The following is a 115,407-nucleotide window of genomic DNA, read 5'->3' as shown; positions in this document are numbered from 1 at the left end:
TAGTTGTTATAATGACTAAATTAAAGATCATTTTAGAAATTAAAAAAATTTTGATTTCTAAATTAATTTGTATTATTATTAAATGATTTCTAAATTTGTATCTAATTAGCAACCAAAATTTTTACTTTTAAAATTACAACCCTTATCAAAAGCAATAATGGTCATTATAAATATGAAAATAAAAAATTTCCTATTACTCACCACAGTACAATCAAGGTATTTACCACCAATCATCGGCAATAAATTGCTTGATCAATGTGTGGCGGAATTTGTTTTCTAATATAACATTGATCAGTATGATATAAGGAAGGAATTGCAGCACAAAAGTTTCACGTCATTCTTTGAACCATTCCAAACAAAAACTTGGATTCTTCTTAGTTTATTTCCTTGAAAGAGAGAATTTATAATATTTGCTATGCTTTCAAATCAAGGATTTCATTAGTGAGTCATGATGATACTTGGCCAATCATTTATGATTTCCAGATTCTTTTCAGAGTTGTTGGGTATGCTATTGTTGCTGTTATTATTATTTTAAAATTTATAAATAATCGAAGTTTATTTTGTAAAGATCATATTGTAATTATTATTTAATTGCTTTTATTTCCTTAGCGGTTGTCGGTCACCAAAAACAATCACATCCGTTTATTTCCCTTTTTAAAAGGGGCTTCCTCTGTTTTCTGTAACAATTAGCTTAATACAATTTCTCTGTTTCTGATGGATACAAAATACAATTTCTCTGCCACTTAAGGTTTTCTTTTACTTTCAAAATACAAACATTGTTTCTCTTCATGGTATCAAGAGCGGGTTGCAGAACCCTGTTATGATTCCGCTGCGTTCGTCACCGTCAATCCTTCTATTTCTTCTTTGTGTGTCTTGGTTCGTTCTTGCTTTTCCATGGCTTCCTCGCCTGTCAAAAAAGATGACCCCGAGCCCAAGATTTCTGAAGTTAAGGTTTTCAAGGATCCATCTGGAGATCCTTCTAGTGCTTATTACCTTCATCCCGGTGAGAACCCTGGAGCTGTTCTTGTTCATCCTCAACTCAGTGAGCAAAATTACCATTCTTGGAGTAGGAATATGAGAAGAGCACTCTTGTCGAATAACAAATTGAAATTCATCGATGGCAGTATTGACATTCCAGAACACCATGATCCTCTGTTTGAAGCTTGGGAGAGGTGTAATGTGATGGTCTTGTCTTGGATCAATCGCACCCTGTCAACACAAATTTCCGAAAGCGTGGTCTACATCGACATTGCAAAGAATCTCTGGGATGATTTGAAGGAACGTTTTTCAAGAGGCAACCATTTTCGGATCTCCGATTTACTCCAAGAGATTCACTCCATCAAACAAGGTGAGAGAAATGTTACCCAATTTTATACTGATCTGAAAATTCTTTGGGAAGAATTAGAATATTTGAGACCTATACCAAGATGCACATGTGGTGGCACATGTCAATGTGATCTGTCAAGAATCTCTCACAATTACAGAGACTTAGAGTACGTTATATGTTTTCTGAAAGGGCTTAATGAGGTTTACAGTACTATGAAAACCCAAGTCTTGATGATGGAACCCCTTCCCAACATTAGTCGTGTGTTTGCCTTGTTGATTCAGCAGGAACGTCAGCTTAATGGAAATGGAAATTTGGATAATAGAGCTATGATTAATCTGGCTGAGAAACAACAAAATTGGAATGGCACTAACAAATAGAATAACTGGAAATTGCAAGATCAAGAGAATTGGAAACCGCAAGGGAGAAATAACAACTGGAAAGGAGGAAGAGGTAGAGGTAGAAGCTATACTCAAGGGAAACAATGTTCATATTGTCACAGACTGAATCACACAGTTTATGAATGCTATGCCAAGCACGGGTACCCTCCATGGTACAAGCAAAGAAATGAGAATTTTGAAAGGGAGAAAGGCAATGACCAATCTTGCAGTATTGTTCAAAGAAGTGATGATAGTCAAATTCATAGGAACAATAGTGATCAAGACATAAGACAAAATAATCCTCCTTTCACTGCTGAACAAGTTCAACAGCTTTTGAAGTTACTGCAAGAATCACCAAACCACACTGTAAACCAAATACATAGTGTCAACAAAGATGTCTCGGCCACACATCATACCAAACCAGGTAAATCAAACTTTCATTGGATTCTCGATACAAGTGCTACAGATCATGTTACTTACGATAAAAACCAGTTTAAAATTTTTTTTAGAATTAAACCTGTTTTCATAAAACTGCCTGATAATTCAACTGTCACTGCTGAATATGCTGGAACAATACAATTTGATAATAATCTTACCATTTATAATGTTCTGTACATACCAGATTTTGTGTTTAAATTGATTTTTGTCCCTAAGTTGATTGATGATTCTAATTGTAAACTAATATTTTCTCATAAGAGCTATCAGATACAGGACAATACTACATTCAAGACGATTGGTCAAGCTGATTTGCATGGAGGTTTATATTGTCTTCATGATCCTGTTAACATACACGAAGAAAAATATTTGATGAATTGTAATGTCCTTAATTCTAAAGAGAATGATATTGACCTATGGCATTTTAGATTAGGCCATCCTTCCAAACATGTTGAACAAGTTTGCAAAACTTTTCCTTATGTTAATTCTAGTTCTGATAAGTTGTGTGATATTCACCTTGCTAAACAACATAAACTCCCTTTTCAAATAAGTAATACTGTTTCTTTAAACACTTTTGATCTCATACATATAGATATATGAGGACCTATTGTTGTTAGCTCTATTCACGGTCATAAATACTTTCTTACTATTGTTGATGATTGTTCCAGGCACTCTTGGATTTTTCTTATGAAAACTAAAGGAGAAACTAGAAACTTGTTACACAATTTTATCATTCTTGTTAAAAATCAGTTTAATCGAAACATCAAAACTATTAGAACTGGTAATGGAAAAGAATTTGATTGTAATGAATTGTATGAGAAATATGGCATTCTGCATCAAAGAACTTGTGTTGAAACTCCCCAACAAAATGTTGTTGCCGAAAGAAAACACCAGCATATCATGAATGTCACACGTAGCCTTCTTTTTCAATCAGGTTTGTCTAAAATCTACTGGTCTTATGCTGCTAGTCATGCTACTCATTTAATAAATAGACTTCCTTCAAAAATTTTGAAAGGTAAGTCTCCTTATGAGATGTTATACTGCCAACCCCCTACATATTTAAATCTTAAAACCTTTGGTTGCTTATGTTTTGCCTCCACTTTGGAAAACAATCGCAGTAAGCTTGAACCAAGATCTAGAAAAAGTGTTTTCATAGGATATAAAACTGGCATTAAAGGGTATGTACTGCTTGATGTTAAAAGTAGAGAAATTTTTATCAGTAGAAATGTTATCTTTTACGAAAACATTTTTCCTTACAATCTAACCAATAACCACGATAAAAATAATGATAGTTTGATTCATGATGATGCTAATCTCTTACTTGATCTTAATAGTTGTACTGAAAGTGCCATGGCTGATTCAGGTAATATTGTTCATATTCAAAATTCTTATAACACACCAGAAATTGCTCACAATGCTGATTCTGTTTTGGAGATTCCGAACTGTATTGACAATTTGATAGAAAGTAACAGCTTCAATAATATAGATCCTGACATTGTTATTCAAGATGGCCTTAGTAGTGATCTGAGACGATCTAGAAGAGTAAAGAAAATTCCTTCCTATCTTGCTGATTATCAACATCAAATTGCAAATCTGCACAAAGGTTCTAATTCTAATTTCAAAATCAAATATCCTATATCTTCTGTTTTGACATATGATTTCCTATCTGACAAGCATTTGAATTTTACTTTGGCTATTTCTTCACATGTTGAACCCCACACTTATGAGGAAGCCATAAGAAACTCTAATTGGGTGGAAGCTATGAACAGAGAAGTCCATGCTCTTCAAGCCAATAAGACATGGTATATCACTGAATTACCTCCTAACAAGACTTCTATTGGATGCAGATGGATTTACAAGATAAAGTACAAATTAGATGGTTCCATAGAAAGGTATAAAGCACGTTTAATAGCTAAAGGGTATAATCAGTTAGAAGGTATAGATTTTTTAGATACTTTTTCTCCAGTTGCTAAGCTGACCACTATCCGTTTATTGCTTGCTCTTGCATCTGCACATAACTGGCACCTACATCAATTGGATGTGGACAATGCCTTCCTTCATGGAGATCTTGATGAAGAAGTCTATATGACTCCTCCTCCAGGACTTATCACATCTAAACCTAACCAAGTTTGCAGATTAACCAAATCTTTGTATGGGCTGAAACAGGCAAGTAGATAATGGTTTGCCAAATTATCCTCATTTCTTATCCCTGTTGGGTTTATACAATCTAGTTCAGATTATACCTTATTCATTAAAAAGACTGCATGCACTTTCACTGCTTTACTTGTTTATGTAGATGACATCATCCTTGCTGGAAATTCCATTGATGAGATCAACAGTATAAAGAACTCCTTGCATTCCAGTTTCAGAATCAAAGATATGGGTCACCTCAAGTATTTTCTCGGATTGGAAATTGCTAGAACAAAAAAAGGCATACATATATGTCAACGCAAGTATGCCCTTGACATTCTCCACGAATGCGGAATGCTTGCCAGCAAGCCATCTTCTACTCCTTTGATTCATGATACCAAAGTTCTTTTTAAAGACAAGGCTCTTCTTCACAATGCCAATTCCTACCGCAGATTAATTGGGCGACTTCTCTACTTAACCAACACACGTCCTGACATCACCTTTGTTGTACATCTACTTAGTCAGTTTGTTCAACAGCCAACCATTCATCATCATCAAGCTGCTCAACATATTCTCCGCTACATAAAAGCCAATCCTGCACAAGGCATTTTTTTTGCTGCTGACAATAACATACAATTGAAGGCCTTTAGTGATTCTGATTGGGCTGCATGTCCAAATACAAGGCGATCGACGACTGGTCTTTGTATTTTTCTTGGCACTTCTCTTATTTCTTGGAAGTCCAAAAAGCAAACCACCGTATCTCGTTCTTCCTCTGAAGCTGAATACCGTGCTCTTGCCACTACTACTTGTGAGGTTCAGTGGCTCACTCATCTCCTCAATGATTTTAATATCAAGCCTAATGCTACTACAGTTTTATACTGTGACAATCAAGCTGCCCGTCACATAGCTTTGAATCCAACTTTTCATGAAAGAACCAAGCATATTGACATCGACTGCCACGTTGTCCGAGAGAAGTTAAATGCTTGACTTTTTCATCTTCTTCCCATTCAATCTTGTGATCAACCAACTGATATCTTCACCAAATCGTTGAATCATTCTAATTTTCAGAACATCATTTCCAAGCTTGGAATAATGAGTATTCATTATCCAGCAGGGGAGGGTATTGTAATTATTATTTAATTGTTTTTATTCCCTTAGTGGTTGTCGGTTACCAAAAACAATCACATCCGTTTATTTCCCTTTTTAAAAGGCGCTTCCTCTGTTTTGCTGTAACAATTAGCTTAATACAATTTCTCTATTTGTGATGGATACAGAATACAATTTCTCTGCCACTTAAGGTTTTCTTTTACTTTCAAAATACAAACATTGTTTCTCTTCAGATCAAAAGTGCGAGCTATCTCATCCCATCCTCAAAGTGGCATTAATTTTTTCATCTCTTATTATAATATATACCATTGTTATATGTTTAACATAATTAAATATTTTTTATTCATTATTTTATTAATATTCTAGGTTTTAGACAAGCAAATATACTAATTTTATAGACATAAACAGAATATATTTAACAGATAATTATTAGTTCATAGTTTATTCATGAATGGTTCTCAAAGAATATAACTAATTCTTAGTAACACTACTCCTTTTGCAACTTTTCCATGTACTGAACATCACCAAATAAACCATATTAATATCCCAACAAAACTTTATTTGAAACATGCATGTATATTTTTTTCAGACATTTAAGCTACAGCGTATCAGTTGTCAAGGGATAATCTATATGCAACTCTAATCAAGAGATACAACAAATGAAAAATTCATATTTATTTTAATAAATAGAATGGAGCTATTAAATAATGGTTATGGTTATCCATGGTAGAATGATCCAAGAACCAATTCAATAAACACAAAAACATGAATGGCCCCAAGTCAATTGCTATTCAGTATGAATACAATTACTAGAGCAAAGTGTGTTTCTACCTTTGACTCCTTCTACTGTCCCAAAAGAATTTTTTCATATATTTTAAAGATTTAATTCTTCTAACATTACTGGGGAGCAATAGAATAAAACAAAAATTACAAAATAACATACAAGTTTACAGACCAAAACATACAGCAGCAGATTTTCCACAATCAAGAATTATAATGAAAACTCTGCGTATTTCAATGAACACAAGCATGATATATAAATTGCAAAGTGAGGAGGAGAAGCATTATATATATGGCTTCTGAAGTTGGAGTGAATCCAAGAAAGTCTACTATGAATAAAGACTGCAGATAGAAACTTGCTAGCAATGCCATTACTACAGTTATCATAAAAGGATGCTTGTTTCTTTCTTTTACTTCGTTCTCGTTTATTTTTTGTGTGCTGCTGTGAACAGTATCAAAATAACATAAGTTAGCAGTGAAGTATCTAACCTTGTCATATCATTCTTCTAGATGGTCCTAACAATCCATATTATTTTGCTAGTAGAGCACGAACCATCCCCAACTTACACAGCCCATCAACCAATATATTAAAGGTATAAACATCCGGCCAAATGTCTGTGTTCTCTTGCATTACCATCTTATTCAACAACCTAACTGCTCCCTGAAACTGACCAGCCCCACACAAACCATGAATAAAAGAATTGTACGTGAAAACATCAATACAAATTCCTTTGCCAACCATCTCAGAACACAACCCACAAGCTTCAGTAACAAGTCTCTTTGCACAAACCATCAACAACCATATTATACATATCAAATTAGGCCTAATTCCAACCCTATCCATTTTCCTCAGCAACTCAATAACACCCTTTGTTTTGCCCACTTTGCACAACCCGTTGATCAAAGTACCATAACAAACCAAATCAAAGGAGAACCCTTTGGACACAGCATGGTCATGCAAGTTGAGTACCTTTGAGGCACAACCCCTTCAAAAGGGTAGGGAGGGTTATTGGGTCGACCTCAAAACTCCTTTTAATTATTTCCACTGCTCTATCGGATGAAAAAAACAAAAACTGTTGCAGGTGATTAGAGAGCACAAAAAATTCATTGGTTAAATGCGGACCGATATTCCAAGTATCAATTCTTCTATTTGTATGCATAGAATTCAACTAAAAGAAGGAACAAAACCTGTGAGACAACCTCAGCGCAGGCTTAATCTCCAGATTCTTGATGTGGTAAGGAAGGAGGTCACCAAATTGCTACAAGTTGGTATCATATACCTTATCTCTAATAGCACCTGAGTGTTGTTCCCAAGAAATATGGGATAGCAGTGATAAAGAACTAGCGTGGTGAACTTATTCCCAATGTCTCTATTGAGTATAGACGCTTAATCAAGCCACACAGAAGGGTTTCATTGATCAAATGCTTGAATGTCTAGCAGGTAAGATACATTACTTTTTTTTCTTGGATGATTTTTTTGGTTATTTCCATATTTGTATTGCACCAGAAGATCAGCACAAGACCACCTTTACCTATCCCTTTAGATAGTTTGCTTATAGAAGAATGCCCTTGGAACCTTCCAGCTTTGTATGTGAGCATATTTTCTTATTTGATTGAGCATTTGATAAGTGTCAGATTTTAATAATATTGCATATTAAAATACAAGCACTTATGAATATTAATTTATAAAATAAATATAATATAACTCCTAATTTATGAATTTATATCTCTTTAAATACTTTTTTATTTTAATTTGAATAAAAATGATTTATTCCCAAATTTGTGTTAATTTCAGGATCATGAACATAGAAAATAATCTTGTTTAGGGCTATGAAAAATGTCATTTTATAAGGCATAGTCTTAGGCCATATAATTTATGAAAAGGCATCCATGTATACCCTGCCAAACTAAATGTTATTTCACAATTATCTTACCCATTTTTTGTTCAAGAGGTTAGATTTGTTCTTGGTCATGCAGGGTTCTATAGACAATACTCATCTAGAACTTTATCAAGACTGTTTTTCCCCTATCCAACCTACTACAGAATGATGTTCCTTTTTGACTTTGGATAACAATGCAGAGAGACATTTGAACCAATAGACACATGTTTTACTAGTGAGTTTCTAGTTGAATCAAATTGACACATGTTCAATATGATTTAGCTCTGTTTTAGGATTGAGAAAGAAATAATATTTAGAGAACCTGTGAGGAGTTCATTGGTGGAAGAACTTGGGAGTCAACCTGCATTCTTTATTTTTTAAATCATCATTTATATTTTCCTGCTTAACAATCACAACCCCTTTTGATTTACTATTATTGTTAATTTTCATTGTTTGTAGATAGGTTTTGAATTTTGTTAAATAGAGTCACTATTGGATTTGTTAGGAAATGACTTGGGATCATCTGACCACTTCTATACTATTATCTCACTATCGTTAGATAGTTTATCATTGCGTTAGACGGACTACGTTATAGTCTTTTTAATTTAACTGCCCAACTATCAATAATACAAAGTCAACCTAGGTAGGTTGAATTCAAAGACAACATCATGTGTAACTAACTTATTATATGTAATATTTCTTTTACAAATTAACAAGAGGGAGGAATTGGAATTAAACTAACTGAAAAGTAAATCAGAATAAATATTATACCTATTATACCTTCTATAAACATGAATCGTCCAATAACACTTGAAAATGTAAAAATATAAACGATAAAAGGATAAATACATTAAAATAAATTACAATGTAAAAAAATGAAAGAAGAGAAACAAAGAAAGAGGGAATTACAACAATCAAATTGTCTAGTTTGCAATTACTTGTTTAGGATTTATGTACAAAAAGTAAGATGAGTTACTGTTGGAGATCCCACATCGACTAGAGATTAGAGCCTTTCATTGTATATAAGTGGGTGCAAACCTCAACCTCATGAGCCGGTTTTATGGGGTTGAGTTAGGCTTAAAGTCCACTTCTTAATAGTTACTCTGAAAATATAAAAACTAAAGTAGTGATTAAATTAAAATATAAGAAATAATTACAATATTATTAAACTACTTGACGATAAATCTTAAATCTGACTGATTACATTATTCAGGTCCATTTAACTAGTTTACTTTTTGTTATATATTACTAAGTGTTTATAATCATATATATTAATAGGTAATTTTTGGGAAATAAAAAAAAAAAACAAAGAGTTAAACTTAAAGGTGGAAAAAAAATCTAAATTGTCAAATCCAATCCATAATTATCCAAGTTCATATTACTTTTAATTCATTTAAATAGATTTATCTCAAATCTAAATCCAGATTTTTGGATTTTAAGTCCAATCCATTTAATTGATATGGATTAGATATATATTGAATACATGTTTGTATTATCCAAAATGAATTTTGGGTTGGATTTTGACTTGGCCCCGACCTAGGTTGAGCCGAGTCAATCTATCCCCAGGTCGAGCAAAGTCATCTTGAGTCGGTCCGGGCCAAAGTTGAGCCGATTCGGTCTGGGCCAAAGTCGAGCCAACTCGGTCCGAGTCAAACTCAAGTCGAGTTGACCTAGGCAAAAGTGGAGTAGAGTCGGCCCAGGCCAAATTCGAGCCGAATGAACCCTAGCCCAAGTCGAGCTGAGTAGGCCAGAGCCCAAGTCAAGTCGGCTCCAGCCCAATGTCACGTCAAGTCGACCCAGGCCCATGTCGACCCGATTCGGTTCAGGCCCATGTTAAGAAGAGTCGACCCCGACCCATGTCGAGCCAAGTCGACTTGCGTCCCTATCGAGCCAAGTCCGCCCAGGTCAATTTCGACCCAAGTTCGCCTAGGCCGATGTCAAGCAGAGTTTGCTCGAGTCGATGTCGATCCAAGTTCGTCCAGGCCGATGTTGAGTTGAGTCAGTCTGGCCCATGTTGAGCCGAGTCGACCTGGACTGAAGCCGAGTTGCGCCGACCCGGGCCCTTGTCGACCAGAGTCAGCCCGACCCCATCTCGATCCGACTCGGTCTGGGCCGATGTCGAGCCGAATCAGTCCTGGTTGATGTCGAGCCGAGTCGGTCTGGGTCGAAGTCGAGCCGAGTCGGTCCAGGTCGAAGTCGAGCCGAGGCGACCTGGGCCCATGTTGAGTCGAGTTGTCCTGGGACGATGTTGAGCTGAGTTGGCCCAAACCCATGTCGAGACAAGTTGACCTAGGCCCATGTCAAGACAGGTCGACCTAGGCCTATGTCGAGACTGGTCGACCTAGGCCCATGTCAAGACAGGTCGACTTGCGTCCCTATCGAGCCGAGTTGACCCAGGCCAATGTCAAACCGAGTTTGCTTGGGTCGATGTCGAGTTGTGTTCGCTGGGGTCGATGTCAAGCTTGGTCCCCCAAGGCCGATGTCGAACTGAGTCGATCCGGGCCTATGTCGAGCTGAGTCGACCTAGACCAAGGTCGATTTGCGTCTGTCCGGGCCCATGTCGACCAGACTTATATTCTGGGCCGATGTCAAGCCGAGTCAGTCTTGTTTGATGTTGATTCGAGTCAAACCGGGCCGAAGTCGAGCCGAGTTGGCTCAGGCTCATGTTGAGTTGAAGGAGGGGGTGAGTACAAGTCTAATGAGTTCAATAGGCATTGTGAAGAACTTGGGTTGCAGCATAACATAATATGGCGAGGAGCATGCTTAAAACGAAAGGTATGCCAAATTATTTTTGGGTTGAGGCTGTAACATGTGCGGTATATTTGATGAACAGATCACCCATTCGGAGTGTTCCAAACACAATTCCAATTGAGGCATGAAGCGGATTCAAACCCAATGTGCAACACTTGAAGGTATTTGGGTCAATTACTTATGCTCATGTTCCCAAGGCAGCAAGATCAAAGTTGGATGATAAGGCAGTGAAGACCATTTTCATTGGATATAAGCATGGGGGATACAAACTGTACAATCCAATGACAAAGAAGGTTATTGTCAGTCTTGATGTTACATTTGTCGAAGATGAGGAATTGCAATGGAATGCAACAACTGAAATGGATTCGAAAAAATGATATATTTACGTTTTGAACGATGATGTGGAAGATGAAGTCACTCTTGAAGCACCTGCAGTTCAACCTGAAGTTGTAATTCAACCTAAATTTGCAACTCCAATTGCAACTATGATGGAGAGAACAAGAAGGCAACAACGACAACCTGTACACCTTCAAGATTACGAAGTAAATTTTGATGATGAATTTGATGACAATGGAGAATTGGTTCACTTTGCTTTTCTTGCAGATTCAGAACTCGTGAGACTTGCAGATGTCATTCAACACCCTAAATGGCAAAAGGCTATGAATGAATATTTGATGGCGATTGAGAAAAACAATACATTGCAACTCACTGATCTTCCAAAAGGACACAAAGCAATTGATGTGAAGTGGGTGTACAAGATTAAAGTGAAAGCAAATGGTGAGATTGATAGATACAAGGCAAGGTTGGTGGCAAAAGGATTCGAGCAAAGAGAAGGTTATGATTATGAAGAAATATTTTATCATGTAGCTCGAATGGAAACAGTGAGATTAATCATTGCTTTAGTTGCACAAAGGTAATGGAAAATTCAACAAATGGATGTCAAGTCTATGTTTCTAAACGACCCACATGATGAAGAGGTTTATCTAAAGCAGACGTCAGGTTTCATACAATCTGGAAAAGAGGAGAAGGTGTACAGACTAACTAAGGCTTTATATGGTCTTAAATAGGCACCAAGAGCTTGAAACAAAAGGATTGATTCATTTCTTCATGCCATTGGATTAAAAAAATGTGCATCAGATCATGGTCTTTATGTAAAGACTAATGATTATGGAGATTTGCTAATTTTATATCTTTATGTTGATGATGTGATTTTTACAGGAAGTAATATCAAAATAATTGGTGACTTCAAGCATATCATGATGAAGGAATTTGAGATGATTGATCTCAGTCTTATGTCCTACTTTTGGGGCATTGAAGTCATCCAAAGAGACGATGGAATCTTCATTCATTAGAAGAAATTTGTTGTTGACTTCTTAAAGAAGTTTAAGATGGAGGATTCAAACTCAGTTAAGACTCCATTTAAAACTAAATTAAACTTACGAAGGAAGGTGATGAGTGAACTGTAGATGCAACATACTTTAAGCAGATTGTTGGGAGCCTTAGATATCTCACATGTACTAGACCCAACATATGTTATGTTGTGGGATTGGTCTGTCGATAAATGGAGTCACCTTGACAAGTTCATTTACAAGTTGTAAAGAGAATTATGCACTACATCAAAGGTACTACAACTTTTGGTCTATTTTACTCTTCATCTAAGAAGATTGAGATCATCGGATACTTAGTGATTGGGGTGGAGATTCAGACGAGAGGAAGAGCACAATACTCAGACAATGATTGGGGTGGAGATTGAGACGAGAAGAAGAGCACAAGTGGTCATTATTTTATGATCGGAAAGACTGTTTGCTTGTGGTCATCAAAGAAATAGTAAATTGTTGCATTATCTACTTGTGAAGCTGAGTATGTAGCAACAACAACAAGTGTTTGTCAATCAGTTTGGCTCAGCAATATCATGATTGAAATTGATTTTAATCTAGATGTTCCAATTAAGATTTATGTTGACAATGTCTCTGCAATTAATCTTGCAAAGAATCCAGTTTTTCATCAAAGAAGTAAACACAATATCACTTCCTGCAAGACCAAGTTGGGAAGAACATGATCAAATTGGAATACTGTAGATCAGAAGATCAAATTGCAGATATTCTCACTAAGCCATTGAAGATTGATGCTTTTATCAAGTTAAGAGATTTGTTGGGTATGAAGGTTGTTCCAAATCAGAATTAAGGGAGAATGTTGGTTATTAATTCAGATTTTATTAGTCTTAAATTATTTACTGTAAATATTGCATTAGTGGTTAGTTTACAAGACTGTTAGTATTCCTATTTTATAGCTTCCAGTAATTGTAATTTTATTATATATATTATTGAAGTAAATCAAAATGAAAGCACCAGTTCAACAGTTTTGCAATTTCGTGCAATTACGTTCAATAAGTTTCTACAACTTTTTGCCTTATGTTATTTCCTTCAATTAGTTTCTACATGTAGTTGTTGTTTTGGCTAACGAGACAATGTAGAACACGTTATATATGACACTTAATTGGAATGTAAAATGTTTAGTAACAAAGATAAATCATATTTATTTTTTTCCTTATTTTTCAACTTTTGCTCACTCTTATAGGAACAATATAGACATTTGGGATTAACATATTCAGATAACAAAATAAGTATACACAACATTTTTAGAGAACAAAATAAGTATACAAAAACATTTTACTACATGAACTTAACTTAACCTTTATTTTTAATCAGTATCTGATTCATATTAGAAGGGCCATTCATGCTCAGTGTATGAATGGTTTGAGATTTGTTTAATTTCTGCATATTTGAGCATAGGAAACAATAATTTCAAATAGTTTATGTCGACATTCAATTTCTTAAGGTACTTGAGACGCAATATGTCCAAGTTATAGGATTTAAAATCTACTTCCATACTTTCCAGTTTTCCTCCAGTTATATTTAGCTCCATGCATTTCCCTAAATGCCTCTCGCCATACAAGCATCCTCGTAAACTCTTTCCAGGAAAACATTCTAGATGCAACTTCATCAAATTTGGTGGCAAACCGATAAGAATATTAGCATACCTTAGGTCAGAATTACTCCAAGATATTTTGAGACGCTCCAGTGCTAAAAACATTTCCAAAGTTGTAAACTCCCTATCCCTGATCATGGCCTCACGTCCTATATGTATGCTAAGTTTCCTCAGTTTTTTCAAATATACAAGATGTGGTATTCTGCAAGAAGTCTTTTCAGGAGTATTTATTACAAATCCCTTGAGTACTTGGAGATTAGTGAGCTTCTCGATCCCCTTTGCATACCCTCTAGAAGGAAACACTGGGACAAAATCAAATGTGTGAGACTTTTCATTAATGAAATATCATTAGGTAGTGTTTCCAAATTATGGCAAGCTTTCAGATCAAGAATTAGTAGTTTCTCAAGTTTAACAATGGAGGATGGAAGCTGGAATATTCTAGATATCCCACGGAGACTAAGATATTTCAACTGCGTTAGATATCTCAACTCTTTCAAGAATTCTTCACTCCCAACTTCAATGTGATGCAAAGGTGAATCTTGCCAACGCCCAAGTTGAAGCACCTCTAAATTCATAAATTTCTTAACCCATTGTGGTCTATAATTCAGATAACTTGCTCCAACATTGAAAATAATATGTATAGATAATCAAAATACCAATCACCTAGTGTCACTTCTTTTTGCTCAAGCTTTAACCAATTCAGTCTAGTATTCCTAAAAGGAGATACTCGGAAAATATATCCATCATGGTGTACGTCTTTTCTTGTTACAAACAATTCCATCTGACGACGGAAGTCAGGAAGAATTCCAAATTTATTGATAGAGGGACCCTTTCCATTACCATAGCGTAGAATCACTTTCGAACACAAAAGCTCATCAATCAAATCCTCACCCAATTTCTCTGCTATTTTGTTCTCTGTACCTTCAACGACACCCTCTCCAATCCACAAATTAATTAAATTTCTCTTCCTTATGACAGCATTCTCAGGGAAGATTAGGAGAGTCTTCATGATATCTTTTGGTAGAGAGTCTAGCCGATGATAATCAGTCCAAGTCCATTTCTTTTGAAGGGGTTGCTGCAACTGTTGTGATGAGTGAAATTTTTGCCCACCGTTGTGATTCTCCTCCTTAGATGAGTCAACAAAACCATCCATTGGGAGCAACTTGTGAGCAGAATCTCTGATTCTCTTACAAATGTCATCCATGTCTTCATCCAGCTTCCTGCGGTCTAACTTGCGAAGATGATCATACACCTCTGCTAGTGTGTCAAGCAATTCTTCTTCACTCTCACAAATACATCCTCTATCTTGTTCAGATCCAACCTCAACTTCGCATCAAATGATTCATCTCTTCCCCTTTCATGGAATTTGCTCCTTGCAGTTATCAACTGCTTCAGCAAAACATGTATTGCTTTCATCTTGTTTGTTCGAATCGACATTTTACTGCAAACAAATAAATAATACAACGTCACCCAATTTTTATACTATATAAATTCATTTTTGTGTGCATGTATGCACTCACACCTACCTTTAGAGGCAAAGAAGGAAAGAAAAGAAGAAATAGAAAATAATAATTGCAATAGCTAATATGTTATGGAAATGATGGTAGACTCTTTAGAATGATGTGAAGAAAAGAAAAGGTGTCCATAAGTAGAAAAGTTGATGGAAGATGATAGATGATGCATGAAGAAAGTATAGATATAGTTGATATGGAGGGAAGGTAAATGATATAGTTTTAGTATGATATGAAGGAAGGAATTGCATCACAAAACTTTCACGTCATTCTTTGAACCATTCCAAACAATGTTGGATTCTTCACGCTTAGTTTATTCCTTGAAAGAGACAATTTATAATATTTGCTATGCTTTCAAATAAGGATTTCATTAGTGACTCATGAAGATACTTGCGCAATGATTTATGATTTGGAGATTATTTTCAGAGTTGTTGAGTATGCTAATTTCAAATTCGAGCAAAATTGTTTGGTTTCGGAAAAAAATAAAACTTAACTGTAAAAATAATTTTTTTAAATGGTTTTTAATTTTTTTGATCGAAGTTTGATATTTAAAAATTCAGTTTTGGTTGATTTTCATTTTTTTTTATCAAATTTGATTATTTTTTTAATTGATTAGATTATATCTTTCTATAAAAATAGTAAGAACATTATTAGTTATTGATGAGGTTGTATATTCTTTGGAAAAGTTCAATTACTCTTGAAATTTGTGTCAGAAGTGATCTTCATGGTGATTATATTAATCTGCCACAATTGTTATTCAAGTAAATTGTTGTCAACAATCCTGCAATATTGGTAAATGCATCAAAAGTATAAATTCTTAACTTCTCTTTGAATCAATACTACTTAAGAACAAAGAGGTCTTGCACAAAAGATTGCAATTGGGAAAACTGAAGACAAAAGCTTTCTTATTCTTCTTTCCTGAACTGCACAGATCTACATCTTTTACGTCTACTTGTGACTAATTTTGGTGGATAAATCAATTGCAGCCTTTACAACAACAAATTTAGTGAAATCATAATGTTCAAGATTTATCTTTGATTACAAATATAATTAAACTATATTATATAAATAAAGCAGACAAATCCTATGAGAATAAATTAAACTTAAAAATTAATTTTAAGATGATGATAGTATTTTTTGTTTTTATAAATAATTTCTTTAAAAACATTAATATTTATTTAGTCATTATTGACTTATTATTTATGTTGGGGAAAAATGTGTTCAAAATTTAGCTCTAAAGTTTAGATGCTTAGAATTGAATTTGAATTCTTGGCATATTGCTGTAATTGTTATTTTGGCTAAGGAGACAATAGAGAACACATTATGCATAACATTAATTGGAATATAAAAAGTTTAGTAACAGAGATATATCATATTTATTTAAGTGTACACAACATTTTTAGAGAACAAAATAAGTATACGAAACATTTTACAACATGAAATTAACTTCACCTTTGTAATCAAATTCATATTAGAAGTTCCATTCATGCTCAGTATATGAATGGTTCGAGATTTCTTTAATTTCTGCATATTTTAGTTCTGGAAACAATGATTTCAAATCGTTTATGTGGACATTCAATTGCTTAAGGTACTTGAGACGCAATATGTTCACGATCCCCCATTCAAAATTAACTTCCATACTTTCCAGTTATATTTAGTTCTATGTGTTGCAGCAAATTGCTCGTGTCAAACCAGCATTCTCGAAAACTCTTTCCAGGAAAACATTCTAGATGCAACTTTCTCAAATGTAGTGGAAAAATGACTTGAATATTACCATACCTTGTGTCAGAAACACTCCAAGATATTTTGAGATGCTCAAGTGTAAAAATATCTCCCAAACTTTTAAAATCCATATTGCTCATCACGACCCCACTTCCTATATGTATGCTGAGTTGCCTCAGTTTTTTCAAATTTACAAGGTCTGATATTCTGCAAGGAGTCTTTCCAGGAGTACTTATTACAAATCCCTTTAGTACTTCCAGATTAGTAAGCTTCTCGATCCCCTTTGGCATTTCCTCTAGTAAGCAACATTGGGACAAAATCAAATGTGTGAGACTTTTCATCGATGAAATATCATTTGGTAGTGTTTCCAAATTATGGCAAGCTTTCAGATCAAGAACTAATAGTCTTTCAAGTTGAGCAATGGAGGATGGAAGCTCAAATATTCTTGATATTCCACGGAGGCTAAGATATTTCAACTGTGTTAGATTACTCAACTCTTTCAAGAATTCTTCACTCACAACTTCAATGTGATGCAAAGGTGAATCTTGCCAACGCCCAAGTTGAAGCACCTCTAAATTTGGAAATTCCTTGACCCATTGTGGTCTAAAATTCAAATAACTTGCACCAACATTGAAAATAGTATGTGTAAAGTAACCAAAATCCCAATCACCTAGTGTCAGCTTTTTTTGCTTAAGCACAAACCGTTTTATTCCAGTTTTCCGAAAAAGAGATGCATATCCAGGATGGTCTACATTTTTTTCTCTAACATACAATTCCAACTTATGACGGACGTTAGGAAGAATTCGAAATTTATTGATAAGGGGATCCTTCCCATTACCATAGCTTACATTCCTTTGCTGTTTTGTTCTCTATATCTACAACCAAACCCTCTCCAATCCACAAATTAATTGCATTACTTTTCCTTATGACAGCATTCTCAGGAAAAATTAGGAGAGATGACAAGCAATCTTTTGGTAGACGGTCTAGCCGGTCATAATCTACCCAAATCCAACTCTTCTGATTGGGTTGTTGCAACGGTTGTGATGAGTGAAATATTTGGCCACCCTTGTGATCCTCCTCCTTAGATGAGTCGTCAAAAGCATCCATTGGAACCAACTTGTGAGCAGAATCTTTGATTCTCTTGCAAATGTCGTCCATGTCTTCATCCAGCTTCCTGCGGTCTAACTTGCGAAGATGGTCATACACCTCTGCTGATATGTCAAGCAGTTCTTCTTCATTCTTCTTCACTCTCACAAATACATCCTTTATCTTGTTTACATCCAACCTCAACTTCTCCAACTTCTCATCAAATGATTCATCTTTTCCCCTTTCGTGGAATTTGCTCCTTATTGTCATCAACTGCTTCAACAACACAGGTACTGCTTTCATCTTATTTGTTCGAATTGACATCTTACTGCAAATTTAACAAACTGTTTTTTTTTTGTGTATATCACTCACACCTACCTTTATAGTCAAAGACAGGAAAAAGAATTAAGAAATACAAAATAATAAATGCAATAGCAAATAGTTATGGAAATGATGCAAAAGAAAAAGTGTGCATAAGTAGAAAAGTTGATGGAAGATGACAGATGATGCATGAAGGAAGTATAGTTATAGTTGATATGGAAGGAAAGTGAATGATGAGATGAATTTGCAATTTTAGTACGACATGAAGGAAGGAATTGCAGCACAAAAGTTTCACGTCATTCTTTGAACCATTCCAAACAAACTTGGATTCTTCATTCTTAGTTTATTTCCTTGGAAGAGACAATTTCCTTCAAATCAAGGATTTCATTAGTGACTCATGAAGATACTTGGGCAATGATTTATGATTTCGAGATTCTTTTCATAGAAATTGCAACGTGGAGAAGGACATGTTGATGGAAAAGGTACAGTTGTTTTATTTTAAGAAGAGAAATGACATAAAATCCTATTTGAACATAAATGACAATACGGGCCATCTTGAGCTCACAATTAATGAACTCATTTACATGCAACATCAGATACTCACCCTCAATCCAATCACACTTTCAAACTCAACTCCCTTTTCTGTAATAACATCATATTTTTTGGAAGCCGCAAATAACTATTTTTATTTGGTACATTTTTTAAGGGTTTTTGTTTGGTAAAAGATTTGGTATGTTGAGTGCGGAAGTGAGTGACAGAAAGATGAAAGATGGACGGAAGATGGTCCCTATTGTGATTTAATTTAGAAACTATTTAACAATAATATAAACTAATTTAGAAATCAAACATTTTTTTAGTTTCTAAAATGGTCTATAATTTAGTCACTATAGCAACTAATTATTTTTTGTCTCTAAAATTAGTTTTTATTTCATGATTTTCTTGTAGTGACTGTTTGTTTCTCTAAAAAAATTTATCAACAATAAAGATTAAATAGATAAGAACCACTTCAAGGGTGGTTCAACCCTTATACAGAACTATAATCATCCCCTAAGCACAAAACAAAGATCTAAACCAACATCCAGTCAAACAGATAGGATAAATCCAACACACAAAATCAACACTAAATCATATTCACGCATACCAGAGGATCAAGACACCAGTCAAAGTAAGAAAAACAAGCTAATGGTACCTTGGAGACGACTCACGACCAAGCCTTTAATTGAATAAGAGAAAACACTTATGAACCATTCACCACCCCTCCTTTAAAGATTATCTTATTTTTTAGAATCCAAATTTCACTTACTACAACGTTCCAAATTGTCCCCCACACTGCATTAACGGATTTGGGTGTGTTATACATCATAAACTGTTGAAAATGAACACGTAGATCAGAATGGTCCACGGACGCCAAACCTAACCAAGCATAGCACTGACTCCAGACAAGCCAAGTTAACCTGCACTTGAAGAACAGATGACTGCAAGACTCCTCTTCCATCCCGCACAAAACACAAATATTGTTCTCAGTCACTACACCTCTCCTCACCAAATTATTCTTGGTGGCTAGCTTATTTTCTAATTAACACCCTCCAAACAGTTATATGGGCGGGTGGCAAAGCTTTAGTCCTCCAAAACTTTACATACATGGAATTGTTCTCCCCCTTTTATCTCATCCCTTAAGAAAGCATAAGCAAAATTAACCGAGTAAGAAGAAGACTTGCCATCCTTCCAGACCCATTTGTCATCCAAATCCCACTCCATCCTCAAACCTTGGAGCTTCAAAAGAAGTTGACTATCTGAAACCTTTTCCCACTCAAATAGGTTCCTTCTCCAAGCTAAATTTCACTCCCAAATACCATCAACCTAAATCCCATACACGACTAACTTAGGCTCGGAATGAGTGCTCAAAGTACTCAGCCTCGAAAAAACCCTCTTTAAAAGATCACAACCCACCTAATTATCATCCCAAAACCTGATTTTCGTCCCGTTACCAATCTTCCACTTGAAACGATCTTCAAAACTCCTTCCCCAACTTTCCAACACAACAAACCTCCTTCAAGTTTTTTCACCAAAGAGACTCCTTAACATTATTCCTTTGATCTCTCAGTCTTTTCCAACCTCCGTATTTGGACTCAAGAATATCCTTCCACAAGCCACCTTGTCCGTCCCTAAACGTCAAATCCATTTTATCTATTTAGTCGTTACTAATTATTTATGTTGCAAGGACAAGTATGTGTTCAAAATTCACCTCTAAAGTTTACATGTGTTTAGAATTGAATTTGAGTTATTAGCATTTCCAAACAGTTGTAGTTGTTATTTTTGGCAAACAAGACAATGTAAAACATATTATTCATAGAACTTAATTGGGACATAACAAGTTAAGTAATAAAGACACATCTTATTTATTTTTTCCTTATTTTCTAACTTTTGCTGACTGTTACACGCATACTCTTACAATATATAATTCATATTAAGTCCATTCATGCTCAATGTGTTCTGAGACTTGTTTAATTTCTGCATATTTCAGTCCAGGAAAGAATGATTTCAAATCGTCTATATCGACTTTCAAGTGCTTAAGATACTTGAGACGCAGTATGTTCACGTGCCACCATTCAAAATCTACTTCCATACTTGCCAGTTTTCCTCCAGTTATCTTTAGCTCCATGTTTTTCCACAAATACCTCATGTCATACAAGAATTCTCGAAAACTCTTTCCAGGAAAACATTCTAAATGCAACTTTCTCAAATTTTGTGGCAAAGAGAGCTGAAAATTACCATACCTTGGGTCAGACCCACTCCAAGATATTTTGAGATGATCAAGTGTAAAAATTTGGCTCAAACTTTCAAAGTCCTTATCTTTGATCACTGCCTGGCTTCCTATATGTATGCTGAGTCGAGTTAATTTTTTCAAATTTACAAAATCTGATATTCTGCAAGGAGTCTTTTCAGGAGTACTTATTACAAATCCCTTTAGTACTTGGAGATTTTTTAGCTTCTCGATCCCATTCGGCATGCCCTCCAGAAGGTAACACTGAGACAAAATCAGATGTGTGAGACTTTTCATTGATGAAATATCATTAGGTAGTGTTTCCAAATTGTGGCAAGCTTTGAGATCAAGAACTAGTAGCCTCTCAAGTTCAACAATGGAGGATGGAAGCTTGAATATTCTTGATATCCCCCGGAGACTAAGATATTTCAACTGCGTTAGATTTCTCAACTCTTCTAAAAAATCTTCACTTCCAACCTCAATGTGATGTACAGGTGAATCTTTCCAACGCCCAAGTTGAAGCACCTCTAAATTCATAAATTCCTTGATCCATTATGGTCTAAAATTCAGATAACTTGCACCAACATTGAAAACAGTACGTATAGAGTAACCGAAATGCAAATCACCTAGTGTCACTTTTTTTTGCGCAAGCTCTAACCGATCTTGTCCAGGATCCTCTACATTTTCTTTTGATACAAGTGATTCCAACTGGCCATAGGCGCTAGGAGGAATTTGAAATTTATTGATAAGAGGATCCTTTCCTTTACCATAGCGTACAATCACATTATATTTCAAAAGATCATGAATCACATGCTCACCCCATTCCCTTGCTGTTCTGTTCTCTATATCTATAACCAAACCCTCTCCAATCCACAAATTAATTGCATTACTTTTCCTTATGACAGCGTTCTCAGGGAAAATTAGGAGAGATGACAAGCATTCTTTTGGTACATTTTTTAACCCTTCATAATCTACCCGAGTCCAACTCTTCTGATGGGGTTGCTGCAACTGTTGTGATTGGCCACCCTTGTGATCCTCCTCCTTAGATGAGTCATCAAAAGCATCCATTGGGAGCAACTTGTGAGCAGAATCTCTGATTCTCTTGCAAATGCCATTCATGTCTTCACCAAGCTTTCTGCAGTCTAACTTGCAAAGATGGGCATGCACCTCCGCTAATATGTCAAGCAGTTCTTCTTCATTCTTCTTCACTCTCACAAATACATCCTTTATCTTGTTCAGATCCAACCTCAACATCTCCAACTTCCCATCAAATGATTCATCTCTTCCCCTTTCATTGAATTTGCTCCTTGTTGTCATCAACTGCTTCAGCAACACAGGTACTGCTTTCATCTTATTGGTTCGAATCGACATTTTACTGCAAACAAACAAATACATACAATGTCACCCAATTTTTTGTACTACATAAAGTTTTTTTTGTGTATGTATGTATACACTCACACCTACCTTTAAAGTCAAAGACAGAAAAGAAAATAAGAAATAGAAAATAATAATTGTAATAGCGAATATGTTATGGAAATGATGGTAGACTCTTTAGAATTATGTGAAGAAAAGAAAAAGTGTGCATAAGAAGAAAAGTTGATGGAAGATGATAGATGATGCATGAAGGAAATATAGTTATAGTTGATATGAAGGAAGGAATTGCAGCACAAAACTTTCACGTCATTCTTTGAACTATTCCAAATTTATTCCTTGAAAGAGACAATTTATAATATTTGCTATGCTTTCAAATGAAGGATTTCATTAGTGAGTCATGAAGATACTTGGCCAATCATTTCTGATTTCTATATTCTTTTCAGAGTTGTTGGGTATGCTGTTTTCATAGAAATGCCAACGTAGACAGTGATTTATTAATTTGTCATGATGAATTTTGTGAAATATTTGTTTTACCTTTGTTTTCTTTTCTATCAAATATTAGAGTTTAATGGATATTAAGTTGTCAATGCAAAAAATTCTACACTATTAATCAATAAAAAAAAAATCATAGAACTTTTGTCTCCGAGTAAACTGTATTGTTAATTGTTAATGTATAATATATTTTCTCACATTATATTTACTCGTTATGCTATCAATTTTAATTATAATCAATGCCAATTTAAGTATACTAGATGTGTCGCATTTTTATTATAATAATAAAAGATAAAAATATAAATTTTATAATAATGATTGAATTATTTTTTTATTAAATTTTATAAAAGTTATGTTCATAAAAATAATTATAAAATATAAAGAGTAAAATAATAAAATAAATTATATTAATAAAGGTATAATTAGTAACGTAAAATCGTTACATAATAGTTATAAAAAAAATCTCTTTTATTAATACTTATAGATATCAATTTAAAAGAAAAAAAAATTAAGATATTTTCAAAACAATGACACCTTTAAAATTACATTAGGGCAGCTATATTAAAAGACAGAAGCTAACCATGAATCAAAAATAAACGTTTGACATTCTTTGAAATTATCAAACTAAATGGAAAAGTTATATTTCATTGATCTACTTTAAAAATATATTTTATCAATTTATACATTATTTTATAAAAAAAATAATCAATTACTGGGGACTTCTATTTTAGACTAACATGACTAGAATATTAAATATTATAAAAAAAAATTATACTCTTTATATACAATCCAATTTGATTGGAGAGATATGTTCCATATGTTATACTTATCTATAAGTAATTACACTAAATTATTGTTTTATTTTTAATACGTATGTTATACATTGATATATTTTCTATATACATATATAATCATTTTAATACTGTCCCTCAAGTTGGTGAGTAAATATCATTGTTTCGCAAAGTCATGAACTGATCTTTCCTAATAGACTTAGTAAATATATTTGTGTTGACTTTCCTCGACAAGTGTACCGAATCAACTGTAATATAGTACTCTTTAAAGTATGAATGTCGAACCCACAAGGAATAATTCTAATTAAGAAATTTTGTTATAAAACTAATCAAGTATAGAAAATAATTGTGAAAACTGGTTCATAATAAAATTAAAGATTTCACAAGTAACTCAAAGTTCAAGATTTGATTCAATAAGTAACCAAGATAACTTATCAAATATAGATAAAAGTACTTGGGGTTGAATTGCTTCTACCTATGTCATCTATATTTTGGAATAATACAATATATAATACTCAAAACTACTTATTCTTGATGCTGTAATTTAAAGTCATTCACCTTATTCCTCACAGATGAGATTTATAAGATAATTTCTTAAACACTGATTCCTCAGATATCTAACAAATCATCCAGCTTTATGAACAGAATTATGATGCAACCAATAACCTGAAATCTATTCCTAGCATTATAAGTTATCAAGTATTTTCGTCTATTTCAAATCCTTAAAAATACTTTTCAGTTAAATTTCAGGATCAAAATCAAGACTTCATTGATCAAATAGAATCTAGCAATAAACATGAAACGAAAATATAAAGAACAAGTAGAAAAGATAATATTATATTTGAACAAAGACCAACTAGGCCGGATGGGACACATAGAAATGCAAAAAGCAAGAAGGGAGAGGACGCACCCCAAACATTCGACACACCACGTGAAAAGTTTGCATGGACGCCCACGTGTTGGAATGCAACTAGATCGGGGCCACGTTAAGTTCCCGAAGGACACCGGCCGTGAAAGCATCAAAAGGAAGGGACACTTGGAGGTCCAAAAAAAGAAAACTATACATAAAAAAGAAGGGGGTTCGGTAGATGATCGCTCCCTATACACACGGTCCACCAAGGAACAAGGACCGAAGGCCAATAGAGACTACTCAGCGGAGACCTCCAGGACAGGAACATTGTTCAAAATTTCGGCCACTGAGGCGTTCGTACGAAAAATGGACGCCACCTCGCACACCTTGGGGTCAACCCAAGCAAGCCCCACGTGAGGACATGGTCGCTCACATGAGGCCGACCTGTCCAACGCATTACCAGCGTCGTCACCCGTCACCTTCTCAATCGGAGGGGCAACGTCCCCAACCGCCCCGACCGAGATAACCTTATTAGATGAGGAAGAAGAAGAAGAGGAAGAAGAAGACGGAGAAGACGATGAACAAGAGGGAGGTTCAGGAAGAGGAGACCGAGCGGAGGTAGAAGAAGAAGTCGGACGCGAATGAGTAGACATAACTAACCTTGGGACGAACGAGGAAAGTGACTAAGGTCGCTCGGATTTGTTCAAGTATCGGAGCTCAATCAATATTAAAATTGTAAGAGGCAACTATTCCCAGCCCCTATTTATAGCCCGAAGGTGTCTCGGAAACCCAAACGTCACAAGATCTCAGCCGTTGGATTTGCTTGATCCAATGATCCACATCGCTTGGCGCCCAAAAAACCCCTCATAAATGCGTGCCAATGACTCGCTCAGACACCGCTTACTCTTACTTCACCCATCATTACACAAACCGCCCGAGTCCCACTTTTCAGACTCTTCGACTGTACCACCTCTCGGGCCTGGGGGGCAACTGTACTGGTACGACCGGCCGAGTCACCAACTCGGCCAGCTCGAGGACCAAACTGTGACCCAAACGATAGAGTCGATCATGTCGCACACGTGGCCAACCGACACATAACGCTCAAGCCAAAGGTTGACCGGATTAGCGAGACTAATCCATGGTTAAGGGTGACCTAACACAACCCTAATCGTAAAACAACCCCTAACCTAGCCCAACAGCGAATGTCCATCAAGGTAATATAAATATCATGCATTTCAAGGAGAAAGGTACGTCATGATCTAAAGTACTCTGACTACCGAGTGTCGATACCCCACTGACTTGAGCGTTGGAGTGCTTTCTGCAGGTACCCCACCCGCCTGAGGAGTTGGACGACCTGGAAGGCGAACGCATCAAGGAGCATCAAGAGCGTGAAGCTGACCGGACACGTCAGCAGGAGCGATCGTTCTCCAGGTCCCCAAACCCGTTCGAGAACAGTTTTTAAAAAAATCAATTTGGTGCCAAGGTTTTTTTTCTAAAGCTTCAATTTGGTCATTTACATAAGTTTCCACCAATGACATTAACGGTTGATGACGTGACGCACACAGTGTTATTGGTCTAAATATGTGACGCGCTGAGACTATAGTCTTGGGTTTAGGGTTTAGGGTTTGGGTTTAAGGTACTTGAGACGCAATATGTCCACGAACTCCCATTGAATATCTGCTTCCATACTTTCCAATTTTCCTCCAGTTATATTTAGCTCCATTTGTTGCTCCAAAAGCCTCGTGTCAAACATGCATTCTCGAAAAATCTTTCCAGGAAAACATTCAAGATGCAACTTCGTCAAATTTGGTGGCAAAATGAAAAAAATATTACCATACCTTGGGTCAGACCCACTCCAAGATATCTTGAGACACTTGAGTGCTAAAAACCCTTCCAAACTTTCAAACTCCCTATCCCTGATCACAGCCTCACTTCCTATATGTATGCTGAGTTGCCTCAATTTTTTCAAATTTACAAGATCTGATATTCTGCAAGGAGTCTTTCGAGGAGTACTTATTACAAATCCCTTTAGTACTTGGAGATTAGTTAGCTTCTCGATCCCCTTTGGCATTTCCTCCAAAAGGCAACATTGGGACAAAATCAGATGTGTGAGACTTTTCATTGATGAAATATCATTAGGTAGTGTTTCCAAATTATGGCAAGCTTTCAGATCAAGAACTAGTAGTCTCTCAAGTTCAACAATGGAGGATGGAAGCTCGAATATATTAGATATCCCACGGAGACTAAGATATTTCAAGTGTGTTAGATTTCTCAACTCTTTCAAGAATTCTTCACTCCCAACTTCAATGTGATGCAAAGGTGAATCTTGCCAACACCCAAGTTGAAGCACCTTTAAATTTGGAAATTGTTTGACCCATTGTGGTCTAAAATTCAGATAACTTGCACCAACATTGAAAATAGTATGTATAGAATAATCAAAATGCCAATCACCTAGTATCACTCTATTTTGCTCAAGCTTTAACCGATTTAGTCTAGTTTTTTGAAAACGAGATTTTTCCAAATTATATTCAAGTCGGTCTACATATTCATTTGTATATGATTTCAAGTGACGACGGATGTTGGGAAGAATTCGAAATTTCTTGATAAGGGGACACTTTTCGTTACCATAGCGTACAATCACCCTACATTTCAAAAGATTATCAATCACATCCTCACCCCATTCCTTTGTTGTTTTGTTCTCTTTATCTACAATCAAACCCTCTCCAATCCATAAATTAATTGCATTACTTTTCCTTATGACAGTGTTGTCAGGGAAAATTAGGAGAGAGAACAAGCAACCTTTGGATAGATGGTCCAGCCGGAGATAATCTTCCAGACTCCAAATCTTCTGATGGGGTTGTTGCAACTCTTGTGATGAGTGAAATATCTGGTTGCCCTTGTGATCCTCCTCCTTATATGAATCATCAAAAGCATCCATTGGGAGCAACTTGTGAGCAGAATCTCTGATTCTCTTGCAAATGAAATCCATGTCTTCATCCAACTTCTTGCGGTCTAACTTGCGAAGATGGGCATGCACCTCTGCTAATGTATCAATCAGTTCTTCTTCATTCTTCTTCACTCTCACAAATACATCCTTTATCTTGTTCAGATCCAACCTTAACTTCTCCAACTTCCCATCAAATGATGCATCTCTTTTCCTTTGGAATTTGCTCCTTGCTGTCATCAACTCCTTTAGCAACACAGATATTGCTTTCATCTTGTTTGTTCGAATCGACATTTTACTGCAAACAAACAAATAGTACAACATCACCCAATTTTTATACTACACAAATTCATTTTTGTGTGTATGTATATACTCACACTTACCTTTAAAGGAAAAGACAGAAAGAAAAGAAATAGAAAATAATAATTGCAAAAGCAAATATGTTATGAAAATGATGGTAGACTCTTTAGAATGATGTGAACAAAAGAAAAAGTGTGCATAAGTAGAAAATTTGATGGAAGATGATAGATGATGCAAGAAGGAAGTATAGTTATATAGTTGATATGAGAGGGAAGGTAAATGATGAGATGAATTTGCAGTTTTAGTATGATATGAAGGAAGGAATTGCAGCTCAAAACTTTCACGTCATTCTTTGAACCATTCCAAACAATGTTGGATTGTTCACGCTTAGTTTATTCCTTGAAAGAGACAATTTATAATATTTGGCATGCTTTCAAATCAAGGATTTCATTAGTGACTCATGAAGATACCTGGACAATCATTTATGATTTGGAGATTCTTTCAGAGTTGTTGCGTATGCTGTTTTCATAGAAATGCCAACGTGGACAGTGATTTATTAAGTTGTCATGATGAATTTTGTGAAAAAATTGTTTTACTTTTATTTCCTTTTCTATCAACTATTAGAGTTAAATGGATATTAAGTTGTCAAAGCAAAAAATTCTACACTATTAATCAATAAAAAAAATCATAGAACTTTTGTCACCGAGTAAAACTGTATTGTTAATGTATAATATATTTTCTCACATTATATTTACTCGTGATGCTATCAATACCAATTTAAGTATACTAGATGTGTCACATTTTTATTATTATAATAAAAGATAAAAATATAACTATTATATTAATGATTAAAATATTTTTTTATTAAATTTTATAAAAAACTATGTTCATAAAAAATAATTATAAAATATAAAGAGTAAAATAATAAAATAAATTATATTAATAAAGGTATAATTAATAACGTAAAATCTTTACATAATACTTTAAAAAATTACAATTATTATATAATCATGCTAAATCTTATTTGATATTTTAATAGTTAGATTATGATTTTTTTTTATCAACAATAAGCAATATATATCTAAGAATCACTTTGGGGATGAGTCAACCCGTATAAAAAAATCGGATACATCCTTACATCACACACCTTCCTACTAACAATTCAAAACTAGCCCTGCCAAAAACAACAACCACACAACAGCTAAAGCGAAACAAGGCAATCCAGAGGAACAAAGCATCAATTAGAATAAGAGAAACAGCAGAGGGGAATTTAGAAGTAATCCAAGACCAAACCTTCAATTGAGCCAAAGAAAAGATCTCAGAATAGTCCAACACTCCACCTTTGAATAAAATCTTGTTCCTGTGACTCCAAATCTCACTAACCACCGCAACCCAAATACTCCTCATCCCTAAATTGATCGACTCAGAAACATTACACATCCTGAACTACAAAAAATGAGAGTAAGAACCATGGGGGTAATCGACAAAATGTCTAACCACTTAAAACAAAGGTTCCACACCAACCAGGTTATTCTACAATAAAAAAAAAATAGATGATTAGTATCTTCCTCTTTTACCCCACATAAACAACAAAGAACTCTTTCGATCGCAATCTCGCGTCTAAGTAAATTTGCCGTAGTGGCAATCTTATTTTTCAACACCCTCCAAACGGTAACGTGAGCAGAAGGCAAGGCCTTAATCTTCCAGAACCAACAAAATATCCTCGACCACACCTCCTCAGACCTCCCTCTAAGCTTCCTATATGCCAAATTAACAGCAAACACTTGAGACTTGTCGTCTTTCCAGACCCACCTATCAACTTTACCAAGACAGGGCACGAATCGTGCACTGCCTCGAGGAGTTGACTAAGTTGGTCCTTCTCCCAATCAAAAAAATTCTTCCCCACGCCAAAGATCATGAATCTTGATTTGCGTTCATCAAGAAAAATTATTAGAGTAATCAATTGGGAATTTAATATAAACTTTAACATTGAATTTTGAATTGATATAATTTTAAATTGTTTTATTTTTTAAATATTTTTGTTCCTTTAAATTTAGTGAATTTAAACTCTTTTATTTGGATATTTTTTTAATTACCACTAAATTTAAAAATTTATTTAAATATCAAATAATTATTAAAAATTAAAATATATCAATCTTAATAATATTTTTTAGGAGATCTTGATTGATGTTATTCTTTGTTCTAAGTTATTTAATATTTTTTTCATTTTATATTTGCAATACTTTTTCTTAATTTAGGTTAAACAATATTATTTTCAAGTTATGAATATTAAGACGCTAGAGAGTCCAATCAACACTAAACAATCTATCACCTATCAGATGGTCTCTAATACAAAAGTCTACATATCTTGATGATAACAAACACTATAAGATGTCTTAAGAAGTCTAACAAATCCTACTAAATGTATAAATTTAGTTAAATACTCATTAGGCCTTCCAAATTGTTTAATCTCATCAGACAATCTCTAAAGAGTCAATGACAAACGATATACTTGGAGTGCTACATGCCAGACATTCTAAATTATAAGTCAATATCAATGAAGAAGATGAGCAAGACTCACTAGATGATCTTACTATAAAGAATCAACATATCAAACCGTCTATAGAGTAAATCCAATAGATAATCCCTCTAATGAAGACACATCAGATGATCTAGTTTTCGTCTTGACATTAGACAAATTGTAAAGTGATCATATGACATAAAGAGAACATTCAAAATAAAGAATGTTGTCTAAGTAAACAGTTCAAATACAAAGAGACACATCAAACAGTCTCACAGCATATGAATGCTTCAGATGGAAACTACTTGAAAATTTGGAAATATGATTATACTTGAAAATATGATTTTATATTAATTTGGAAAGTACTTGAAAATTGATTTACAGTGAAATACTTGAGAAAAAAGTGTTGATAATTCGTAGAATATTAAAGATATTATTTTAGTGATACTCGTGCTTTATTGTGTTGATTATAATGGTCAATCATGCTTATATTGCTTCTAGAAATTATGAAGGGCTCATAAATGTGCATATAAAGTTGGTAGTCAAAGTTTCCTTATCAAGCGTCTAATAAGAAAATCATGAAGCAAGAGAACATGATTTGTGTTGAAGATTATTGAAGCCTACAAAGGATGCTACAAATATCGAACTAAAACGGGGAAAAAAGTGATATGATGCATTAAAGGTTCATATTTGAACATTTCATATTGAGCATCTAATGACTACTTTACGGCAAGTGCATCCTGTTGTCATAAGTAATAATTTGCCCCTAAGGACAGATATCGAACTCACATGGAACAGTTAAATAATCAAGTAAAAGATTCACTAGATAGAAAACTAAATAATAAATTTTGTTGTAGTTTGCTATCATTGCAATGATTAAAATGAAAAAAAAGTCAAAGAGTTTGTTGGTTCAATTGGAAAAATAGGATTAAGGGTTCATCCTTCTTACTCTTTTGTATTTTGATTAACATGATAGTATTTTATCCTTTGATTTATATTGATGCCCGTATAAAAATCATTTATATCGATTTTTTCGCATATAAAATTATTAAGTCTCCTAAATATTGATTTCTCGCATATTTATAAAAACTTCTTTCATTATGTTTAGACATTGATCGCAATTAACATTTCAAATTTATTTCTAACATTCAAATATGTTAAGCATTATCATTTGGGTTAGAAACTTAGAAGTACTTTTCAGGCAAATCTAAGGATCTAGATCATAGAAATAAGCATTACAAACAAAATGATAAATATCAATCAAGAATAAAATATTTTTTTAAATATCACCTCAATACATAAAAGTTTGAACATATTACTCTCAATCCCAAATGGTAGAATTAGTCACGCATGTTGGTTGTTAAAAGCATGGAGAGCAAGAAAAGAAGATCATAATGTTTCTCCTTGACAGCTGCCACATCTAGGATGTCTAAGACCTTCTATTATTCCAATTGGATTCTAATCCACTCAATGATGTGGAGGGATGTGCCTCATATTTAACCTAGTTAGGCTTGACCCTTGGACGTTATTGGGCTTGTTTGGGCGAGTTGCAGGAAAAAAGGCCCAAAGTGATCTTGTCTGGGCGAGATCCTCTAGAGGCATCTGGCTTGGGTCAGTTTAGGCGAGTTTAGGTGAGTAGTGGTGCGTTCTAGCTTTTTTTTTTGTGATCTTCATGACTCGAGGAGAATTTAGAATATTTAAAATATATAGATATTTCCCTACTTTAATGTAAACATTTATTATTATGCAAAAGTTATATGGTTTTGTAATATACTATAAATAATTATAAAGATTGAGAAACATTTATATTTATAAGCTTATGTTATGATTAATCTAAGAAAATCTTATTATAAAACAATCTACTCCCAATTTATAATTAAATAACCATTATTTGTAGTTGAAGTGTTACAAATAGAAGCGGGAGTGGAGAGAAATGCGAGCAAAGAGAATCGTGAATAGAGAGAACCAGGAGTGGCGAGAACTGGTAGTGAAGAGAATCATGAGTAGAGAGAACCGCGAGCAAAGAGAACTGCGACCAGAAAGCACGATGCACTACCACACAGCGAAAGATCAGTGAGTTTTGCATGACCGGAGAAGAGAACAACATAGCACGACAAATGAGGTGCTCTTGCAACATCTTTGCATGAATATAGAAACACGAATACCCAAGTTCAGTGATTTTCTTCACAATAAGTTCAACCCGATTCAAGGAATTGCAGAAAATGATTGACAGAGATTTACCTTAGATAAAACAGTATTTAGTATTTAGGCAGTGGAATTTCTGCCTCTCTTCCACAAATGCATAATATTGTGTAATTTCTGTTCTAAACTTTATCTTATAAGTTTGTTTTTAATGAAAGTTAAGGTTTAAAGTTCACTTCTAAATATGGTATCATAGTCAGACTTATCAAGTTTTGATGAAATCGAGAAAGAAGTTGAATCTGTTAACGGAGTGCACCAAAAGCCTACCTAATCCCTATAAATATTGTATATTCTTTTCTTTCCTGTACCATGCAATATAACAACAACACACGTGTTTACTCTTTCTCTCTAGCGCCTCTCTCTCTCTCTCTTATCTTACATGGTATACAGAGCTTTTTTTTCCAGCCATGTCTTCTTCATCTTCTTCATCTTCTTCCACCTCTGCTCCAACAGTCTCTTCTCCTTCTCCTTCTCCTGTTCAGCTTCACACCTTTCCCACTGCCCTTTCTCTCAAATTAACGGATGATAACTTTCTGGTTTGGAGCCAACAAGTTCTTGCTCAGGTAGAGGGACTCAATCTTCTTTCGTTCTTGGAATCTCCCCTCACCCCCCCTCAGGTTCTTGGAACCACCGTCAACCCTGCCTTTCTCCTTCACAAGCAACAAGATCATTTGCTTGTTGCTTGGCTTCTTGCTTCTATGTCTCCTTCCATGCTTACACAAATGGTTGGATTACGATCGGCTTCTCTCATCTGGGACAAGTTAAATGTCTACTACGCTTCCCACACTCGCGCCAAGGTTCGCAAACTCAAGCTTCTGCTCAAAACCCCTAAACGTGATCGCTCCATCTCTGCCTACCTTCTTGATATCAAGAAAGTGGTGGACTCTCTCGCTGCCACTGGTTCTGCTATCACGGCTGAAGACCACATTGATGCTGTCTTGGATGGTCTTCCTGAAGAGTATGATGCTTTTATTACGTCCATTACCTCACGTCTTGATCCCTACACTATTGAGGATATTGAGGCTCTGCTTTTTGCTCAAGAAGAACGGTTCGAGAAGCACCGCTCTCTTGAGCACTCTCTCGTCCAAGCTAATGTTGCTTCCAGCACCTGGAACCCCTCACCTTCCTCTACTTCTGTATTTCGTGGCCATAATGTGCGTGGTGGTCGCGGTTTCTTCAGGTCCCATACCAACACCAAACGGTATCAATCTTCTCGTGGCCCACATTCTCCCTGGATTGCTCAGTCTTCCTCCACCGCTCCTGCCCGGGTTCAATGTCAGCTCTGCTTCAAATATGGTCACACGGCTCTTACTTGCTGGACTCGTTCTGATATCAAGGGACCTTCACCAATTTCTGCTAATGCAACTTTCTTTTCGTCGTCTTCACACCCTGCTCATTCTGAACCTTCCATCTTGGGCACTCCTTCAACTGTTCAAGATCCTTTGTGGTATCCCGACACTGGTGCCACTCATCACATAACCCATGATCCTTCTGTTTTCTCCTCCACCAACACATACACTGGTAATGACTTCGTTCACCTCGGTAATGGTTCAGGTATGCCCATTCGTGCTTTTGGCTCTGCCGTTCTTTCTTCTTCCAACTCTTCTCCCTCTTTCAAACTCCATAATCTTCTTCATGTGCCTTCTGTTAACAAAAATCTTATCAGTGTCTCACAGTTTGCCCGTGATAATGGGGTGTTTTTTGAGTTCTTTGTTGATCACTGTTTTGTCAAAAATCAGGTTACAAGAGAGATTCTTCTCCAAGGCAAAATTCATGATGGTCTTTATGTTTTTCCACATTTACAACGCTCTGTGCCACCCTCTGTTCATATGCACCCTGCTGTTCATACTGCCTCTACTAACACTTTGCTGAACAGTTATGATATCTGGCACCAACGTCTTGGCCATGCTTCATCTCGTATTGTTCACCATATTATGCGTTTACAGAACATTACCTGTAATAAAACTACTACTTTCTGTGATGCCTGTGCTAAGTCTAAAGCTCATCAATTACCTTTCTCTCGTTCTTTAACTTCTTACAATACACCACTCCAACTTGTTTTTGTTGATATATGGGGTCCCTCACATACTTCCTCCACAAATGGTTCGCTATATTACATTGCTTTTCTTGATGCATTCTCTCGGTTTACGTGGTTCTATCTTCTTCACTCTAAGTCTGAAGTAACTTCTGTTTTTTTACGCTTTAAATTGTTTGCTGAAAAACAAACTGGTTTTTCTCTCAAAGCTCTTCAAAGTGATAATGCAAAAGAATTTCTTGCTTTAACAAAAACCTTGCAACGCTTTGGTATTGATCACCGTCTTACTTGCCCACACACACACCAACAAAATGGTTCTGTAGAAAGAAAACATCGTCACATTGTTGAAACTGGTCTTGCTCTTCTTGCTAGTGCTTCTCTTCCTCTCACTTATTGGGCTGAAGCGTTTACATCTGCTGTTCACATTATCAATGTTTTACCTACCATTGTTCTAAATGATATTAGTCCCTATGAAACTCTTCTTGCTATTAAACCTGACTATAAGTTTCTTAAAGTTTTTGGGTGTGCCTGTTATCCTCTGATGCGTCCTTATAACCAACATAAATTTGATTTTCATTCCTCCTTATGTCTGTTTCTTGGCTATGATCCTCACAGACGAGGATACCTCTGCCTCACTACTGGTGGTAAGCTCCTTGTTTCACGCAATGTTTTGTTTAATGAGTCTCTGTTTCCTTATTCTCTCACAGCTAACCCTTTTCTATGTTCTTCTACCTCTGATATTTCTGCTTCTTCCCCTGCATCTCTCACTGTTGTTTCCGTTCCTCCTGTCGCCACTCCCGCTCCTCGTGCCTCCATCCCCACATCCTCACGTCACACGGAGTCCTCTCCACCTTCGGCTTCATCCCCTATTTTTCCTACCGAGCCTTCTCCTGCACCACCTACTAACACTCATCCCATGCTCACTCGTGCCAAAGCAGGTATTTCCAAACCTAAATTATTTCATTCTTCCATTTCTCCTGACCTTTCTGAACCTCTTAACTATAAACAAGCCATGGCTAATCCACTTTGGTTTCGTGCCATGCAAACTGAGTATGATGCTCTCCTTCACAACAAAACCTGGACACTGACTTCGCTGCCTCCCAACGCCAATCTGGTTGGCTGCAAGTGGGTTTTCAAGAGAAAGTTCAACGCTGATGGTTCTCTTGAACGGTACAAAGCCCGCCTTGTCGCCAAAGGATTCCACCAACGTGAAGGCCTTGATTTTTCCGACACCTTCAGTCCTGTTGTCAAGCAAACCACCATTCGTATCGTGCTCACCATTGCTCTCTCCTCATGTTGGCCCATTCACCAGCTTGACATCAACAATGCCTTCTTGCATGGTGAGCTTGATTCACCGGTTTACATGCAACAACCTCCGGGATTTTCTTCCAGTGATTCCTCTCAAGTTTGTTGTTTACACAAAGCCATCTACGATCTTAAACAAGCACCACGCTCCTGGTTCCAGAAACTGTCTCACACTCTTCTCCACATGGGTTTCCTCCCTTCCAAGAGTGATACTTCCCTCTTCACTCGCTTCACTCCTACTGCAACATTGTTCATTCTCATCTATGTTGATGATATCCTGGTCACTGGTAGTTCGCATGCCTTGGTGCAGCTGTTTATCACACAACTCGCCTCTCACTTTGCCCTAAAGGACCTCGGTCGTTTGCACTATTTTTTTAGGAGTGGAAGTCACCTGGCACGCTCATAATTCCATGCATCTCTCTCAGTCCAAATACATTCGTGATCTTCTCCACCGCACCGACATGCTTCATGCTAAACCTCAACCCACACCCATGGTTTCTTCCCTTCGTCTTACCGCTGATGGTTCCACATCTGTTGAGGACCCTACGCTCTTTCGCTCTATCGTCGGTGCCTTACAGTACGTTACCATCACTAGACCCGAACTGTCCTTTGTTGTCAACCGTGTTTGCCAATATATGCACAAACCTCAGCAATCTCACTGGAAAGCTGTGAAACGAATTCTTCGCTACCTAGCTGGCACCTCGTCTCATGGTCTTCATCTTCGTGCTTCTTCGTCATACTCCATCATCGGCTTCAGCGACTCCGACTGGGCCACTGACCTAGACGACCGCAAATCCACAACCGGTTACTGCATCTTTCTTGGCCTCAATCCAGTTTCATGGGTCTCCAGGAAGCAGAAAGTAGTTTCGCGCAGCAGCACAGAGGCGGAATATCGGAGTGTTGCTGCTGCCTTAACTGATATGATCTGGATTCAATCTCTTCTGCATGAGTTGCGGATCCGTTCCCCTACACCACGCCTATACTGTGATAACCTGAGTGCTGTTCAACTTGCTGCAAACCCCATCATGCATTCTAGGTCTAAACATTTTGAACTCGACCTTCACTTCGTCAGGGATCATGTCCTTGATAAGAGTCTCACTCTCATTCACTTACCATCTCAGTTTCAAGTTGCAGACATATTAACTAAGCCTCTTTCTGGCTCTCCCTTTCACTCCTTCAAGTGTAAACTTAGGGTGTTTGATAAATCATCCCACCTAAGTTTACGGGGGGCTGTTAACGGAGTGCACCAAAAGCCTACCTAATCCCTATAAATATTGTATATTCTTTTCTTTCCTGTACCATGCAATATAACAACAACACACGTGTTTACTCTTTCTCTCTAGCACCTCTCTCTCTCTTATCTTACAGAATCAGATGTTCTATTGAAGGTTGGTACTTTGGGGAGCGAAGCTTATCAGCCTGAATGAAAATTATATAAAACCTCATTATTGCCATTTTTTTTTCGTTTTGATAAACAAAGAATTCATTATTTTGTGCAGAAGTTACAGATACAAAGGGGAAACAAAAGAAAGCTAAGAACAAGACACATGACATATACCAAGTCATTCTCTTCGTACATCACCATCCATTAAACATTCTAACATTTCCAACCAAATTCATCGTGTAAATGAAGAACTGTACCGAAGACTCCAAAAATAGAAACCTCTTATCAATAACAGTATGAATGTCACTAATAGAAATTTAACAATGTCACTAATAGAAATTTAACATAAGGGACCAAATTATGTATTTTTTTAAAAATTTGGAATCAAATTGATTTTTTTTTTTTTAAAAATTATTGTAGTAAATTGAATATTCACTACAAGAAAACAGCCAAATAGCTTCCAAATTTCTGCGTGGGTCATTTTCGGATGCTACTATCGTCGGCTAAAATGGCGAGAAACCCACGCAAAAATGAAAATGGACGCAAAACGGACGCACTTATGGATTTAATGTTTTTTTTTTAAACAGTCCAATTTGCGTCGGTCCAGGCCCACGCATATGCATCGGCTGCGTCCCACGCATATGCGTCCGTCACAACCCACGCATGTTTATATTTTAGGATTTTAAAATTATTAATTTAAATTTATTTAATGTATAACAAATATTTTAATATTTAATTCTTTATTGTATTTATTTTAAAATTATTTCTTTAATATTATAATAAATTATTTAATTTATCAAATTTTAATATAAATTAGTTAAATTAAAATTATTAAATTAATTAAGTGTTTGATTTAAAATTAATTTAGTAAAAGAAAAGATCTATTTAAATTATTTAAATGTTATATAAAATATTTTATTATTTTAAAAATTATTTATTTTAAATTTATTTTATTTATATATTGTCATAAATATTTTTTTTTAAATTATGATATAAATTAGTTAAATTAAATTTATTAATTTGAGGAAGTGTTTAATTTTGAAATTATTTAAATGAAGTTATCTTAAAAAGTTTATAAAGATTTGAAAACATGTAGAAAAATAATAATTAATTAAAAAATAGTAAAAGAAAAGTAAAAAAAAAATGCGTATTTAAATTTTGTAAATATTATATAAAATATACATAAATTTAAGAATATAAATTCAAAATGAAGTAATTAATTAATGCAAATGGTAATGGATGTATTTAAAAATAGAGAATAAATTTTATCTAAAAATGTTTTATTTGGTTTAAGAAAAAAAAAGTTAGATAAAACTTTTCATTAGTAACTTAAATAAATTTAAATGTTATATTTGTGCAATAGCTTAATGAACTAGGATTTTTGTTTTGATATCCATTATAATTTTAAAGATGTTATTTCTCATAAATGAAGCATAAGATCATCTTAAAGAATTATGTATATGATACAAACATATTAAGACTAAGTGCGTGAGTAAGTAACTTATTCTTAATTCTTAAATTAATACAATACCCAAAGTGTTTCAAAGTTGACTACATGGTCAATAAATGTCATTGTTATAGTTACTGAGTATGATCTTTAAAAGAAATTAATGTTTTCCAACTGAAGCACATTATTAAGTTGTAAGTAACGAGGTGACACATATGCAATATTCTTTATAAGTGTGTTAATATAGATTCCCAATGTTCGCCTGATAGCGAGAGCCGAGGGAGAAGCACGAAGATGAGAAGTACCACAGTCAAGCACCCAACAACCTGCCTGACTGAGGGAAAAAGACGAAAACTTCAATGGTTCTCTAGGTCCCATCTCCCCAGCATGAACAAGTTAATAACCTTAGTCCATTGTCAAGGTAGGAGTTGAACTAAGAAGTGCATTGTAAAGGCTGAAAGAGAGTATCATAAGCAATTTGAGAAATATGAGTTATTTCATGATAGTTATAGAATTAACTTAAAATCATGGAATATAGTTGATTATTATATTTTGGATTATAAGTTAGATTTAACCACTACACCAAGCAAATTTTTTAGTATTATTATGATTTTAATTATATTAACAATATTAATAATATTAATAATATTAATAATATGAATATAATATTAATAATATTAATATAATATTAATAATGTTAATAATAATGTTAATAATAATGTTAATAATAATGTTAATAATAATATTAATAATAATGTTAATAATAATATTAATAATAATATTAGTAATAATATTAATAATATGAGTATAATTTATTTTATTATTAATAATAATAATTATATTAATATGTATAAATTATATTAATAATAAGTATAATAAAAATGATAATATGATCAAAGAACTTGTCTGGTTTAGTGGTTAATTCTTTTCTAGTTACTGGAAGGACTTGAGTTCGAGTTTTGGTTGTTGCAATTTCTTTGGAATATTAAATTGTGTCCTATGACTTAGGTTCGAGTCCTATTTAGTTTTGGGCTTGGCCATGCTTTTTTTGTCAGATGCGGAACGGACAAGGATGTGTTCAAAATTCAGCTTTAAAGTTGTACTTAATTAGAGATAACAAGTTTAATAAGAGAGACATATCATTTATTTTTTCTTATTTTTTAATTTTTGTTCACTCTTACATACACTCTCTATATATAGAAACATTTGGGAATAGCATATTCAGATAACAAAATAAGTATACACAATATTTTAAGACATGAATCTAACCTCTCTTATCAATCAGTATGTGATTCATATTAGGAGTTCCATTCATGCTCAATGTATGAATGATTTGAAATTTGTTTAATTTCTACATATTTCAGCTCAGGAAAGAATGATTTCAAATCGTCTATGTTGACATTCAATCGCTTAAGGTACTTCAGACGCAGTATGTCCACCTTCCACCATTTAAAATCTACTTCCATATTTTCCACTTTTCCTCCACTTATATTTAGCTCCAATGATGACAACAAACCTTTCCTCTCGCCAGGCAAAAATCGTCCTAGAAAACTCTTTCCAGGAAAACATTCAAGATGCAACTTTCTCAAACGTGGTGGCAAAATGGCCTGAAAATTGTCATACCTTGAGTCAGACACACTCCAAGATATCTTCAGACACTCAAGTTCAAAAAAATCTTCCAAACCTAGAAACTCCATATCCTTGATCACGGCCTCAGTTCCTATATGTACGCTTAGTCCCTTTAGTTTTTTCAAATTTACAAGATCTAATATTCTGCAAGGAGTCTTTTTAGGAGTGCTTATTTCAAATCCCTTTAGTACTTGGAGATTAGTGAGCTTCTCGATCCCCTTTGGCATTCCCTCCAGTAAGTAACATTGGGACAAAATCAGATGTGTGAGACTTTTCATTGATGAAATATCATTAGGTAGTGTTTCCAAATTATGGCAAGCTTTCAGATCAAGAACTAGTAGTCTCTCAAGTTGAGCAATGGAGGAAGGAAGCTCGAATATTCTTGATATCCCACGGAAACTAAGATATTTCAACTGCGTTAGATTTCTCAACTCTTTCAAGAATTCTTCACTCCCAACTTCAATGTGATGCAAAGGTGAATCTTGCCAACACCCAAGTTGAAGCACCTTTAAATTTGGAAATTGTTTGACCCATTGTGGTCTAAAATTTAGATAACTTGCACCACATTGAAAATAGTATATCTAAAACCAAAATACCGATCACCTAGTGTCACTTCTTTTTGCTTAAGCTGTAACCGACTTAGTTCAATTTCTCCATAATGAGATACTTCCAAATAAAGTTTTCGATGCTCTACATACAATTTTGATTGACGACGGAAGTTAGGATGAATTCGAAATTTATTGATAGTGGAACCCTTTCCATTACCATAGCGTACAATCACATTAAATTTCAAAAGATCATCAATCACATCCTCACCCAATTCCTGTGTTGTTTTATTCATTGTACCTCTAATGAAACCCTCTCCAATCCACAAATTAATTGCACTACTTTTCCTTATGACAACGTTCTCAGGTAAAAATAGGAGAGATGACAAGCAACCTTTTGATACACGGTCTAGTCAGTAATAATCTTCCAGAGTCCAACTCTTCTGATGGGGTTGCTGCAACTGTTGTGATGTGTGAAATATTTGGCCACCCTTGTGATCCTCCTCCTTAGATAAATCATCAAAAGCATCCATTGGGAGTAACTTGTGAGCAGAATCTATGATTCTCTTGCAAATGTCATCCATGTCTTCATCCAGCTTCCTACGGTCTAACTTGCGAAGATGACCATGCACCTCTGCTAATGTGTCAAGCAATTCTTCTTCATTCTTCTTCACTCTCGCAAATACATCCTTTATCTTGTTCACTTCCAATCTCAACTTCTCCAACTTCCCTTCAAATGATTCATCTCTTCCCCTTTCATGGAATTTGTTCCTTGTTGTCATCAACTGCTTCAGCAACACAGGTACTGCTTTCATCTTGTTTGTTCGAATTGACATTTTACTGCAAACAAATAAATAATACAACGTCACCCAATTTTTGTACTACATAAATTTATTTTTGTGTGTATGTATACACTCACACCTACCTTTAGAGGCAAAGACGGAAAGAAAAGAAGAAATAGAAAATAATAATTGCAATAGCTAAATATGTTATGGAAATGATGGTAGACTCTTTAGAATAATGTGAAGAAAAGAAAAAGTGTGCATAAGTAGAAAAGTTGTTGGAAGATGATAGATGATGCATGAAGGAAGTATAGTTATAGTTGATATGGATGGAAGGTAAATGATATAGTTTTAGTATGATATGAAGGAAGGAATTGCAGCACAACGTCATTCTTTGAATTATTCCAAACAATTTTGGATTCTTCATTCTTAGTTTATTTCCTTGAAAGAGACAATTTATAATATTTGCTATGCTTTCAAATCAAGGAATATTTCATTAGGGACTCATGAAGATACTTGGCCAATCATTTATGATTTTCAGATTCTTTTCAGAGTTGTTGGGTATGCTGTTTTCATAGAGATGTCATCATGGAGAAGGACATGGTGGTGAGTTAGTCATTTTGTAGGAACATGACTTCGGCCATATTCTAATTGTGCTAAATCTTTATTACATATTTTAATTTTATATTAAAATTTATATAAATTTTATAGATTTTTTCTTTGAGTTTTTAATTTTTTTCAATTTATGCAGCCTAACAACAATAGTTGAAAACCACGTTTATATGAGGCGTAACGGTGAATGTTAAAAAGAATTTCAAGAAAAAGATAGTTAGAATGTTACTACGCCTTCTCTGACTTAGATCATGACTTGTGATTTTTGTGTTTATCAAAACAAGTAAAATTATTACGCTCATCAATTGCAAATTTAATATAAACTTTAACCTTCGACTTGGATTAGGAATTTCACAGTTTTTAACACATTCAAATCTATTAAATTTGAATTCATCATTTCAAATTATTTCATTTTTCTAATTTTAATCTATTCTCTACATTGATTTCCCATGAAAATCAGGCACTTTCTACCTCCATCTCCATAACTCCTCTTCACCTCCATACTAAAATGTGAATAAACTCTTTTATCATTTTAAAAAACTTTAAATACCTGCATTCCTTTGAGAGAGCATCTAAGTGTTAGTTACATGCAGAGGGCTGAAGGGGCTTAAACATATGCATTATTTGTGAAGAGGCTTAAGCAATTTGCATTCCTTTTGAGAGAGCATTTAAGTATTATGACAATTTGTTCATGTAATATATCATTTAAGTCATATACCCCGACACAAAATTTAAAATCCAACATTACCTTGACTTCATTTTTGCTTACGACTTCAAAAATCCATAAGTGATTGTTATATACTCCAGATTTTAATATCTATTTTAAGATTTTAAATGACCATATTCAAAAGTGAGTTATGAGTTTTGAATTTTCATATCCAAAATGGTGTGTTGCAAATGGTGTTAAGGATCGAAATCCGGAATTCATTTATGTTTGCTTACGAATCTTGACTTCTGAAAATCATTTATGTTGTTCAGATAAACTTTCGGATAACAAAATTCAGAAATGACATATTAGGATTGGATTTTATTCAAAACTTTGTTATTTGACTTATAAATATGAATATTTCGAAAACAAAAATTTTAAATAATTTAAGACATAACGAACATTTCACGTCAGTGTGTTTAGGATAATGTGTTTAGTGTGAATTTAAATTGATATAGTGCAGGAATAATCAACTAAGTATTATTTGTGACGAGGCTTAAGCAATTACATTCCTTTTGAGAGAGCATTTAAGTGTTAATTATATGCAGAGAGTTGAAGAGGTTTAAGCAGTTGCATTTTTGTGAACTGGTGTAAACCATTGCATTATTTGTGAAGAAGCTTAAGCAGTTGCATTATTTCCACCAACGCGTAAGTAAAAAAATTTGTTTATACTTTATTCGTTGCACTCATTTTTGCATTTTGAATTTTTTTTCTTCTAAATTGTAGAATTCAAAATCCAATTGTTCAATCCAAAATATAATTTTTAAATGTATTTTGCATTGTCCAATCCATAATATAATTATTAAATATATTTAAAATTATACAAAAGATAATTTCGTGAAAATACCATCTAATCTTAAACCCATATTATAGTAAGAAAATGTTAATCTGATATACAAACAAAATGAAAAAACAAAAAAAGTGAAAACAATATAAAATTTACCTTAACCACTACCATTCACACCAACAACCACCAACTGGTCACACCACAAACAATCAAAACCAATTGAAAATGAAAAAGTTACTACACTTTCCATCAAAAGAGAAACCCTTCCCTTAACATATATTGAGAAGGATAGTATTAGAATTAAAAATATATATAAAGATGCAGAAGGAATGGAGTTGCACGGATAATGTGCCTGAAAATCATTATCTTATATTGCTGACAGACTCGGTTTTTCTAATTGCTTGTGAAGTCAATCTCGTGAAAAGATGGAGCTGCTTAAATGCTTTAACATTATAATTAAGCCATTCGTTTGATTTTGTTCAACTGTGTGGCTTTTGCTAACCCCAATGTGTTATAACATGTTCAGTGCTGTCCATAAAACACATCAATACCAAAACCTATTAATTGCAGACCATTGGTGACTGCAAATATATGAGCAGAAGAAACCGCATATTATTGTAGAATAGATAGGGATGTCTTCATAGTAAGGTACATTCCTAAGTAAACAGTTAAATGGATTACTAAGGAAATGCAAACTCTGGACTTACAACACTTTGTAACAAACACATCTGCAAATGTAAACCATGGAAACCCAACCTGGGGACCCGGCATTTATGTAACATTTGAAAGCTCATATTAAGCTTTCAGACAGTCCTGATAATAGTGTTCAAGAGCTCTCCAAAGCCAGAAATTAACCAAAAAACATTCAACAAAGGGTCTCACAATTCCCCTATTTTCATAGTGCATCCTAATACAAAGTATTCACACCTGCTTCACCAACACTCACATCAACCTGTAAAAAATATATGCATGCACAGAAATCAGTAAAAGCAACTGCATAATTTGAATTCTACTGCAATGAAGAAATAGGCAAGGTTAAAGAATTAGAGGTATGATATAACACCCGGCAACCTCTTGCTCCAATAAAGGGCAGTAGTAATAAACAGTAGGTGCAAAAGTACAATTAATACTTAAATCAAAATTAGAAAACAAAAGCTGTTTTTCTTTGAAGTTTAAAATTTGATTTTAGTTCTTACAGAAATTAAAATAGATTGAAAAGAGAAGAGACAGAGAATAAGTTACTAAAAAATTTGACATAACTTATATTAGTGGGAAGGGAAAAGATTAATTGTTCACAAAATCTATTTACGGTTATTTGCATACAAAAATATATAAATTCATTTTCACTTTTAAGATCACAACCCTTATCAAGAACAATAGTGGCTATTATAAATATGAAAAAAAAAATCCTATTACTCACCGCAGTTGTGAATACAATCAAGGTATTTACCATCAATCACCGGCAATAAATTGCTTGATCAATGTGTGGCGGAATTTGTTTTATTTCAGTGCCAAGTTCTTGTTCAATTCTATATCTGGAAAAAATAAATGGAAACTAATGAGAAATCTTTAGGAATTATGACTGAAAGTGACATCTAACAAATACTTACAAATTGAAGCGATCCTCATAGGTGATCAAGTTCACCGCTAAACCTAGGTGCCCAAACCTCCCTGAACGACCAACCTACAAAACAAAACATCCATAAGAACACAGAACCATTATCGCAGTAGGAAGAAAGCAGAAATTGAGCATACCCTATGTAGGTAGGTTTCCGAGTTCTTCGGAAAATCAAAATTAATAACAACATTGACTGCCTGGATGTCTATTCCCCTTGTGAAAAGATCTGAAAATGTTTCAGAACAAGGGAGACAGATGAAAAGTTATAGTTATAATTATTAGGGACAATAAATTAAAAAATCTAGCAAATGCCACCATGCATATATAATTAACTAAGGGCATGTGGCATGAAATATTACTGAATACCACCAGCGCATCAATGAATTACACTAACCAAACAAATATACAAAGTATGTCATTATTCATCATCTATTCAAAACTGATTTCGGAAACAATATAATGAAAAGGCATTAAAGGTTGCATATAGGAAAGGTCAAATCTCGCTGGATAGGCATTGCGCAGCAATCAACAGAATAAAAAGAAAGACTGTATGCACATTTATAGAAGGGTTCTAAAGTGCCTGTTACATACCAGTACAAACAAGATTTCTGCAGGCACCATTGCGGAAGTCATGAAATACTCTATTACGGTGGTCTTGCAACATCTTTGCATGAATATAGAAACACGAATACCCAAGTTCAGTGATTTTCTTGGCAAGAAGTTCAACCCGATTCACGGAATTGCAGAAAATGATTGACTGGTTTATTTGCAGCTGAAATAGACACTACTCTTATTACTATATTCAAAGATAGCATATAGAAAATACAGAATATCTTGACATGGATTTACCTTAGAGAAAAGAGTATTTAGGCAGTGGACTTTCTGCCTCTCTTCCACAAATGCATAATATTGTGTAATACCTTTCAGAGTTAGCTCATCCATAAGGTTAATAACATACGGCTTACGTAGATATCTATCTTTGAAATCCTTAACAGTAACAGGAAATGTAGCAGAAAACATCAGAATTTGACGGGTTCCAGGAAGAAATTGAATCAGCTGTTCTATTGAAGGTTGGAACTCTGGGGAGAGAAGCTTATCAGCCTGAGCGAAAATTATATAAAACCTCATTATTGTCATTTTTTTGGTTTGATAAACAAAGAATTCATTATTGGTGCAGAAATTACAGGGTACAAGAGGAAACAAAGAAAGCTAAGAACAAGAAACATGACATATACCAAGTCAATCTCTTTGTACATCACCATCCAGTAAACATTCTAACATTTCATTCCAACCAAATTCATCGAGTAAATGAAGAAAGGTACCAAAGTCTCCAAAAAACAGAAACCTCTGATCAATACCGGTATGAATATCAGAGGAATTAATGTTAAAAGTTTCAGAGACAGAACATGTAAAGGAAACTAAGGAAAAGATAAATATTTATAACATGAATCAGAGTCACAATAAACAAATCCATTGCTTCTTTTAACACCATCCAATCCTCTCTTACCCACATCTTCAATCCCTTTTGTAATGCAATAAACAGTATCAATTACCTAAAGTATCTTTATCAATTAGTAAATTTTAAGAGAAATGTAACTACCTCATCCATAACAAGCATAGAGCAATCTTTCATAATGCAAACACCCTTCTTTGCAAGATCTAATATTCTTCCTGGAGTTCCAACTAGCAGATGAACTGGTTGATATAAACGCATAATATCATCTTTTAGGCTGGTACCACCTGTTGTAACCATAACTTGAATTTTCAAATGTTTTCCAAGCTCTTTACACACTTGGGATGTTTGCAAAGCCAGCTCTCGAGTTGGGACCAATATTACAACTGCATGACAGAATATAACAAAGGCAATGATCAAGACATAAGTAGATTCTAAAGTAATTTTCATTCAAAAATATAATAGACATTAAATAACTACAAATAACATAATAAATGAATCATGCATCAACAACAACGCAGCCAAAGATATACTATTTTCAAACTTCAGCACCAAAACCTATATGCACATGGACAAGACAACAACACAAATTTTGCAGCCACGTGTTAAACAACAATCAATATATACATACAAGGAGAAATTATAGGATATGCAAAAGACTAGAGTACCTTCACATAATTTATACATTCATTGAATATTTCTTATCCACTAAAAAACAGTTTTGTTTAAAGAAATGTTCAAAACTTAGTTAAAATTAAGAGAAATTACTTAACATATTCTCAAAGAATTTGGGGCTGACTGTTTAAGCTTTAAAAAATACTACCTCTAGCCTCAGAGAATAGCACTAAAACATTCAGTTTTAGATTTCTACAAAATTATTATAATTTTTTTAAAAACGTGGCTTCATAAAAAAACACTTAAAAAAATCAAAGAGATGGGCAATTAATATCTTTATGTAGTATGGACAAAATGCTGAAAGAAGATAAGGAAATTAAAATAACAATATTACATCAAGCTTGTTTAAGTAAATACTAGGAAAGAATGTTACTAAACTAGTAGGACCTTCCCTATCAACAATCATATATATCAGTTACTTCTCTCTCCGCATATCTCAGTTTTAATAAGAAAACACTGCTTAGTGAGGCCAACAAGCAGCCGGCTACAAGAAAGGCTAACAAACTAAGAACAACAAACATAATGATTTCAATTATATTTCTGAGATTTCTGTAAAATACTTAATGTAAGTAGAGGTCAAACCTTGAATAACATTATTATCCTGGTCAATTTTTTCCAATGCAGGAATACAAAATGCAGCTGTTTTGCCTGTTCCATTTTTAGCCCTAGCAAGAATGTCACTACCAGTAAGAGCAATCGGAATGCTTTCCTCTTGGATAGGAGATGGCCTTTCAAAACCCTTCTCGTATATTCCCATAAGCAGCTCACGCTTCAAAAAGTAATCCTCAAATTCATTGCCTTTAGTTGCTGTCACATCCTGAGAAAAACAATGAATAAAGCTCAAGACTGACAGAAATGCTACAATATAAAGTTAATAGTATTTAATCACATAAAATAAAAAAGTTTAACAAATAACTCATGGATGATAACATCTAATTAGACCTTCAAATAGATACAAAATTATAATATTATCAAGTAAAATTATAACCACACTGATACATCTAGCATTTAATTTAGAATAAAATTCAATTTCATCAAACAAAATTAAACCTCCTAACAAAAGTAAATGATACTGAACTGGTTACAACTTACAAGGAGTAGAATCTGAGTACATTTCCTATATCACTAGAATTGCAACAAAGTATGATTATGATTGAGATTCGGAAATTTAATTGTCCAAATAAATGAAAAATGTCAATCTCAAATGCCTAAATAATAGAGTATATGGTACTAAATAATACGTTGATCAACAAAATGCCAGCTATCACCTATGTGAGAATCAGCTCAACAAAAAATTCTAATATATTAACTAAAATTTTCAACTCACAAATAAATAAAAATAAAATAGTATGGAATTAGAAACATCACAAATAAAGTGTACCACCCCAAGGATCTCTGAAACAAAACACATGACTAAAGCATAATGCATATTTCATACAGTCAACAACTTCAACCACAAGATTAATCGTTTATAATTTTCATAACCATACCTCTGTTTTGTAGCGTGTATCAGGTGCAGGGATATTTAGTCTTGCCTTCCAATCTTGTGAACTGACAAATGAAATCAATTGAGGATAAAATTAGAACAATTATTTCCTTAGGCAAGAACCAGTGTAATAGCTTTGTCTACAGGTAATATATTTGAACTTAACATGTCATTTTCGAACTTTTCACTTTCCCATTCTCAAAATTGAGCAAACATCTGTAGTGCCATAATATATTTGCAACACCAAGGAACTAGGCTCCCATAGTGGACAATTAGACATTATCAGCTCACTTTGAATTTAAACATAAATACACAACAGAAATCAATGTAAATATTAGTGATCATGTCAGACAAAGAGTTTATTAAGAAAAAAATCAGAACCTCAGAAAACCGCAAATAGGGATTTAGTTTTACAGCTAAAATTTGAGTTCCAACAACCATTAATAATATAAATTACATAATCTTCCAAAATCCATGATTACACAAAAAATCCCGATTCCCTAGCATAAAACAACAGGATCTCCATACATAGAAGAAAACAAAAGAAGAATTCCAAGAATTTCCACCCTTTAGCAACCCAAACTATTTAAACCACGTTGTTTGTAGACGGATTATTTTCACCATTACAATAAAGAAAAAAAAAATCTCTAAAACTCTCAGAACTACAAAGAGACCACAATAACTACACATCTCCCACATGAGAAGATAGGCTTTCCTCCAATAGTTACTCATCCTCTTACACACCACAACAGACACACACAGGCAACCACTCACCCACACAACTAACTAACCATTGAAAATGTCTCATGCCACAAAACCTTACCCATTCCAACCCCAGAAAGCTCAACAGATCCAACATCCTTCATTAATCCCATCACGACACACGTGTCTGTCCAACACACAACGTGATTTTCAATGTTTTTAAGCGATTTCAGTGGCAACATCAAGAAATTGCAGACAAATGCAGTCACAGTAGGGTCACATGAGAGTTCAAAACCCATGACATTGCTGCCTAAATCGCAGCGATGAACCATTATAAAAAAACTTCCTAATTTCAAGAAATTAATCTGACAAAGTCCCAATTTAAATAAAAAGACACTGAGACACAAAAACTAAAAAACAATAAGGTCAAAAAAGACCTTGGGTCAACGGCTTCAGACTGTACAGTCTTCTCAACCTCCTCGACAACGTTGGTGTCGGTCCCACCACCTAACTGGTTCCTTCTCAACCACTGTTGCTGTTGTTGTTGTTGCTGTTGCTGCTGATGCTGATGCTGCTGATGATGCTGTTGATGTTGTTGCTGATGGTGGTGGTTCTGTTGATACTGCTGCGGATGATGGTGCTGCACCATGTGCCTCTGCACATATTGATGTTGCTGATGTGGCCTCGGTTGAAACCCAGGGTTCGAGTTCAACCCTCTTCCTAACCCCATCCCAGGTGGGTACCTTTCTCTATCTCTATTGTTCATCCCTCCGATCTAAAAACCAAAAATTTCTACGTAAAAACAATGTACAAGATGCTGCTACACTCTATATCGCACGAAGCTAGGGTTTCTCGAGGGTCGCTGGATTCGTAACCCCGTTTGTCTACGGCGAATTCTCGGAATGGGGTTGCGATTGGTGCCTAGACTAACAAAATCTGAGGGGGAAAATCGGGAATTTCTCAGGGTATCATACAAGGACCCAAAAAAAATTGGGTAGGGTTAGGTTGAAATTTAGAGCAAGAATTTGTACAGATCTACAGCAGTTAGAGGGGTTGATTTGATTGGAGGCAGAGATTTGATGAAGGTGGAGAGGAAATGGAGGAAGAAGAGAGGAAGAAAGAGTGTGGCTTTCTTTGAATTTCTTTTGTGTTGTGAATGAAATCAATGAAATTTGATTTTGTGAAATTAGGGCGTCAAAATGGGATTTCTGATAATTGCTTCATGGCCCCTCTTTCTCTCCATTTATTAAGTACAAGCATTTCACTTTCACACTTTGAATTTTCTTTATCATCTTTCTTCAATATATTAAGGATTGTGGAATCATGGATCATTCTTCTCTTGTAAGAGACATTCCTTCTTCTTTTTTAATAACAACAAAGACATGGTTTCACACTATAATTTTTTAGGCATTTTTTTCATCATTAAGGTAATATATATGTAAATTTAGAATAAAATTACAATTCCAATCTCAAACCTTTATTTTGATATGCATTTGTTGCTTTCATAATATGTTTTATTAATTATTAATGTTTGATTTTACAGTAGAGTTTATTCAATAATTATAAATGATATTCAATTAGTTATTAACAATTATGATAAACTTTAAATATATTCAATAATGCCTATAATATTAAATAATATAATTATGCTATTAATCTTTTTATGATTAATATTTCCCTTGGAATTCAATTTGAATAAAAAAAATGGAGACTTTTTTGGTAGAGAAATTTATTCTCACCTCTTCAACCACCAAAATGAGGTAATGGTCACAAATACACGAAATATCATTAAAATATATTTTGTCAAGTGTAGAAAAAATTAAAGGGTGATATTAAATTTAGTAAATAAGAATAGGAATGTCATACTCATATTAGGCAAACAAATATGTTTTTATTTTCTGAATTTTTTTCACATTTTTTTGTCTATAATCTATTATTTCCTTTGTTTCTTCCTTTGTTAATTGATGAGATGATAGTTCAAAATGTTATTAGAAATGAGTTTGCATGTTTTTGAAGACTTCATAATGCATGAGTTTTTGATATAATATTATAAAAAAAAATGTGCATAAGTATGTGTAGAATTCATATAAGACAAAAAGGTGCATCTGGTTTGTTAATGGATGACAAAATAGTCCACTCCACCCTATCTTCTCCCTTGAAAGAATTGGTTGAGATGGTGGAATGATCTTGATGGGTTAAGGACATTGGTATGTCCTTCTATAGGATGAGTTAGAGATTTTTCTTGTTTTTTTAAACATGTATTTTAAAACAACTTAATTATGTAAATAACATAATATAAAAAAAATTATAATACTTTAAATTATTATTTTTATTTCATTTTTTAATAAATAAATTCAAATAATTGGTGAGTCAAAAAAGTTATTTTTTCTATTTTTATTGTGAAAAATTCACCATAGTATTTCTTTATCCCCACAAACATATATTTTTCAAGAATAATAAGTTCGAAGAGGAAACATTCATTGACCTAGATAATGATACACTTTTCGAATTACATATTTTTACAAAAGACGATGAATATATATTCTTCTCCTGAAAGACTTTTCATGATTTCAATATTTTGTTGATATTATAGTACGAAACTCATTTTTAACCGATAGTAATATAATAGATGTTATACTTAATATTTCAACACTATCTACATTACTCGATTTAGTCAACTCTAAAAATGATTGACATATTGTTATTCAAAAAGTTACAAATTAATTTATATCTCCACTATATTAATTTTAGTTCAATTTTCATCATACATTATACTCGTTTATCTTTATTATAACTCAAAATAACAACTAGTGAAAAATTATAAAATGTGTCATTCAAATTAGTGGTACTTGGGAGTTGATTTAGTTTTCAACAAGCAAATCAAACATCATTATTAATGAATTAGACTCTTAAAAAAACATATAACACTAAAATTAATATCTCTAAAGCTTGTTTAACTATCTTAGGATACACAACAATTTACACACTTTCTCTCCTATTAACAAAATGACATTTTTTATAAATTTTCTTTAAAGTCATTTATCACGATTTTAACATTTTCGAAATATTATCCAATAATTTGGATTTGTACAATATATTAATCATAATTCATTTTATCATCATTCTTCCCAATAATATACAAATATATGTATGAACGACATTGTTATCACATACAATTATTAAAGAGTGTTTCCCAACTAAAACAATGATTTGTTTAATAATTTTAAATAAAAGATTTTTGGATACTTGAGGTGTAAAAGTTATCCAATCCAAAAATAACATGATTTTGTGGTTTTTAAGAAAAAATATGCTTTGAAAATTTTGGAAAAATAAATATTTTAAATGCGTCAAACTTATGATACACCAATAAATTCGAGTGAGACAAACTTGAACTTTAAAAAAAAACATATTTTAATCCTAAGATTAAGAATGTTGTTAATAAATTAAATCAACTCTTTCGTTTTTATTTTCTGTTAACGTAAATCTACTCAGTCATATAAATTAAGAATGTACGTAGTAAAACCTTCCTCATAAACCTAGAGATAATAACAATAAATATATTTAAAAATTATATTAAAAAATAGTTATTACTATTTTTAGTTAATTACTTATTTGTATGGATCTTTTATTTTTTTTATTGATATATATTGTTCCAATTTCTCTCTCATATTTAAATATGTAATTTAAAAGAAAATTAGAGATTAATTTATTTGAACACATAAATAATTCAATTCAAATTAATTTTTTCCATCCTGAAAAACTTTATATATATAGTCAACAATTAAATCATTTAATTAATATGCTTAAATCTGTTATCCATGTGAATTTGTTGGCATATGATTGGATTTTTGAGAATTTTTATTTGCATTTTTTTAACTTCTTTGATAATTTGAATTTTGTATTGAGAATCAATAAGCCCATAATTCCTTAATTTATTCGACAAAATTATTATAAATGCACTGTTTTTTATTCCTTTTGATTTTTTTGTTCTTTTTTTAATTGCGTTTTGTAGATCCTTAACGCAGAAACCAAAATTCTTTATTCGCTTATAAGCGTAAATAATATATCTAAATAACACGACTAAGTACAATAAATTTTAATATATTTTTCTTATTTTGCATTTTTTTTAGTGAAGGGTGGGGCCCACCCCAAAAGAAAATGAAAACACTTATCATGTTACAATCCAAGTGATGTTTTCAAATCTAATGATGACGTGTTTGGTAATCATTATTTTTTCTTTTTTGAGAAATAATCTTTTTTCCCTTTTTCTCAAGAATTCTTCCTTTGGTATATCAAATTAAAATCACTGAATTCAAGAAGAACTAAAGCAAGTTAGGTCTATTCAGTATAAAGAAAAAAATGAATAAATAAAAATTTAAAAGGTGAATAAAGAGAAATTAAAAATATTTAGTCGAAGAAAACTAAAATGTTAATAAAAATAGATAACATTAACTGATCTTATTTTATTTTTATTCAACCAAATACTTAATATTATCTTCATTCCATTATTTCTACATTTTAATTTCATTACACTGTTAAATAAAAATAAAGAGTAATAATTTTGGGTGTGAATGATTTCAGTACTAAAAGTGACAAATCATTATGAATTTGTATTATTGGTTTGCTTTTATGTTATTGTAAAGAAAAGTAATTGATATTTGGCAGAAATTGAGGGTGGTTTGGAACAGTGGTTGTGGATAAGATTACCATATATTTGGCTTTTTGTTTGAAAAACTTCAAATAATGATTTGGACAAAAAGCATATCCATAATTTTTGTTTAGATTGTGATTTGAGAACTTTCAACCAAAAGCTAACACACCATAAAAGAAAATAAGGTCGGGTTCCTCTCATAATGACTTTTGTAACTTCCGTCTTTTTGTCCTCGCGGCTCCTGTGTTAGACGTCTCTCTGTCTTGCAAGTCATTCTTCAAGAACGGCGGGGTGGGGTACCTGCGAAGGCGCTCCGATGCTCAAGTTAGTCTGAGTACAATATGCCGATGAGTTAAGAGGGAAAGATTACCTTTGACGCTAGGTCTCCTCTAGTATTTATAATTTTGGGATGGACCTCAAGTGTTATGGGTCTACTCTTGGATTTCAGACGAGGGTCCAATTGTGCCTTAATCATAGTTTATAACTAAACTGATTTAATTACAGTTAATCATATGTTTATTGTTTGTTCTTAGGTTTATTCGGCCTTGTCGACCATTCGGCCTCTCGGCCATCCGGTAGTACAGGTTCTATTCGATGACTTTGATTGTCATATAATATGTTTAGTCAATTGAAAAGGAAATAAAAAATGAAATTAAGTATGATAATTGGCACAACGCATGTTCAGAGGTAGCATAGGAAAAATTTACTTCTTTGATTAGTTCTGTTTTGGCTCTGAAAGAGATTGTGTTGGTTGTGGAAGCTTTTTATTCTTTCATGAGACATAAGGAGAGTTGTAACTCTTGTTTGACTATATAGGTTTTAAAAAAAATATAACCTGTCAAAAGATCAATGTTTTTTAACAGTACAATGTGGAGTAACAACAACAGAATTCACACAACAAACTTGAGGAGCATTTACATTAAGAGTATATAAGCCAACATTAATATAATCATACCATTCCTCTTGTTGGTTTTCATATCTTGGATGGTGCAAGAAGTGGGGCAGAAAATGAGTCTATATTTATAAGAAGATACAAATTTAGATATAGAAATCATATTGTATGTAAATTCATGTTTGTACAATACATCAGTTAGGTAAAGATTCTCATTGCTTTTTCCAGTGTGTGTGGGAGAAAGGAAAATTATTTTTGATCCTATTTGATTGATTTGTGCAGACCCAGAACTTCTTCCATTATTTGACTGTTGTAAAAAAGACATAAAAGCTTGATATTATTGTTGAGATAAACGAACATACTGAGTTCCTGCAGCACTTTACTGAGTTGAATCATTAGCAATTTCATTAACAACATCAATGTTGTTGACAACATTGTTTTGAAATTGATATCCAGGAGGAAATCCATGTTTCTATAGCACACACTAATGGTATGTGCATTACTTCCAAATTGTGTACGTTGTGCCAATGGTTGAAAGAACAGTACATGAATATTTGGTGATGCAGACACATATAGAATCTGGTCTAAAGCTATCAAGTTCATCCCATATAAGCCTAGGTGAAAAAATCAGTAATTGTGAGATCTGCTTTGTGAAAAATTCAGTAACTGTGAGATCTCCTTGTTTAAGAGAAGAAACATTCGTTTGTAACTCAGAAGCTAGTTTCTGAAGCTTCTGTTTCAATCCAAGATAAGCCCTGGCTGAGAAATTTTGGTCTTTATTTCTTGCATTACTTTCTCCACCTTCTCCTCTATAAGGGGTTGGTTTGAGGAGGATTTCATCTTCACATATTGAACTTTTTCGGCTAACCCCATTGGAATGATTGCTTTAGTTATCTCCTGGTCTGCATCATTCACAAGCTTTTGAATTGCTTCCTTTGAGAATAAACTAGATTCGGGTGGTCCCTTTGCTTCTAAAATTTTCCTCTTGAGACTTTGGATCTCTCACTCAATGTCACTAATCTTGGATGAGTTTACCTCATATGCTCTCTAGTTCCACAGGTATTCCTTCTTGGAAGCGTCCAATTGACCGAAACTTGAGATATCTGTGGTGTAGCAACTCTTCTGTATCCATTTTTCTCAACTCCTGTGGAAATTTCCAGTGTTGGTTGAGTGGTAGATAGCTAGGGAATTGATAGAGAGATCAAAAGCAACATCCTCTCACACGTACCAAGTTGAAGTGGGGGCAATGGAAGAATGAAGTGAGTCAATAAACATAGGCAACTGTTAAGTACCTCCATGGCCTCAATGATTGCATGCTTGATTTGTTGAGAAGTCCATGCAGGATCAGCATGCACCACCCAGTGGTTCCTACATGTATATCACAATTATAACAACATTATTTAAAAGGAAAAAGCTAACCAGATTCTTTTCAACATAATTTTTTTCCTTGAGAAATTTAGGGTGGTACATTATAGTATACACTAGCCCTTGAAAAGGACTAATATGGCCTACATTTGAGATTTTTAAGAACTTCTGTGTTTACATAAAAAAATCTTAAGAGATATAGTGAATCAATAATTAAAAAGTGTACTTTAAAGAGCATGCTGGTAACATCCCTGTTCCCCATTATTTGAAAACACCAAAAAGTTATGACTATGAAATGCAAACAGAATTCTCAAAGATAACAAAGCAAATCACATTAGAAGGGAAGCACAGCAAAGTATCAAAGTTCTTACAGGAATAACACCATCAGCTATGCCAAGTCTGTAATGTTCTTGTGCTGTTATTCTTAACTGTTCACTGCTGACATTGAATTCACTCACTGTTTTTCATTCTCAAGATTGATACAAACGTGCAGCCAATGATTATATTTATCAGCAAATCAAAGGTATAAAATATTATAAACTCAACTAGTGAACAAGCTAAACATAAAATGAAACTTTCTGGTACATATCCTGCAAATCTCTTTGGTGTGTGAGTGAGAAGTATATATTAGCATGTGAGTCCATGACCTTGTTCATAGAACCTATAAATTATAATTTCTTTACAAGAAGCTTGGAACCATGGACACCACTACTGGCCCATTAGGAGGAACAACCAAAACATGTGCAATGATATTAAGTATGGTGTTGAATAGGGTAATGCAAATCCAGAAGTTAAAATATATGCAAAACTTTCAATATATTTCTTAAATATTTTTTGGTATTGTCCAATCAAGAGTTTTATCTTAATCATATTTGTATACATGTGTTAAGAATCTGCATACAATATTAGCCTAAAATTCCAATTTAATTACACAGTATTATGAAAAAAAGGAATTATAATATGGTTCAAAATTAATGATCCAAAGTAATCTTCTCTGAACTTTATTAATTTTTTTCCAGAGAGTAAAAAATACAATTACTTCAAATATAAAGATCGATGGAAATATGGATATATAATATATAATCTCGAATTATATAATAATTTCTCAAACATAAAAATATATCTAAGTCTACTTTAATGTCTTTGTGTATTTCTTCTGCTTTATTTTAATAAGTGTTATTGGTTTGAAATATTTATTTAATCTTTATTAAAAAATCTGAGTGATCATTTTAATGGAGTCTCTATATCATTTTTTTTTACTTACAATGTTCAGTTTAAACATTGATTAAAACTACCAAACCTGGTTGACTAATTTTTTATTCCCTCACTGTGTTTATAGAAAATATCAATTGAGCAAAATAGACCCTGTACCTAAAGGAACTTTTTTTTTTAATTTTGTGAAATTCATTTATTATTCTGATATCATTTTCACAAGAATTGCATATTTTTCACCAAAGGGTTGACTTATTACATTGATTTAATAGAAGTTGCACACAACTGGCTTTTGTGAGATTTTCTATTCACACAATATTTATCCATAACAAATTGCAGCAATAATTTGAGTCAATGTTATCAAGTTTTTATTGTACTATATTCTATGTAACTTGTGGAGGAAAACAACTGAGATTTTATTATGTATTAAAATTTTAAAAATTGAAATTATATATATAGTCGTCATTAACCAATTATTTTGCATACCATGCAGCATGCAACCATTTTATTAAACGTACGAAAGCTGAATTAATTATTATAAATTTTTAGTGTTAATCCATGGATGGTTGGTGTAATTAAGAGTTAAAAAAAACTAAAATAAAGTCTAAAAGAGGGAAGCAAGTATTTTGCTTAAGTCTTTGTTTAGTTACTTGGAGACAAAAAGCCACATCAATCTTCATCTTTTCATGGTTTTCGACGAAATTTTCATTAATTTTTTAAGATATTTCATCGACATTATCTTTATTTCCTTTTCTTTAATTTAAATCCGAAGACTATTAAAGGAAATTGTCATGTATTTGAAGGCTAATGGACAAACTATAAGACTTAGGGTGTACTTTGACTTTTCGTTTAGCACGATTAAGAATATGGTACCTAACTTATATTATAAAGTTTATAATATGTAATTTTATATTTGGATTTTTAAAAAACGACAAAACTTTTAATATTCATAACTTAATCATTTCCATATATACATATATATACCAATAAATGTTAACTTGATTAAGAAATAAATAAGTAAATTTTCTTTAAAAAATTGTGGTTGGGATAGTATTAGAAATTAGGAAAAGTGTTGAAAATCATTAAATAAAAATGAATTTTAGAATCAAAATAATTAATTATTATATTAATTAATTTAGATATATTTTATAAGTAAAATATTAATGATATTTAAAGTAATTTCTATTATTAATAAAAGTTTATAAAATAATTTTTAAATTAATATCTAAAATTAATTACTAATATTTTAATTATAAAATAATATCTAACTTAAAATAGTGATAGAATATTTGTTATTTTTAAATTTGATTGCTCTTAATACTAATAGTGTGTTTTTTTTAGTGAAAAAAAATCGTTTTTTATAAAAATAAATATTTTGGTTCTTACCTAATGTTTTAAAAACGCGTATTTCCGAATAATGAAAAAGAGGAAGAAGACTTGAGCTATATATTATAAATTTGCAAATTATAGTTACTGTTTTTAGTTTTTAGTTAAGGTTACAAGTATATATAATGGAGATAATTCTATAACTCTTTCTATATACAAAATTTAGATCTGAAATTTTACCTAAGAAATTAAATACACAATCAGTATTTTTATTTGATAACTATATAGAAAATGTCATCAAAGAAAAGGATGTAATTAGAGATTTAAAAATAGAAAAAAGCATATTTTCTGTGAAAATTCGACTACCAAGAATAAAAAATTGTAAGAATATTTTAAAAGTATTTTATTATTTTTGGGTGAAATTACAAAACCAACGAATATAGTAAGTTAAGAAAAATGGTTAAAATTAAAAAAAAAATGATGTGATTAGATGAGAGATAAAAAAAATATTATTGTATAAGTAATATATTTTTTGTTTTTAACCTTTGAAGGGAAGATCATTGTGTATGCTGTTTATACGAAATTTCAACTCATTTTTAGTTACTTTATTACCTTTTTTTTATTATGCTAAAACAGGTAATTATTGATTTTAGTAATTATTAATGTCTAAAAAACTTAATCAATTTCTTCGTATAAGTTTTCATTTTAACAATCTTTCATTAAAAAACTTGCACAAAAATAATATTTAAATTCAATTTAAATCAAATCAACACAAAATTGACCCTATGTATTGTTGACTCCACCTACATTTATATCATTATTATTTTCTATATAAAGACAAACTTATGAAAGCAACTTCAAATTTAGGTATATTTTTTTTAATTGAATATTCTTTAAATATAATCCATTGTCCAGCATGCTAATTAAGAAGTTTATCTTTGACCAACTCTTATTATATCACTCTTGCTAACTTCACTTCACTTCTACTAATATATTTATGGTAGGATTATTTTTTACAAGTACGAATATAACACAGAAAATTAAACAAAAACTTTTGATAAACCAAACAAAAACAATTTATGCATATAAAGAGTCAACACTACTACATGAAAAGACATAGTGTTGTGCTATATTAATAAATTGAGAGGTTATTCAGTTTAAGTTATTCAAAAAAATTAATTTATTAGCATCAAAATATTTTTTAAACATAAAATGTGTTTGATTTCTATATATATCACTACTACAAAGAAAATTATTAAATAAAAACTAATTTAAAAAAAATAAAAAAATAAACATTATATATATTAACTAAATTAAATATATTTTAAAAATTACAAAAATTATTGGTATTTAAAATAGTTTTTTATTGATAAAAATTTTAAATTAATTTTTAAATTGATATTTAATTAGCAATCAAGTTTTTAACTATCAACTTTAGAATTTATATTAATTGATTGTTAAAACCTTGATAACTAATTAGATATCAATTTAAAAACTAATTTATAATTTTTTATTAATAATTTTTTTAAATAGAATATTTTTTTTTAATTTCTAAAATAATATCTAACTTAGTCAATAATAACTAATTATTTTTTATCTTTAAAATTAATTTATTAATGATTTTTTTGGTATACTATCAACAATTTTAGTTTTAGTTCTTGGAAAATGCTTCTCTTTTTTCATCTCTCAAAAAATGGAAACTAATGCTACTTTTTAATAAAAGAATAAAATATGTTTTACTTATTGTAGTTTTTTTATATATTTTTGATCTTTTTCTATTTTAATGTAGATAAATATTTTTTACTTTAAAGATATAAATTTCTTTCATGTGTCTAAGGATAAATACGACATGGTACTCATTTGATTTTATGTTATTAAAAACTTATAACTACTTGAAGACAATGGTAGATGCAGATTTTTGCATTAAGGAAACAAAATATCTTTTTAATAAAAGAATGAAATAAAATTATAACAATATATAAAAATATTTTTTATACATATTTTATACTACTTTACTCTTAATTATATTTATAAATTATTAAAAAATAAAATATATAAATACTAAAAATAACTATACATATATTTTAATACAGAAATGTATTACAAACCACTCGCTATATTTTATTTAACCACCATTATTAATTTTAATTTTTTAAAATAAAAGAAACGCAATGTGAAGTCACCATAACATCTCCAATAAAATTATTACGTAAAAGCAATCGTCTATCTTAGATATTTTAGGGATAAAATTTGAAGAATCTTTTTTATAAAGACTACAAAATTATTATTAAAAATATGATTTAAAAAATAATCTCAAACAAAAACATGTTGGTTTGAAGCATATAACTATTTATTTAATGTGAATATAAAATAACAAGAAATAGTATATTAACAGTAATAATAATTTGAATAAAGAAATAAGTTGGACACGTGTAAGACAGGGGGAGGGAGAGAGAAACTGAAAGGAAGAAGAAGGTTGTCTTAAACAACAGAACAAACTGAAACAGACGACGGTTCTTACCATTGCGTTCTCTCTCTCTTTCTCTGTCTCAGCAAATATAAAAGACATTAGACAAATTCAATTGCCTCGTCCATGTTTCCAATTTCACTCGTTTTCAACGACTTTCTCCATTTAACGTGCGAACCATCCCAGAAGTCACTTCCTTAGCCTTTTCCCTTGTTTTTTAAAGTCTCTGCCTTCGTCTTTGCTCTGTTATCTCTGTTTTTTCCAACCACCCAAAAGCCTGGTTTTTCTTTCTTTCAGCTCTTACTTAAAACACCCAGGTGCGTTTCTTTCTCTTTTTCATTCTGGGTGTGTGGAACATTCTGTTGATTTCTAGTTGGGTTTTGTGTCTAGTGAGAGTATGTTTCTGGCTTTTGGCTGTTGTTACATAATCTTCATAGCTTGAATCTCTGATAAAGTATCCACTTTTAGTATATGATCGTGCCTCGAATAAGATTGTGTCAGAAGGAATATAAATGTGAGAGTAAAAAAAGTTTGAGCTTTTGGATGTTAAGGGGTGGGATTGTTGTCATTGAGAGACTAGTCAAAGCCTTCTGTGTTTACAGAAAATGAGTAAAACAGATTTTATTTTGCAAAGGTTCAATGGAATTTTTTAGGTCTTCACAAAAGCACCTTCTCTGCTTCACTAATCACCACTTTTTACTTTTTTTTAAATTTTGAAAATTTGTGTTTGTTTTCAGTTAGAAGGCTAAAACTAGAGTAGAACACAAGGGACTAGTTTAGTTCCACGTTTGGAGTTAATGAATCTTCGGAATGTTTTTGAAGCTTCTTGTCTCAATCCCCTGTATCGAGATCAACATACAAGGAGTGTGTCTTTTAGTGTTCTGTAATAAGTATATAACAAAAGGGTTATTTTTTATTCTGAAATTGCTTTTTGGTCGCGGAGAAGACAGTTGAGGGATTGTTTGGTTGATACTTTTAGAATCTTGACTCTTTTTAATGTGCCTTATTAAGTTTACTTGCTTTTCACGATAATTTTCCCTTTCCTTCTTTTTGTTATGTCTTTCCATCTTTGCTTCCTGTTTATGATTGCAAAACGGAATAATAGTAATTCATAACTGTGTTGTTTTTTCCTTCCTAGTTTAGATATGATATGAACTTTTTAGACTGGGGGTAGTTTATGCTTTCACAGGATTTCTAACTATTACTGCTACAGAAAGAAGATAAAATAAAATAAAATAAAAAGTGACCATTTCACAGATATATGTAAGAGTCAAACTAGGATAATTTGAGTACATCTCTCAGTAAGCAATTAGCATGTTTACTTTATGATGATTCCTCTGAGCATTTAACCTCTTTCATTAAGCCAACATGCTAGATCAAAATCCATTATTCCACTGAATTTGAAACTGACACTTGGTAACCTATGCACTGCCTGATACATAACAAAAACTAGGATGTTCATTTGTCCCTCCAGTATTCATACTGTAGGCAGTAAAACTCTGATTTCTTTATATACAATATCTATTGGAATTTGTAATTGATGCCTTATAATATTAATATTGAACCTAACTGGTTTTTCTTTCCTCTGGTATTAATCAGTATATCTTGTATCCGTCAGACTTTTACTGGCAGCTACTCATTGGCAATGGACAACCTCAAGCTAGGAGTAGAAGTTGTGAATGCTCATGACCTTGTTCCCAAAGATGGGCAAGGTTCATCTAGCACTTTTGTGGAACTTCACTTTGATGGCCAGAGATTTCGGACAGAAACTAAATATAAAGATCTGAGTCCTGTGTGGAATGAAAGCTTTTACTTCACAATTACTGATCCAAGCAAGTTACCAAGCCTCACTCTTGATGCCTGTATCTTCCACTACAACAAAAGCAATGCCTCCAAAATACTACTTGGGAAGGTCAGGCTCACTGGAACCTCATTTGTTACGTATTCAGATGCTGCTCTTTTGCACTACCCTCTGGAAAAGAAAAGCATTTTTTCCCGCTCCAAAGGAGAGATTGGTTTGAAGGTTTTTGTTACAGATGATCCTTCTATAAGAGCGTCAAACCCTCTTCCTGCTGTGCAATCCTTTGTCGATATAGTCCAAGATGTAACACAAGATCAAACACCACCTCCAGTATCATTTACAAACTCAATCCCCAAGAACGTGTCTAGAAAGAAAACTGAGTCAAGGCACACTTTTCATAACATAGCAAAATCAAGTAAGGAACAAAAACAGCAGTCAAAGCCTGCAGCAGATGCCAAGCCAAGTGTGACCTTTGGGATTCATGAGATGAAATCCTCACAGGCTCCTCCAAAAGTTGTTCAAGCATTTGCAGGTGCACAAGAGTATGGAGTGAAAGAAATAAGCCCTACTCTTGGAGGGGGCAAAGTTGTTGGTGGAAGGGTCCTTCGCGGGAGCAAGCCAGCCACATCCAGCAGCTATGACCTTGTTGAATCTATGAAATACCTTTTTGTAAGAGTTGTAAAAGCCCGTGACCTTCCTTCAATGGATCTCACAGGTAGCCTTGACCCTTATGTAGAGGTCAAGATTGGAAATTTTAAAGGAACTACCAATCACTTTGAAAAAAACCAAAACCCTGAATGGAACAAGGTGTTTGCCTTTGCCGAGGAGAATCAGCAATCCTCTATTCTAGAAGTTTCAGTCAAAGACAAGGATCGGATATCAGATGATTTTGTGGGAAGCGTGTGGTTTGACATGCATGAAATTCCTAAACGTATTCCACCTGATAGTCCATTGGCTCCCCAGTGGTATAGGATTGAAAAAAAGAATGGAGAAAAGAGAGGGGAGTTGATGCTGGCTGTTTGGAGAGGCACACAAGCTGATGAAGCTTTTCAAGATGCTTGGCATTCTGATGCAGTAGTCACCCCTGATGGAAGCACTATATCAAACTACTCTCAGATTCGATCAAAAGTTTACATGTCCCCAAAATTATGGTATGTACGCGTCAAAGTGGAACAGGCACAGGACTTAGTTTCATCTGACAAGTCTAAACTTCCAGATGTCAGTGTTAAGGTACAAATTGGAATCCAGATTTCCAAGACAAAGATAATTAGGGGCGTGAACCCGCAGTGGAATCATGATGCGTTGTTTGTTGTTGCTGAACCTTTTGAAGAGTCTTTGGTCTTTACAGTTGAAGATCGCGTCGGTGGCAAGGATGAGACTATAGGCAATGTTGTTCTTCCGATAAGCAAAATTGATAAGCGCGTTGATGATAGGCCTATCCGTGGTGATTGGTTTCTTCTTGAAAAATCCATGTCACATGCTATGGAGGAGCAAGGGAAAATGAAGGAGAAAGAGAAGGATAAGGACAAGTTCTTCAGCAGAATCCATGTCGTTGCCTTTCTTGATGGTGGATACCATGTGCTAGACGAGTCAACTTATTACAGTAGTGATCTGAGGCCATCCACAAGGCAGCTTTGGAAGAAGCCAATTGGAGTCTTGGAACTTGGTATTTTGAATGCTGATGTGTTGTTACCACCCAAAAGTAGGGATGGAAGGGGAACATCAGATACATACTGTGTGGCAAAGTATGGCCATAAATGGGTGCGCACTAGAACCGTTGTTAACAATCTAAACCCAAAGTTCCATGAGCAGTACACTTGGGAAGTTTATGATACAGCAACAGTTCTCACCTTGGGGGTATTTGACAATGCTCAGATTCACAATTCTTCAAATAGTAACAACGATTCTAGGATTGGGAAGGTTCGGATAAGGATCTCAACACTAGAAACTGACCGCGTTTACACTCACTCATATCCACTATTATCGCTGCAAAACTCTGGTCTCAAGAAGAACGGTGATGTGTACTTGGCCATACGTTTCTCATGCAACTCAATGGTTAACATGATTGGTTTATATTTCAAACCCCATTTGCCAAAAATGCACTACACAAAGCCCCTTAGCATTGTTGACCAGGAAAGACTGAGAGTCCAGGCTGTGCGCATTGTGGCAGCTAGACTAGGCAGGGCAGAACCCCCTCTTAGAAAGGAAGTGGTTGAGTACATGTCAGACACAAACTCTCACCTGTGGAGCATGCGGCGGAGCAAGGCCAACTTCAACCGTCTGAGGGACGTGTTTTCCTTCCTATTTGCAGTTGGAAGTTGGTTTGGAGAAATAGCCAAATGGAAGAACTCTTTTGTGACAGTGCTGGTGCACATTCTGTACACAATGTTTGTGTGTCTCCCAGAACTCATTCTACCGACAATATTCCTCTACATGTTTGTGATAGGGATGTGGAAGTGGAGGTTCCGTGCAAGATACCCTCCTCACATGGATCCTAAGCTCTCATGTGCTGATATAACAAGTTCTGAGGAGTTTGATGAGGAGATGGACTCTTTTCCAACCACAAAGAGTTCAGATATAGTTCGTTGGAGATATGACAGGTTGAGAAGTTTAGCAGGGAGGGTTCAAAGTGTTGTTGGACAGATAGCAACTCAAGGAGAAAGAGTCCATGCTCTTCTGAATTGGAGGGATCCACGTGCCACTGCCATATTCATGGTGGTGTGCCTTATCACTGCCATAGTGTTGTATGTCACACCACTAAAGTTGTTGTTCATTGTATCTGGACTTTACCTAATGAGGCACCCTAAGCTTAGGGGCAAGACACCAGCACCACTAGTCAATTTCTTCCGCAGGTTGCCTGCTCTCACAGATACCATGCTGTAGATAGATATAGACCTCAATATTTGAATCTGGTGTAAGCCCTTTTGGCAAGTCTTTGTTCCCTGAGTCATAATTGTTGATACAGAAGTACACATGCTGTGGAAAATTCACATGTGTATTTTATTTTACAATATTGTTCCTTGGTTCTGCACTGGCCATGAAGGATTATATCAGATGCTTGTAGTGAAACTGTTGACAGTTAAAAAGAAGAACATTGGAATCTTTTGAGTAAACACTTTATGTGCACTCTAAAATGTTTTCTGCAGTACATAATAAGAAAGTATCACCTATGATAAGAAATTAAACTGAATAAGAAAATGTGGACAATAGATGTTAAATAGACAAATAAACAGACACTTATATAACTTTCTTGAAAGTGACCAAGGAGTATGATGTCTTACCAACTTTTTCAAAGAGACTGCATCTTCATTTTTTTTGTAGATTGAGTTGTTGAACTTTGATTATTTTATTTAATTTAATGTGCAAGTGTGTGTTGGAGTAAGATGTATGCTTATCACAAATGGCTCATTACGTAACAGGTGAAGACAAAAAGTTATATTGAAAATGCCGACATGATGTAATACATAACATGCAGAAAAGTCACAAAAGTTTACACTTATCCTAATCAACATTTCTTAATATAAATATACAAATTTCTTAATCCTTAAGCTTGCAACAAATCATCCAAATTTTCTTGATGATATGTTTTAGATAATCGTGTATCAAATTATAATAATCGAAAAGAGAAATAATATTTTAATAAAATAAAATAATTTTAAAATTATATTAATTAAATCATAATTATAAATTGATGTATTTTAATGTGTGATTGTTAAAATAATAATTTTTATTGACAGATGTTGATGCGTATTATTAAAATTTCAATTTAAACATTATCTCGTGTTTTATTTAAATTTTTGTAAATATTATGCCAATAGCATGTAAATTTTATTTTAGTTTTAAATATTATAAGAGTTGGATTTCTACTTTATTAATTTAAGAAAATTCAGTTACTAAAAATATATTAATTATATTTGTTAAAATAAGTATTGAAAATAAATAAATTTATCTTGATGATGAAATACTAATACTAAAAACTAAAGAACAATATGTTTTTCTTACATAACACTTCTTCTGAATTTAAATATAAAAAATGTATGTTTTTACACTGATTAAAAATACTTAAGTTCATTATTTGTTTTAATTTCATAAAAAATACTATTAATCATATTTTTAGAATATCATATTTGAATTAATTTAAAAACACAAAGAAAAATACCTCAAATGTTTTTCTTCTAGAGAAGTAGAGTCTTTACTCTTGCAAAACACAATTACAACTGGTCCTTATATCTTGTTGGATGATTAGATTCCTTTATTGATAATTTGTTGTGGCTTTTATATATGGCCAACACGTTTATGAGAAAGTTATGTGAGTACATATCAATAAAGTTAATTTTATTTTTAACATAATAATTTAATATGTATATTAATAAACTATAACTATATTCTAAATTTTAGGCTTAATTAAGTTTTAAGTTAAAAGATAACTTTCAGTATTTTTAATTTTTTGAATTTGAATTTGAAGTTTTTATATTTTTCAAATTAAGTCACTACCATTTTATTTTGTGTGTAGTGGGATGACTAATTGTTACTTTACATTGCATTATTTATGTGTACTTATATTAAAAATAAAAAATAACTTAAATTTGAACGTTGACAAAAAAATTTAAATTTATATATTTTTATTTAAATTTTTATATATTATTAATTAGAAAATAATTTAATTAAAATTTATGTCTCTTATAAATTGGAGTATTTTTAATTATTAAAAACTTATTTTATTAAATGTTTAAAGTTTTTATATTTCTCAATTGAATATGTGATTAATTAAGATGGTATGACAGTTTATTATCCATCCAGACAGAACTCTACAACGCATACAGTAAGAAAAATTAAAGTTTTTAAATTTAATTATCTTTATAAAAAACGACATGGTTTTATTTTATACATTAAATATTAAAAAAATTAAACTAATAAAGATATTGATAATTATTAAAGATAATTAGGGTTTTGTAACTTTATTCTTCTTATTCTCAAAGTTCGTAATATTATAGTTGAGATTTAGAGTTTAGGGATCAAATTGATAATTGAGACTAAATTAGGTTTTTTAAAAAAAATTTAAATACTTAATAAAATAATATTTTTTGTAATTTAATTAAAAATAATTAAAATTAGATGAAACTTAAATCTTAATTTCAAAGATGATTGGTTTTTTTTAATATCCAATAGTGAAAAAGTATGCTTCAAGAGTGTGTCGCATTTTTAATTTCACCCTAATCAAGTACGTTTTGTTCTGTTTGGGTTTGTGAATTAGGTTTTGTACTCGCCTCAGACACACCCCGTTCATGTTACAGTTGCAGTGCAGCTTTCTTCTTGTTTCTTGTTTTTGATTTCACTGGTTCAAGTTTTTTGGGTTACCCAACCAAGGTGGGGCTTAAAGGATTCGGATTTCAATGGAGATTGACAGACCTGACGGCCGGAGTGCTAATCAACTGAGACCCCTGGCCTGCTCTTGTTCTGTCCTGCATCGTGCTCATGGCTCCTCCAGTTGGGCTCAAGGAGAAACCAAAGTACTTGCTGCAGTTTATGGACCCAAAGCTGGAACCAAGAAGAATGAAAATCCAGAAAAAGCATCCATTGAAATTATTTGGAAGCCCAAGAGTGGACAAATTGGTTGGAACAATGCTAAACTCAGCTAGTTCTTTTCATTTTAAAATAAAAAATAATAATTATCTTTTTTCCATGGTTTAGGAAAAGTGGAGAAGGAGTATGAGATGATATTGAAGAAGACTTTTGAAAGCATTTGCATTCGAACGATATATCCCAACACCACAACTACAGTTATTGTCCAGGCAAGTTTTGTTCTCAGTATTAGAAATGTGGTTTGTTACATGTTTTGGATTCAAAGAACTTGGAGAAACGCAGTTATGTTTTTTGTTCTAATTTGGATAAGAACTATGCTGTTCTGCAGTTCTTTTGTGTGAATGTTCTCGGTTAAAATTGGAATTTTATTTTCTTGCCTTTGTCATATTTATTGCCGTTGCTGATTTCTTTGTAAATATGACCTATGTTATCTGTAGTTTACTGATAACTTAACTCTTCACTCATTGATTCTACTGCAGGTGCTCCACGATGATGGTGCTGTATCCTACTTAAATGTTCAGTTCTGATATGTTTGATATGGTAATTGTTTCTTTATGATATGTTTGGGTGGAGGGGAGGAGTGGAAATAGGGTTGAGGAATTTGAATGGGTTGTTTTGTATATGATAGAAATAGGTAGGAGAGAATTAAAAGGTGAATCTGTCTCACAAATACTTCTTCACTCTATTTTTTTACCTTAGTGTATCTCTCTCCTGGTTTCTTCTCTGTTTCTCTTCAACCAAATAAAATTATTTTTTTCTTTATTTCTCACTTTTTTTTTTCAATTATCGTTTTTATTTTTTATTGACTTTATTTCTACACCAAACAGACCCTTAAGGTTATGATGTTGGGTACTTTTACTACAACCTCCCTTTTATATCGGGGCATTCTTCACTTTATAATTTGATTCATTGTGACTTGTATTCCCTTAGGATTTTAGTCTGATGGTGAAAGTACACCGCAACTTGTGTTTCAATTTTTAAATGGGTAATGTTGGTATATTATTTTACTTGATCTTGTTATAGTCTCTTCAAAATTGGAGGAAAAGACTAATCCTCTGTGATGCATTCTGTAATAGTTCTTTATTTCTCTGTGAAAGATTTCTGCTATTTTTCTAATCCAATTTTATGGCAATTTCTGAAAGAACAAATTAGATGGGTGGTGGGTGGTAGTGGACTGGTATTCAGTCATTCTGTTCAGGGAGGAGTTATTACTTGCTTAGGACTACGAAAGAACAAATTAGATTACCATCAATTCCATCAAATACTTTTCAGTTTGATTTTATTGTTTATTACATGAGGGGTGGAGACCTAAAGAGATCAATATTTAAAATTTAAAATATATGCTTCTGGATTTTTTGCGCCTTTTTCTTGACTTAACATATAGCTTCTTCCATGTGCAATAAATGCAGCATGTGCTGCACTTGTTGATGCTGGAATTCCCCTAAAGCATCTTGCTGGTAATCTAGACTAGTTAATTTGTCTCTTGGTTTATTTCTCTGTTTTCATTCTATTAACAATAATGAATTCTCATCCTTGTCTCTTCAGTGGCAATATGCTGTTCTGTAACAGATAGTGGTTGTGTTTTATTGGATCCAACCAAAGATGAAGAAGAGGTTAGTAGAATCGTTTTTGGTTAAAATGTTATTTTATTTTCATCTAATTACTTGGGAATTTAGTCAACTGAGTAAATTTGGTCTACATTTAACTCATTTGTATTCTACATGCCTTGTGGAAAATATCATTAAACCTTTGTTGCCCCATTTTAGTTATTGGTGTCATGGCAAGCCTTTCGTCATTGATGTTATAAGGCTATCTCTCTTCTTTCTTTACTTATATTTGTTTGAATAAATTAAATTATCCTCACGCCAGGGGTGATTAACTTGCTCTTATTGAAAACAGAAACAACCGCAACTTTATTTTTGATGACATTTAGCATTGTTAAACTTTTTATAAGTTAATATTATTTAACCTTCTACCTTTATGTACTTCTGTGATATTAGAAGACATGGTCAAGCACATTGTTCAGTAATACCTAGTTCATTTGCAATGTAAACTCAACATATCTTTATTCTTCCTTGTTAAAAATATAGGATAGGAGTCTTTAAATTCATGATTAATGGGAATTTGGTTTTCCTTGTAAAATCGGCAACCATTTTTAACTTGGGCAAAACCAATATTCCAGCTGTGTTAAATTAGATGCTAACTATCCACATTCTGGTCTAATAGCTAACTGTGCGTCCAATAGTCAATTTGTGTTTTATCTTAGAAAAATTCATGCATGCGTTTAGTTAATGACATGCTGCCAGGCTTAATGGAACTCGACACGTGATATTTTTTTTTCCATAAATCCATAATAATTGTATAGTCAATATTTTCTTGTCCCTGTAGCATGAACAATTTCTTTTATTGGAGTCGCACGTCTCATGCTTCTTGTACATAACTCTAATTTAATCTTTCTAATTTTATTGCAGAAACTAAAAGCATTTGCCAATTTAGTTTTTCCAAATGCTATTGTTTCAGTCCTACCAGATAGATCATTGAAGGTGGGTACTGAGCCTATGGCACATGGAATCATGACATCTGTTACGCAAGGCGCTATGTCAGGTATTTTGCAACACTTTCTTTAACTTTTCATATTTAGTTCCTTCAACGGGAATTGTTTGTGCCATAAATATCTATTTTAACAACATTGCCTAGTTATATTCACCAAAGCACAAGAGGAAAAAAAGGCAGTGAAGCATTATATTTTTCTCTTTTTTGAGAGAAGAAAAATGCTATTGCTCGCCTTTAGCTCTTGAAACGTCAAGTTAGTAATGATATTGCCTTGTATGTATGTTTCATGATGAAGTAATGGCCGGTGAACTGGAGGGATTTAAGTAGGGTACTACAGGCATTAATTTGAATTATGATGCAAAAGTAGTATTACATTTGTAGTAACATTAGAAGAGCCACACTGGCATAAACAATTGTTGGAAAGGAAACCAAAAAGGAAGAAAGAAATGGTTGGCTACTTGAAATCCTAACCCTTGTGGATGCTTTCTACCAGAATAGATTGTACCCTTGAATCTTGCTCTACTGTTATTTTTCTTCTATTGATGCTATTTTGGCCTGTTTCCTCCCTTGTAAGGTTGTACTTTCTGAAGACCATTACCTGTCTCCCTCCTTTTTTGACTCCCTCCTTTTATTCTTACACTACTTAACTTGAAATGCCTCTTACTGAGTTTAATTACTGAATTTCTTTTCCCCTTAATAATCATGTCTCCACAAATCACTAACCTTCCTAACTTAGTTTTGATTGATGGAGAAAAGGGAGATGAAACCTGTGAAATTTCTTCCCCAAATTTGAAGAAACTTTCTTCTTTTATGGGATATATGCAGAAAATAATCAATAACAACTACAAGATCTAATTGGCCTGGGTCATGAATCCATTAAAGAACTTCTGGTGGACCTGGGTGTTCATCCCTGGCTCAAATAAGGTTTTAGTTCTCCAATTAGGGGGTACTATTATTTTTTGTCCTCCAATTAAAAGAATTTATTTTTTAATCCTTTGATTTTTCAAGATGATTTTCTTAGTCCCTGGACTTAGATAATGTTTGTTACGTGGTTGATATGGCTGATGGTGTTCAAGTCCACACATGCCATGCCACGTGGTTTAAATCAATGACATGGATTAAATGAGTAAGATATCCGCATTTGAAAATTAACAATTATGAAATTTCATTTCCGATGTGTTGGGAGAAGGTAAAAACAGTAAATCCCAAACTATGGTCAAGGTAAAACATTGACAAATTTCACTGTTGAAGGTGAAGCTGTGATCCCAATCCATTGTCAATGGCCCAGCCAATTCATCTGTTTTCCTCTTTTAACTATTCAGAACCTTTAAAGAATATTTTTCTTCCTGTTTTGATGTTTTCATCTCTTCCATCGCACATAGTCTCTGTCTCTCCCCACATAATTAACAGGACGCACCATCCTTTGACTAAAATGACTAATGAAAAAAAATGGAAGGCATGAACAAATTTCTTTTAGATGAAAAAAAGGAGGGGGCAGATAGTCCGCTAAAGTGGTCTTCACCTGCCATTCTGAAGCTTTGGAAAATCTGTCTTGTCTAGATATGGCAAAGCAGTAGCAGTAGCAACTGCAGAAGCTGCAACAGGAATCCAAATGGAAAGGAAGGTAACAAGCATCCATTAGAAAACACACTCTAGTTAAAAACCATAAAACATAGCCTTTCCCTCTTCTCCATGAGTAATAACCAGTGGATGAAGCCATTGACGCAGAAGCACAGAGGCCTTGGATGTGCCCACTACACCACCAGAAAAGAGATACCATTCATAAACCTTGTGGTCCTCTCCTATTGTAATGGATGCTATAAGAAAAACCATGAATAAGGTCTGGAGCCAGCGGCAGAGCCTGCAATGGATGCATTTAGCGTTTTATTATTTAAGACATCTACCACAATAATTCGAAATTCCACTTCCTAAAACGAAATACCACATGCCATCTGTGGACTTGAACACCATCAGTCACATCAGCTACCTCACTAACGTTGTCTAAGCCTAGAGACTAGAATCATCATTTTGAAAAATTGGAGGGTTAAAAACGTTTTTTTTAATTGGAGGATAAAAAAATAGTACTCCCTCCCTAATTGAAGGACTAAAAACATTGAAGTGTGTATATATATATATATATATATATATATATATATATAATGCATGTATGCGGTAGGCCTGATGGCCTATAATAAGCAAATAATGATAATAACAATAAAACATGATAAAATCAAAATAGGGTGTTTATTTACAATGAACTAATTAGTTTTCTGTTTAATTTTCTTGTAGTGGATGATTATCTTCACTGCCTAGAAAGAGGTCGTGCTGCCAGTACAAGGTTGTCTGAATTTTTGAGGAAAAACGTAGGACTGAAATCTACAAGTGGAGGCATCTAAAGTGGGGTGATTTCCAATCTTTTTGAATGTAGTTTATTAGTGTCTAATTTAAGGGGGGAGGATGGGATATCTCTGCAGGTAGTGTTACATATATGTCCCCCATTCATGAAATTATCATTGAAATGATTGATAGATTTTGTTCGCGGTTGATTATAAAATTGTGAAAGCCAATCTGGCCTTTCCTGGTCTTTTGGTTAGTTGTATATTAGCTGTCCTTAATGTGTTTCTGAGTGAATTTTTAAGTTCAAGCAAAAGATTGCAATGAGGTGCTCAGAAAAATGATTCAAATAGTTTGTAGAAGTTGTATAATTCATGATTATTATTTCTTCGCTTAATGGCTCCTGTTACACTAGCTTTTGTACAAGCTATGGAAGATTAGGGAACTTCTATTTTACCTATGCTATTATATCAGGCTGGATTTATGTTTTGATTTGTAATGTTTGCTGTCCATGCGTATTGCTGAAGTCACTTTTTTGGCTTTTAATTACTCTATCATATTTAGTAATAAGGAAAGACTGTAGAATGAACATTTGGTTTTCCTCTTTGGATTAGATAGCCATTGACAAGGTTTTTAGGTGTTTCCTCAGTCATTTGAATATAGAATTAGGTTTTGACCGGAGTTCTGTATTGTCATATTTGTAAAAAAACTCATAGGAACGAACCCCTGTAATCCCAGAGCATAAGCTCCGAGAGAAACTATTTCTTTATTTCTCTGCCTAATAACAAACAACCCCAATCCACCACTACACACCTCTCACATTCCTCTATATGTAACCCCATTTCTCCTTGGTTTTCCCTCTAGTGGACCCTGAACATTTTGTCTTGCAGGTACCCCATACTGGGTTGCCCTGATTCATAAACAATGTTTGCATAAAACCCTACATTTCTTGTGTAATTCAAATTGAGATGACTGTTAATAGTTTATGACATGGCACCTTGTCTTGGTCTTAAAAAGGGTGTCTCTTCCCTTTGTGTTTCTTTAACCAGGCAGGAAAAGAGACCTAGGGTGTGTATGCACATTAAGGAGAATAGATGAAATGGGGGACAGAGAGAGATGGTGAAAAGCTAGAGGGGTATGTTAAGGAAGATCTAAAACTCAATAATTTTTGTTTGCTAATATGGTTTACTACCAAATATTATAACTGCATTTGATATAAGTAGCTGGCTTCAGTCAGTGAGAAAAAGTTTTGGTAGTTGTAATTTTGATTGGTTAAGTCACTTACGAGGGGAATTAATAATAAAAATTAAAAGTTAAGATTATAATTTGAATTATTGATTTAATTTAATATTATAAATATATATATATATATTTAATAATTTGAATATTTTAATGATTATTTTTATATTTTTAAATAAATATTAAAATCTAGAATAACACATATTATGATATTTGTTTTTTCCGGGTTTATAATATTTATTTAAATTGTTAATTTTGTGATGTCCACTAATTTATTAATTTAAAATAGAACTTAAAATTTCTATTTTTTTTATTATTGAATTTTCTTATATTTAAATTACGATGCTTCATTATATTAAAATTAATATTTTTCTATTCATATAAAAAAACTCGAACAAACTCATTTTTATAGGAATCATATCAAATTAATTCGAATATATATACACTTAAAATTAACATATTTTAAATAAAATTTAAATTTAATGTTTATATTTATTTCTTACTTTATTTTAACGATAATAAATTAAAGTTTAATAATAAAAATGTCATTAAATAAAAAATTCAAAATAAAAATAATTTTTCTATTTTTATTATCAATAAAATTCATGAAAATGGAATAGGATCACAAATTATTCATAAGTAAAAAATTAATTTTAGAAAAACAAGTTACTATTATTACAAAAACTTTGACATATCCTTTAGTTGTTTCCTCAACCTATTGAGTGCAGTGAGAAACATAATCAAACTTTTGGACACTGTTAATTGTCATTTTGTGAAGGAACAAAGCAGAACATAGTTATTTCCAACATTTTTCTAAAGCATCACTTCCTATAACAATCAACTACAGGATTCTGTTAATTGTCATATAGTTTAAACATAACTCTCTTTAAATAAACTTCTCCTTGTTGCATCAATGCACTAAAAAGAACACAAAGTAGAACCAAACAATCTGCATAGAAAATGAAGATTAATTTCCTCTCAAAAGCAACCTTTGTTCTTTTGGTCTTTCTCTTCCTATCAAACTGTTTGAACATTGGAGCTGAAAAATGTCACCCCAGTGGCAGAGTTAAAGGTGGAAAGATCCCTTCAGGGCAGTGCAATGAAGAGGGTGATTTATGTTGTGTGCCTGGAAAAATATATCCCACATACACATGTTCACCACCAGTGTCTAGTCACACCAAAGCATATCTCACTCTTAACAGCTTTGAGAAGGGTGGAGATGGTGACAGCCCTTCAAAATGTGACAACCAATATCATTCTGATTACACACCTGTGGTGGCACTTTCCAGTGGATGGTTCAACCACAGGAGCATGTGCCTCCACAACATCACCATCAGTGGTAATGGCAGAAGTGTGGTGGCCATGGTGGTTGATGAATGTGACTCATCAAAGGGATGTGATAAACATGGTGGCTATCAACCTCCTTGTGCCAACAACATTGTTGATGCCTCAATGGCTGTGTGGAAAGCCTTAGGCATTCCCATGACCCAATGGGGAGGGATGGATATTACATGGTCTCATGCTTAAATCTTGATTGCACAATTTTCTATTTCATTTTTTGTGTGTGTAATATTTCTTCTTCTATAACTTAGTTTATTTACAAGTTTGCATACTTGTATGTGTATATGATCTTGTTATCATTTTCTGTAAAATGTAAACCTTTCATTTGTTGATAGTATATTCAAATTTTAGCTTACTTTTGAATTATGGTTCAGATTTTATATTCTTTCTTATTCATCTTTTAGCTTAACAAATCATGGCCAGTGAAAACTAATATATTGTATATTCTAATTTTGTACTTAGATTTTGTATAATTCATAATTTTTCAACCAAAACTTAAATAGAAAAACTAGAAAACTCTTAGTGGGAACTAAAAATAGACATCACAAATATACAAAAACTACAAATACCATGGTTCCCTTTATTTATGAATAAATAAAGTATTGGGTGATTGAGAGTGAATTTATAGAATTTTTAATGTAGCTGAGTCGATAAATTTAGAGTAATGAATAGAAGGATTCTGAGATAATTGGTTAACATTGGAATTCATTCCCTAAAGAGATTAAAAAAAACTAAAAAATACTATTTGAAAATGTTGCATAAATTTTAACATAAAGACAAATTATCTTAGTAGCAAGTGATGTATAACATATGAGATCCAATTTTTAAAGAATACTTCCTTAACATAAACTCATACACAAATAAAAAAATAAAAACTTAGTTCGCAGATACGGTGGGACTATTTTATTTGTTTTCTTATAGAGACTGCATAGTTTTACGTTTATCAATCTTGCTTCTTTGAAGGCTTTTCTCTTTTTCTATAAAGTCATTTATTCATTATTAGTAAGACTAACTTCTTGGCGTTATTCAAAATCAAGAAATCATTTTTTTCCTACAACAACAATGTTTCACATGTCATCATCCAAATAACAAACAACAAACTTTTAGTTTCTAAACATTATTACCTTCAAAGTCAGCACCATAATAATTATTTCAATTTCTGTGGTTCATTGAAATTCTACATCCATTAAAAATAATAACATTTAATAGTATAAATAAAGATTAAAAATAAGAATATTTAATAGTATATATAAGTGAGTATAAATTTTATTCTATAAATTGATTTTATAATATTTAAGTTAAATTTAAAGTTCACTTCTTAATATACTTAATATAGTATCAGAATCATTTATAATCTATTCTATCGAGAGTTTGGTATAAGGGTCATTTATAGTCTATTCTATCGAGAGTTTGGTATTAGAGTCATTTATAATCTATAAACATATAGTCTTACGCATAAATTTTGATATTGAGAAGAGATAAAAATATTTAATAGTATATAAGTGGGTGAGACTAAGTCACTTTACGATTTCTTTTCACCACTATCTTTTAGTGCAATTTTCCAATCCAGAAGAGCATCTACCCTCAGAATTAACTTATATACACCGAAATTTCATAATATTTGAGAATAATTAAATTGTTTGTTGTAACTAGGACAAATATATGTTCAAAATGTAACTCTAACTTGCATGATTGGATTGAAATTTGAGTTACTGGATTTTTTAAGAACGTTACGCTTGTAATTTTGACAATACAAGACAGCTTACAAATCATTGCTTGACCCAAGAAAGAAACCTATATGTCGAAGCAAACTCATGTACCTCATCAAGAGGCCTCTATAAATGGAAATCTTCATATTCAAGCATCAAACACTGAAAAGAACAACAAAGAGTAGAAACAGAGAAGCTCATAGATAAAATGAAGAGGTTTTGCTCAAACGCATCCTTCATTCTATTAGCCACTCTCATCTTAACAAGTTGTTTTGAGTCTGAGGCTCAAAAGTGTCGACCAAGTGGGAGAATTAGAGGAAAGAAAGCCCCTCCAGGACAGTGCAACCAAGAGAATGATTCTGACTGTTGCAAAGAAGGCAAACTCTACACAGCATATGAATGTTCACCACCTTTGTCCACCCACACCAACGCTTACCTCACTCTTAACAGTTTTCAGAAGGGTGGAGATGGTGGTGGCCCTTCAGAATGTGACAACCAATACCATTCTGATGACACACCCGTCGTTGCACTGTCCACAGGGTGGTTCAACCACAAAAGCAGGTGCCTCCACAACATCACCATCAGTGGGAATGGCAGAAGTGTGGTGGCTATGGTGGTTGATGAATGTGACTCAACTAAGGGATGTGATGCAGACCATGACTATCAACCTCCATGTCCCAACAACACTGTTGATGCTTCCAGAGCTGTCTGGAAAGCATTGGGAGTGCCCCCAAATGAATGGGGTGGCTTGGATATTACATGGTCTGATGCTTGATATTGTAAGTGTAATGTTTAAGTGAATGTCTATGTTTGTGTATTGGGTAAGATCTTTAGTTTGCATTCTATGTGTATCATCTATCATGTATATGCAGTGAGAGTGTTAGTGTGAGGTTATCATCCTAATGTATTATATTAACTTTTATGCATCGCTTGGTTAAATAGTATTATAAAGTGGACTTTAAGCTTAATTTAAGCCCATAAAACCGGCTCATAAGGTTGAAGTTTGTACTCAATAGACACTCACTAGGATAGGCTCGAAATAGCTCTGATACCATATTATAAAGTGAACTTTAAGCCTAAGTCAACCCCATAAAACCGGCTCATAGGATTGAGGTTTGCACCCACTTATATACAATGAAAGGCTCTAATAGTTCCAACAAATAGAATTTATATTCAAAAGTCGTTATGTTTATCTGATGAAAATGAAGAATGGTAAAATTGAGGTTGAAGGTTCATCGAAGTTGCAGGAATGTCAATGTGACCAAAAAAGAAAATCCAAACCATCAAGCTTTCTTTTGCACAAAGTTTCATTAGAAAGTAACTGAAATTTTTGATAAATACTTCTGAAGCAAAACAGTATATCTAATGCTTCTTTTGACAAAGTTGTCACATAGCTTTCATAAAGACAAATGTACACAGCCCTGTAGTTGATCATCAAGGAACTGCAGAGATCAGACTCAAGAAAAATTGGAAAAAGAACTGTTGGAACTATTTTAAATCTAAACCATTAATTAATTTTAATATTTGTTAAATTAAGTATATAAAGTACCAAAAAATGTATATCAATGGTGAGATTTGCAAACTGAACACCCCAGTTTTTTTTAATCTGTGTCTAGAACATGGTGAGTTTTAATGTTTTATGTCGCAATGTTTCTTCACAAATATGACCCACATTTGTATTGAATCGGTTGAATATTCTGTATGGAGTGTTTCTACAATAACATTTAATTGCAGAAGCTCATCAATCACATCTTCCACACTTCCTCTGCTGTTTTCACTCCTGTAATTGTAACAAGACCCTCTCCAATCCACCAATAAATTGTTTCTCTTTTCTTTATAACAACACCTTAAGGGAAAATTGAGAGAGACAACAAGAAACCTCGTCGTGGATATTCTAGCAAGTCTTGTGTCAGATTGAGATCTTGAGACTGCACTAACTGGTTGTTGTGTAGCATTGAGTGCAGCATTTCACTACTCTTGTCATCCTCCTCAGACGAGTCGTCAAAAGATACAAGATTAAGAAGATTCAAGGAGAAGAAGAAAAAATATCAAGAACAAGATTTTTTTTTATAAAATCATTATGTTAGTGTAATTTTAGAAAATCTAGCATTATATTTTACTTAAATTTGAACAGGTTAAATTGAAATTTTATCCATAATATATTTCAGAATAATAGATTATATAGTCTATAGTCTTTAAAAGATGGTTAGAACAATTTGATCCTTAAATAATTTTTTTTGAAAGCATTTAAAAATCATTTGAAAATCATAACAGAATTATGTTAAAATCACTTAATTGATTTTTAAAACAAACTGTTTTTTTTAAGAACCTTAACTTCAAAAGTAAGTTTATTTATCGAAATAACTAATTGATTTTGTTAGAAAATACAAAAAAAAAAATCATTCTTAGATCTTTTTAAAAACCTTAAGGGTAATTCAATCAGTTGTTGCGATAAATCAAGATGTTGAAAAACTTGTTGTAGTCACCAGACTTGAACATAAACGTTTTTAGCTGATTTAAAAAACAAAACAACTAACTAAAATTAACACAGATTTCAAATCATACGAACTTGAATCATAACTAAGTGTAAATCAAAATCTACCTAACTACACACAACAACAAATTCTTCAAGTCTTCAAGCTGGATTTAAAAATCATCAAAACATATTATTCAACAGGTCCGACCCAACTTAACTTGACCTAGAACCTGCTTGACTAGGTGAACCAAGGCTAGACTTATCTTAGCCCAACATAACATGGCTCGATTTAGACCTAACCCAACATGGACTCGACTCAACATAATATGGGTCTAACCTAACGTTACTTGACAAAAACCTAACCTAACTTAGATTTGGGCCTAGTCCAACCAGCTTGACATGGTCTAGACCTGGCCTTACTTGAGTTGGGTCCGACTCAAGTTTGTCTATATTGACATAAGGTACTCTCAATCTAATATGGGCTCAATCTAACTTGACTTAACCTAAGCTCAATCTAATTTGACCATACATAGTCCAACCTAACTTGTCTCAACTTGAGATAGACTCATATCAATCCGACCCGACTTGGTGCAAATTGGACTCAACCCAACCTAACTTAACCCAATCCTAACTCAACTCAGAACAATTTTGAGAACTCAATCAGACTTAGGTTCAACCTGACATGGCTTGACCTAAATGTAGGCTGACCTAAACCAATCTTGACCAGTTTAACATGGTCTCGAACCAGCTCAAGCAAATTTAAACTCATTTGGACCAATTTGACATGGTCTGACTTAACTTAGTCTCACATAACCCTACCCATCCTAACTTGGATTTGGATTTAGATTCAATAAACAGTTTGAATGTGTATAAAGATTTTTTTAATATTTTTTCATTTTTATTTTTAAATAACTTTTTTTACTATAAAAAGTGGCCATGGATTGACCCTAGCCCATGGGTCTTTTGTGGGGGAATGGAAAATCGGAAGAAGGAATCTTACAACAAGACAAAAATTTCAAGGTCAGGAACTTTCGCATGGCTATGGCACAACTGATAACAGAAAATCTTTAATCTATCTTACCTCTGCAATTGCAGAGGATTTATGAGTCATCTTAGCACAAGGATAATGAGAGAGGTATAAGACTATTTGTTGATGCCATGGAAAATATGTTGTCGACATATATAAGGCTTTTTATCCTTTAAAAAAATAGTTAATTTAGACCAACCTTTTAAGTAATGTCGTTCAGAAATCAGATCAACAAACTGGTTGTGTAACACAATAAAAAAGATTGAAATTTTAAAATGTATGAGATTACCTAAGTATAACTTGTTTATTGACAAGGGCAAAAATGTTTGTTTGCATGATTGGAATTGAAATTTGAGTTACTGGAATTTTTAAGAACGTTGCGCTTGTAATTTCCACACACACAAAAAAAGACAATTCAGAAATCATTGTTTCACCCAAAAAGAAACCTACATTTAGAACTATGCCTAACTACACCATATCTTTAAACTTTTAACATAACTAAATTTTCAAAAGCTCAATTTCAGTACCAATAATTAATTTCTCTTTCCGAGTTTTTAAGTTAGAATTAGCTAGTTTAGCAAATCTTTTTGCATCTTGAGATTTGAAGGAGTGAAATCCTAAAACTAACTTGCATAAAACATTTTCTTTATGTTTTCTTCGAAACAAAACTCCTTTTTTAGAACTTTTATAGAAATTATATTTTAACAACTCATTTTAAAGAAATAAAAAAAAAAGTTGAACCAAACACTGCCTCTTAGTCAACTTAATTAACAAGCATATCTAGAACCCTTATCTGTTATTACTAACGACATTCTTCACAATAAACAACCATAACACAGAAAAAGTTCATTGAATATTATGTCCTCCACAAATCGTAGTCGAAAAGTGATATTGTCCAAAGTTTTTAAATAATACAAAAAATAATTTCATAATTTTATAATATTAGAAACCAAATTTAAAAAATTCGGTAAATTTTTAACATTCAAAATACACAAAAACAAATGCATCCTAGCATTCAAATTCAAATTTCAATTATACAAAACAAGATGATTTGTTTCACTTTTTAAGAAAAAAATAAAAATATGAGTTTTCAGTTTTTGTAAGAGAAAAATAAATATAATTATAAATAGAATGAATTTAAACATTAGACATGCTAAAGTCCAAAGTAATATATATATATATATAAATTGTTTTGAATCATTTTTTGACCAACTTTTATCAATATTTATCTGATTTTCCAAACACTTGACCTATCCATCTGTTCAACCAACCAGTTTGGCCTAATTTTCAAACACGGGTATTCCCAAAAGCCAGAAAGGAACTCATGATCACAATACCCTTCTATTTTCCTTTCTTACCTTTTACCTTTTCATTAGCACCATCTTTTAGGAATGGTTGCAGGTTGATCATGGAGTGTACAATGCATGTGTTGAGCTACAAGAGAATCTACAACTTCACTACCCCACAACATTACCAAACAAAACGCTTTCACACCATGCATTCACAGCAACAAATCTCCTTGTTTCTCTTGTCTTTGCCTTCTAGAAGACGGTTCTACGATAAAAATCACATGATAGATACTGTTGTCACAATCGATGCTCCTTAACCACATAAAACATCTACCCCAATGTGAATTATTTCTCCAAATAGGACATAAATTGTATCATTACCAATCAAGAAGAAGAACATACAATCTTGAAATTAAAATTCCTCACAGCTACAAAAATATGAGTACAACCCCAAGTGAATAATCATGGGTGTAGGGATAGGTGAGATTTATCAATTGCAAAAGTCAGCTGGCTCTACTCTGTTGTTGGTACTTCCCATTCTGTCATTACTACTACAACAAAATTAGATGAGTGACCATGAATCTGAAATATATATACACAGCACTAGTGTGTATTGATAATCAACTGTCACCCACGCATCAAATCAATGTCCACATGGGAATTACGCATGTCCAACGGTCGCGATTGTGACCACGGACTTAAAGATGAAGGGGTTGGAGAAAGGTTTTGATTTGGTGAGATGCTGTTCAGTGCCACTGGATTATGAACTCCCTGATGGTCTGACTCCACAGCAACTTCTGCACCTTCCGAGCTTTCCTTCTTCTTGTTCTTTGTCTTTGATCCACCCCATTGAAAACTCCCAACTACAACCTATAGCCAACACTAATTCAGTCTAGCCATCCGAAAGAAAACTGGGGTCATAGAATCAGTTCCAAGATGATTCTGATCTGAAATCTACCTTATATGTTTGTTTGCAATTAAAAACAAAAACTCTTTTCAAGAAACAGCTGATTTTATGAGAAGCTATTCAGAATAGCTTTTGGTAAGTTTGAAATCTTGAAACAAACACATGAAAAACTTTCAAAAGGTAATTATCTTTTAAGAAGTGATTTCTTTTACGAAACAAAACAAAAAAAACTGTTGCAAATGGGTCCATAACTTTCAGATTGAGTAGCAGGAAAGATTTTACTTTTAACATGTGGGAATCAGAGAAATGAATTCAAGATATTATCTTTGTAAGATTTGATGGCAGCACTAAGATGGTGTTACCTGAACAGGACTTGACGCAATGAGAACTCCACCAACTCCTCCACCAATGACACGACCATCAGGACTAGCAAGGGACACACTCAGTCCACCAGTTCGATTGCGTGAGCCACCACTATCAGTGACCAAGTACGACCCTGACAGGCACACTATCTCGAACCGCCCCTATCAAATCAGAAGTCCACCAGCAATCAAATATACATATGGAGATAAACATTCTCATAGTAGAGATGACTGTGTAAAGATACAAATATAAAGATACTCATTAATACAAAGGTTTGAATCTATGATTTTCACTGGGATGGCTAACAACTACAGATACTTCTCAATCAAAATTTGAGTATATAGGTAGGATAGTCAAAAATGGTTGGTATCTCTGGTAACATTTAATTAAAAATAACATTTTAAGAAAATAGTAATTACTTGGTATCTCTCTTTTCCCATATAAAGAGACACATATATGTTCATTCTCTCCATTAGTTAAAGCCATTTTCTCTTTCCTTACATGCAGTGGGGTTTTTTTTTTCAATCTTTTCCTCTGTTGGGTAAAAAGCTTGCATCTTGCTCATTAAGATTAAAAATGAAAAATTAAATGGAAATGATTACCATAATTGCATTTTAAAATGTTTGACAGATAAATGTTAAAAAAATTATAATAATTTCAATCGTATTTTTATAGACTTAAAAAGTTCCATCTTAAAGTTTGCTTTATGCATAAATAAATCTTAGGTCGACCCTGTTTGAAGCCTGCATTTTCTCCCTTGGAATTAAGTACCCACCAACCAAAAATGGCATGGTAACTCAAGGTCAAAAGATTCTTTTGTTTCAATAGTCCGAGAGACTGAAGTTTGTTGGTACCACTAAGCCATTTTGTATACATGCATGAATGAACATACATTCTAATGTATTTATTTATGAATTATTTGTCCAACAAATATCATGCTTCAAGTTTAAAAAATCTGTTACAGTCAGTTTTTTCTTTGCATGCACGAAAAGTGTTCTTAAGGCTTTCTTCTAACATTACAAACGCAAATTTTTAATCAATCAATCATAGTATTTCCATATAAAGGATTGCCATTTAATTACGTGAAGTGTGATGCATGGCCGCATGCATAAATGTATTAACGTGCCTTTATGTGATCACAGTTCCATATGAACCTATAAGAGTGTGCAGAAGACAGTTGCAAAAATAGATTATTTTAGTAACCAATCATATGTTCAACCGATTATAACAATAGTTTTAGTTGGTAAGTTTACTAAAAAGAATAGTTTATATAATTAATTTCTTTTGAATACATTTAGAAAATCAGCTTTCTAGATAAGAAAAAATATGTATGAAGTTTACTATTCTTAAGTAACTTTTGACCATAAATATGTATATTCCAAACATGCTCTATCTGTATCTTCTTCAACAAATACATAATACTGAGAAAGTGCCAAACCTCGTATGTGACAGTGCCGCCTGAAGTTGATGGCTGCCGAAGTGTGACAGTTGAGACAGCGCCATTGGCTGACAAAATACATACAGCTCTAGGTCCCTGCTGAGAAAATGCCATGATTTTTGTTGCAATGTCCTACAGGGGAAATTTTTTTGAAGATTAATTTATTAATATTTATATAAATACAAGAAGATATGGCACAAATTCAACCGACATGGTTTTGGCATTACTAAGTCTACTTTTCCTTTTAAGAGAAAAATAGTACAAACATGAATGGCTGTTTAGTATTTATTTACCATTTAAGTTATCATTATTTCGAGAGACAGTGTCACTTTCTTGGGCCAAAGATACCAAAACTTGGTTGCATAAATAATTAAACACGTGCATAAATAGTTTCACGTAAATCATAGAACAAAAATACTGACAGAAATCACAGAGTAATGTTAGTCTAAATGCAAAAAAAATAAAATATATTACGAACCATATAGTTTTATGAATCTTATTATCTCACTAATATAGGCATTAATACTTGACAAATAATAATTAGTATAAATAGGTTTATTAGGCCAGTGATCACCGCATTCAGAGTCACATTTCTCCCTTCTCTCTTTTTCATCTACTTTCCCTCTAACATACACCACCAAAACAGAGAGATTTATTTTTGATTTAAATTCATAAAAAAAATTCACATACTTCTCCACTTGCAATGTTGATGATATGAGGAGTGAATCCCATCCCAGCAGAACCAGACATCAATTCACCTGGCAACAATAACCGCTCAAAACATCAAAAACAAAAGTATATAAATCAATAATCTAGGGTGAATCAGTCTTTACAGACAAATCTAAGGTGGGGGTTGCATAAGACACTCACAAGATTAGAGGGTGCAAATGGAGAACAAAGCAAACTTATGAACCGTTATTCTAACTAAATGTAAGTGTCACCAAATATTATTAAATTCTAAATCAGCTTTAATTTCAGAATACATTAGGGAACCCACCCAGTAGCCCACAAGTGGGAATTAGGCCTACAAAAAAAAAGCTGTAATCTTCATCAAAAGAAATACAATCTATATAAGGAATATGAGGCGTACAAAGACCTCAAGAATCCAACTGCAGAAGGAGATAGAAAACCAATGGCCTTTTATTTTGAGAAAATATTTTCTGTTTTCATTTCTTGTTTTCAATTTTAATTACAAAAATGTCACATTGTTTCCATTTCATTTTCTGTTTTCAAATTTTGTATAAGAAATAGTAAAAACAACTTCAATTGTTTTCACTGTTTTCTGTGCAAACCTTTGAAAACATAGAAAAATACTGTCAAATTTTTGCAAATAAAATTAAAATTAAAAAATGAGAACAGAAACATTTTTTATTTGACGTGCATATTAGCCCCCCCTAGAAATCTTCTCATTATAAGCTACAGTTCTATGAGCTTGTATTGTGTCCCATGCTCAACCTCTTATACTGTAATTATTGTAACATACAGTTCAGATAATTTATCTCACATGCAACCAATCATGTGTGTGTACTTGGTTACAAACTTTTAATTTGTGAATGTTGTAAATTTATTCTTTAAATAGCTTAGTTATTACAATCTGAGGCAGTGATTAAGGCTACAGTGTATTATTTGGAATGATTACTTGTGTGAAAATGATAATTTTTAACCTGGAAAAAATAATTAATTCTCCAGCATAAGCAAAATAAAACACACATTTGTTTTCTATAACAATTCTACAAAAATAGTGGAAAGAAATTAAAAGAAGATGCATCTCTCTTGAGAACCCAAATTAAAAACAAGGAAATTAATAATATATAGAAAACTATGTTGGGATGTAAAGCCATTCTGCCATTGTTCATTCAGGTAATCATGATGATAATAGCATGTCAACATATAAAATCAATAAACAAATATTCAGCTAAAAACAGCTTTCGACCAAATAACACTTGGAGAAGGATTTGCAAAATTCCGAACTCATCAACCTTTCAGCTTCTTCAATAAGTATCATCAGTAACAAAAGGAAAAACTAAAAGAGTTGCATTGCAAAAGAGATTTACCAAGAGAAGCCAACTGCTGTTTTTTCCCAGTCCCGGGTGGTCGCCCTCTGCCACGTTTCTGGCTCTGTGTCAAGGATCCAGGATGACCAGATGATGTTGGAGTTGGAGTCAATGCCAATGACACAGTTCCATCAGTGCCATATTTCCTAGGCCTTCCCCTCTTCCTTTTAACAGGTTCCCCTGGAGGTACCCCAGGAGGAGCTCCCATATTGACACCATGAGCCGAAATTGAAGAAGACTCCAATGGCAATGTGGATCCAATGGAACCACTACCAATGCTGGATTGAAATGGTAGATTCGGATTAGAGAGTGGTCGAATGTTAGGTGACATATGTAACTCAGGTTGTGCTCCAGATCCAGGAATTCCTCTTTGCTGCATATAGTAAGACCCGGATAACGCCATTTGGTCCCCACGATCCATGCATTTACTTCAATTGCCTTCAGAATCTTTCACAAGAAACTTTCACCCCAATATTCAATACACCGAAAATTATCACCTAGCTCTGTTCCAAAATAGAGTGTAGCGACAAATTTTGGAGGAAAAAAACACCATCACATCAGAATACCATAAAAAGAATGAAATCCAATTAGCAATGACCAACAAGAGTGTCAAAAAACTTCTTAAATTACATTAGCCGTAAGTAACTGTAGCTTGAGAAGAACAAAAATAAGTCCTCAATATCAAAATAGTTAAGTTTCCAACAAATAACATTTCTCATTGATGGCATCATTCTATAAAATACATAAATGCATCCACACATGTACAAGACAAAGCATAAAGTAGAAGATAGATCAGATGAAAAGATGGAAAGCCAAGAAGGCATCAACACAAACGAGAACTACTCTCTAACAGCAGTATGGACTTGTCTAAGAGAAGACAAAAATAAAAATAAAAGAAGCTATTTACAGCTTACCAAACTACGAGAAACAACAAAAAAGACTTCATGTTCAAGATACAGGACCAGAAGAACATGAAAAAGGATCCACTCCAACCAACACCCATCATAAATCTTTAAAACCAAGCAATTAAAGTGCCAACACCCAGGAAAAACAAGTGAAAAAAAAAACAAAATGAAAGAATTACTCTAAGGTAAATGCAATAAAAAAGCTTCCAAACCCAGTTTGGAAAGAGGGCAGAAAATGCAATATCACACCAAAGGGAGCGCAAAGTCACAGTAAAAACGAGTAAATTATCAACCACAACGATTTTGCTAAGGAAAAAATTACAAACTTCGGAAAATTGAGTCTATAAGTAGGACAGATTCAACCCCTGGAAACACAAGAGCGAGAATGTAACATGGGTTTCAACGTGCAGATACAAATAAAAGGGAAAAGGAATCATACTAACGTTTTAAGAACAGGATCAAAAAGCTGTGGTGCACATTCACAGTTCCACCTGTGAAGAAATGGAAGCTAGTGATTGAATCAAAAGAAAAAAGTTGTACAGTTTTTTCCTTTCTCTTTCTCTCGGGAAAATGAAGAGTGTGGTGGCAGAGTTACACAGAGAAAAAGAGGTGAGAGAACCACGGTGTCAGTGCAAAGAAGCAAAATACTTATCAACAATGAAAAAAAAAAAAAAAGCTTAAAACAAATAAAAAAAAATCATGAAAATTGGAAGAAAAAAGAGACTAAGTTTCTCTCTCTCTCTAACTCTTCTGCAGTGTCTCAGCTGCAAAAGTCCTTATCTGTTTGCATATTTTTCTAGGGCTACCCTCTCTTTCTCTCTCTAAAAAAGTTTCTTTGTTTTTTCACTTTCTCTCTCCTGTTTGAGTTGTGATATGATGATGACGATGCTGTGTGGGAGTGATGGTTCTGAGATTTAAGAGAGGGGTTGGGAAGAAAACAAAGTTCAGCAGAAAAAGCAGTTCGTGTTTTGGATAACAATGAAATATTTTATTTATTTTAAATTAATAAAACAGTTTATTTATTTATTTATTTATTAATTTATTTATTTGAAGAATAAAAATAAAAAATAGTGAAGATTTGAGATTTAAATAGGGACAGTGGTGGGGAAGTTTGGGTCCATAGGGATTGTGAAGAGAAAAGAGTGTCTATCTCTATCCACGCGCCCAGCTTATAATCTGCTGCATCACTCCCACTCAGATCCTCCTGTTCCCCAATGCCTTCACCCAACATCATGCAAAATATCTATCCAACTTTTCAGAATCTATATTCTTTCTCTGCATTTTTCAATACTTATATTAATTCGGTTTTTATTTTTTATTTTTTATTTTTAAATTCATCTCTAAAAATAGTTTAGCATTACTTACTATTATTATTTTTTTATCAGTTTGATGAGTAATAATGACATCTAGACAAATATAAAGAAAAACAGAAAAAAAATATTAAATATTGATGTATAATTAAAATTTATTTATTATTATATGATAAATAATAAAGAAGGTAATGCAGTCTTTGAAATATATTTTAATTTTTGAGATCTTACTTTTTTGAATAATTATTATCTTCTAATTTTATATAGTTGTTGGTAGTTTTAACTAATGACAGAATGCTTTGAAGATAATATATTAAAAAGTGTGTTACTAGTGAACTGAACTGTACTGAGAGACTTTACTTGGTATAAATTTATGTGTTTAAAATTAAGAAGGTGTGAAATTAATTATTTAGTCTAAAAATTAATTAGATATTTATATAGTTATCTAAATATAAAGTCTTTTATGTGGAAAAAAAAACAGTAATAATTGGAAGTAACTGCGAAAGAAAAAATTGTATATATGCATTCATTTTTTATTATTGTTATAGATAACAGATGTCTTAAGTTTTAAAGGCATCACTTATTTCTTTATGTTTTTGATAAATTATGTTTTGTTTATATTTTTATAATAGACATTCAATAAATAAGTCTATATTTGAATTAATGAGACGTATTATAAGTATAAGATTTGTAAATAAAGAATAAAAAAAAAAAATGTCTTAGTATTGAAAGAAGAGAAGAGATAGAGCGCGTGAGAGTTTGAAGGGGTTGTTTGGGCGAGAAGCAGAAGGAAGGAACATGGGTGAGACTTTGTGTGTGTTGCATGTGAGGCTCTCTTCTTTCTTTTCCTTTCCATATTATGGCAATGGCCCCATCAACCCTAAAATATCTGTCTAAAGGAACCATAACTCTTCACCCACCTCTCCCAAACGCTCCCTCCATCACACAAACTCTTCCACAAAGAATCTCTCTTCATATCATCTCATCTCTTCTCCACTCAACCCTATGCATGCACTTTCTCTCATCTTCATCTTACTCTACCCTAATACCTACTTTTTCATTTTTTTAAATTATATCAAATCATTATACACCATCAACTCTTTTTTAAATCAAATACATTTTTCTATCACTAATATATAAAAAAATCCTCAACACAAAATATATTTAAAAATTAAAAAAATTGGTGTTTTTTAATGTTTTGAAAGCATTGTGCATATTGTATAAAATTACATCTCATATTTATTCTTGTAAAAATTACGTAATATACTACATTTCATATTGGTTTTATAAGAATCGATATAATATGTAAGTATGTTGTTATATAATAATCAATCTAAAATAAATTATGTATATAATATAATATGTAGTATGTTATTATATAATAATCAATCTAAATAATGTTGGTTCTTATGTAGTTCTAGCTTTTCCTTTTTACTTTTTCAGTATCTCAAATTTTTCTTGTAATAATTATTATAGATTTCACATTTTTAAAAAAATAAGATTAATTTATAATATATAAATATTATTTTATAGATAAATTTTATAAGATTGAATTGAAATTAAACTTAATAGTAATTTTTTTTTAATTTTTTGTTATTCCACTTGTGCAATACTATAATATTTCTATAAATTTAAGATGTTCTTACTAGGAAATAATAACTCGTTTATGTAAGATTGGATTACTAATTAATAAAATATATCGTTTTTAATCAATATAAGACGTGTATATACGTAGTATAACAAGTAGTATAACAATGTATTTTATAGTTTAAAATACGAATCATTGTTACAAAATATAACAAATAAATTTAAGTATAATTTCATAATGGTTAATTATATAATTCTTTTCTGAAAAATATTTAATTTATTTACCGTTTTCTTTAGACATTGTATATGGTATAGATCTTATTTCTTAAAACATTATCGTGGTTTATTCTAGCAGTGTTTTTTCCTTCTATTAAGAACTTTGCCTAGTTTGTTGAATCAGAAACTAATCATTTTCATTAACTATCAATGTTTATTTAACGGTTTTTCCTCCTTAAATAAATAGATGATTTTGTATAATATGTGAAGGCAAATGCAGTCACTCCATTAAGTAGAATTTGATATAAAATTATTTAATTTAACTTTAAATATAAAAAATATTGACATTAATTATTTGAAACTAAAATTTTGTCACTTACGACAGGGTTAGTGGTTGGGTTGAAGGAGACTGTGATATGTTACTATCGTTCAAGAACTCAAAAAGTAAAATCATACAAGAGATATTATATACTATAAGATTGGACCATAATTTGGTCTCATTGTATATACCTTTTCTGAGTTCAATTAAATGAAAATATAAATAATAACAAGATCTCAATCACTACTATAAAGTGAAGATATAATTAAAAAAAATTATTGATTTGACCCACGTGGATCATATTCCTGGCTCATCCAAATATGGAATTACTCGAATTCTCAGTTTATGAATATAATAATTTCCAAACTTCGAAAGACATCTTTAATGTTTTTTTTATATTGCATTCAATAACTTAACTTGTCCACGAGCAAATCTAAGGTTGTCTTTATTAGTACTTTTGAATTCTTTTCTCTTTTCTCTTTTTTTACTATTGTGGCAAATATATGAAGTCGTTGTCCATGTTTATAGTATAGTTTCAAGATATATAATATATTTTAGGATATAGTTCTAATTATCCGTTTATAATATAATAACATTACAACTTCCAAACACATTTTTTTATGTGTTTACATGGTATTGGAAGAACTTGTCCCTGACCAAATCCAATGTTGTCCTTATTAATTTTTTTTATCACTCCTTTTGGCAAATGACAAGGTTTTTGTTTTATAATTATATATTCCTAAAAAAGTAATCAGTTTTCTTTATTCGAACTGATTTAATGTGACAACCAACAAATTTCTTTAAAAAAGTTCAAAATTTAATGATCCTTAAAGTGTTTTCGGTGAGTAGTTTTTATAACTAGGAGACTAATGCTGGAGTCCTTAATGTTTTTAAGATTTCAATTAAGTTTTATTCATTAATAATGGGCACTCTTTATTAAAGTTAATTAATTTAAAACATAAATAAAATTAATATATTATCAAGTGATTTGGGTTATTTATTTAATTTGTTAAATAATATTTTAGAAAGTTACAAATAATACTTGATGGAACGTAAAGGTGTTTCATTTAAAAAGAAAACAAAATTATTAGAAGTTCTTACGCATCAAATTTTTTTATCATACCCTCCAATTTGCAAGGGAAAAAAAGTGTTAATTAGTCGGTGGAGTTAGAAACAACTTTTTGTTAAAAGTCAAAGAATAGAAATAGTGACATAAATGTGATTTCCGTAAATGGTGCATAATAAATGTGAAGCCATTATGCTTATTGTTGGACTTCAATATTCCCTAGTGAATGGAAATGATTCCTTTTACTTCAATTTTTTTATGGAATAGGAATAAGGGTTGTGTAAAAGAAATTTGTGTGTTTTCTAAAAAATAACTAATAAATTGATAACATTCTACTGAGCTAATTATAAATATTTATTAAAAATAATTAAAATAAAGAAAAATCATACACATTCATTTCATATTATGAATAAATAATGATCTTTTATTCATTAGAGAAGACAATCTGAATTTGTGCTATATATATATTCCTCAGAGTTATAATAATACTTGAGAGATCAGAAATAATATATATAAGAACATGTAAGTTGTCACATTATCGATATTTAATAATCTCACGTTATATTAAAAGAAATCATAATCAGATAATTTCCATATTTGAGAAACTTAAAGAAAAAGCATTTAAACATTTTGTAAAATAAGGAAATCTTATTTTATTCCTTAGTGAATTATTTTCTAAATAATAGAATTCCAAAGTTTATTGATTTGACTGAGCATCCCAAGCCTTCACCCCACCCTCCAACCAACCATACTTCCATAATTGACTTTCCAAGTTCCCATCCTTATTATGCCTTTATTTAGGTCAAACCAACCTTTTTATTAGCTATGATTTCAACAATTAATCTTCCATATTTCCCACAACTTTCTTTCTCATAGATCGACCAACTTAATGGAAATACAATAAATCTTCATATCATAATATTATTGAACTTTTGGTTTAACTATAACTCAAATATCAAAATTACTCACTAAGATCAATGAAGGAACTGCAAAACCAATACCATATTTTGGGTAGATGTATTTGAGAATATGCGATTCAATATGACAAAATTATTACATCTTTGTGACAATAACTAAGAGGGAGTGACTTTGGATCAGGTATATATCTTCATTTATTTATTTATTTTTTATTATTATTATATTTTCTTTTCTCTTAAATATATGAAGTTTAGTTTTAGTGTTTCATTATTTTCAATTTTAAGTCTCTACATTTTTAAATATAGAATTTATAAGGATTTGAAAATTTGTTTGAGAATAAAAGTAGTATAACTGAAATTAAACACAAATATTTTAATATTAAAGTGAAAAATTTATAAATAAAAAAATTAGTTATTTAAGTTTCATTTAATAAAACACAATTTTTTTAAAACTCTTTTCACTCTTTTTTTTTCATTTAACTTCTTTAAATTTTGATCAATATGTTCATCTTTTAATATCAGAACATATACTAGAATTCGTGTTGAAGAATAACGTAACATTATTTAATCAGAATTTTCATTATAGTAATTTTTTTTTTCATTTCCTTTTTTTAGTCAATTTTGAGAGGTTTTGCATGTCTAAGAAAAATTTAAATGCATGTAGAGTTTATAGGGTCAAGATGAGTCTCTATTAGTTAATGATGATATGGGTATGTTCAGGTCGTTGATCAGGACTTTCTATGTACATGTTTAACATGTCTGTGAGCTATGTGGAGTTTGAGCTTTTGGTCTTGTGTTTAGCAACTTAAACAAGTAAGGGAAGTTAGTTTAATTTGAATTAGTATCTTAGATCAAATGATTTGGATGAGAATGTGATGTGGTTCCACTACTATTGAAATTCTTGCAGGAATTGGTGTGTTAGTTTAGTTGTGATTTAAATGAGTTTATCTTGATTTGGTTTTGAAATGAATTGTGACCTGAAATATTTGTATTGGTCGATTTTGACTTAAATGAGATTACATTGAATTGGTGTAGTAAACTGATTTGTGATTCAAATTATTTCACCTTGAATTGAGGTATTGTAATTGATTACATAATTGTAATTGTGTTGGGCCTATCGTGTCACCCGCTATCGAGCGGCTATCGCACCACCCATAATATGTTATCCCACGCACGAGCTGCTGTCACTCTCAGCGTGAGGGGGGTGTGTTGGAGATCCCACATCGACTAGAGATTAGGACAATTCATTGTATATAAGTGGGTGCAAACCTCAACCTCATGAGTCGGTTTTATGGGGTCGAGTTAGGCTTAAAGTTCACTTTGTAATATGGTATTAGAGCCGAGTTTGATCCTATCCTAGCGAGTATTTATTGGGTTTATCAGGCCACCACCCATAATATGTTATCCCACGCACGAGCTGTTGTCACTCTCGACGTGAGGGGGGGGTGTTGGAGATCCCACATCGACTAGAGATGAGGACAATTCATTGTATATAAGTGGTGCAAACCTCAACCTCATGAGTCAGTTTTATGGGGTTGGGTTAGGCTTAAAGTCCACTTTGTAATATGTTATGAATAATGATGTAGGAAAAACTCATTTTGAACCAATTTGGTTATATGCTTAAATTTTGCAACTATTGCTCGTTCAGTGAAATTCAATTTATGAAAAATCTGAGAGTTTTGGTTGTTGGGCGAGTCTTTTAAATAAAAACTCTTAATGTTTTGGTCGTTAGGCGAGCATATTGTTGTTGGGCGAAATGCTTTTATGAAAAAATCCCAGTGTAGTAGTTAGTGGATGAACGTTTGGTTCGTTAGGCCACTAAAAGTGATTGGTTTTACTAATGCCTTTGGTTAGACGAAAAAAATGGTGACCGAACAAATTACAACATGTGCTTAATTCGTTGGGCGAGTCAAGTGCTCATGGCAAGAGGGTTTCTGATCCTTGAAGAAACATGTTTTTTAAATATCTCTAAATGCTAAAATTGGTTTATCTTTACTATATTCTTATATTGTACTAATATATTGTATTTGAACATTATTATAATATAATGAATGATAAATTTTAATTTATTAGTATTTAAACTGAATTAAATGTATATGTATAAATAAAATTTTGTGATGATTTGGTTGTGATACAATTCATGATATGTTATAGACATAGTTATTTTTTTTAAAAAAAATACTATATTAAGATATTTAAATTATATATTGATTTTGACTCTTAAGAAAATGATCTAACTCTACATTAATATTTGACTCACATATAAAAAAATCTTAAAGTAAAAAAAAAGTGTGTATGTAACCGTGAATTTATATAAAGTGTTATTTAAATAGTTTAAAAGAGTAAAAGTTGTATATTTCAAAAAATAGTCCAGGATTAAAAATGAATGTACACAATATTTTAGAAGATAAAATTCAAAGTTTTGAAAAGTTATCATTCACCTATTTTGAGTAATGGGAAATATAGAGAAGAAACAAAAAGAAAGGTGTTGAAATGGTTAGCATTAATAAAGTGTGATTATGCACAATAAAGAAAAAGTTTCTACAAATATGAGTACTTGGTTGAGTGAGCTGTTGTTTATTAGGAATTCCATCCAAATTTGACTTTGCTAATAATAACTAAACAAAAGAAATCCACTATTACCAGTAATTAAATAATCACCCAATCTTTAAAAGGCAATGGAAATACAACTACATAATATGCTACAAATTATTATAACTATAATTAAATTAAAGTCATGTATAAAGCAAAGGAAGAAAGTGATTGACTTTCTCAAAGTAGTAGTTATGTCTGATGAATATGGCTACATGTACTCGTCTAAGAAATCATGATATAATTATAGCTGCACTTTAATTATGCCTCTACTCAAAACATTCCCAAAAACAAATGCTAGTTTTAGTTTATTGTTTCTTCTACATCTCCCACGTCGACTAAAGACATGATATATAAGTGAACGTAAATCTCATCTCATAAGTTGATTTTATGGAATTGAATTAAGCTTAAAGTCCACTTTGTAATATGATATCAGAGTCATTTAAAATCTATCCTAATGAGTGTTTGTTGAGCCTATCATATCACCCGTTATCGAAACGGACCACCCATTGTCGAATTGAGTGAAACAAATTTATTTTTATCATTATAAAATTAAATATTTTAACTAATTTGTATGGTGAAGTAGCATGGTAATTTTAGAATCTTTGTCATGTAAACTTTTTCACAAGATTCTCTTACTGACTTTTTTATTTAGTTGTCCCTATCTCTTAGTTTCATCCCCATGCTGCTCTACAAACTTTTGCTCCATTCTCCCTTTTGGCTATTGATTGATTTTTTTTCTTGTCATAGATTATTCTATTTATTTATTCAAAAGAATAACTTTTTTATTTTGATTTTTATATGGATGTTATAACTTTTCAAAATAATCATATGTTAATTGTAAATAAAAATGTAAGGAATAACAACAAAATTAAATTAAACTTTAATATTCTAATTAAAGAATGTTTAATATCTAATAAAATAAAGTAAATATCAACAATTCAATTAGTAAAACTATATATAAAAAAATGTAAGTAAAATTTTGTATAAAATATTGACTACCACTAATTTTAATTCTAAAAGTATGTTATTTTTCTTTAAAAGAGTAAAAAATAAAGAAGACAGGTTAGTCGGCTCCGTCCCACCCATGATCTATCAGGTTGACGGATTAGACGGATCACATCAATATGAATTGAAATTAAAAAAATATTTCTTTAATTGAAATTGTTATTAAATATTCTCAATTTGAAAGAAAAAAATATAAAATATAAATGAGCTAAAATTTCCATTTCTTCTACAACATCTTTGGGTTGTTATCCCTACCATCACTATATTTGTGTTTATGAGTAATTATGAAAGATTAGTACCTCTAAAACAATTAAGTAAAAAGAAAGAGAAAGTAAAGTAGTTGAAGGTGAGTAAGAGGTTTGTGTACCTATTTAGTGGTCTGCAAAGTGAACCTAGGTTAGCAGGTGGCTACAGTATTTGTTGTACTATATTGTCCTCATTCTTTATGACCACAACAATAACAACCACATCTTGTAAATGCATATTGTACCACATAAATAAACATTGATGTTATGTTTACGTACCAATAACTTGCCATGTTTATGTAACTCATCATTCATCTTTCAAATATTGATTTAATAAGGTTTAAAGATTGGGATTTTGAATTTGTACATCCTGTTTAACCAACAATTATAAAGTTTAACTCTGAACTTCAAATTTAATTCATTATATTCAAATTTCTCATTAAGCTAAGACTATTTAAAAAAATTAGTTGTATTCAGAACGGAAAATATAAACAAATAAAATTTAAATCTAACTCGATTCATAATTGAAGCTTTTTTACTAATATAATATAAGATATTATGGGTGGTACAATAGCGAGTGGCCTAATAAGCCCAACAAATACTCGTTAGGATAAGTTCGAAATAACTCTGATACCATATTACGAAGTGGACTTTAAACCTAACTCAACTCCATAAAACCGGTTCAAAGGGTTGAGGTTTGCACCCATTTATATACAATGAAAGACTTTAATCTCTAGTCGACGTGGAATCTACAAGATTAATTGATATGAAAATTGTTGAGATCTCAAAACTTAAAGTACGATATATATATTTAAAATAGTAGAAAACTAAAAATTGAAATGCACATAATAGATTTGGAATAATTAAAGACGTGTGTATATGAGAAGAATATATGCAATGCAAGAAGATGAATGGTAGTATGAGGAAGAAGAAAGAGGAAAAAAGTGCAGTGTTTGAGAGGAATGAAAAATGCAGTGACAATAGGAAGAGACAACGAGGAGATGAAAGTGGAAGCAAATAAATTAGAAAAGAATGCCTCAATTGATATCTTGATATAAGAAATTTTACATCAATTATCTTTATATTAGTTACAAAAATAATTTATATAATTTACGAAAATTATTAAAAAATAATTTTAATATTTATAATATAATTTAATATTATTTCCTTTTAAAGATATTATATCACCAACATAAATTTATTTTTGTGTATTTATCATCTTAAAGGAAATTTAATCAACAAAAACAAAACAAAGAAAAAATAAATAAAAAGGAAAGTGAATATATATACTTAGGGAGTCCTCCCACCATTGTTGGAATCCGTCCCAATTTTGATTGAGAATTTTCCTATTGATTAGTTCTCAGTATGAGTGTGGGTAATTAAATATATACATATCATCCTCATTTTCGTTCCATTATTCATATTCATTTTTATACTATTTTTTTTAATTACTAAAACATCTTTAATTTATTTATAAAATTTATTAACTTTTTATTTGATTCTTAGTTTTATAACTTATTTTTAATAATACTGAATTTTTACTATTTTCTATAATTATTTAATCTTTATCTCTAACTATTGTTTGATACTTGATATTTATATAACTTTTAAATTTTTTCTTGATATTTATATTAAAAAAATTAAATATTTTTTTAACATTAAATACTTGATAATATCATTATTTTTTATTATGATTTTTTACTTTTTAAGTAATACTAAAACAGTAAAAAATCGATTACAAACAATGATATATGTATACTCATTTGTCGATGGAGATAAAAATGAGATAATTAAACCTTCTATCCATCATAAATATACCACAACGTTTTAAGTAAAGTTTTTTAAAAATACTAAGGATATATAATTGATATAAATATTTTAACATATTTTAAAAAACATATTGAAAAATCTTATATTAATAAAATAAAAATGTATACTTGTACTTGTACAAATAGGTGGCATTGGGATGAAAAGTATTCATAGTATTAGAAAGCAATTCAAGTACAAGATGATATGAAACTTGGTTCTCTCTGACGACTTGATAGTTATAAATCACATCTCATAAAAAAAGCCAAATTTATTTTTGTTTATGATACTTTATGCATAATATATATAACAAATATTTTTCTATACAATAAACTTTTAATAAAGACATTTTAAAATTTATAATTATATTTTAATTTATTATAAATAATATCTTTTGGTATATTATTTTTTAAATTAAAATTAAAATTAAAAAATTGAAATAGTCGAAAAAACAGATATTTTATCCAGCTGTTAAATATATTTCTCAAAGATACAATGGTGTTGAAAATATATAAATGAAAAAGATAGAGAGAATAAAAATCTTATTTTCTTCATCAAGATCAGTTTCACACTAGTTCTAAGATAAAAAATTATTTTTATAGAAATAATATATAGACAACTTTTTAAAATATATAACTAGATAAAAACTTTATTTAACTTATTAATCATCTATTTATACACTAAGATACTATTACATTTGCCATGTTTTAGGTGTGAAAGTATTATTTTTGTTATAAGCTATGAAGAGTTAGTTTTGAACTTTTCATTGCATTGATGTTGGTGAATAGTAAAATGTGTTTTCTTGCATGTAGGAGTGAAAGAAGACTATACTGAAAAAGAAAACAATAGCATGTGCCTTTGATGTGATGTGACTGCACTGAATTGGTCATTAAACCACCAAACAACACACATGATTCAACAATCTTTTCACTCACACAACAAAACATTTCCCTCTTCCACAAACAATCTAACTTCCCACACACCAAAATAATTCACCCTCATACCTAATGTGTTTGTGTTGTTCTTACATGAATTCTTATTCATTGCCCTAATGATAACCATAAGCATGTAATTTGATTCTTAGCATCACAAGTTTTAATCATTCTTTTATCACAAATCTTTCAATGTGTTTTTTTTTTTATTATTATAAATTTTTTTTGATAGGCATCACTATACTACTTAACATCTCAGCTAGACTGACACCTGGAGTAACAACAATCATTTGCCATCACATAAAAAAAATATTATTAAAAAAAGAAAAAAAAATATGGGAAGACTAGACCAAAACTCATATGTTAACAAAAACGAAATATAGGTAGACTATACATATTAATAAAGAATTCTAAGAACAAACTATATGAAAACTTATTATACCAATAAAAGGATTTTCTATAAATAAATCCTAAATTAGTCAACGTATCAATGTATTTTTTTAAACTATATATCTATATTGTAATGGTTTATAAACTTACTTGTAGATATAAAGTTATATAGTATGTTAATTTAATATGAACTCTCATAGTTTATGGAAGGATTTTAATAAAAAAAATTAGTAATACAATTTTTTGAGATATTACTATGGTATTAGAAATTGTTTTTAAGTTATTATAAGTTTCTCTTTATTCTTGTTAATGAAATTTTTGGCATTAAAAAAGAAGTACTTGAAGAAAAGGTAACTCAATATATCAGAAAAGAAGTTGACTCTCATTAATGTCCATGGCTAATTTTGACAGAAAAAAGTGAATGAATAAAGTAACCCTCAAATTGATTAAGAATGTTCTATTACTTGTCACAAATATTAAGAAAATAAAGTCAAAGAATAGAAAGACATGAAGTAAAAGATACTTTCAACTACATTATTATAGATTTGAATAAATTTATTAAAGTTCTCTTGTAAAAACATAGTACAATGAATATGAAAATTTTGTTATCAAAGAAGATATTTGTATGAGAATTTTTTTTAATGCATAACAAGAAATACAAAAGTATAATTTTGTTTTACTAATACTTTTTAGCATAAATTTATTCTTTAGTCTCTATATTTATAAACTTTATTAATTTAATTATTCTGTTATTAAAAATTCTAAGTAAGTTTCTTAATATTTACATTAGCATCTCCTTCCGTCAGTGGTACAAACCACATTATCTAACAATATGAACGAAATAAATCAAATTGATAATAATTAAAAAAAATGACAGAATTAATGAAAATTTATAATAATAAAATAATAAAATTGAATAAATTATATAATATAAAATCACATTGAGTACATTTATATTACACCTAAATTAAATAATATTTTTTAATTTTAAATAATTTTAATAAAATAATAAAAGATACCAAATTTATATATATGCATCGTTTTATTTTTGTTAAATTTGATTTTGCATTTGTTTTGACATAGATAAGTTTTTTACTATATAGCATAGATGGCTTTTAGATGTAAGTATGTTAAGAAAATAGTTGAAGTATAATATTTTATTACATTAGTCTATAAAAGTAAAAGAATTAAATAGTTTTTTTAGTAAAGAATAATTTTATTATATTGGAAGAAGAGAGAGTAGCCATAACAACAAGCAATGTTGACAGGCTTAATTGGATTAATCTTTTTAATGATTATAGTATCACTTCGATTTCAAATCATTCTTTATTATTTGAACATTCAACCTATACCAAACTACTTTAATAAATTTCATCTATAATTGATTTAATTTAGTCTTTACATTATTAAATACTTCAATTAATTTAGTCTTTACATTATCTCATATTCTAATATTTTTATTGATTTTATAATTTAATGTGTTTTAACTTTTGGAAACTAATTTATCACGTATTCTAATATCTCAATTTATGTCATTGCAAACCATTTATCTTTTGGGAACTAACTGTTTAAATTATTGGTACATTTTAAGATTTAGGTAACCCCTCTACCCATAACAAGTGTTACACTTAGTAAAAAGGAACGAGAGAAAAGTAAAAAGGAATGAGAGAAAATGGCATAGTGGTCCAAAAGATAAGAGGAAAGAAAATTCTGCAGCAAGTGTGCTGTGGTGAGGGCTGTTTCTTCCTGCACCTCCATATATTCTTCTCCCACCTCCATACATTTTCATATTTCCAAAAATACCCCTCTGTAATATTCAGGATTACGTAATCCGTAAGTCTTTTTTTAAATTCATAATTAACTTCCGGATTACATAATCCGGAACTTTTTTTTCAGATGCATGATTAGTTTTCAAATTATGTAATCCGAAAGTTTTTTTTAGCTTCCAGATTACATAATCCGGAAGTCTCTTTTAAATGCATGTATGGATTACATAATCCGGAAGCTATTTTATGGGGGTGGCACAAGAAGGTTAAAAAGGTATTTTTCATGTTGTGTATGGGGGGTGGCAGAAGAACCTATGGAGGTGCAGGAAGAAACAGTCTGTGGTGAGAAGTTAGGTAAATTAGGGAAATTTGGGCTATGCTGTGAAAGTTGGTGTTCCAAGTAATTAGCAGGAGAGCACCAAGAAAAAGCCCAGGAAAAAAAGCTGCACCAGGGTGCAAACAGCAAAACCTATGAAGACCATATTTATACATTTTTAAAGCACTTTAATTACAAAACATAGTTAACACTTTTTTTATTCAAAATAATTTTCTCAAAATACTAATATTTTATGAATATGAAAATTTATAACTTCAATGGTTTATACTAATTAATCACTCAACAAGCACGCATAAAATATCATCGCCACAATTACAATATATATATATATATATATATATATATATATGCTTCGGTGATTTCGATTAAAATTAATTTTAATTCCCTTTAATAAATTCATAAAATATTATTCTAAATTTTAAAATTAGGCGATTTTAATTTTCTTTTACTTATTTTTTCAATGACAGCAAAATAGAATTAGAGTGCCGTGACATATGTTAATAAATCATTAGTTAATATTTTTTTAATATTCTAATTTATCTAATTAGTATTATTTAAAGGTAAAAATTAAAGTAAAACTTTAAATAAACATAAATTGGTAAAAATATAAACACAGGTTAGGACGAACTTGTCTTAAATGTACTTTACCATTTACCGTTTTTATTTATTGTTGAAATTATTTATTTATATTATTTTTGTCCTACAGATTTCATATTAGATTTTTTTTTCTTAAATATCTAATTGTCTCTTTTTTTAATTTTTTTTTATATATCCCAGTATCTTTTGTATTGGTTATCATCAAAAATATTATTTTTAGTTGATAGATTTGTTTATTTTTCTTCTCTTTTTTTCTCTTCTTTTTGTCTCTCCAAATTTATTCTACTATTTTCATACATGTCTTCATTTTTTCCATCTACCGTTGTCATAAATATATTTTTTTAATGTGTATATATTTTTTATTTTATTTTTTCTCTTCCCCCTTTAGTATTCAATTATTTTTGTATTTGTTTTGTTTTCTTATTAACTTCTCTTGATTTAAAGCAATGTATTACTTACTACTTTCTTTTTCCTTAGTTTTGTTAGTTGTTTGATTTTGAAATGACAACATTATAAGCATTTTAATATGTGATTTATTATAAGTATTTTAATATGTGATTTACTTAAGTTTGTCTAATATTATCTATAACTCGTGCAGACTAAAAATGGCTAAGACAAACTGACCTACCAGTCCGTATAAGACATGTGGCATACATAAGAATAAAAATACCACATTATGACACCTCACTCTCACATATACTCTCTTTGGACTTGTAAATACAGAGGCATCGACAACGCATAACATATTCACTCATTCATGCAAACGAAGGTTCAAACTTTCTCATTCCTCCCACCACATGATGATCATCTCATCTACTCCCTCAATATCGCGACATGATGATGACGATGATTGACAAATGACTCACACATGAACAACTCTCATTTCCACACCTTATGTTTTCTCCTCTTTGTCGCAACAAACTCACCATTTCATTTCCTCCATCAAGCTCACAATGCAAAAACGATTGTAACCAACATCCTACCTACTCACAAACAATTAATCTCATCTCAAATATCTCCTCAACTTAGTATTTTTTCTTTTGTGATCACAAAGTTATCTCACCTCCTCCCTCAAACTTGCAAAATAAGATTGTCAACAACATAGGGACAAGGTGCCTCACATACACAACACTGACAATCCTCTCTTTTGCTATTAGATTTTCTTCTCTTAGCGCATGCTTTTTTCCCCTTATCTTTTCCTTACAAGTTTGTAGTATTTATTGGTATGTTATTGCTAGAATTTGGATATGGTATACGAATGTGGATATTGTATGTGTTATTGCTTACTTTAGTCTAGTTAAATTATTATTATTTTTTTTAGTTTTTAAACTTCTCCTTTGTGTTGTTAACTAAAAATATGTCAGCTTCATGTTGCTAATAATATAGGAAGGTTTATACTTTACACAAATAGTTAGATGAATCAGTCTTGGATTTTGATTTTTTGTGTGGAGAAAATAGATGTATTAGAGTGGTGGAAGGATAATAGTCGGTGTTTAACAAAAAATAATGACCAACATTCATTGACCTATCCTATTGCCATAGTTGCATCTAACTATGCATTTAACATTAATTTTGAATTTTAAAAAAAAGTATAAAAATCATTTCTTACCTAAAAACGTGAATGATTGAGATAAAATATCGGAAGATACATCACGTTGATGTGAGAATTTTAAGTTTGCCTAAGGTTATACTAGGTGGGAGTGAGTGTGAGACAAGTATAAAATTGAATATTGGATTACCCATACTAAATTCATTACTCACCCAATTTATATAAGAATGAGTTTGTTTGGATTGAGTCAAATTTAACTTAATCATAAATGAAACTCAATTTAGTCTAATTTAATTAGATTGTGTCATTAAATAACCTGAACCAATGGATACTCATGTTAACATAGTAAAATAAATACAAACAAAGAATCAATCAAGATAATTTATTTTAATGGTTAAAGAATATATATATATATATATATTTTTTTTTCATGAGAAACTTACGTAAGAGAATAAAAAAAATAAAAGCAATTGCGGATAGAAAAGGTAAAAAAAATGTGCAAAGATAAAAAAAAAACCATAACAATAACAAATAAAACACAACATACATTATTTTTAGATAAAATTCATTAAAAAAGTACACAAATAATTATGTACTTAAATGAATCAAATGATTTAAAAAATAATAGACTCTGTTACCTCTAAGTTGATCAATGATATCGTTACAAATATTTTTTAATATAATATTTATTAACATATCTACACATGAGAAAACAAAGACGAGATACCAAAAATTGACTAACTATATTAGTTACCTAAAAAAATTTATTGCTGTCTTAATTACATTTTACGACTAAATTATTATTTTTTGAGTTTTACTGCTTAATTTTTTTCACATATTTTATTACCATATATTTTAATTTTCGCATATTTAACCCATTTATTAAATATATAGCGATGTAAGTTTAAAATAAATAAATAAAATCACATGTTATTTTTATTTTTATTGACAAGTCAGCATGCCATTTTATGTATTTACAGAATAGTAAAACCTGTGAAAATTATAAAATATTAAAATTAAAGTAATAAAAGTTGCTCAATGACAATGGACAGTAAGATAATTAAGTTATAATAGTTTGTAATTTTGGATATTTTAATTGAGTATTTGTTAAGAATTTTTTTTTATTAAATGTTTAAAATATTTTTTATTTTTTGTCTTATTGTTTGATTTTTTTTTTGTCTCTGATATAATTAGCCGATCAACTTCATCCTTGGAAAGTGGAGAAATGAATTTACCAAATTGAAAAAAAAAATAAAAAAAAATGTTGAAATTGATTTGAGAATTAAAGATGGAGAGATGAAAATAATAAATAGCTGATGGGCTCATGGGGAAGGTACTCACACTTCGAATTTAGTTAGCCCTAAAAAAATCTCAAAATTAAGGTTTTTTTTTTTCTTTGTAAAAGCCAACAGTGAGATCGTTGTGTTCATTTTTTGAAACTCGAGAAGAGAAGAAACGATTAAGTCACAGAAAAAGCTTTGTTTCAATGGAAGAAGCCAAAGCATCGGTGGCTCCTCCTGTTCCTCCGATGACGAGGAAGAGGCCACTCGAATCCAATGCTCACTCCAATCACTTCAAGATTCGTGCCGTTATTCGAGACCTTCGTCCTCGCTTTCTCGAGGTTCAATATTTCAAACATCTGTTTTTTTTTTTGTTTTTTTTATTTTTTTATACAGTAACCATTTTTTCTTGTTTATATAATGTAATAGTTGTTCATGAAACTAGTTGGCTTGTGTTTTAACTCTCTGTCTTTTTCAATTTTCAAAGTGACTAGTTGCTGTGAAAATCTCAAGTTTACTCCTCTTGTTCCTTTGGTACTCTTTTGTGTTTGGCTTTTATTCATATCGAGTTTCGCGTTTGTTTTTGTAATATTTAGTTAGTAGGGTTTCTGGTGTGTTTTTTGGGGGTGAATATTTTGTTTTAAGCAAATCATTTTAATCTAACATTTTTTAGGATGAAATGAATGGAGTTTTTCATGTAATTCGTAAGGTGGTGGAACTAGGGTAAATGTGTGATCAGTACCGGACCCAAAATATAGGATATGATTTTTTTAGCAGGACAGATTAATTAGCAGATCGAAATAGTTGCATGGAGTTCTAAAGATTCTGGAACTAACTACTAGGTTGTTTTCAGTATCTTGTATCTGGAATTTATTAAATAACTTGCGTTTCTAAACTCTTTAATGCCAAATGTGTTCATTTCAAAGTTTCAAATAGTAAAACAATTGAAGTATGGCGGGGATCCAAGGTCTTTTCATTATTGTTGCCTCTTACCTGTTCTTCCACCTTACAATCACGGTATTTTTTATATTTGGTGATCTTCTTGGTTGTTTTGAATACAAGTTAAGATTAGTTAACATGGTCTTATATAATTTGTGCGCGTGCATCTTTGTTTGGGTTAATATGGTATCAATCCAAAGAAGAGTTGAGGAGAGATTTGCAAATACATAATTTAAGGTCCCTTCCCTAAATTTTTCTCATAAATAATCTTTCTTATAGTTGTTTTGTGTTTAATTGTAAATTTGTTTCCTTGAAAGAGAGTTTACTATGCAAAGAAAGGGCATAATTTGTGATTAAGTTTATGTGAAGTCTCAAGTCCAACATTAAAGACCTGAAAATCAAACAAATTTCAAGTACCTTGATTTACACATACACACACTCTTAATTTGCTTAAGTTAGCTTTTTAATAGGTATTTGTAATGAATAATGACCTGGTAATAGATGATTTCCGAAATATAGAACCTTTTATAGAGTTTTTATCCATTTTCTAATGAGAAATATCATGCTTAATATGACTAATCCTAATAAAGAAATTAATCTTTAAGAAAAGAAGTGAAAGTTAAGAACATCAGCTCGACAGAGCAAACTAGTCTGAATACCAATTGGCCAAGACAAGTCTCTGGTTTGAAGTATTTCTTTTCCAAAATATGAATATGGAACAAATAAAACATGTACACTTTACCTGCTGATTCAGCAAATTTTGGAACTTTCCTCTTTATGTTTTGGTCGGAACCAAGAAGGTGAGAACATCTCTTATTGTTGCATACTTGCATGTACATCTTATGTAGATGCTTCATTAACTGACTCATATTGACTTTATATTGATCTATACTACCATGTACTGAGGTACTAGTTTCTTTTATATGATCCAAGGTGGTGTTATGAGTTTTTAGTTACCATTTTAATAAGTTATTATCTTTGAAACTGATTTGGATGTGTGAACTATTGAGTCATTTTCGTAATAGTTCAGATAGATTGAGTTAATTTCCAGTGTATTTCTTTCCCTTTATCTGGTGTGTAGAGTGTCCTTTCTTCACTTGAAACACTGTATGAAGTTCCTCACATTGCTGTTTGATTTTGAAGCTTCTCCGAACTCCTGACTACAAAAATTGCAAGGCATCCCATGAAATTCAACAACGTAAGATCATCCACACAAAATTATATTCTTTACATGTTTGATTAAATAATCAAATTATATATATATATATATATATATATATATTACACTTCTGACGATGAAATTGGACAATATATTGAATATGTCTATTTATATTTGGTATGTCCTCTGAAAAAAAAAACAATTGTATTTTGTCTGTATGGAGGAGATTCATGTGCTTAATGATTGGCATATAGGTAGGACCTATGCTCATCCAGTCAAAATTATATTACATGATTGATCAAATAATCAAATCCTAAGGATATATTTGTTATATTATGTCTATTTTATTTATATGGGTTTCTCCACTGAGCCACCATGTCTATGATTTCTGGTAGTTTTAGGGTAAGTGGTGTAAAAGTACTACATGTGGTAGCTTGAAGTATGCCTTTTGACTTCAATTGCAGAGCTGAAGATTGTGATCAAGTTATATGAAAGCATGAAAGCGGATTCACTGGCGAAGTCTAAGAATATGCAAGATGGCCAGATGAAGGCTCCATATGTCAAGTTTTCTGAGCAGATTCAAGTAGAGAAATCATTTGCACGACCATCTGAAATTAAGCTTACTCCACCAGTTCCTGGCTTTCAGAAGCAGCAGGTTGAAGATGGTCTACCAGGGACATATATAGTTGGAGGATCCGCTTTTGGCTGGAATTTCATCACCTTTTCAGGCAAAGAACCTGTCTATTGCGGTAGGTCAAAGCAAGAATTTCGATCTGGAAAAGTTTCTAAGTAATCCTTTGGAGCTTGAAACCCCTATTATTGATGGTCAGGTAGAACTAAAGAGTATAAGTGGTTATCGGGAACATTTCTTTTATGAAACTTTTATTTAGATATAACAAGACACTTGACAGATGCTGCAGTGGTTCTGAGATTGGTTAGATTTCATCACGCAAACCATATCTTACATAAATAAAAATTCTCAAAAAAAAAAAGTATGCATCTGAAGTAATGTGGTTTGTTTGACTGCAGTCTGGAATATTGCCAACCCAACTTTGATATTTCAAATAAATAATGATATTTACATTGCTAAAGAAAGAAATAGGCATTCTGCATATTCTTATTTTCTTCTCAATCAAAGAAAGTATTTTTACGAACATTGAAGTCTTTGTTAATTAACCTGTATAAGTTGTAAGTATCATTGAAAAGTAAAAGAGAATAGTAGTTCCTCTCTCATTTAGGTTTAGATCAAACCACTTCTTTAGCCCTAAAAGTAAGAAAACGTATTCAAAACAAAGTCTTACTCATTTTTGTCTTTGAATTTAGTTATTTATTGTCTTTGTTTATTAAAAATATATCAATATTATTGTTTAAAATTACATGATCTTCTAAGTTTGAACAAGAATGAATGACAATTTCTTAGAATGTTTTCAATCTTATTGTTTTCAAGAACTAAAATGTATAGCAACCTAATTCTAGAACTTGCAGCTGTTTAAACAGCATATGTGTAAGAATATCACAACCTAGGGTATGTCCTTTTAAAGCGCCACAAAGCAATATAAATAAGGAAAGCAAAACTAAAATATAAATAAGGAAAACATAGAAGAAAAACAAAACTAAAAAAAACACAATGATCAACAATTCACCGGAAAATGCATGTATACTTTCATTTATTTAAATATATAGAATGCATGTATACTTTCATTTATTTAAATATATAGTTATAAATTATACTAATGCATTCATACAGGAATTGAAATGGTTGGTGAACTCTGCAGTGAGTTATCTCTGCACATTCTCAGTGAGCTTTGGTTGGTTCATAGGAATGACATGATTCATAACAGAAGTCGGTATCGTCATTGCAACGACACTGTGGAGGAATGGAGCGTGTGCAAAAACATGATTTGCATGCAGAGTGACATGTTTCTCCGATATCTTCACAACGGCACTGTGGAGGAATTGATTTCGTGCATGGACAGTTGTCACAGCACGGTTTCTCTGTGGATTTCACTTCATAATTTGCATAAACTGTTGTTGAAACGAACCCTAAGAGGAAAAGCAAAGAAGCTACTTTCAGCAACACTTTTATCTTAAGTTCCATCTCTCTCACCATAAACTCTATAACTAATAGAGTCTCTTCTTTCACCACCACAATGAACTCAACAATAGGTCTATTTATAATGGGATGCATGTATAGATAGACAAACCCTGTTTTTCTTCTTATTTTAAAATATGTCTTAACTACTAAAATATCTAGATTTCTTTGGTAAAACTTTTTAAAATGTTTAATTTATAAAAATATTAATAATGCTCACACTTCATTTATAAAGAAAATTTATTTTATGTTCACTCATAATATATTTTTGTACAAGTTACTTTAGTTATTCCATGTGCAATTGGAACTGTGTTTTAATTCTTAATTTTTAATTTATCCCTACTTTCTCTGTCCCCATTAAATGTTTTACCTTCCATCTTACCCAAACACGTGGTGCTAGTTTTGTTGCAGCAAAATTTCTTAGTTTTGGGTGCCTTCATCATTTAACTTTGGAACTCAAACTCAATTAATTACGATTGACATAAATATTAGCATACAACTTTCACCGAGTGCTAATAGTAGCTTCATTGATTTGCCGAATTATGAAGTCTGAATTGTAGTAGCTGCTTCCAATCTTACCCAGACACGTTAGCTGATCCTATTGCATCAAATTTTCATAGTTTTGGATGCTTTCACTCAGATAATTATGAGTATAAATGTTTGAATAATCTATTCAGACACGTGTGCTAAAAGGTTAATCTGACCGGTTAAGAAGTATTAAGTCATAACTGTTTTCAATCTTATCCAAACATTAACGGACACTATTGCATCAAATTTTCGTAGTTGTCGGTGGCTTCATTATTTGACTTTGCAACAAATCTTAACTTTTGTCTTGTGAATGGTCTAAGCCAACCAAACACATGACTTTTGATGGCGGCGTGCTACACATAGCTTCCTTAATTTAATAATTTATTAAGTCTTTAAATCCTACACATGACTAGATAACTTTGTTACAGAGTTATCTTAAGGTTTTGACTTGTAATAAAAAAAAATCTTCCTTATTAGTTATTAGAAATTAAATATAACTAGATATTATATACAAATAATAAGTTATTTTAATCTTTTACTGTTCAAATTTGTTCAATATGTTAACACTGTTGTATATAACAATTATATTTTTACTCTTTTTTTTCGGTTTTTACTTTCATAAATATCATAAATGAAATATTGAATGTCTTATGGTCCATTACTATAGTATGATATCTCTATTTTAGATATTAGTTTTTGCAATGGTTAGCTTTTTTTTTTTTTTCTATTTCTATCATTTATTTATTAAAAGGAGTTGAATTATTGATTTTGGTATTAATGTTTGTATAGCTAATTTTTTTAATGTTTTCAATCTTATAAATATATGATGAAATTATTGTATTATCCAGTCTATTAATATTGTAGTAAATAATATAAATAGATATTACAAATAATAGTTATTTTATTTCCTTTACTATTAATACAAATCCTATTTTTTTTCCTTTTCAAATTACTAATGTTTGTAATAATATTTTTGTTTAACATTCTACATTTGTATATGTCTTTCATAAAATCTTTCCACTTTTTGAGTAATGAATTTCTTTTTCATATTTCACATGATTTTTCTATTTCCAAAGAATTTTTGTTCTCTTATTAAATTTAAAATATAGCCTTCAATTCACTAAAAAGTATTCCATTTACTATTATTTTACTTACGATGATAATTTTTTTTTTAAAAAATTAACAATTGTAGTCTATTTTTGCAAGTATGAAACTGTTAATATTATAAAACAATCTTTTTAGATGGTTAAAACTCTGTTTCGGTTCAATAGTAAGTGTCTCAGGTTTGATAAATGAAAAGAGCTTGTCTTTAGTGATTTTCTATTAATATTAGATAATGTACATCAACTTTTTTTTTTTTCATCTAGAGACCTCAATAAAACTTAGTAGTTAAGAGAAATTAACATTCATTCAGTCTGAATTTAATTTGGATTTTTCTATCAATCCAATTTTGGAGTTGTGTGTTTCCACTATTTTTCTTCTAATCAATAAATTTTTTCTCTAATATTATAACAGAAATCACCTCTCTTATGTTCTATACCAATCGAAACCTAATTATCAATCATTATTAGATATATGACTTATGCATTAACTTTGTTTTTCTCTATAAACAAATTTACTTCTCAAGTCATTTCATCAATTTTTGTTGGTTATCCTAGAGGCTACGAGGGATACAAATTATACAATCCAGAAACTAAACAATTTTTTTTATTTATTTCAATGGATGTGTTCTTTCATGAAATATTTTTTTTTCAAGAAAGTGATTTTTTCTAGAGATTTTTTCTCCTTTGTTGATGATAAGGTGATTCCTTTGTCCATTAGTGATGATTTGCCTTAGATACTTCTAGTTCATTAATCTAATGAGCCTCAGTGTATATGAAACATCAATGTTCCAGGTAATGAACTTGAATCCTTTGTTTAAAGATTATTTAGAATGTCTAATAAACTCTTTTATTTGTGACTTTGCGCTTTAACACCTCACACCCTTATCCCATTCAAAAAATTTATTTTTTTGGACAAATTCAATCCAAAATATAAAACCTTTATAAACCAAAATTCTACTATTTATGAGCCTCAATTTTGTCATCTAAGTAGTTCCTTATCCTAAATGGAGATATGTTATGACTCAAGATATTAATGCTTTGAGAGATAATAACACTTGGTTTTTAGTTCCTTTACATGTAGGCAAACACAACATAAAGTATAGATGAGTTTTCAATTTGAAATATAGTGTTGATGGTTTAGTCGATAAGTACAAAGTTTGATTGATAGTCAAATGAACACAACAAATTGAAATTGATTTTTAAGATACTTTCTCATTTGTGACCAAACTTATTGCAAAAAAATGGAACCTACAACAACTAGATATCGATAATGTATTTTAAAATGATGAGTTATTTGAGGAAGTATATATGATATTCTTCAAAGTTACAAAACAACAACAAATAAGTTTATATATTTATTTAGACAAGTCTCTACACAATGGCTCTACAAGTTCTCATCAATATTACTGCAACATGATTTTACAGTCTAAAAATAATTACTCTATATCATTAACATTGTCTTCTTTGTTCAAACCAAAGATCCTTGGTTCTCTTCAATAATTCTTAGACTTGGAAATTTCCAAATCCAACAAAAGTATTTTTTTAAGAGAAAATATATTTCATCTTTGGTTGTTGTCACTAGTCTCTTTGGTAACAAACCAATTACTTATTCATGGAACACTTAACTTCAATGATGATAATCCTATTGAGGATCCTTTTGTATATAGAAATTAATTGGTAGACTTATGTACTTGTCTACTTTCATACCAGACATTATCTTTGTAGTTATTACCAAACATTTAACTACAACCCATTACCTATCATAAGAAAAGTTCAGTTCAGGTCAAGGTATTTTTTCTTGACCACCAAAAAGTTTCATCTTATGCACACAGGGATAATTGAAGGTGGTAAAAAATGTATTGTGTCCAAATCTTCAGTAAAATTAGAATATCCTATCTTATTCTCAATATCCAGTGAAGTGGTTTAACTGAAATGATTACTCAAATTTTTTGAAGTTTTAACTGAGACCTTTATGTTCTTATAGGATAATAAATTTATCATTCATCTTACTTCTACTCTCCTAAATATTGATTTAAAATATGAATTTGTTTAAAATCAATTATTCACTCTTATTCACAGAGTCCTTCTAACTATCACTATAAGAAAATCATGAAATAGAAATCAATTTTAGAGACAAAAATAATTAGTTACTATAATGACTAAATTATAGACCATTTTAAAAACTAAAAAAACTTTTGATTTCTATATTAGTTTATATTATTGTTAACTGTTTTTAAATTGGTATCCAATTAGCTACCAATGTTTTTCTACCAAATTTATAATTTAAATAATTGGTAGTTAAAACTTTGGTAGCTAATTAGATACTAATTTAGAAACTATTTAAAAATAATAAAAATTAATTTAGAAACCAATATTTTAGTTTTTATTATTTAATTAGTTATTATAATAAATAATTATTTTTATCTTTAAAATTAATTTTTATTTCATGATTTTCTTATAGTGTATTGTTTTTCAATTGTTTTTATCCACATGTTGAAAATCATGAGTATCTATCCCACAAGAGATATTAAAATAAAAAGATATTACAATATTATATTTACTTTGTTAGTACGTTACTATTAGACTATTAGATTTTTCAAAAATCTAATTGGATCAAAGTGCTCCAATTTCACACGGTTTTGATGAATTAAAAATTCATTTATTTAAATATAATCTTTATATTTTGATCCATTTTTATAATTTTTTTAGATCAAATTTTTATTTCGTTTATACAAATTTTAAAAATTAAAAAATCTAAATTTCCAATTGTAAAATTAACTTTCTAGATATTATAGAGGGACTCCTCACTTGGATTATTGTCATAAGCATTTAAACCAACTAAGAGTACTAGCACAAGTTCTCTCTCTACCACCTCCAGCATAAATTTTGACTATACTATTTTTTTTTTTAAATTATGG

At 31.8% G+C, this 115,407-nt stretch overlaps 11 protein-coding genes across 14 annotated transcripts; 4 read left to right on the top strand and 7 right to left on the bottom strand.

The window, feature by feature from the left end:
- Nucleotides 1–13,508: 13,508 nt before the first annotated feature.
- On the bottom strand, nucleotides 13,509–14,979 carry LOC137823625 (probable disease resistance protein At1g62630). The gene is made up of 2 exons (XM_068628834.1): nucleotides 14,439–14,979; nucleotides 13,509–14,077 (listed from the first exon to the last, which is right to left on the bottom strand). Exons 1-2 carry the CDS (start codon nucleotides 14,977–14,979, stop codon nucleotides 13,509–13,511), a joined length of 1,110 nt encoding a protein of 369 aa, XP_068484935.1.
- A 53-nt stretch (nucleotides 14,980–15,032) lies between these two features.
- Nucleotides 15,033–18,418, bottom strand: LOC137823619 (disease resistance RPP13-like protein 4). The gene is made up of 3 exons (XM_068628827.1): nucleotides 17,857–18,418; nucleotides 17,066–17,756; nucleotides 15,033–15,216 (listed from the first exon to the last, which is right to left on the bottom strand). The coding sequence occupies exons 1-3, from the start codon at nucleotides 18,416–18,418 to the stop codon at nucleotides 15,033–15,035; spliced, it is 1,437 nt and encodes a 478-aa protein (XP_068484928.1).
- A 2,464-nt stretch (nucleotides 18,419–20,882) lies between these two features.
- On the bottom strand, nucleotides 20,883–21,716 carry LOC137823613 (disease resistance RPP13-like protein 4). The gene has a single exon (XM_068628820.1). The coding sequence runs from the start codon at nucleotides 21,714–21,716 to the stop codon at nucleotides 20,883–20,885; it is 834 nt and encodes a 277-aa protein (XP_068484921.1).
- A 4,588-nt stretch (nucleotides 21,717–26,304) lies between these two features.
- Nucleotides 26,305–28,144, bottom strand: LOC137823610 (disease resistance RPP13-like protein 4). The gene is made up of 2 exons (XM_068628817.1): nucleotides 28,014–28,144; nucleotides 26,305–27,928 (listed from the first exon to the last, which is right to left on the bottom strand). Exon 2 carries the CDS (start codon nucleotides 27,922–27,924, stop codon nucleotides 26,305–26,307), a length of 1,620 nt encoding a protein of 539 aa, XP_068484918.1. The 5' UTR covers nucleotides 27,925–27,928; nucleotides 28,014–28,144.
- An 11,978-nt stretch (nucleotides 28,145–40,122) lies between these two features.
- Nucleotides 40,123–40,680, bottom strand: LOC137823607 (uncharacterized). The gene has a single exon (XM_068628813.1). It carries the CDS (start codon nucleotides 40,678–40,680, stop codon nucleotides 40,123–40,125), a length of 558 nt encoding a protein of 185 aa, XP_068484914.1.
- Nucleotides 40,681–44,477: 3,797 nt separating this feature from the next.
- Nucleotides 44,478–51,228, bottom strand: LOC137827205 (DEAD-box ATP-dependent RNA helicase 8-like). The gene is made up of 10 exons (XM_068633436.1): nucleotides 50,257–51,228; nucleotides 49,122–49,182; nucleotides 48,214–48,448; nucleotides 47,104–47,342; nucleotides 46,353–46,604; nucleotides 46,095–46,275; nucleotides 45,641–45,729; nucleotides 45,496–45,569; nucleotides 45,306–45,420; nucleotides 44,478–44,837 (listed from the first exon to the last, which is right to left on the bottom strand). The coding sequence occupies exons 1-9, from the start codon at nucleotides 50,583–50,585 to the stop codon at nucleotides 45,342–45,344; spliced, it is 1,539 nt and encodes a 512-aa protein (XP_068489537.1). The 5' UTR covers nucleotides 50,586–51,228; the 3' UTR covers nucleotides 44,478–44,837; nucleotides 45,306–45,341.
- A 10,537-nt stretch (nucleotides 51,229–61,765) lies between these two features.
- LOC137825515 (multiple C2 domain and transmembrane region protein 5-like) lies at nucleotides 61,766–66,646 on the top strand. Of its 2 annotated transcripts, none has more exons than XM_068631196.1 (2): nucleotides 61,766–62,049; nucleotides 63,332–66,646. In XM_068631196.1, exon 2 carries the CDS (start codon nucleotides 63,378–63,380, stop codon nucleotides 66,414–66,416), a length of 3,039 nt encoding a protein of 1,012 aa, XP_068487297.1. In that variant the 5' UTR covers nucleotides 61,766–62,049; nucleotides 63,332–63,377; the 3' UTR covers nucleotides 66,417–66,646. The 2 variants fall into 2 exon arrangements, with proteins under 2 accessions (XP_068487297.1, XP_068487298.1); XM_068631197.1 differs by having other exon boundaries at nucleotides 61,777–62,049; nucleotides 63,351–66,646.
- A 2,072-nt stretch (nucleotides 66,647–68,718) lies between these two features.
- Nucleotides 68,719–74,400, top strand: LOC137827125 (exosome complex exonuclease RRP46 homolog). Its single transcript, XM_068633341.1, has 7 exons — nucleotides 68,719–69,146; nucleotides 69,225–69,325; nucleotides 69,596–69,616; nucleotides 70,501–70,573; nucleotides 70,662–70,729; nucleotides 71,588–71,720; nucleotides 73,959–74,400. Exons 1-7 carry the CDS (start codon nucleotides 68,927–68,929, stop codon nucleotides 74,063–74,065), a joined length of 723 nt encoding a protein of 240 aa, XP_068489442.1. The 5' UTR covers nucleotides 68,719–68,926; the 3' UTR covers nucleotides 74,066–74,400.
- A 1,402-nt stretch (nucleotides 74,401–75,802) lies between these two features.
- LOC137827124 (uncharacterized) lies at nucleotides 75,803–79,219 on the top strand. Its single transcript, XM_068633340.1, has 3 exons — nucleotides 75,803–76,763; nucleotides 78,310–78,312; nucleotides 78,585–79,219. The coding sequence occupies exons 1-3, from the start codon at nucleotides 76,203–76,205 to the stop codon at nucleotides 79,065–79,067; spliced, it is 1,047 nt and encodes a 348-aa protein (XP_068489441.1). The 5' UTR covers nucleotides 75,803–76,202; the 3' UTR covers nucleotides 79,068–79,219.
- A 4,178-nt stretch (nucleotides 79,220–83,397) lies between these two features.
- On the bottom strand, nucleotides 83,398–89,728 carry LOC137823356 (AT-hook motif nuclear-localized protein 9-like). 2 transcript variants are annotated; one of them, XM_068628457.1, is made up of 6 exons: nucleotides 89,195–89,728; nucleotides 87,847–88,349; nucleotides 86,483–86,550; nucleotides 85,793–85,924; nucleotides 84,354–84,515; nucleotides 83,398–83,954 (listed from the first exon to the last, which is right to left on the bottom strand). In XM_068628457.1, the coding sequence occupies exons 2-6, from the start codon at nucleotides 88,265–88,267 to the stop codon at nucleotides 83,712–83,714; spliced, it is 1,026 nt and encodes a 341-aa protein (XP_068484558.1). In that variant the 5' UTR covers nucleotides 88,268–88,349; nucleotides 89,195–89,728; the 3' UTR covers nucleotides 83,398–83,711. The 2 variants fall into 2 exon arrangements, with proteins under 2 accessions (XP_068484558.1, XP_068484559.1); XM_068628458.1 differs by lacking the exon at nucleotides 89,195–89,728 and adding an exon at nucleotides 89,078–89,165.
- Nucleotides 89,729–106,683: 16,955 nt separating this feature from the next.
- Nucleotides 106,684–110,923, top strand: LOC137827123 (uncharacterized). 2 transcript variants are annotated; one of them, XM_068633337.1, is made up of 4 exons: nucleotides 106,700–107,009; nucleotides 108,751–108,805; nucleotides 109,231–109,515; nucleotides 110,514–110,923. In XM_068633337.1, the coding sequence occupies exons 1-4, from the start codon at nucleotides 106,875–106,877 to the stop codon at nucleotides 110,855–110,857; spliced, it is 819 nt and encodes a 272-aa protein (XP_068489438.1). In that variant the 5' UTR covers nucleotides 106,700–106,874; the 3' UTR covers nucleotides 110,858–110,923. The 2 variants fall into 2 exon arrangements, with proteins under 2 accessions (XP_068489439.1, XP_068489438.1); XM_068633338.1 differs by lacking the exon at nucleotides 110,514–110,923 and having other exon boundaries at nucleotides 106,684–107,009; nucleotides 109,231–109,794.
- Nucleotides 110,924–115,407: the final 4,484 nt, after the last annotated feature.

Source organism: Phaseolus vulgaris, chromosome 8 (genome assembly GCF_000499845.2).
Source record: "Phaseolus vulgaris cultivar G19833 chromosome 8, P. vulgaris v2.0, whole genome shotgun sequence".
NCBI lineage: Eukaryota > Viridiplantae > Streptophyta > Magnoliopsida > Fabales > Fabaceae > Phaseolus > Phaseolus vulgaris.
This window is presented reverse-complemented; position numbering and strand designations above follow the sequence as displayed.

Bases quoted from the DNA above. Each gene is read 5' to 3' on its own strand.
- LOC137823625 (XM_068628834.1), bottom strand. From the start codon at position 14,979: ATGGATGACATTTGTAAGAGAATCAGAGATTCTGCTCACAAGTTGCTC. The intron at 14,078-14,438 runs GTGATTGGTATT...ATTTTGTCCCAG, and splicing joins GCAAAAAGAAGTGACACTAG to TGTTTCCTTCTAGAGGGTAT.
- LOC137823619 (XM_068628827.1), bottom strand. From the start codon at position 18,418: ATGTCAATTCGAACAAATAAGATGAAAGCAGTACCTGTGTTGTTGAAG. The intron at 17,757-17,856 runs GTAAGCTATGGT...AAAAAAATGTAG, and splicing joins GAACAAAACAGCAAAGGAAT to ACCATCCTGGATATGCATCT. The intron at 15,217-17,065 runs GTATGGTAATAT...ATTTGTTTGCAG, and splicing joins TGGAGTGTTTCTGACACAAG to TAAAATGTCGATTCGAACAA.
- LOC137823613 (XM_068628820.1), bottom strand. From the start codon at position 21,716: ATGAATTTAGAGGTGCTTCAACTTGGGCGTTGGAAAGATTCACCTGTA.
- LOC137823610 (XM_068628817.1), bottom strand. From the start codon at position 27,924: ATGTCGATTCGAACAAACAAGATGAAAGCAATATCTGTGTTGCTAAAG.
- LOC137823607 (XM_068628813.1), bottom strand. From the start codon at position 40,680: ATGCCAAAGGGGATCGAGAAGCTCACTAATCTCCAAGTACTAAAGGGA.
- LOC137827205 (XM_068633436.1), bottom strand. From the start codon at position 50,585: ATGAACAATAGAGATAGAGAAAGGTACCCACCTGGGATGGGGTTAGGA. The intron at 47,343-48,213 runs GTTTGACCTCTA...TCTGTCATGCAG, and splicing joins GGATAATAATGTTATTCAAG to TTGTAATATTGGTCCCAACT. The intron at 46,605-47,103 runs GTAGTTACATTT...ATTTTCGCTCAG, and splicing joins CTATGCTTGTTATGGATGAG to GCTGATAAGCTTCTCTCCCC.
- LOC137825515 (XM_068631196.1), top strand. From the start codon at position 63,378: ATGGACAACCTCAAGCTAGGAGTAGAAGTTGTGAATGCTCATGACCTT.
- LOC137827125 (XM_068633341.1), top strand. From the start codon at position 68,927: ATGGAGATTGACAGACCTGACGGCCGGAGTGCTAATCAACTGAGACCC. The intron at 70,730-71,587 runs GTTAGTAGAATC...ATTTTATTGCAG, and splicing joins CAACCAAAGATGAAGAAGAG to AAACTAAAAGCATTTGCCAA. The intron at 71,721-73,958 runs GTATTTTGCAAC...ATTTTCTTGTAG, and splicing joins TACGCAAGGCGCTATGTCAG to TGGATGATTATCTTCACTGC.
- LOC137827124 (XM_068633340.1), top strand. From the start codon at position 76,203: ATGAAGATTAATTTCCTCTCAAAAGCAACCTTTGTTCTTTTGGTCTTT.
- LOC137823356 (XM_068628457.1), bottom strand. From the start codon at position 88,267: ATGGATCGTGGGGACCAAATGGCGTTATCCGGGTCTTACTATATGCAG. The intron at 85,925-86,482 runs GTATGTGAATTT...TTTCCCCTGTAG, and splicing joins TCAACATTGCAAGTGGAGAA to GACATTGCAACAAAAATCAT. The intron at 83,955-84,353 runs GTAACACCATCT...TGTTGGCTATAG, and splicing joins TTGCGTCAAGTCCTGTTCAG to GTTGTAGTTGGGAGTTTTCA.
- LOC137827123 (XM_068633337.1), top strand. From the start codon at position 106,875: ATGGAAGAAGCCAAAGCATCGGTGGCTCCTCCTGTTCCTCCGATGACG. The intron at 107,010-108,750 runs GTTCAATATTTC...TTGATTTTGAAG, and splicing joins TTCGTCCTCGCTTTCTCGAG to CTTCTCCGAACTCCTGACTA. The intron at 109,516-110,513 runs GTAGGTCAAAGC...GCATTCATACAG, and splicing joins CAAAGAACCTGTCTATTGCG to GAATTGAAATGGTTGGTGAA.